Source organism: Lygodium microphyllum, chromosome 4 (assembly GCF_053477565.2).
Source record: "Lygodium microphyllum isolate KBCC chromosome 4, Lygodium_microphyllum_v1.1.10, whole genome shotgun sequence".
Taxonomy (NCBI): domain Eukaryota; kingdom Viridiplantae; phylum Streptophyta; class Polypodiopsida; order Schizaeales; family Lygodiaceae; genus Lygodium; species Lygodium microphyllum.
In genome coordinates this window covers 127,767,786-127,911,964 of record NC_141138.1, presented here as the reverse complement: position 1 = coordinate 127,911,964, position 144,179 = coordinate 127,767,786, and the positions used below count along the sequence as shown (strand labels likewise).

Genomic DNA, 144,179 nt, shown 5'->3' with positions numbered 1-144,179 from the left:
CAAAGTTAATAGCATGGTGGAAGATATCAATGGTGACTTGGAAGTCATCTAAGGCCCCTTTGGCATTTTCAATTTTTGCCATTATGCTAGGTACGATGCCTATGGTATCTAGTTCGACTAGTTTAATGACCTAGTTTATAATGTTACAAATAAGGGTGCTTTTGATATCAATTATCCTATTAGGACTAGGGTCTTTGCTTATTGTGGGATTCAGGAGCCTAAGACAGTTGATGTATCCAGTAAGCCACCTACTTCTATGGATAACCCTATGGCTCTACCTGCTATTGTTCCCTCTATTAGGGAAGATATCTTAGATGAATTGGTCAAAGGCATGTAGGATCTTCAATTGAAGGATGAAAAATTGGATGAAAAAGGACAAGAGGAATGGGGACGGGCAGTAGGTCCTAAGCCAGGAAAAAGATGTATGTGGTGTGATAGTTTGCAGCATGAGAGAAAGGATTGGTACTGCCTATCACGAGGCCTTGGCACGACATCTCATCTTTTGGAAAGATGGTAAGATTCATGCACAAGAAACAGGATTGCCTCTTGCTTTGAATTTCAGAAAGGGAGGTATGCAAAAGTTGTTGGAAGACTTGGTAGTTCGAAATGCTTATGCGGCGGTACATGCTTCTACTTTTGGTCCCCAGTTGGATAGAATGCATGACCAAGTGATGGTTGGTCCAAAGGCTGAAATATGGACACATGCTTTACATGCAGCTGAAAAGAGAAAGGTCACTGATAGTGAAATATTTCATGCACGGCAAGACATTCGTGGCATAATTGGTTGGGAATCATCGGTAGATGCATATTCAGTGTATGCATATTTAGCAAAGGTACAAAACACAGATGTACTTGTGGAAGAAAAATGAAAAAGAGATGAAGATAATGTAGGGACATCTAAAAGAATGACAAGAAGAAGTGTGGATCAGCCTAAAGCTGCAAATCAGCCACCTCTCGAGCATGTTATGGAAGAGGTCAGTCATGAGCAAAAACACGATAGCAAACAAGAGGGCAAAAAGAAGGGCAAGCAGCCAGGATATAAGTTGCAATCTAACATTAAGACATCCATAGATCTTAAGAAGGTTCTTGAAGAATGGATCTTAAACAGTCGAGTGGAATTCACCTTGGAAGAGGTGCTTGGCATCGCCAAGTGAGAATTTCATGATGAGATCATTGACATAATTAAGAGGAAGCATCAGTTTCTTGGTGATACCACTAGTGCATTGCTACAATTTGAAGAGGAAACTAGGTTATTGGGTATTCGGGCTGAATATGAGCATGAAGTAAGTACTGGATTATCTATGCAGGATGATACTAATCAATGTAGATTGATTGTTTGCCGGTATTGGGTATGATTACTAGTTGTGCTACCCTGGACATTGCTATGCTCTGGTGGATTGCATACATCAAATCTTTAAACCGTGAATTTCAGCATATTGCAGAAAGAGATAACCCAATGGTAGACATGTTATCTCGAGCACGCTATGGGAATAAGATTGGGTGATGGATGAGGAGGAAAAAGATGACTTTCTTGTGGCTGAAAATGATATTGTAAGAGTGAATTTAGCAATGCACAGTGTTGTTAGAGCATTAACAGAAGCTTGGACAACAAAGAGAAGGCACTTTAGATGTTTTGCATCTTGTGTAGAAGTGTTTCTAGAAGACAAATATGTAGGAGAGTGGCTGAGAATTGGTCAATATCCAAGTACATTAATAAAGAGAGATGAATGGTTAGATGAGGAGTTTAAAAAGATTAAGAGAAAAGCCTATAGTTTTTTCTTAAAAGATGGATACTTATGGAAACATGCTTTAAAAAAACAGGGTATGCCATTGCGAGTTTTGGGTGACAGAGCTTCACAAGTAAATGTTATGCAAGAATTTCATGTAAGCTTGTGGGTTGGTCATAGAGGTGTTTGGGGTTCTTTTGGAAAGATCAAAGAAAGATATTGGTGGCAAAGTATGTATAAGGATGTTGCTCACTTTGTGGAAACATGTACGACATGTCAAATTTATTCATTTGTGAGACATCAGGATGGATTGCAGCCCACATATCCATTGTCTCTTCATTTTAAGTGGGTGGTGGATTTGGTCACAATGCCTACAGGTCTTTGGCAAATTAGATATCTTGTACTTACTCGTAAAGACTTGACTAATCAAGTGGAAGGGAGAGCTCTACGTACTAAGACAACAAATGCTGTGTGTACTTTTCTCTTAGAAGAGATCTTTTGTAGGTATGGCTGTGTGGGAAAAATTACTGCAAATAGGGGTGAGCTGGATGCAGATAAAGCTCATGATTTCTTTGCACTGTTGGGGATAAAACTTGCTTTACTTCCACCTATAACCCTAAAGGAAATGGAAAAAGTGAAAGAGGTCATCCACCTATTGTGAAGGCATTGGCAAAAGCATGTGGAGAGAAGGTAAAAGAGTGGTCACGATTGCTCCCTTATACTTTGTGGGCTGACAGAACAACTCATAGTGTCGTTACAGGATATATGCCTAATGCAGAATTGATGTATAGTCAAAAACCTATCATACCGATAGAAGAGATGACAGTCACATGGAGTATGCTACCTTGGGAGGAGGAGTTGAATCGAGAGGAGTTCTTGGCCTTACGCATTAGAAAGTTGGAAAGAAAGTTAGAAGACATAGAGGCAGCAATTGCAAAGTTAAGGGCAGCAAGGATACAAAACAAACGGTTTCACAAAAGAACCATACAAGATGAGGATTGGGTATTGGTTTATGATAGTAGTTTAGACAACCAGCATAGTGCCATGCGTAAAGTTTCCAAAAGATAGTTTGGACCCTATGTGGTAAGACATGTGCTTGATAATGCTACTTATGCATTAAATGAATTGGATGGGATAGCCATAAAACTTCCAGTAGCAGGGAAAATAATCAAATTATTCAAGAGGCGGGAATCTACTGCCTATGAGTTTCCAGAATTGGAAGAAAATAGTGGCCATGATATAGAGGGTAGCTAGGAAGATATGGAAGATGAAGAAGAAAAGAATATGGTTGCAGAGGATAAGGACTCAGAATTTGGTGACAACTAGGATTTTGGCACATACCGGAGGATGTGCAAGTTCAAAGGGGGTGGATGTCGTGATGCTATGTGGACTCAGTGTGAAAAAGCTTGGAATGCATCATCATCCGGCTTCTTTATTGATCTAGAGAGTGAATGTGATCTGAATCATTAGTACTAGTGTAAGTTGCATGGATTATCCAAAAATACTAGATTTTTGGATAATTTTAGCATATTTTTAATATTATTTATTGTAAAAATTTGAAAAAGTTAGAAAATCTTCTAGATTAGGATGACATACAAAAAGTAAGTTGCTTTTTCAGTCAATTATGGGAATTTCATAAAAAATACAGATTGACAAAATTGCGCACGGTGCAATTGATGTAAACAGGCTAAAAATTACATTTTGAACTGGAAGAGGAAGAAGAAGTGATCTAGGAGATTCGTGAGTAGGTGTCTTGAGGTTTTGCCCCCCTTTCAGAGCCAACGGAGCCATTAGATTTGGGTTCTGAGCAGTGGAAAGGAGTTGTAATTTTGATGCACATTTTGTTCTACGAAGAAGCTCTAGGAGATCTAATGCCTGGAGATTGCTTTTGAGTAGTACAAGGATTCCAGGTTCTTTCAATACATATTGATTCAATTCATTATGCTTTGTCTTTGTCGTGTTTACCTCATGTCTATTCTCTTTTTACTCTTCCATCTCCTATCTCTACTTCCTTCTACCTCTGATCCCCCGTGGATTCAACGTTTCGACAAAAACCCCTCCAACAACAGTTTGTGTCACATTGCATGATCCAAACCATAGCTAGAACTATGATGGTGCACAACTCATCTCACATTATGGTATATGCATAGAGTTTGTTAGGGTAAAGAGTGAGCATCAATGCCTATTGCATAGTTTTTAAGGATTGGTCAACAAAGGGTTAAATGACAAAAACACAGGGCCTAATGTTGCAATCAACAAAGACCTAGAGATAGGAGACAACTATTATAGGACTTTGGGTAGGAGGCTTGAAGGTTCATTTGAAATCTTAACTCTCAATTAGATTTTGAGAAGTTGGAAGGTGCTAAAGTCTCGTGTTCTTCTGTTGTTGTGACTTTAGCAAGTTCCTAAGGAATGATTTAACGGCGAAGGCTTACAACATGGGTATTTTACATTCCAATAGTTTTCTTAATCATGCTGCTTGAAAAGCGCCACGCATGATTTGGACTCATGCACCCATCAAGCTCAACCTACACTAAAACCAATTGAGAATATAAATCCTATTGGCTACAATATAGACATTTCTACAACATCGAACCCCCCTGGTTTGTAATTGTAGGAAAAATAGGTGACACCAAACTGACCAAAACATTGTGCTAAAAGCTGCATAACAGCATAGAGACATCGATCGATACAAACACTATCTAGACAAATGCTTATAATGGTGGCAAGCGTGAGTACTAGTATTGCAGAATTGGTAGAGCTTGTCGGCGGGCTGAGAAGATGATGATTGCCACGTGTGCCTCGCAGACCATGGATAGCTCTTGTGCCTTGCTGAGGAGGCAATTCTGGCGCTTGTAGAAGGTGACCTGGCTGCTAGGATTCTGGATGCGTTCCGGATCTGGATCTTACCGCAAGGTTTGACGTGTCGGTCAGGGATAACATTTTTTATTAGTACTTGCTCATGGGATTTTACTATTTCTAGCTTAGTAGCTACCTCTGACATGTCCTTAATCACCTTGTTAAGGTCAATATTGAGCGCCTGAAGATTATCAATCTTGAGGTCCTTTGTGAGACCACGCTGGCTGTCATGTGCCAGCTTCACAGTACCAGGCGGTTTGATGCATGTTGCGGTATCATCATCTATTCTGATAATCCTATCGTGGTTGATACGGTCCATACCAGTATACCTCGTGGTGGAGAGAGGAAACCCTAGCTGCTGGTCTGACGTGCTTCTCACCTTGTGGTCGAGAGAGGAAACCCTAGGTGCTGGCCCACTGACGTGATTCTAGCCTACTTCTCATGCTGTCGATCAGACTGCTCAAGTGACGTGGAAGGCTGGAGTCAATCATAATCATAATCATAATCTAAATTAAGAGAGCTCATGATTCCTATTTCTAGCTGCATGTGTTGTTATAGTAATATTTGATTAGCTTGCTCAAATTGTTGAAATGTGATGTATGCCTAGGTGAGCTTTACCACTCTTGACCAATTTGAACTGGTGAATTTATATCAATTGAAATTCGAATCAACGAGACAAAACTTTTGTGAGAGAAAGAGGAGATGAAGAGAGTTGTTTAAGATTAAATAGGGATAGACATAGAGAGAGAGAGAGATAGAGAGAGAGGCGCAGTAGAGTTGCGGGTGGTGTACCCACGTACAACTTCTAAGGGGGTGCATTTTCAAAAACACTTTTTTTTAAGTAAGAGAAACCCACATAGAACCCCTCTTTAGCAAAACCATCAGATGTGGCTTGGTCACCTGCCTTCGGCGTGTATTACTTCTTGTTGTGAGCAATCTTAAGAAGAGGATTTGAGCATGGGCTATAACACACACCCACACACACACGTGTGTGCCCCCCCCCCCCCCCCCCCCCCCCCCCCCCCAACAAAACCCCCAAAAAGAAAATCCACATAGAACTCCTCTTAAGCAAAGCCGTTGGGTCAAAACAAGTGTTTCTTAGCTAGTTGGTTCGCACTTTCCCTCTCATATGGCTTAGAGAACTTCGAGTCACCTACAAATTGGTTTCTAATTCCTAATTCCTAGTTTGAGCCAAACTAGTTTCCTACATTCCTAGTTTATTTGGTGTAGAACTAAATTTGTTATTATCTTCAAACTCATTCAATTATGCCACCAATGCATTTTCTTGTTCTATTGACTCAATTTGCCTCTTTAAGTCTCATCGGTCAACTCATTTAATTCTATTCACTCATTTCCTTTTGTCTAGTTTGTTCTATTCCGGTGAGCCAATTCAAATCCCCTCTTCTCTTGAATTCATTCCATGACTCAAAATATTACATTCTACCACTTGTTATTTGATTCATGATTATTTAGATTGTTCTTTAACTTTGAAGTCTTGCTCATATTTTGTAATCACAATAGACATTAGTTGAATTGGTTTGATTTTTAAAGAAACAATAACTCTAATAATGTTTTTCCAAGAAAATATATTGCATAGTAGGCATGACTACCAAATAAGAAGTAATTGAGAGAGAAGATGCTTAATGGAGATGTTGTATACTTAAGTGTTTCTAGTTCTTTTAATAGTAGCCAAAGCCCATATCTTTTCCCTTACTTTCAAACTAAAAAATGTGTCCCTTAGGGTCTCTTGATCACTCTCTCTCCTCTAGAATGGCACCATATTGAAATTTTTGCAAAGAAACTCCAAATTTCTTAGCCATTCAATATTTAGAATGTACTCTTGGAGATTTTTCTATTAATCTATAGTTGGCCATGAGATTCTTCATATTTCAAAAGATTCCACATTGATGTGATCCCTTGATGTGACATCTAGCATCCAAAGATGTCACATCAAGATGTCAAGGATTGTAGCAAGATAAGGGTCTCCACTTTGAATGATTTTTTTCTTCAAATTGTGTTTTTAAATCAAGTTTTTAAACATAAAATAGCTAATCTCACCTAAATTCACAAAGAACTTAAGAGAGTGTATTTTCACTCACTATTCTTCTTATGTTTGATTTCAATTTTCTTTAGTTTATGAATTTGTGGATTAAGGTGGATTATCAATAGCATTAGTATTAGAGGTTGACACTAATTGGAGGACTTATCAACATCAAACATGGTTCTCACACTGTCATGAGGCTACTACATGGACATAGTATAAAAAACCCCAGAGTGCATTATCATCTGGCTTTCTTATTAATCTAGAGAGTCAATGTCATATGAGTCATTAGTGTTAGTGTCCATAGTATGGGTGGTTCAAAAATACGGGATTTTTGAACTATTTTATCCTTTTTTGATATTTTGGCCATTATTTCTTGTAAATATCCTCAAAAGGTGTAGTAAACTTTTAGAATAAGGTGACATGCAAAAAGCAAGTTGCTTTTCAACTAGTTTTGGAGTTTTGAAAAATCTCATAAAAAAGGAAGGGCTAGTTTTTCATGCTCAATAGCCTTAGGGCCACCATCACAACTTACAAGAATGGGTAGCTCACTTCTCCACCTTTGTCGAGATTTAAATTTTCTTCACTCACCCTGTGTGTGTGTGTGTGTGTATGTGTGTGTGTGTGTGTGTGTGTGTGTGTGTGTGTGTGTGTGTGTGTGTGTGTGTGTGTGTGTGTGTGTGTGTGTGTGTGTGTGTGTGTGTGTACATAGGAAAGTTCACAATATACACACTTTCTTAGATCTATCTTTCTCTTTGTCTATCTTCCCTTGCATTTTCCACACTACCTGGACATTAATTTAGACAACCTGTGTTTATATTTGTTGATTCATAGACTTATATCTCATATCTATCTATCTATTTATCTCTCTCTCTCCCCTTGCATTTCTCCCTTTTGAGTACTAATTTAGACAAAGTGTCTTTATGTTTGTTGACTCATAGACCTAGACACATGTAAGTGTGTAAACCTGCACAAGACCATTTAGAGAGAGACCTTCATCTTGGATGTGCCCAGAGCATTTCAAAGCTTTATCATGACGTCCATGTCTAGATATCAAGCAATTAGGACAATCCAAGAGACTACATGTGGTGCTATAATATTTTTTTGAACACTTCTTGCACTTTTACAAGTGTAGCACACTTAGCATGCATGCTCTCTAATGCAGTGCCTAACACAAAATCACCATTTTTCTATTAGCACTGACCTATGAACCTTAGCTTGTATCACACTTATATCATATCCACATCAAACCTTATCAACTCACACTTAGATAAAAGTATAGTGGCAACACGACATGGGAATATTCATTATCTTAAGAGAAATGCATGAAAAATTGTGCTAGCATAATCCAAAAATAGCAATCTAGCTCATAAAATGATTACTTTCTCTCTTGTGAAGCTTTTTGAACTCAGCCACATTCTCTTGCCTATCATCGTTTCCATTTTTATAGTCAAAATCTACATAAACATTCTCTTGCTTATCATCATTTCCATTTGTATAATCAAAATCTACATAAACATTACTCTTTGGAAAATAAGGTGCAATGTTGCTTTGGAGAAACTACACAGCATTTCAAATGCCATTTTTGCTATTGTTGTCATTCCTTATATCCAACAAGAGGCACTTGTGAGAGTACACCACTTTTCAAGATGATTAGAAAATGGCATCACCATGATCATTGCTTTTGCCATGTATAAGTATTACTCACTTGGAAATGAGCTCCTACACTCCAAGGCCCATAGGAAGCATATGTAGAAGATATTTCTACCTTTAATCACAAATAAGCCATGGAGTTACTATCATTAGGAGAACATTATGGGTGCACACACCTATTAATCAATAGTCATGCAAGGTTTTTTCACATAAAGATTAGACTTGTAAATGCTTTTACTCGGCTCTATGCACGCATGTCAGCACTTTGCATCTAAAGTACAACTTCTAGCCCTCGACCCGCATTGCTAGCTCTAAAAGGCTTCAATATCTCTTGCTAGACTTATCACCTACTACAAGCCTTTTTCTTTTGTGTCAAATTTCTCCTTCCCTCATCCACAAGTGACTTATAATTAAAAGAAATACCACCACATATACAAATGTCATTGAAAAAGGTAATACCAGAGTACCTCTATCTTGTTGAGTTGCTTGGAAAACTAGCTACATCTATTTTAGTCCCTAGACCATGTAGTAACTCATGAGTTTCACTTGCACCATGTACTACAAATGCTTGTGTTCACACAACTATCAACCTAGCATAGAGCATGAATCTCGATCCTACTAAGGTGTTACTCAACTTAGCTTGAAGTGTGTGCATAAGAAGGAAATTCCCTAGTACTCCACAAAATTTTGTCTCAATCCAAATGGCCAATGTGGAAAAAATGATGAGCATCCTTCCTAAAAATCAAGGCCTCATGCACTTGCTTGTGAACCACATGCCTATACATATTGAAGGATGCCCCATGCAACTACTAGTCATTATGAGTCGTACTAAAGATGTTGCCCAAGAAGAACACTAGAGCACTTAGGCTTATCCCTAGTTGTGCACTTGTCACATATTTTCAGGATCAATCCCAAGTCAATGAAATCAAATAAAAATGCAACTCTCAATGCACGTTTTAGAAGAAATCGTATATGCATGGAGTTGACAGTGCCTATAGGGATTGTCAAATAGGGAATTCCAATTCCAAGCTATGACAAAAGCATTCACAAGGAAAAAAGGAGGCTATTCGTGCTAATAATCTACATAAGAAAAGAAGTAGAGACAAGAAAGCCATAGATAATTGCCAGGATCCTCACAGCTAAGCTGAGGCAAGGTTGAGATGAATGACACACAAGACCTCATGGAAAATGTAAACAACCAGTAGCAAGAACTCTTGAAGATGGTTGAAACCTGGAATTTGTACCAATCTTATCACCATAACATGCAGTGCATACATTACATTGGAGACCATCTCCTTTTGAAGTGCTCATGGCTAATGCATACTTGCACTAACTATGGATGCTTTGGGAATGAAGCCACTTATTGTAGAGCTCCTCAAACACTCACATGCCCTAGCCCAAATTCTGGCTATCAACATTGTAATTGCAATCTCAATTTTTAGAGACAACCCCAACAAGTCTCACAACTAGCTTTAGTGGGCTCTAGCTCCATGCAATCAAGGACATAATACTCCTAGAGTTGTAATCAATCCATCAGGAATTCCTAAGCCCCCTAGCCCCATCATAACCTACCCCCCAATGGCCCTCTGCACATCTTATAGAACCATCAATTGAATGTGGCTTTACTCACATACATCGAGATTTCCCTAAACACCAACCATCCAATAGTGCACAAAATGGTTTGGTGGATGTAACATCTCAATTCATATGGCCAAGGTGATAACTATCAACCCCAAAGATAAAGATGTCATCTCACCTACCTATCTTAGGGTCAAACTAGCCACAAAATGAGAGCATGTGACCAAGGCTTTGATTGACAAAGGATCTTATTACATAATATCCTTACCCATGATGCATAGACCACAATCGATCAACCCAAACTTGTGCTTACCATCCCTATAAACAACCCATATGGGGGATCCCTATATTCACTATTAATGGGTGAGAGCTTGCCCATCATGTTTTACATGCTTTCGAATCAAAATAATATAGGGAACGAAGACTTTCTTAGGAGATCCTTCAAGCGCACAATGAAATGTGAAGTGGACCATGAAATATATCCAAATGTGAAGTGGAATATGAAGTACATCACATATACTTGATCCTACTATGAGTCAAGTTAATCACATCATTCAGCAAAGGCAATCATGTTGTCAATGCATGGGGAGAAACCAACATCACCCACTACATGGTACACCTTCAACTCTACTACTTGCATATTCTTTAATATTTGGATACATTGATGCTCCAAATCTAATATCAATACTCCATACCTTTGTAGCGCATATTATATGCTCATGGATCATATTTTTTGGAGAAATATGGGTCTTTGGAAATGTGGAGCACCCAAGGTATGAAAAAGTCTCATTATCGGGCTCGTGATGCATATTTCAAGAACACTTGTCATGGAGGTGGTTGCATCAAGAAAAGCTATCTTGTAGAAATGTTCGATTGGTTTTATAGATGCACCTTTGGTCACTCCATCACACTGGAGAACACTAAGGCTACCACATTAGCTAAATCTCTCAGGCAACAAATCCACGTGTGTAATAAGGAAAAGTGACGAAACACATCTGCAATGAATACACATGCAACATGGCGCATGACAAGGCAAAGGGGTCAAAATGGGCACGTATATAAAACCATGTGTGAACCTTCCTTAAATCCTAATACTAGGTTTCATATAAATAGAGCTCTTTTAGCTCATTTCCTATTTCATACTTTTATTGTTGTCTTCTCTTCTAATCCATCTCATGGCCTGCACCAAGCAAATTGCATAATGACATCCACTACCAAGCCAAGGCCAAGGACAAGTTTTCACTTTTCCGCCATGGCAAGGCAAGAGATCCCCAATTTCTGATGGGACAACTCTAATAGTAGCACAATGTCATCGTCTCCATGTCCTTCCCCCCATCCCCCCCCCCCCCCCCCCCCCCCCCCAAATCTATCCAAAGGCTTGAAGACCCTGCCTAAATCAAACTTGGAGTCTTTGAAAAGAGCTCACAAGCACAAAGATTCTTACAAAGAGGAAGAAGCAAGCAAGGATATGGAAGCTGACAGCAACAAGTTGGAGAACAAAGAGGGTGATGCCTCTACGGATGAGAAAGGTGGAAACAATGATGATGAGGGAAACATTGACGATGACATCAATAGACCCAGGGACAGGATAGAATGGCCAAAGGCTAGTGGAGATGCAATCAAGCAGCACTCAATAGGTGATAAGGGCCCCATGCCATGCCCAAAGCTAAAAACAAAGTGAGCCAAACAACTTCCACCTCCAGTACCCCTCCTCCCTGCTCCAGAACCATCCTATGCCAAAGTGACCCCCACCTGAGCCCCAACCCCAAGCCCAACAAGAACAAGGAAGGCAACCATGGCAAGGCCTAGCAAGAGTAGTCTTAGGGAAAAGGCTAAAGCAAAGGAAGAGCTATCACCTAGTGAGTCTTAGGGAGACCCGCAAGTACTAGAAGAGCACGGACGTACTGATCAGGAAAGTGACCTCCTTTGCATGCTTAGTGAAGGAAATCCTTCACTCTTATGAATATCCATTTCACATGCAAGGGATTGCAATGGAGGCTATCCATGAAACTGCAGAAGCATACCTTGTTGCCCTTTTTGAGGATGCATATCTCTGTGCAATCCATGCCAAGTGAGTGACCCTTATGTAGAGAGACATTAGTTGCTAGACGGATAAGAGAGGAGAGAGATTAGAACTACAAAGGGCCCACAGTTTTTGTAACACACTACAATGTAATGTACTTTGTGAACTTCGACATGTAATGAAAAACCTTTGCTTTTTATTGTGCCTTGAATGTCTCATATTATATTTGTGCATGACAATGTAATGATTAAATTTACAACGTCAATTGAGAACTCGACAGGTAAGTAGAACGAGAAATCGATTATCGAGCCAATAGTCTAGTTAACCTTTCTACTTTGTTGAATGATAAGTTAGCATATGTCATACAAGCGATGAAGTACGTGGAATTTTTTTAAAAAAAATCGGTCAAAAGCTTGTGGTTCAATAGACCAATTAGCTTTGTTTTGGCCCAAAATGATTAAAAATGCCATCAAAATTTTGATTTGAGCTCTCATCGTACCCATTCATGTGGCATAGCATCCAGGGCTTCCTAGACAACTCAAAACAAATTTTTGATGGCATTTTTTTATCATTTTGAGCCAAAACTAAGCCAATTGGCTTGTCGAATCAAAAAAAATTTATTGAAATTTTTTGCCTTGTATTTTTACACATCTATCGTACTCTTAAAATATACACAATTATATCACATAATGTCGGTTTGTAAAATCCTTTAATCTTATTACAATTGAACACTAAAAAATAGACAATATGCTTGAGAAACAAATTACAATAAAAATATATTTGTATTATAGTGCAAAGTACAAAGGGCTTTTCCTTTACATGACTATGCTTAGAATCCTAGAGCTCAGTAGGAGTTTTAGGCCATCTTCAGGTGCTTGATTTTCTCATGGGTCAACTTTCGTCTCTTCTTGGCCTCTAACAGCAACCCTACCTTGACGCTCTCTTGCATGATGGCTTGGTTGTCTCCTATGGCTTTGCTAATCCCCACAACTTGCAATCTCGTTCGGCACAAGCATGTACCAAATATGTGCTTCACCAACTCCTTCTTAACAAGAATGATATTGTGTGCATTCAAGGTGATGGTGGTTGCACATAGCACTTTTGATAGGGCCTTTATGATTGAGAGCTAAGCCCATTGGTTTGGGGTGAAGGTGGCATAGACAATGGCTACGTTAGCAATGAGGATCTTGCTAACATAGTGCCCTATGGAGGCATCCTTTCCAAATGCTCCCCGACCCTTTTGGCGACTTGCAAAATCATCGGTGTTGAGCATGGCCTACATTGACATGAAAGTAGCTCAAAATAATATGCGTAGTAAAAGAAATTTTTGAGACAAATTATTGATACACTTACTTCCTTCTAATGTAGTGCCCTATGGAGGCATCCTTTCGGGCGAACGCTCCTCGGCCCTTCTAGCGACTTGCAAAATCATCAATGTCGAGCATGGCCTACATTGACATGAAAGTAGCTCAAAACAATATACATAGTAAAAGAAAGTTTCTAGACAGATTATTGATACACTTACTTCCTACTTGGCATCGGTGGCAACCTTCGAGGGTTTGGTCAAGTCCACACTTAACTTCGACTCCTCGATGTTTTCCAAGGGCACCTATCCTACCACCAAGCTGGCATGCACTACCTCAAACTATTGGGTGCCAACTCTGGCGTGCTCTGCTAAGTCCATGGTATCTCCAAGAGTTATGAGTGCATTGTCTCTGTCTTTTAGCTTCGAGTTGCTATACTCCATAGGCAGATCATTAGACACGAGGGAAAAGTCATTGGCGATTGCCAGCATCGACAATGCATCATTCTCCCTCACTCTAAAAAATTTCTCCACATCATGGAGAAACATGAATTCTTCTGTATTCAATGAAGACTTCGCTCATGCTATCTATGCGATGGTCTGGATTGACAATAGAGGGGGCAACCTCCTAATCACCTGAGCTGCCTCCTAAGGTGTTCTCCACAGCAGTTATAGCTCTATCAACCATAAGGTCTAGAGTTTTTGCCTCTTCTACAGCCTCTACTTCCTCTCTAATGTTGTCTATTGGTGAAAGCTTTACATCACAGACATCCTTCACTAAGCTTTCCACATGCTCTTCAGCATCCACTATGACTGCAAGTGGATCCTCACCTTCATTGAGGAACAAAACGAAAGTGGTAGTTCATGTGAGGTAGTCAGTGTCATGTTGATCAAAGTCGTATTCCGTAACTTGCCGAGGAGTGAGATACTTGAAGCAAGCAAGGATGAGATTTGTACAAAAATGACCTAGTCATTTTTTAAATGCCTCCGTGCCATTGATGTACTTCAAGAGATTGCATGGCACCGATTCCTTGTCAGAATCTTGAAACTCAATAGGACATTCTCATAAGTATATGTGTTCATGTACTCAATAGGGTATTGCAGGCTTGGACCATGCCACAATATTGTATCGTAATACTTGATATTGGGATAAAAGATCTTGTAAAGATCTAATCTCTCAGCAAATTTCATCCTAAAGGAATTGCATAAAGTTGCTATTAAGAGTGCAATCCATCATGGAAGAAGGAATGAAAAAGGTAAGTGCAAAGGTGCTTGGGAGAGGAGAAGTGGTTGGGGAGTTGGAAAATGAAAATAAGACCAAGTTACTAGTTTTTATAGGCCATAGACCTAAAGTTTTAGTTTTTTTTAAATCTAGTAAATTCTATTAATATGATTTTTAAAAGGTAAAAAAATCACCAAACAATCTAAAATATAGAATATTAGAGAATCTAAAATATGTATAACGCATTCAAATAATAAAATCCTATGATGTATCCATCGCTAATTTTTGATACATCATTTTGTACATAGATTTTGACCTATTGCAAAGCACTCAATAATATATAATTATTCTCCATTCTTCTTCCCATCATAAAGAAAAAAAACCAAATAATATTTGAACTACTATGTTTCAACCAAAACAAAAAATAAATAAATATTAAACAAACTACTATGTTCCAACCAAAAAAATAAATAAATAAATATTAAACAAACTCACCTTTCTACCACCAATACATAAGTTGAAGCTCTCTATATGAACACTTCCTATTAAAACTAGATGCTCTCGCAAATTTAGGAGACTCCAACAATCACTCACTATGATTGACTCGATCATTGCACCTAGCATATGAATTTAAATATGAAATTCTTATCCCATGTCTTAGGTGGACTCCAAGGGAATCCATTGGCCTGCTATTTTCATCCAACATCGGTAATAGAAGTGCATGTACAATGACAAATGTATAATCAAGTAACAAAATGTAACACTAGAGACTACTACTTTACACGAAAAGATGTCACCTTTGTGCAGCCCATTCACCTCATTCCATCCTTCTTCAAAATTGGAATTAAAAAAGTCATATATTATGTTTTTACAGATGAATATGAAGGGACATTGATGCGCATTAGTACTTTTGAAGATATTTGTAAAAACATGAATTGGTACAAACCATGAAAGAGCCACTGATTGTAAAGATCTCTCGAATCTCAAAGAGCTATGATTGTCATGTACGATCTCCATTTTTAATGTCTAGAGCATCCATTCATTCAGAATGGTCCATTCCAAAGAATTGAGAGATGGACAATGAAGCAATTCAAGAGAACCATGAGAATCAAGTGATATAGCACTATATACATGAACTATAGAAAAAAAACTTGTGCTGTAAAAGATATTGTGATGACTTTCCAATCATCATTGTCTCACCCACATCCACATGTAGAGCTTTGTATGTTCCAAAGAAGCTTCCCAAAGGTTGGTCTTGAACAAGATTCAAAGGGAAAATATCTGACAAGAGAGAAGAAGTAAAAACCTCAAAAACACATGATAAGTTAAGAACATAAAAAGTAATGACTTACAATTTGAGGACAGAACTTATTGAGTAGTCCCATGAGGTAGCTTCACGTCCTTTACATCATATACATGTTGAACTGATGCAACAAGACCACCATCTCGAGCCTCCCAAAATCCAAGTATATTTCCATTCCAATGATTTTGTAGTATACCATGACGATGAACTCGATGAGGCCCTATTACTAAAGGTTGCATGTAGATCAATGAATCCTTCTTGAACAATGCTCCTTCCCATTTGTCATGTTTATCCTTTGTATTGTATACATAGACAACAGATATGGAATCACGAGGTCACCTTTGCTGACATATAGATACCATTGGAATGGTAATCAAAGTAAGGAGGGCTATGTGACTATGGCTGTGTAAGCACACAAAGATGAGAAATTTTGTGGAATGGAAGAAATAAAATTACCATGGAAGAAAGAGAAGAATTTGGATATTGGGTGGCTATGGCTGGGAGAATATGGGGGCTATGGCTATACTCAAAGAAGAAGGAGAGAGGCTAGGTGTTATGTGGCTATGGTTGTGGGAGAAGCTAGGGGCTATGTCGTTATGGCTGTGTGGATAGAAAGATGAGGAAATTTGTGGAATGGAGGTAATAGAATGACCATGGAAGAAGAAGAGAAGATGGGTGATGTGTAGCTATGGCTGAGAGAAGCTAGGGCTATGTGGCTATGGTTGAGAGAAGCTAGGAGTAGAGAAAGCTCAGAAGATTTATGAAGAGCACCCTGCCACGGCATAAAGAGAAGCTCAAACCGGCCAAGTAGAGGTTGCAAATACATTGCTGACCATGAAAACCTACAAGAAAACTCTCTGTCTCATCATGAAACCATGCTCTCAAAACACACGAGAGAGGCACACAAGAGATTGATAGATTCAAACCATCCTCACCCTCTTCCTCTTCCTCACTCTCCATTAGATTTTGCAATGAAACACAAGAGAAAGGAGCAAGAGCAAGAAAGATGAGAGTTGTGCCAAAATGGGAGAGAAGGAAATGAAGCATGAGAGGAGAAGATAAAGGAAGAGAGAGGGTGTAACCACCTCAACCTCTCACCTCCTCAAATCACCTGACAAGCCTCTTCCTTTTCCTTTTCTTGATATTATAAAAATTGGATTGCATACATTTATGCTAAGGTCTAAAGACCCTTTATTTTAGCATGAGACAAAAGGTGTTTGACCTTCTCTTTCCTTTCAACATTTTTTAATGTGAGCCTTTTAGACCACACATTTTACATTGCTTCATAAATGTTTTTTATTTTTACAAGAGAGTACAAAAGCAAAATATATTTTTGCAAAAGATGTTTCCATGTTGAGCACATTTTGGTGCCTTTATTTGCATTGATTTCATGGTCATCAATTTATGGAATTGAGGCAAGAGAATGACTAAACTGAAAGCATGTCTGGTGCACAGATCGGATGTTGTATGCGTGTGTAGTGAGCGCTGGAAGGTCCCCAAGAACAAAAGAACTCTACTTTTGCACAAAAAAACGAGAGAAGACTTACATGATATGAAGCAAAAGACCAATTGGGTACAATCTTTCCCCATGCCTTGTGTGAGCGCTCCACAAAGCATGTATTTGATATATTATTCATCTCCAAGCTAAAAAAATAGCCCAATTTACAATTAGCACGCTTTAGCTTTTGTGTTTGCTTTTGTCCCACTAAAGAATTAAAGCGATTGGGAACCCAAAGAGTCGGGCTGTACCCAAATACAATGTCCAATAACAAATATTTAAATCGTGCACCCATGCGTATACAAAATAATAAATAAATGTCAGGCGCTTCAATAAATAAGTCCGTCAAAATAAATATCGATGCCACGCCTAAGATGCGCGCCCATCAAAATGATAATTTCTTCTAAATAACTTGAATACACGCTATCGCCCAATGCTTCCCAACGCCACCGCTGCCTGCTCTACACATCAACTGGAGCATTCACAATTGTTAGAGAATAATAAAATTAAACTGACAAAAGTGAATACCTAGCAGTCTTCAACTACAAAATAAATAAATTGGTTAGAACTATCATAACCTTAATTTATTATGAGTGTGCACTCTAAAATCATAAACGTCCATTAATTTAAATATGTATTTTGTGAAATCACCTGCTATGGAATCACCCACTTGCACATTAAATTAACAAGATGCCCGAAAAGGACAAGCGTCCCCATCGACTTTTTGCACAAGGAATTCACCTTGTGTATGAGCCCCGGCAACAAATATAATTTTACCGAATCCACTGCAAAACCTCACGGAATCCACCATGGAATATGCCTCCTGGCATCATACCCACGGGGTAGGATAGTGATTGTCCTCAATCGCTATTAGCTCAATGTGGAGCCAGCAGTGAAGGGTAAGCACTTAGGTCTCGAGCATGCATCCATTGGGCCTCTTCAATAAGATGATTTGTAAACTTAACCAAATATCTAAAATATCTACGGCCAGTTCTAGTGGTCATAAAGTCAGTATCTAGAATAGTTTAAGGTTCAAGGATTTCAGTTTCTTCTTCTAGCAAAGGAGGATTTTCATAGACAGGATGTACAGGTAATTGGCCTCTAAAAGGTCATAACAAACTAATATGAAAAGTGTTGTGGATTTTCCAGTGTTGTGGTAATTCTAATTTAAATGCATTGTCATTGATTTTGTGAATGATCTTGAAAGGTCCATAAAATCTAGGGGCTAACTTTATAACAGGGTGTTTGTCAACACTTTGTAATCTTCGCTTTTCAATTCGTAACCAAACATAACCATCAATATTAAAATTCATAGCTTTTCTTTTCTTGTTAGCTTGTTTTGTGTATGATTGCTGGGCTTTCGCAATCATATCTTTAACTTCATAAAAAATAGTAGCATGCATGTTAGCAATATCATCGCAACTTGAACTTTGTTTGACAATGATGTAACAGGTGTAGGTAATCTATATCCATAAATAATTTCAAATGGTGCTTTCTATGTAGCTGTATGTGGTGTGTTATTGTATGTAAATTGAAGTAAATGTAAATGTGTATCCCATGTTTGTGATTTTGAAATTGTGTATGCACGCAAAAGATCTAAAATGGTACTGTTAGCAGCTTCTATTTGCCCATTTGTTTTAGGATGAAATGCATATGAAAAATCAATCTTTGTTCCTAAATTAGCAAACAAAGTAATCCAAAAATTATTGCAGAATCTGCAGTTAACGTTTTCTTGCATGGAATGAAATATGCTTGTTTGCTAAACCTATCAATAATAGTCCAAATCATGTCATGATTAGCTTTAGTGTTAGGCAAACCAGTGATAAAATCCATTGAGATTTGTTTCCATGGTTGTTTTGGAATTGGTAAAGGCATTAATAAACCATATTTTTTACCATGGTGTCGTTTAACTCTTTGGAAAATTACACATTCAAATACAAAGTTAGATACATTAGATTCCATGTGTGGCGAATAAAAATCTTCAATTCAGTGTACGCAAAGTAGAAATAATTCCTCTATGGCCTTGGTATGGGGGACAATGAATTTCATGCCAAACAAATGATCGAAATGGAACAGTTACACATAATCTTTTTTCATAGAATATAAATCCATCAGCGTAAGACAATGAATCAATTGAAATCCAGTTATTTGCAACTAATTTATTCCAATCAGTTTGAAAACTAGGGTCTTGGTCGTAGGTATCTTTCGTAAGGAGAAGAGAGTCAAAAGATATCACAGAATATTATGAATAGTCGGTCTTCTACTTAAAGCATCGGCAACAACATTCTCTTTTTCGGGTTGATATTGTATGAGTGGATGGAAACTTTGAATAAAAGCATCCAATTTAATGTGTCAGTTAGATATTTATGGTTGACTAAGGAGATGTTTAATGCTTTGTTGGTCAGTTTTGATCATGAATTCAGATCCCATTAAATAGTGTTTTCATTGACGTAAAGCTTATACTACAGCTAGCAATTCCTTATCATAAGTAGAATACTTAAGTTTAGAAGGTTTAAGTTTGCAGAGCTAGAGTAGGCTATGGGATGGGAATCTTGCATAAGGATTGCTCCTATTCCAGATCCACTAGCATCAGTGACTACTAAGAAAAATGGTCTATTGAAGTCAGGTAATTGCAATACAGGAGCATGAGTTAAAGCACGTTTCAGTAAATCAAAGGACTTTTGTTAATTGTCGGACCAATGATACACAATGCCTTTCTTTAATAATTTTGTCAAAGGTAATGTAAGCAATGAAAAATTTCTCACAAATTTTCTGTAAAAGCTAGCAGGACCTAAGAAAGAACGTAATTCGTGCACATTTTTAGATATGGACCAATTCAAAATTGCTTCTACATTTTTAGGGTCAACTTTAATACCTTTAGATGAAACAATATGTCCTAGGTATTCAATTTGTGTTTGAAAAAATTTACTCTTTTCAGGATTAGCATATAATTGATTCTCTTTCAATAATTTAAAAACCAAAGATAAATGTTCATAATGCTCATTTTCATTCTTATTGAAAACCAATATGTCATCAAAGAAAACAATGACACAATGCTAATGCTTCAAACATATGAGATTCATCATACGACTGAATGTGGCTGGTGCATTAGTTAAACCAAAATGCATAACAAGGAATTCATAGTGTCCAAATTGTGTTCTAAATGCAGTTTTGAAAATATCAAATGTGTCCACTCATACTTAATGGTATCCAGATTTAATATCTATCTTGCTAAATATTGCAGATCCTTGTAGTTTGTCCATAAGATCATCTACCCTAGGAATCGGATATCTATTCTTAACAGTGATCTTATTTAAGGCACGATAATCAATGCACATTCTATAGGTATTATTTTTCTTCTTCACTAATAGGACAGGTGCACCAAATGGAGAACTACTGGGTCTAATGAGTCCTCGGGTTAACAATTCTTCAACTTGGGCTTGAATTTCTTTATGTTCAATTTGGTTATATCTATATGGTGCTTTACATGGTGGTTGTGATCCAAGAATTAGGTCTATTTTGTGATCTTCAGGACGTATAGGTGGTAAGCCAGGTGGTAAATCAACAACAAAATAACCTTGAAATTGTGAAAGAAATTGTGCATGCCTAGGATGCATCTGATTTTCTTTAGCTTCAATTTCATTCACCCATATTAAGTAGGATTTGCTACCTTTTCGTAATGCATGTTTAGCCTGTGTATGACTAAGCAATGGAAAATTATCGAAAGTGTGCATACCATGCAATGTGATTTGTTTTCCATTAAAATGAATCTTCATTGAATGCGTGGAATAATCTATATCGGGATTGTACTGATGACGCCAAGGTATTCCTAAAATAATGTCACTAGATTGTAAAGGCACAACTAAGAAATTTCTACATTCAACATAATCACCAATTTTAATTTCTAAGTCATGCACTTCTTGTGTTCCATTGTATCTAGTGCCTAAGAATGCAGCCTTGATAAGATAATGAGTAGAAACATTATATAAATTCAATTCTTTGATCAATTTTGCAAAAATAAAGCCGTGTGTGCTCCCATCATCATGTAAAATAGTATTTTCTTTACCATGCACAAGACATTTCATTGTTAATAAAAAGAATGGGGATTTGGCATACCTAGTAAAGTATCTGAAGTAGGTACCGATATCATCATCGTTTTCCGTGAAATTTGGTATTTCTTCATGTTCTTCATCTTTTGTCGCTGATTGAAATTCACCGCTAGATGTCTAGGTTGATGACATTTGTAACAGACTATGGGTTTGGCTTTAGACACATTATTGGTAATAGCTAGAAGTTTAGAAATGTTGGAATTTGGCTGGAAAGATGGCTTAGGGTTCGGATTTGTGTTTGATGGTAAAGCAGGGGGTTATGTCCAAGATTTACGGAATGAAGATGGAAGAAAACAATTTTGATTGAATCTTCGAAAATTTGAATTGAATTGTTTTGAACCAAAGTTACCATTAGTTTGAAATTATTGTGGTCGCTTCTCTCGTCCTTGAATTTTGTCTTCAGTGTCATGGGCCAAGGAAATTGCATCTTCGAGAGTCGTTGGCTTGAACATTTTCATCTCCGCATAAAAATGTCCAAGTAAGCCAGGCATAAACTTACGTTTATGGGTTGCCTCAGGTACATCTTCGAGCATTCGAAGTTGCAACAAAGCATTCCAAAAACACTCGGTATATTGTGAAATAGGCTCACGATCCCTCTGTTGCAGAAGATCCCATTGTTTGATTGCTTTTTCATGGAATTGGGATAGAAGGAAATTCTACAAAATTTCTTTTGGAAAGTCTCCCAAGTAGTAGGACAATCAATACTTTTGCGGACAACAATCCACCATAGGGATGCTTTGTCCACTAGATGATTAGTGACACACTTAATTTTGTATCTCTCAGCATACTGTTCTTCATGGAAATAATCATCAAATTGACTGATAAAAGCAAGTACAGTCTTTCCATCGCGTGACCCATTGAAACTACGAAATTTGAAATTTCTTTTACTTATCTTTGTTTCTTTCCAAATAGATTGCGCTTCAAGTGTTGCGTCGATCGTACGTCGTATAAGATCTTCAGATTGCGGTCCATCTTGATTGGTGATAGATTGTTGCAGATTGGCCAATTAAGCTTGCAAAGTTTGACGTGCTCTTCGTTCCTCTTGAAGCTGCATCATAATCAAATCCAATTTTTGCTCCATTGTTGGTTCCGGTAAATCACCTTCGGTCATAAAATCTTCCATGGTTTGATCGGACATCCTGCAAAATTCCAAAAGACCTCACACACTTGAAATCTTGTTAGCGGGATGAGCGTAGCTCAAAGTCGGGTTTACAAGGCTTATTTCTTTTTTTTTAAATGGCTTGTTACAGTATTTCTTCTTTGCGGATGCTGAATTGGATATCATGGTCGTCTTTCAACAAGAAAATAATTCGTGCGTACAGACTGCATATAGCAATCTGTTTGCTGAAATTTAGCTCTGTCAAAATGCAAGCACGAACAGGGGCTTACAAAGAGGTGGAAAACGAGCTCATGATTGACCAGTGTGAACGCCGGCTATGGATAAGATTTAAGCTTGGTTTCTTGAAACTTTAGTAATAGCTTAAACCTTTAAGCTTTAGCTTTTTAAAAAGAAAGCTTAATCAACGATTTGAACTGCGTCGGGACAAGAGGATATTGACGTCGATGTCATCGCCAGGGAGTACATACTGCCGCCGTGGACGGAGAAATTATGGGCTTTAATCTTTTTATAAAGCTTAATAAGCTTTCTAATCTCAACTTAATAGAAGTTACTTATCTGCTTCTCTCTGAGAAAAAAAAGTTTTGCAAAGGAACTTCCTGAGTGGTCCTCTGCCTGTAGAGGCCATTTCTTCGCGATCCAACAGTGTAGCAGGGGATTTTTCATCACCAGGAACACGCTGGTATTGATGGATTGTTGCGAGACTGACTGTAGAGCTCAATCGTTCCAGGAGCTCCACCTTCGCACAGATGGTAAGCGATTGGAAGCTCTCGATCTCAGCTTCTCTTTGATACCACTGGGGCACAGATCGGATGTTGTACGCATGCGTAGCGAGCGTCGGAAGGTCCCCAAGAACGAAAGAACTCTACTTTTGCACAAAAAACAAGAGAGAAAACTTGCACGACATGAAGTAAAAGACCAACTGGGTACAATCTCTCTCCATGCCTTGTGTGAGCACTCCACAAAGCATGTATTTGATATATTATTCATCTCCAAGCTCAAAAAATAGCCCAATTTACAATTAGCACGCTTTAGCTTTTGTGCTTGCTTTTGTCCCACTAAAGAATTAAAGCGATTGGGTACCCAAAGAGTTGAGTTGTGCCTAAATACAATGTCCAATAACAAATATTTAAATCATGCGTCCATGCGCATATAAAATAATAAATAAATATCAGGTGCTTCAATAAATAAGCACATCAAAATAAATATCGATGCCACGCATAAGATGCGCGCCTATCAAAATGATAATTTCTTCTAAATAACTTGAATACACGCTATCGCCCAGTGCTTCCCAATGCCACCGCTGCCTGCTCTATGCATCAATTGAAGCATTCACAATTATTAGAAAATAATCAAATTAAACCAACAAAAGTGAATACCTAGCAGTCTTCAGCTACAAAATAAATAAATTGGTTAGAACTCAATCCTAACCTTAATTTATTACGAGTGCGCACTCTAAACTCATAAACGTCCATTAATTTAAATATGTATTTTGTGAAATCACCCGCTATGGAATCACCCACTTGCACATTAAATTAACAAGACGCCTGAAAAGGACAGGCATCCCCATCGACTTTTCGTACAAGGAATCCACCTTGTGTATGAGCCCTGGCAACAAATATAATTTTACAGAATCCACCGCAAAACCTCACAGAATCCACCGTGGAATATGCCTCCTGGCATCAATGTCTTGCAGAAAGATACCAAAAAATGCATTTTTTAACTATACATGTTATACAAAGACGTTTTTTTTTTTTGCAAGGGGGGATGGGGTGACAAAGCATTTTTGAAAGGGGGAGGGAGGGATTTTCAAATTTTGAGTCACCTTTTTGGATGCCCACCAATGGGACCCACCTAACATGGGGTGGTAAAAGTAGGGGGAGAGGGGACAAGCCTATGAGTGGTAGAGACAAGGGAAAAAAGAGAGTGGATAAAATGTGCACACCACCCCCTCTCCTATTAGTCCACCTCAAATCTCTTGTCATTAGGACAGACATTAACTCTTAAGCTAAATGGCCCTTTTTGAGTCCATATTTTCCCTAATGAGATACAATAATTATATCACCACCAGAGAGATCATGAAATATATATCTATCATCCATAAACTTCACAATTAAGTCCATCTTGGCAAGTGTGAAAAATGACATTAAATTCTTCTTTATCTCTAATACATATAAAGCACGTGAAAGTGTGAAATTATTGCCACCAATAGTACTCAATAGAACTTTGCCAACTCCTTTAATAAGATAAGAGGAGTTATCAAAATATACGATAATATTATCCTTAGGGACATAGTATGCTCAGTATTATATTATGTCCCTATTAGACATTATATGCTTAAGATAAGTGAGCAAACTATGTGGAGACATAATATGCTTAGTAGCATCACTATCAAAGTACCATATATCTAAAGCCATAATAGACATGCAAGAATCATGTAAAGAAGGGTCACAACTACATTCCGCACTAAATTCCCACTATGTGTTTGCATTAAATATGTAGATTCTAACTTGAAGAAGAGAGATCTAACATAGTCGTACTAGTCTCTTTCACAATCAATTTAGGATAGTCCTAAAAATGCTTTTGTCTTACAATATCTGTAATAGATCTTACTCTCATTTTCTATCGTATCCTTATCAACCTTCTTTGTTTAAACAACAATTGCAAACTCTCCTTACTAATAAAAAGGAAAAGTTCTCATTTACTTTTTTGACTAGTCACAAAAGTTTGATCTATAATACACATAATGGATCTATTTTGCAAAGATTACGACACTGAATAAGGTAGTTTTTCAACCTATGCATGTTTTGTCTAGAAATACAAATCAACCTATCTTTGATGGAAATGTGAATGGTGCACTCATTGATGAGAGAGTAAAAATTAAATAATCCAACACTATGACAAAATGGCTTATGCAAGCATCGTGTGATTGTATATTGGATGCATCTTTGTGTAATCACACTCAGTCTAGCTCTTGAAGTACCGATTATGCATAAGATTATTATGCATTGGTTGTTTCTCATCTATGTAATGACAATGAGTCTATTTCTTTCAAAGAGCCACAAATTTCAAAAAATTAAATTGCTATTATATGCAATTTGAATGTAATGTTATTATAAAAAATGATACTTTGTTTTTATGTGACTTGTCTCCTAACAAAAAGACGATTGATACTAAGTGATTTTACAACTTCAAGCATCAACCAAATGATAGTGTTGATCATTATATTGCTTGACTTGTGGAAAATAGCTTGGCAAAAATTAGAAGGGCATTGACTTTGATGAGGACTTTACTCTCCATTGACGTGTGACAACAATGCTGAGAATGTATTAGTAGCACATAATGCTTAGAATGTACAACAATTGACATTAAATATGCATTTCTAAATTGTGATTTGCATAAGCAAGTATATGCTTAGAATGTACAACAATTGGCATTAAATATGCATTTCTAAATTGTGATTTGCATGAGCAAGTATATGCTTTTCAACTTCGTAGTTTTGTTCGAAAGGGGTAAAATAACAATGTAATTTGAAAAGTACATTAAAGCCAGCAACTTGAGCTTAGTATAAGAAGATATATGCATACTTAACTATGTGTGATTTTCAAAATAGTCCAATTAAAGACTCTCATGTATCAAACATGAAGGTAATGCGCCTCGAATTATTATGGTTTATATCAATGGCATCCTACTCAATAGTCTTAATGAGACACATATTATTGATTTTAAGGCTAAATTGGATTCAAGTTTTTGATATATCAAACTTGAGCCTATTGCATCATTTTTTGGGTATTCAATTCAAGCAATCTGATGGAGAGATTATTTTATGCCTAAACAAAGTATGGTAAGACATGATTGCAAAGATTTGGTCTTGAGAATTATAAGCCCATTATTACTCCTATGGAGATAGGTTTAAAATTAAACCTTCATAATATCAAAGACTACTTTAATATCTTTCTCTATTAGCAAATTTTTGGATGCTTGATTTATATGTACATTACAAGGCCTAGTCAGTTTGACATCTCAAAAAGGAAGCATATCTTTTATGACCCGAGTGATGCTCCACACCTTAGGCTATTTTATCCCAAGGAGAAATCATAGTGCCATAAATTTTACATGCTTTTTCGATTTTCGACTAGGCTAATTGCTACGACACGTGTATCCACAAGTGGTTTTTGCTTCATGCTTCAAAGCTCATGTATATCGTGGTTGAGCAAAAAGCAATCCATTATAGCCACTTTTAGTTATGAAGTTGAGTATCATGCAACCTTTACCACCGCATTAGTGTTTGGTTGACTCAAAACATCTTTTGGCTAATTTGGATATTAGATAGTCATCTTCCAGCACACTCTTTATTGACAGCTAGAGTACATTAGCAATTACACAAAATCCAGTGTTCTATGCATGTACTAAACACATTCACATACATTTTCATTATATCAAGGAAATACTACATGAGAGATTAAATATATCTCTATACCAACATAGGATAACCTAGTAAACCTTTTACAAAGGCTTTGCCTCTTGAGAAGTTCAAAGCTTTCCACAAAGCTTTAAGCTTACTCCTTTTTAGGGATTAATCATAGTCCACAAGGCTCAACACTTCCCTCTACATGAATGTCAACTCATATTCACATCATTCTCAAGAAAATTTGCTACCATACTCCTCCAATAGGGATATATGTGAACACACTTGGAATTGCCAGGATACTTTTTTTCCCCTCATTAAGAGATTTCTTCCTTGGCCTTGTATATATGCCTATTCACTTTAGGGCATATTTAGTCTTGCAAATATTCTTTATTGATCTCTCTCATTACTTTTTGTGATGTGCTCTCTCAAGCTTCTTCTCAAAGTTGTCTACACACATCCCTACAACCCCAAGTCCAACAACGATAATCTTTGAGAATATAAACAAGTAAAACATTCCTTTATGAATCATGGAGTAATTTGACTTTGAGGACCCACAATTGACACTTTTATCTCGACTTACATAAGGTTGCTATAGCATACTGTTTAGTAACCTCTTTACAAGCTCTTTGGAAAACAAAAGACTTAGAGAGTATGATCTATAGCAAAATAAGTTGTTTCTACATATTGAAAATTCAATTTTTTACTCATGTAGGCCGCCCCTACAACCTAAGCATGCCTACGTTCTTCATGCTTACTAAAGTAGGGTAAATGTATGGCTGGAAGATAATCTTCTTTTTTAGTAAAAATGTGTGTTTAGTGCCTTTCGGCAAAACTTATTGGTGGGTCACCACCAACCTTGCACTCAACTGTGCACTATCATGGAACTGCCCAATTGAAGGTCCTGAACGTTTACCCTTGCATAAATCTCACACACTTTCTACCAAGTGGGCTACCACTCCTTGGTAGAAGGTAATCATAAGCTACCATCCATGTCCATGCATAAACTTATGTGCTTAGGATTATTTCCACACCTTAATAACATGCAAAATTGTATTAACGACTATGGTTGTGCCATGTTGATTCATATTGTATGCAATCAAGTGATCATCCTACTTGAAAAATCAGGCACTCTATCCTGCAAGTACATGGCTACATTAGATTGTCTCAAATTAGGCAGGCCTTGGTCACTTTGTAGAGGGTGTTGTGACTTTAAGCAGCCAAGTCTGCACCCAAAGACAAACAAAAACAGAACAAAAGATGCTGACACAGAAATACTGGGGGATCAACATAAGAAGAGAGCCAAAATCCAACAAGCTGGGGGCAGCTGTTACATAATGTACACTGCATCCTCCTCACATCCACATTCTGTGGTAGTAGGAAGCAAGTCAAATGCTCAATCGAATGGATCAATCCGAGGATCATGCTCACTTGCCATGGCCATCCCTGTGCAGAGGCATGTAGGGCACATGACCTGCAAATTGATTTACTTTAGTGAGTGCCATCCCAATTCTTATGGATTGTGAGTTTGCATTTGCATCTTTCTCTGGACAATTTTATATAGACAGTTTGCTACCACACAGACTTGCAATATACAGAGAAGTTGATTTAATCCTGCTATTTTCATATAGTTCTGCTCGTTAGACATGCTTACTCTAGCAGAACCAGAACAATTGGGGCATCTCTGTGTAGTTGGAGGCATCAATGGATCATCTGAACTGCCGAATGTGGACACAGGTTCAACTGCAACCAATGCTCCAGTGCCTGAACATCGCGCACATGCCAAATACCCTATGGCACAGTGGAGAAATTATAATTAGTTGATCTTGTTTCTTCATCCCTCGCAAAGAGTCCATCGTCACTCTTTTCATCTGTAACACCTGGAGACTAAACAAGTGCACACTTGTGTACACTGGAACATTGCCCTTTTGTTTCCAAAAAGAGCTCCTAGAACTACTTTAATTCCAAAAAGCAAGGTCTCTCTCAAGATTTTGCTTCTCAAAAGGATAAAATGTCAGTAAAATAGTGAACTTCAGCTGAAGTAAATGCTCTCTTAACTCAAAGTCTAAAAGTGGGCACCTTAGCTAGGGGTAATTTTCAAAGAAGAATCACCTTAGCACTGTACCATTATAATAGCTTATGCCCTAACAAGCAATGCTCACACATTGAGAGCTACTGTCATGACACTGAAACAGAGCTTGAAATCAGCATGCCTTGCAACAAAATTTCTTTGAATGACTGTGTCAAAGCCTTACTGTATGACTTCACCTTAAGCATCAATCACTGAGATAAAATCTTCTTGATTATGACAGATTCAAATCACTTTACATTAACCGTTGAGGATTGTGGCTGGTCCGGATGTAAGGTCAGAATTTATTTATAGGCCAAACCCAGAAACTTTCCAGGAGAGTCCCAAACCACTAGGCCACTTTCATATCTCTTTCAAGATTTCTTTGGCACACCTAGATGGATTAGAAATAACGTGAGATTTGGACTAGTCCTAGACTAAAGATTAATTTTTTTAATTCAAGCTCAAAAACTCTTCAGGACTGTGCTATGAAACAGAAATTCTAAGTAACCATCACATAGAAGCTGTGAAAAAAGTGTTTTTTAAGGGCCCAGCTGTTATTTCAGAATGTTCTCTGCCTTCCATGTCATTCTCTCAAAGGAACAGCTTTGGTAAGTACTCTTTACTGTGACTGCAAACTTCAGTAGCATTCTCCTCTTCTGCACTCAGCTTCAAGAATGGCTGCAGTCCACTCTCCTTGTCAGCTCTTCATGCATTGCCGAGGCTACAATTTTAGGGAGAAAGATCTTCGATTGTTTGGCTGACCATGCCTAGGAACTGGTAAACAACTACAGGTGGCACTGGGCAAGGGAATAATGGCACCATTGCTTTAGCACAGTGGAGTTCAACTACCCCACAACGTAGTCACCCTCCCACATCTGGCAATGGAGTACTGTCAACTACTGGAGGACTTCAGGAATCTCTTTCACACATACTTCCTGCATCCTTTGCTGATGCTGTGACCAGGGAAGGTTCCTGACAGGTAGCTAAGAAATCTCTGGAGGATCCCAACTGCCATCAAGATTGTGGCAGTGGCACCATGGTCTTGTAGAAAGCAGAACCATTGTCTCAAAAAGCATGAGCTTGAACACTAGGCAGCCAACTATCCTAGGTTTGGGTGGAAGCTAAACTTCAAAGCCTACACTCCCAAGAAACCACTCCCAAGGCAAAGCCTACACTTGCTACTCATGATGAGAACTTCACACAATCCAATGTTGTCAATTTATGGAAAATGCAGCAGAGGAGACACCTTAGGTTCAACAAGATCCAATTTTTGGAAGTGCGCACCATTCTGGACATCCTTGCCTCACAGCAGCTAGACCCCTCACACAGTGCTTGGCTCACCTCCCTCCCCTGTTTATCTGTGTCATGAACCCTCACCTTCTAAACTGACCCCACCCCTTCTGCCTGCCAACCTGGGTGGAAGACACAATTGCAAGAGACCGCCCCCAAGGCAAGGCCTACCCTTGCTATTCGATGATGAGGGCTTCACCATGTCCAACATCACTTCAGGGGAGAGGCAGCAGAGCAGACACCTCAGGTTCAAGTTTCAATGACAGCCAAGCCTATGGGAAGTATGCACCCTTCTGCACATCCCTTGCCCAACAATAGCTAGGCTCCTCGTATTGCACATAGCTCACCCCCCTCCCCTCCACAAGCTACATCTGATCCCCCCGCCCCCCCCCAACGATAGCTAGGCTCCTCCTGTCACACATAGCTCATCCCCCTCCCCTCCACAAGCCACACCCAACCCCCAAATATAAACCCCCCCAAAAAAACACCCCAGGAAAATAAAACAGAAAAAATGCCCAAAAAGTAACACATGACCGAAATAAACTACACCTAAGCCCTCCCACTCAATCTCTTCCTCCTCCATCAAGGGGCACACCCTGCCGACTACATCGCCCCCTTTCCCATGATAGCAGCAATACCCTAGCAAAGAAGGGAGGCAGTTATGCAGTTTTTCCTCTTTGAGATCGAGCAAACAAGAACTTCACCTCCACACATCTCAAACTCTTGCATTGTATGTAAGGATTTCTTTCTTTTACCTCTTCGAAGAGTGGTGGACTTCAATCCACATGCACAGCAGTTACTATTTGCAGCATTGCCAACATTACCTCAACCATACCTCTTCACATCCTCATCACCCAAGTAGTACATAGAGTTTCCTCGAATAGGCGTTCACACAGGGAAAAAACCCTTCTCTAACTAGAAGGTAAAAAGTGCCCATGGATATGAGAGTCTTCACACTAGAACAACAAAGGAACAAGGTTAGGTGATGCTCAATTGCATCTACACACACACATTCATAGTCAATAGTGAACAGCAAGAGAAAAGCGAAGAATGTAAGGTCACATCCAAAAATGTGAGAATGATCAAAATGGAAGTACAATCCCTAAGGTAGTATAGTACCACACCCAAAGTAGGTGTTGACACAGAGAAAAAAACCCTTCCCTACTTGGAAGGTAAAAAGTGACTATGGATAAGGGAGTGTTCACACCAAAGTAACGGAGGAACATGATAAGTATAACAAACCCCCTTGGAGTGAATGATGTGAATGTATATAGGGAATGTCAAATCAATATCCCCAAATTGAAGTAAGCCTGAAGCCTTGCAAAAGACTTCAAACTTCTCTCTTGAAAGGGCCTTAGTCAAATTATCTTGTGAAGGGATATAAACCAAGTCAATCTTCTCTACATGGAGCCTCTCTCTGACATAATGATAACGCACTTCAATATGCTCTGTGCAAGCATGAAACATTGAGTTTCTCGCAATTGCCATGGCATGCTAACAATCAATATAGATACAGGTCACATCCAACTCATGCACATGCCAATCAAAGTGAGCAGCCAATGCAATGGCACTACAAATGGTCATCATATGTATGTGGGGGAAAAGGTCTCATCATGGTCTATAACCAACGAAAGTGTATTTGACAGCTTTATCTTGCAACTTGTGTCTCCATGGTTGTTGCACCAAAGCATATGCCAAATAGCCAAAGACATGCATGTGTGATACCACTAGCTTCTGGCCATTCCAAGCCTCAGAATGCATTTATTCAGCCAATGCTTTTGTGGGGCTGTGATTAACTACATAAGTTGAACACATCATAGCATCTAAAACCAGCCTTCCTCCTCAAATAGGGTGATAATAACCTGGTATAACAATAATTACAGCAAGTAATTAATTCACATAAATTAAAATGCATATTTTACCTATTAAATCTCGGACAATGGATAGCTTGTTGGCTCAAAAACTAACGCCCCTTTCCGTACTTCTTTATCTTTTATTGCAAATGGATGGAGTACAACTAAGACTCACCAATCTGCTCCACTAATCCAAGTGCTACTTCTTGTTGCCGTCAAACAAATTTGCCCCTTGGCTTGCTTGGAAATTGGCCATTACCATACTCCTTGAAAGACAAATTCAGCCCTAAATTTGATATTGGCTTACTAGCCTCTTGAATCTCCCTGAAATTCCTCAATTTCAACTGCTGGAATCCAAGTCCTATGCCCTCAATTTTGAGCACACATCTTGAAGTGGCTATCAAACCCTAATTTTTGCTATAAAATAGGATTTACAGCAAAGATTTTCCAATATCTCCACTTTTGATGAGTCAAATGGTTGGATTTTGCTGAAATAACTTGAGAGATGGCTGTTGGATGAGAGAGAATGATCTAGAGAGAGAAATTTCAGAGTATCACGAGAAAGGCTAAAAAAACTACTGCTGCCCTGCTCAAAGAGGCATGGAAGCTATCGCTTACAGCTTAGGACCACCAAAAAGACTACTACTCATGTATGTTATCATCTATACCAAAAGGATCTTGGACTACTGTCACCTAGACTAGTCCCTATGACTACAAATCATATCAGCAACATCTCCTTGCTCTTTTACAGTCTCCTCCTCTCTCATAATGGCTGGAGTAGGCCTCCATAGACTCCCAAAAACGATTTTTTCACTTGCATGGGCAAGTTTTGCCAAGTGATAGCCTTCTAATCCCATTTTCTAGCATTATCCAGCTTTTTAAATTAATTTTTAGAATATTAATTTTAAAATTTAATTTAATAATTATTCTAGTGTCCAAAAAAATAATTTCACCAGCAAATAATTAAATTGGCTGGGCCGATTTGTCTCCCAAGTATCCCTGAGTAGTTATTAGCCCTTAGACCGGCATTAATTAATTAAGTAATGCAGAGTTTCTAATGTCACCATTGACATTAGTGGCCAATAAATTGGTCTAGACCGAAATCTGACACTGAGTACTACCTAGTACCAGTCAAGAGACATAACTTATCACAACTTTTACCTTTGACATCAACTGATATTTTGGGATCTTGGGTCTCATACTGTAAAATAATTAACTTGCACCTCACATTTGCAAGTCACATTAGCACATTTGATTAACTTTTGATCAAATGCTAAGCAAAGCAATAAAATTTTACGTCCTCGTAACACACGCCTTTAAACTCCTTGCAATCGTCCTCAATTGCAGTGCAATGTGCCATAGCAAAAACATACTGAATTGGAATTTCCAAAAGTTATCATAGTGTAAACAACATTGGTCATTACTGCTTAACCATGCTAATGCTAAATACTTGCTGAAAATATCCAGTCACTTAAACCAGTTACAATCCATACACATGAATCATAACCACTATCAAAACCATAAGAGATGCATTCACATATCAAAACCCAACACTATTCTAACTACCAAGGCATTGTAATGCATAAGTAGAGTATAAACAACTCCTTGTAGCAGTGATGTACGACATGATAGTCATGTAAAGCATGCATGAATTGCAAACCACATGTAACTTATGCAATTGTACTTCTTTTGGATCACCTGCAAATGTACATTACATACCATCCATGTATTCCATACATATCTTGCAAATGTACATTACATCAAAATGTACATTCCATGTATTCCATCAATGACCTTGCAAATGTACAGTTTCATAGCCTAGGTACAAACCATGCATATCTACATATCAAGTCATAATGACTAGTACACTAAATAGTGATCCCAATGGCAGAAATATTATCAGTATACAGTATCCCAAATACAAATCAAGTACATCCAAGATTCACTACATAAGTGAGATGGCCATCACTAGGGGGGTGGAGGTCCAACCTTTCCCTTGAGCATCAGGCAATACTCTGGACCTTCTATACTCTTTTGAACCTGAATGAGCCCAATCTAAAGTCGGCTCTAACTATAACATAGTAAATTGCAACATTGAGAATGATCTACCATGTCACCCTCCTCCAACCATCTGCATCCATCGTAGATGTAACAATACTGAAACTTCACCAATAAAACTTTATCTCTACCTCCTCATGTCCCAAAATATGCACTAGATTTTAGTCATTTTCTCTCCAAAGCATGAAGAATCTTTAAACTTTCACATTGCTGCAATTTCAACTTAGCTAATATGCAACATTGCAGTGAGTTGACGAGTCCCTCATGTATACCTAACATGCTAGGAGCACCAAATGCACTCGAAAACATTCTTATTTGCATACTTTGGACCATTGCAATGTGATTATGCATGGGAATTTGCAAGACACATTTTCCCATACATTGTGGGACTAGCCTTCCTTCCATGGATAGGTGGTATATTACTAAAAATTAATCTAATAATTATTTCGATGCCCAAAAACATAATCTGACTGGCCAATAATTAAATTGGCTAGGCATCTTCCACTCCCGAGTCTCTCTGTGTCATCTTTGATCATTAGATCGGTGTTAGGTATCATTAAACGCCACATCTCTAGTGTCACCAACCGACACTTATGACCAAATGAATGACCTAGGCAAACAATTAACACCAGATACCTCCAAGTACCTGTGCAACATAACTTATAGCAACTTTTGCCTTTGATATCTTGTGATTTTCTCGGGTCCCAGACACGTAAATTTACTCTAACCCCAGTTACACCTCACATGTGCAACATTTACTTAATCATGTGATTAAAAATTAATCCACATGTTAAGTGAGGTTTCAAAAATACATGTCCTCATGATAGCCCTTCCCCTTGAAATCCTTGCAATCGTCCTCGATTGCACTGCCAAATGCATCAAAAGCAAAGTACTATATTGGAATTTCCATAAAGCATCATAGTTAACACAACATTGCGCACTGCTGTTCAACCATTCCATATGCCCAACATATGCTAAAAATTACTAGTCAACATAACATAACATAAGACTCACAAAGAATCTCAAAAACATTGCCAGATTATCATATGACATGTCCATTTCTCATGAGCTCAACTCATCTAGCAAAACCAAACCATAATATAGTGAAAACCAAGTATAAACCATGGCTGAAACATTAATGGCATCATAAGACATGTTGTTGTCCACAAAACCAGTTGAATACCACTGAATATTAACGATCATACACTGAAAACTAACATTCGATAATCAGCCCCTGATGATCATTAACTGATGCTACACCAAGCATAACCAATGCTATACCAAGCATAACCGATTACACACCGAGCATAACGAATGCAAATCTACAGTTTCAAAGCTGCAGTGAAAACCATATCGATCTGCATACCAAACATAGTGACTAGTACACTAAATAGTGATCTCCTCGCAAACATACTGTTCAGCTACAGTACCCTAAATGTATGCTGAATACATTCGAGATCCACTACTTCTAGAGCTGTCCATTACTGAGGAGCAGAGGTGCTAGCTCCCTCACAAGCATCAGGTAATACTCTGAACCTCTGCTCTGCTGAACCTAATTGAGCCTGTGAACTAAAGTCGGCTCTAACTGGAAAGCATCAAGGTAAAGCTACAACAATGGAGGATGACCTGCCAAGTCATCCTCCTCCATCCATTTGGCATCTATTGGTGAATAATTCTAAAACTTCACCAAGTACCTTCTGGAACCCTTACCCTTGATCTTCCTCTCTTTGTGTACCATATGCCCTTCCTGTTCACAAATATAGCATTTATTTGCAGCAATCAGCTCCTTACATTGTGTATCACTTTTCCCACTCTTTCTTTGCAATTTGTTCCTCTTTCCAGCCCTATTTTCAGATCTGCCCTGATTTTCAGCTTTATTTTCAGATTTACCATTTTTCTCAGCCTTTGCCTCTTTGACATGTGCCTTGGCATCATCATCGTGGAATCTTGCATCCTTTCTACGCTGCAATGTGTCGGCTGTAGTAGCAATTTCTATAAGCTGAGACCATGTTGAAAACAATGGACTCGATGCAAAAATCTCGAATACCCTTTGGCAAACCACAAATATACTTCTCCACTTGCCCATGGAGGGGTATTGTGCGATAAGAAGTAACTAGCAACAATGCATCCCAAAACTTCTTCTTATATTGATCCAAGTTCTTACAGTCTTTGCAATTCAACTAATTCCAAGTTGTCATAATGTCTACTTCAAAGGTACTTGTCAACCAATTTGAGGCAAACATTTGCTTGAATTGGACCCAAGTGGTAGGTGACTTCCCTTGAATGAGAAGTGTATGTTGTGCTAAGAATTGCTCTTAGCCACTTAAACAGCCCCAAAACATGCTTATTTTAGGCTTATTTTAGCCAAAACCCTAAAACGGGGAGTGGATCGAGAGCGTTAAGTGGGAGAGGATCTAGAACCCTAATTTTCTATAAATTGGCAGCCAGCCCTCCACTCTTCTCTGAATCTCGTTATTGCAGGTTTCAGGTGTTACCAACTTGCTACCCACACCCCGTTCGTAGAGGATATCTCAGCCCTTGCTGTCCATCACTGTTCCCTACGGTCTGGCGCCTGTTTCCAGCCCTCCACACACTGATTGCTGTTGTTTTTGCCTGGCGACTGACTACTAATCATCTGCACTACTGTCGTACAGCCTACCACGTCAGCAAACTGCTGCGTTTGCAAGCTCCAATTGCCGCCCAAACAGTTTTCTCTCTCCTGCTGCAGTCGTTGCAGTCTTTCTCTCACCTGTCAACTGTCGTCTGCAGTTTTCTCTCTCCTTACAGCTACGTTTTTAGTCTTTCTCTCTCTTGCAGGCTGTTCTGCTTGCGTTTTTAGTCTTTCTCTCTCTTGCAGTCTGTCCTATCTGCGTTTTTAATCTTTCTCTTACTTGTTGCCTGCGTTTTTAGTCTTTCACTCTCCTCATTGCTGTCCGCATTAGATCCAGCTTCTCAGTGCTGCGTTTGCTGGTGTTCGATATCTGGAGGCTGCCTTGTTGCGATTTGGAATCCGTTTGGAGTACGACACACTCTCCAGCTCATTATCCCTGCCCTAATCCTTGAGATACAGGAATTCGAGGTTCAGTATTCATTCACTACATAGTGTGTTTGCTGCATGAGCATCATATTATTAGTAGTCATATCATTTCATTTATTAACTTTGTTCATTGTCTCTGAGTTACCCTAACCCTAACCCTAACTGTGTTCTTTTATCAGTCTGTGCTTTGTCATACGGTTTCTGTTTATGCTTTTGTGTTAGGGTATTTTCTTTACATGGTATCAGAGCCTGGTACTCTCTGAGAAACCTAGGCCTTTGATCTGAGAGCTCTTCGCAAGAAGCAAGAACAACATTAGGTTCAAATGACTTCGAACACATCAACACCGATTCTGTCTCCAGAACAGCCTATGCCAAGAACCGAGTAAGAGTGGGCCGATCAGCTTGCTCCACAAAGTTCCGACATGGTGGAAGACACATCTGAGTACATGGAAGAAAAGATAGGCAAGCTGACCTCTGAAGCATATAAATTGATCATAGCCTATCGACGAAAGAAGATTAAGGAGCTCAACCGAAGGATTGTCCTTCAAGAAAAGCTTCTGAATGAAGGTATGCATGATTTTCACTCTTCAAATGTTGCACATAAGTCTGATGATGTTGTAGGGCCGTCGAGACCTCCATCAGAGATGGGCCCCCCTTTTGGTGAGTAAGATCCGGAGTATTTTTCATTTTTTCAAACTCTTCCGTCCTCTCCGGTGCAAGGTACTTTTGATTCGTCTTTTGTGCCGCCTTCTTTTACCTCTTTTGTTTTGCAATATACTGGTAGAGATCATGTGGAAGAAAGAGTCCAATCTGTTGACTACGAAAAAGGTCCTCTTGAGGACCAATTCTTGTATGTTAACACAAGTCGCGGGGATTATAAGAAAAAATCAGGTACCTCTTCTTCTGCCCTTCCTTCTTAAATGATAAAAATGAACAAAAAGAATTTGCACCTCATACACCTCTCTTTCAAAACCCACCCATCCCACCACATTTTTCCGCTGCTTCACCACTTCCATTTACACCATTTACATTTCCATTTAAGACACCTCATGTTGCACCGCATATCACATCGGGGGGTTATGGAAACATAGGCACATCCTTTAGGAGCTCATCCTTCCCTCAGCCAGGTGGTGTTCCATCTACCTCATACACACTTTTGAGATCATTGTAGCCTGGGTATCCCACTCAGTCTTTCCCAAGTGTGGATCAGTTGCCTCCCTAGTTTGCCTCCATGGCATTGCCTAGTGGACCTTCTGGTCATACTGCTGTGTTCCAACCTCACTTTAGACAAGGCTACCATGTCCCAGTGCCTCCACCTACACCAGCACCTTATGGAGACATTCATGTTCCAGTACCTCCGCATCAATCGGCATTCATTGGACACTCACAACCTACTTTTGCCTACCCACCTCTTCCCCCTCCCTCTTACTCTTATCATACACACCCACCTCCACCATCTTTCCCACCATCATCTTACACCACCTATTCGACACCTCATGGTTCTAGCTCATCTTTTGCCAAGAATGCATTTAATGTCAAAACTTGTTTTAACATATCTAACTTTACTACTTGGTCGAATTTGATGAGACATATCCTTGACTCACAGAACCTATGGGATCTTGTGCAGGGGTTGGACCCCCAACCTGATCCCGCATTTGTTCCATATGAGGTCGTCCACTCATGGAAGGCTAGGAATACCTCCGCTATTGTCGAGCTGATGCAGAGCTTATTGCCTGAGTTTCATTCTCAACTTCAACATTTTGACTTAGTGTCAGAGCGATGGCACACTTGACTAACCGCTATGTAGCTCGGGATAGGACGGGATAGGACCCGTCGTATTAATCTTGACCATGAGCTTCAGCTTTTCAAAATCACTGACCGGGATGACTTGAAAGTCAAGTTGGCTGAGTATCAGCATCTCCTCGTTGAATTCTCCACTACGGAGACTCCCAAGTCCTCTGACAATCAAGTCACATTGTTCCTAAATAAACTCCCTAAAAAATACTTCAATTTTGTGGAAGGAATAGTTTCAAACCCTACCATGCCTACATTTTATAAATTTGAGTGTCAATTATTGCGTTATGCACGGTTGTTCGATCAATTTCATATGAATTCCTCTTTAGAGGGGGCTCTTCTTGCTCATTCTCAGAAAGGGCAACAAGGGAAGGGCAAACCAAACCAAACCTCCACTCAAAATCAAAATCAAACTCAAAAGCTAAATCAATCTGGGGATTCTCAAGAAAACTCCCAGTCACAACTTAAACTAGGGTGGCAGAATGTACCTGAAAAGAATAGGTATTATCAACATTATTAAAAGGCTGGCCATTTTGACGACGAGTGTCGATCAAAGGCACAAGGCACAGCACCAAAACCTATGTCTCAAACCCCCGCTCCTCAGTTGGGCAATCCCCAATAGGGGAGGCAAGGTGATGGCAAGGGGCAATTTAAAGGTTAGACTCACACTGCCACCGCACAGCCATCTCAGTCGACAACGTTCTCAACTCCAAAGGGCTTGTCTGACAAGTCTACAGAGGCCCACATCGTCTCCGTAGAGACATCCGATGCAAGTCTCGTTCACATCTGTGAGTTGCCTCCTGACAAGGTTACTACAGAGGCCCACTCGTCACAGTCGAGCACTTCAGCTCCAGTTTGGATTGTGAACAATGGAGCTACACATCACATGACTCCTATAGAGGACATTTTCCGTACCCGAGCCCCTCCAATCGGGCGGGTCCGTGTAGAAAACAACTCCTCAGTCAAGATTCAGGCTCAAGGTTGCGTCAGTTTTGCCACTGATAAGGGTCCGGATCTGGCTTCGCTGGACAATGTATATCATGTCCCTCAGCTTGGGGTGAACTTGTTATCTGTTCAGCAACTTTGTAGGTTGAGGCGAGCAGTTTTCTTTATAACGACCACAGTCGAGGTCCTTGACTCTGAGATTGGTTTAGTGATTGCTCACGGTGAGGCACAGCCTAATGGCCTATACCACATGACTCATTTTCCCACCGAACCGACTGCCGAGGGCTCCATGTTCCATAGCTTCTAGGCCTTAGCCACATCTCGGGAGCCTACGCACAATCAGACTATGCGGGATTCGGAGATCCTACCACTGGATTCCTCTGCGGAGGGACCTAGAAGATCTACCTGGCTTGCTCCTCAGGCATCATTTGCAACGTTGTTTACAGCTGATTACATAGCGCATTCTGAGCCGGATACATGGCAGGAGCCTCTTCAACATCCTCAATGGCTAGAGGCCATGGAAAAGGAGCTAGAGAGTATTGACCGAAATGAGACTTGGACATTGGTGGATATTCTGAGCCACAAGAAAGTCATCGGGACAAAGTGGATTTTTAGGACAAAGCTAAAAGCTGATGGGACTTTAGACAAGTACAAGGCTCACCTTGTAGTGCAAGGGTTTCGACATAAGCACGGCATTGATTATGAAGAGACCTTTGCCCCTACTGCACGGTTGACTTCCTTTCGGTTGCTACTCGCACTCGCCACTCACCACGGCTCGCCGATACATCAAATGGATGTCAAGAGTACCTCCCTGAAAGGATACTTGGAGGAGAAAGTCTATATGGAGCAGCCATCGGGCTTTCTTGGTTCCATCGAATGGATGAGTTCTTACAAACTCATGGATTCCATTCTACTCCTTATGACCCAAACTTATATGTTCGATCCACACCAGAGGGGGTTAGCTATATCCTGCTATACGTTGATGACTTACTCATCACAGGTTCAGATTCTGCTGCCATAGCGGAAATTAAGGCTAAGCTTAAAGCTACATTTGAAATGACAAACCTTGGTTTGTTGTTCTATTTTTTGGGGATGGAGGTAGTTCGTTCTTGTAAGAGGTATAGGAATTTCTACATTATATTAAAGGAAAAATTTAAAAAAAATCTTTCAACTCAAATTTTTTTGTTATTTCTCCTCTCCCCCCACCGACAGCAGTCGGGGAAGGAGAGAGGGAGTGGGAGTGGTGGGAAGCATGCACCCTCCAGGTGGAGGGTGGCCATGCCAGCTCTTCCCTCCCCTCCCATATAGGGCAGGGCTTCTCCCCTCCCGAGGAGAGAAGACTACGCTATCTTGCTGCAAAACCCCCTCCCTGGCCGTCTGCGACATCCCTCGACTCCTGGACCACGGCGCTCACGTCTCACCCAGGCCATCGTGCTGCCATTGCTCTCCACCACCTTCCTGATTGCCACGTCCAGCAAAGAGGAGGAAGGGAGAAGGAGAGTCGGCCTCTCCCAAAAACGCCGCCTCCCTCCCTCATTGATACCTCCGGGCCCCATGCACGTCGCCTCCCCCCCCCCCCCCCCCCCTGGAGTCTGTCCTGACCAGCCGTGAGTCCCTGGAGTCCGTCCTGACCAGCCGTGAGCCCTTGGAGTCCGTCCTAACCAGCCGGAGCCTTGGATTCCGTCCTGACCTAGCCGTGAGGGAGAAGAGAAAGAAGTAGAGGAAGGAGTGGAAGAAGAGAAAGAAGGTGAGAGAGAGAGAGAAGAGGAGAATTGGGAGAGAGAAGGAAAGGGAGGAGGAGAGAGAGAGAAGGAGAAGGAGAGGATAAGAAGGAGGGAGAGGAAGAAGAGAAAGAAGGTGAGAGAGAGAGAAGAGAAGAGAAGAGAGAGAGAAGGAGAAGGAGAGGATAAGGAGAGAGAGGAAGAAGAGAAAGAAGGTAAGAGAGAGAGAAGAGGAGAGAGAGAGAAGGAGGAGGGGATAAGAAGAAGGAGAGGATAAGAAGAGGGTGGGAGAAGAAAAACAAGGTGAGAGACTGAGAGAGAACAGGAGGAAGAGGATAAAGAGAAGAAGGTGAGAGGAAGGAGTGGAAGAAAGAGCAAGTAGGAGAAAGTGGAAGAGCAAGAAGGAGGGAGAGGAAGAAGAGAAGGAGAAGGAGTGAAGGAGTAGGAGTGAAGGGGAAGAAGTAAAGAGAGAGAAGAGGGAGGAGAGGGTAAGAAGTAGAGGAAGGAAAGGATAAGAGGTAGAAGAAGGAGAGAGGTAGGAGGGAAAAAAAAGAAGAGGAAAGAAGAAGTGGGTAGAGAAGGAGAAGGAGGTAGAAGAGCAAGAAGACGGAGAGGAGAAGAAGAAGGGAAAGGAGAGAGGAAGAGGAACAAGAAGAAGAGGTAGAGGAACAAGAAGAAGAGGTAGAGGAAGAGAGGTGAGAAGTGGTAGAGGAAGGAAAAGAGGAAGGAGCAGAATGATCCACCCGAACCACTCTCTCGACAACGAACCCCATTCAGTGGGATTTCCCCCCCAATCAAACATATCTAACCGAAACCTGTCAAGGACCAGACTGCCAAATCTCAACGAGGCGAATGGCTCCCAAGAAAACAGCCGCGGGAAGCCTAGGCGCTCAAGCCATCGATAATGCTGGAGGAACGAGCGGAACAACCAACGCAACACACACGAATCAAGCCCAGGTTTCAAGCATTAAAAAAAGTTAGTTTAGGGCTTAGTTCTCATGGAAGGATAATGTCGTGCATAAGGTTTTGTTTATATTAAGTTGCATGCAACGGTAGGGTTTAACTCCCATAAGTTTTACTCGTCTAAAATGATAAGATTATCATCCTACCTCACATGAAATGATAACTTCTACACATATAAAATGATAGGGCTATCGCCTTATTTCACATAAAATGATAGCCTTTTAACCAGTTCAGTGCATGAATAGTTATTTAGAATTCACGTTCCACAATTATGGTTAAAAGAAACACATGAAATGTTAACTTCTATTCTTAAGTTACACTCGCATCATTGGAAAATAAAACCCTAGACTTCCATAGACGCAAGTCACATGCATAGGAGACATAGAATTTGGGTCCTTGTCCTCATGTTCATAATTTCCAAGACATACATGCCGTGAAACTTGACAATGGTTGTCCTATAAAGGCATTGAGAAGTATGATCAACTATATATTTGTCCCCACATCTGAAACATAAACCCTTACCTTTTCTTTCCTTAACCACTTCCGGTGGGATAAATAAGAAACTGAGGAAGAAGAGGAAAAATCACTGTGGGAAAAGTAGTCACAGTTAAGCCATCCTCCAACTCTTGAGGGTCCTCCTTGGGTAAAACACCTCTAAAATTGAGTTGTAGAGTAAAAATGAGCTACCATGTTTGTCCGATTGCCTCCAAATTCGGTCAAAGCTCCAGCTAAAACTCCCCATGTTTGTTTGATTGCCTCCAAATTCGGTCAAAGCTCCAACTATCCGGTGCATTAGAAATAATTACTCATTGCCAGGAATAAAGGGTGATAAAAGCTGTTTAGGGGACAACTATACTAAAACGCACAACGTGCATGATAGTTGGGAACTCATGCATAGAACCGCACTAGGGGAATTGGAAGGATCGCATGCATCTAAACCGCATCTTGAAAGTTTAAATGAGGATTCATGTGTTGCCATGTGTGTTAACTGAGCTTGGCTGGAGTTAGAAATTATAAGACCCAGAAAAGTGGTTGCGAATAAGGCATATCTATTGCCTTGATTGTCCAGCTAGTGCTTGAGTTAGGAACTAGGATACCCTAAGAAAGTATAAGTCAACTTACCAAGACCATTTGCTCTTGTTGAAATTATTGGAATTTCGCCAAGTCGCGGAAAGACCCAAGATCAGGTGCTGGGCATCCGGGAAAAATGAGTCACACCTTAGCAGTGGGTCGCACAAACGACATCCGAAATGTTCGTGCTTGTACTTAGATACAGTATTTGATTTCTTTGCTCAAGGAACTAATTCAAGGAAAACACTTTAATGCTTCAGGTTGAAAGCCTGGAGGGAGAGGCAAGAACAGTTACCTCAGACTGTCTGCCTGGCCCTATCCAAGGGGGTTGTTAGCCGCGCCAGGTATATGGACCGAACCTGTCGCGAGAGGTCTCTCCGTGGGTACTGCTTGGAGCGGGAGGACGCTTGGGTGCCAGGGGAGGCTGTGGCTGTAAATCCCTTGCCTCCGGATCCCATACAAGAGACCAACGTGACTTGAGATGGGATCTCGAGGCCCGTGTACTAGTCTACGTGCAGAACTTGGAACAGCGATCTTATAGATTGCTGGAATGGCCTTTGGGCATGAGGTTGGATGTAATCCAAAATTATAATAAATAAAGAATATATGCTTGAAAAAACAAAAAGAACTTGCTTGACATTGTTTTTGTGTTAGTGCCTAAGTTACGTGAAGGAACCCGTGATTAATTGGTTTTAATTAAGGGAGCTGATTTTGCATGTCAAAACGTAATGTGTTAGGTAATTAGATAACTAAAGCAAACTGAGGAAAGTGCGGTGGACGTGACTCAGGTCCGCCCTACGGAAGGGTGGTCCCGGTTAGCTGGGAGTTAACTAACTGAGTAGAATCTTCGGTGTATTCTGTTTTAGGACAAAGGAATGGGTCTATGTTGTTCAGCAGAAAGGTTGAGACTTTGCCAATAGGAAAGGAACCCTGACCTCAGGTCGATCCCAAGTGGGAACGGCTGGACTCTTCCGCTCAGGGCAAACTCGAGAAAACCTAGACCGCAAACCCTGTGTCATTCCCTGCGAGTGCCAGGCAGAGCCTTCTAGACCCTCCTCTCGATGGGCTGCTAAGACGTGTCTCGCACTCAGACAAATGGGCACGTTACAGTTCTGGAGGATATATTTTTGTGTCACAGCAAAAGTACGCACTTCAGCTTGTGGAACAATACACTTCGGATTAGACACGGCTAGTGGCCATGTCTCTTGATCCTACTGTCCACTTGTCGAAGGATGCCCTAGGACAGCCCTTCGATGCACATATCTATCGTTCTGTTGTAGGAAAACTTCTTTGGTTAATTCACACTAGGCCAGATTTAGCTTACTTAGTTAGCATACTCAGTTAGTTTTTCACAGCACCTAGGATGTCATATTGGATTGCATGTCTTCGTGTGTTACGTTATTTGCACTGTACTTTTTCTTATGGCTTGATATATGGTTCTAGTTTATGTTTGCAGAGGTACACTGATTCTGACTGGGCAGGAGATCCTAACATCCAGCGTTCCCATGGCAGCTACCTTTTTACCTTGGGCACGGCTCCCATTTCTTGGTCCAGCCGTAAGCAAGAGACGGTGGCGGCTTCCACGGCCAAGGTTAAGTACCGGGCTCTCTTCGACAGCACCATCGAGGCCATCTATCTGAGGAGTTTATTGGCGGCGCTTCATTTTCCATGTGACTCTCCCACAATTGTCTACTGCGACAACCAGAGTGCCATTGCCCTTGCGGGCAATCCGATCATCACACCACAGACACGGCATGTGGGAGTCCACTTCCACTATTTTAGAGAGCAGGTTGAGCTAGGCACTATTCGCCTAGAGTTTGTGCCTTCATCAGATAATTTTGCAGATATCTTGACCAAAGCGGTCAACCGGCCGGTTCTTCAATACCTGCTACCAGGATTGGCTTGGGTACACCCTCCCTTACTTCTTCAGCTTGACGGAGAGAGAGTGCTTCTCTCTTTCTTTCCCTTCCAGTTTGAGAGGGGGCGCCCCACTACTCTTGATTGTGACAGTGATAATGCTTACAGTTTTTAGACATTACATTCACTTATTCTTTTATATTGTATTATGGGCATTTGTAACTTCATCCGCACCGTCAGGATGACCTGATTGTAAAAGAACACTTGGACAAGTGAACAATTCCCCTGTGAGGGCACTGTCCCAGTAGCACCGTTGCATAGCATATTGCATAAGCATGATATCTTGCATCTCCCTTTGCATTACCCCATGCATTGGCATTCTATTCATGTAAACATGCATCTGTGCGCATTTATCCTTTTTCGGTCTTTTGGAGTGGTCGACTCTAGGATCCACCATATTCGTAGCATAACACATGGCAGTTCTCCTAATAGCAGTTCCCCTACCCTTGCTTGCTTGCTTGTTTTGCTTGTCTTGCTAAGCCCACCATCCTTTTTTTTGCCTTTCCACATATTCACCACATGATTGGCACATACACACACTTGTTCTCATCCTTAGGCACTTATCCTAGTCAATGCGAGGGATAGGTCTGCTAGTTTTGTGCTTGACTTGGGTTTAAAACTCTCTTTATCTTTTCCTATCTGTCACTTAATCGCCCGCTACCCCTATATTACTTATATATTTTCAAAACATTTCAAATTTTTTTTTAAAAATCCATTGATTCCATCCGCCTTTGTAGGACTTGGTAGGCCCTTCGGCAACCACTGAGCACCCTTGGTCCGATGCCCTGGCCTCTCTGGGGTGATCACTTGGGCTCCCTTGATAAAATAACCATCGTCTCTGTAGTCTTGGTAGGCCACTAGGCAGCCGACGTGCACCCTTTGTCCGATGCCCTGGCTGCTTTGGAGTGGGACGCCTTGGGGTAAATAAAAAATTAGACTGACCTTTTTTTCTTGTCCTATTTTGGGCCTGAGAGGGGATGTTGTGCTAAGAATTGCTCTTAGCCACTTAAATAGCCCCAAAACATGCTTATTTTAGTCAAAACCCTAAAACGGGAAGCGGATCGAGAGAGTTAAGTGGGAGAGAATCTAGAACCCTAATTTTCTATAAATTGGCAACCAACCCTCCACTCTTCCTCTGAATCTCGTTTTTGCAGGTTACAGGTGTTATCAGCTTGCTGCCCACACCCCTTTGTGGAGGACATCTCAACCCTTGCTATCCATCACTATTTCCTATAGTCTGGCACCTGTTTCCAGCCCTCCACACGCTGATTGCTGTTATTTCTAGCTGGTGACTGACTGCTAATCATCTGCACTGCTATCGTACAGCCTACCACGTCAGCAAACTGTTGCGTTTGCAAGCTCCAATTGCTGCCCTGACAGTTTTCTCTCTCCTGCTGCAATCGTTGCAGTCTTTCTCTCACCTGTCAGCTGCAGTTTTCTCTCTCCTCACAGCTACGTTTTTAGTCTTTCTCTCACTTGCAGGCTGTCCTACCTGCGTTTTTAGTCTTTCTCTCTCCAAAACCACCCCAAAAACTGGCGCCCAAAACCACCCCAAAACCGGCACCCCTTTTGGTATTTTTTTATCTTTTATTGCAAATGGATGGTGTAAAACTAAGCTTTACCGATCTCCTCTACTTCCAAATGCTACTTACTATCATTAATAACCAGCAAGCCTGCAAACCAATTTGCCCCCTGTCTTGCTTGAAAATTGGCCTTCACCTCGTTGCTTGAAAGACAAATTCAACCCCAAATCCGATATTGGTTAGCTAGCCTCTACTGGAATTCAAGTCCTAGACCCTCAATTTTGAGCAAATATCCTGAGGTGGTAGTTGAACCCTAATTTCTATAGTAAATTAGCGTTTACAATGTATATTTTTCAATATCGCCACCTTTGATAACTCAAAGCAGCTAAATTTTGCTAAGATAACTTGAGAGATGGTTGTATGATGAGAGAGAATGTTGTAAAGAGAAATTTCAGAGTCATCATGAGAAAGGCTGAAAAACTATTTATTATTGCCCTACTCAAACAGCCACAGAAGTTACCATCTATAACTTAAGACCACCATAAAGGCTATTGTCCCCTCCGGTATGCTATCACCTGCGCCAGAAGGACCTTGGGCTATTGTCACCTACACTTAGAGGGCTCCAAACTGTTGTCGCCTTTTATAGAACTCATCCCTATTGGCTGCAAATCACATTAGCAGTATCTCCTTGCTCTTTAATAACCTCCTTCTCTCTCACAATGGCTGAAATAGACTTCCACTAGCTCCCAAAAACGTTTTTCTCACTTGCATTGGCAAGTTTTGCCACGTGGCAGCCTTTTCAAGCATTATCCAGCTTATTAAATTACTTTTCAAAATACTAATTTTGAAAATTAATTTAATAATTATTCTAGTACCAAAAAAATACTTTCACCAAGCCAATAATTAAAGTGGCTAGGTCACTTTGTCTTCCAAGTATCCTTAAGGAGTTATTAACCCTTAGACTGACATTAATTAATTAATTAATGCCTAGTCTCTAATATCACCACTGATATTAGTGGCCAACAAATTGGTTTAGGCCCAAATTTGACACCAAGTACCACCTAGTAATTGTCAAACATAACTTATTACAAACTTTGTATTTGGCACAACTGATATTTCAGAGTCTTGGATCCTATGAAATAATTAACTTGCACCTCACATCTCCAAGTCAAATTAGCACATTTGATTCACTTTTAATCAAATGTTAAGCAAAGCAATAAAATTTCACATCCTCATGACAGCATCTAACCAAAATTTTGGGGGCATCTTGTTACAAATTAGCATACCCCATGCCATCTCCATGAAATATCAATTTTTTCTTTCAACCACAATGTTTTGTTGAAGTGTGTAATGTGTGGTGTATTGATAAGTAATACTTCATTCAGCCATAAAAGTAATTAATTCTTTGGACATATATTCCCACCCTCCTGAATCAATACAGGGAGTGAAGGTTTTGAAGCATGCAACAATCTCTCACTCGTACTTCAATTTATATAATTAACAATAATGAGTCATATCATCCATAAAGGTCACAAAGTACAAGTATTCCTTCAACGGATGGCAGGCACATGGAACCACACACATCACTATAAGGCACCTTAAATATGTAGTGAAATGTTAAAATATCTCACTATCAAGGGAATTGAGATCCTTTGTTCCCAGCTCCCTTGCTTTGTTTGATGTGGTATTCGATCCTCCCTTTGAAGTATTATTGGTGTAACAAGTTTTTGTTTTTATCGTATATCCAATCTTTGGACCAAGCTGAGATCAACAATTACTATGTTGGCATTACAAGCAATGCATGATTTGTTGTATCATTGGCATCAACTACGCAAGGTAATTGTGCATTTTATGCACAAGCTGCAATTTTTTCCAGCTCATATAGATCCGTTTATAGGAAAAGAGGTGTCATGCATTTTTCCCCATATGCAACTCTCACATACGTCTTATATAGGTTCTTCCAACAAAGGCAAATCTAGCATCATTTCTTTCTAAGATGAAAGCAAGCCGTTATAATTAAGGTGATGAAATCGAGCATGCCATAACTCAGTGTCATCCATGACTTTTCTATCCACAACTAAAGTGTCCTTTGATGCTTTCTCATACATGTCAAGGTGATGCATAATGTGCCCGTGACCACAAGGGCTTCCCTATCACTACAATCATGCATACTACTTTTGTCCACGTGGAATTTGACCATGAAACCAACATATGCAATGGCTGAAAGTAAAAGCAACTTTTTAATACCATGCGCATACAATACATCTCTAAGCCTAATAATAGCCCCATTCACTACAATGATAAGAATCGGCCTAATACCTCTTATGGTGTAGGAAGCATTATTTACCCAAATCACTCACCCCCGTTTTGGTGCATCCTAAAGAGAGACCAAAAACTCACAGAAGTGATGTGGTTAGAAGCACCACTATCAAAGTATCATGTATCCTTGGCTTCGCCATATAAACACTATGCATATGAGGAAGGACCATAGGAGGATCCCACCACAAACGCATATGATGTGCATATATTTAAGCAGGCCATGTGTATTGGTGTATCCTCCTTATTGGCTGAATTATCAGCCACAATCATGCCTGATTGCTCTCTCTTTTCACTTGCGATGCACTTTCTATATTCCTCAATAACATGCCCCTTCTATTTGCAATAATTACATTGCTTCTTTTATTCTCATCTTTCTTGTTATGAGAACCAAAAGAAGGGTTTGCTTTGCAAAAAAATTATCATCTTGAACTTCCATGGAAGATAATCATTCTTATCAAGCTTCTCAATGGCAATCTAGTTGAAATGGTCAAATATTTTGGCAAGACAAGCAACTTGGCAAAACCTGCAATCTCTTGAGAGTTGAAATGTTAGAGAGTGTTGTAATAGCAATATTTTGTCTACTTTTCTTTTTGGGTCAAGCAGGGGAGTAGCTTGAAGGACCTAGCTAAGCGGTGCGCTTGGAGGTCTAAAACTGAGACACTTAGAAAAGCATTAAAGAGAAAGATTCATGTTATCTTTTAATTAAGTTGATACCCCCCTTACTACCAAAGCTTATACGTGGACTACAAAGCTCGTGTCTAGCTCTTCCATATACTCAACTATGTCAAAAGATAGTTGTCTTACAGACAAGCATGGTGCCACGTGCCTTCAAGCATATGATGGGACCTACCAAATAGCTATATAATAACATGCTCCTTCTATTTGCAATAATTACATTGCTTTTTTTATTCTCATCTTTGTTGTTATGAGAATTAGAAGGGGTTTCTTTGCAACAAAATTGTCATCTTGAACTTCCATGGAGGATAATTATTATTATCAAGCTTCTCAATGGCAATCTAGTTGAAATTGTCAAATATTTTGGCAAGACAAGCAACCTAGCAAAACTTGCAATCTATTGAGAGTTGAAATATTAGTCACTACTATAATAGCAGTATACTATTTACTTTTCTTTTTGGTCAATAGCTTGAGAGACCTGGTTAAGTGGTGCACTTGAAGAGCTAAAGTTGAGACATTTTTAAAAACATTAAAAAGAAAGATTAACATTATCTTTTAATTGAGTTGACACCCCCCTCACTATCAAAGCTTACACGTGGACTACAAAGCTCGTGTCTGGCTCTTCCACCTACTCAGCTATATCAAAAGGCAATTGACTTACAATCCTGCCGCCTAGTGCCATGTGCCTTATGGCACCTACCAAATAGCTATAAAATAACATACATCTTCTATTTGCAATAATTACATAACTTATTTTATTCTCATCTTTGTTGTTATGAGAATTAGAAGAAAGGATTGCTTTGCAAAAAAATTGTCATCTTGAACTTCCATGGAGGATAATTACTCTTATCAAGCTTTTCAATGGCAATCTGGTTGAAATTGCCAAATAATTTGGCAAGCCAAGCAACCTGGAAAAACCTACAATCTATTTAGAGTTGAAATATTAGAGACTACTATAATAGCAGTATACTATCTACTTTTCTTTTTGGATCAAGCAAGGAGGTAGCTTGAGAGACATGGTTATGTGGTGCGCTTGGAGGATTGAAGTAGTGACATTTTTAAAAATATTAAAAAGAAAGATTGATGTCATCTTTTAATTGAGTTGACAACCCCTCACTACCAAAGCTTACACATCGACTCCAATGGTGTTTGGCTCTTCCACGTACTCAGCTATATCAAATGACAGTTGTCTCACAAGCCAGCCTAGTGCCACATGCCTTTAGAGACACGATGGCACCTACCAAATAGTTGTATAATAACATGCCCCTTCTATTTGCAATAATTATATCGCTTCTTTTATTCTTGTCTTTGTTGCTATGGGAATCAACAGAAGGGGTTGCTTTGCAAAAAAATTGTCATCTTGAATTTCCATGGAGGATAATTATTCCTATCAAGCTTCTCAACTGCAATCTAGTTAAATTTGTCAAATACTTTGACAAGACAAGCAACCTAGCAAAACTTGCAATCTTTTGAGAGTTGAAATATTAGAGACTACTATAATAGTAGTATACTGTCTACTTTTCTTTTGGGGTTAAACAAGGGGATAGCTTGAGAAACCTGCCTAAGTGGTGCACTTGGAGGGCTGAAGTTGAGACATTTTAAAAAACATTAAAAGAAAAGATTGATGTTAATTGAGTTGACACCCCCCTCACTACCAAAGCTCACACGTAGACTACAAAGCTCATGTCTGGCTCTTCCACATACTCAACTATGTCAAATGACAGCTATCTTACAAGCCAGCTTGGTGCCACTGCCTTCAGGCACACGATAGCACCTATCAAATAGTTGTATACCCCTCTTGCTAGCAATCTCCCATAAAAGAGATAAAAGTGTACTTGTCAAGCATGAACCATCAAGGTTCCATGAACGAAGGTGTTTTTGTGCACATCATTGTATCTCGCACCAGATAGAAAATTGATGCTTTGATAACAATGAAATGTCCACCTAGGATCCAACCTACACACACAACACGACACAAGCTATATCCATAAACATGAAGAGATTGGACATCAAACTCACCTCCCAACCATAGAGCCAAAAGGGCTCACCCCTAAGCCTGGAAGCTAGTAGCACTTTTAAGTCACGACCATGTCTAAAGGATAGTCATCCCATACTACTAGCCCACACCATCTTGAACAGACATGTTGGCCAACAGGCCAAGAGTCCAAGAATGGTGATTACACAATGATATGCACAATAGGGCCTTGACTCGAGTCCTATAACTAGGACTCTGCCGATCTAAACCCTAAAGTGTCCTTAGAAGGACACGCAATTATACAATTATCATGTCAAGAAGGCAAATGAAAAGAATGGTACCTTGAAAGTTTAAAAAAGGAGGCAATCATTATGGTTGAAGCCAAGTTGGAGTTATTCATGGAAACTATTGAGGCAGTTATGGAGATGTGTTAGGGTTTGCAAAAGAAAACATTGAGTATATGACCATAACTAAAACACAAAGAACTCAAACACAAACACAAAAATGTGAAACGCAAGACGCAAATCACAAAAATACAAACTGAGAAGAAAGAGAACTCTGAAGTGAATGAATGAATGTCATAAATGAAAGAAAGGGTGCAAAAGATGCTCAAAGGAAGAGTAGTCCAACAACCGGTGGCTCTCATGGGAGTGGGCTGAGGGAGGGGTCAATGTGTGTCATTCACTGGAGATGGATCCGGAGTGTTGTAACCACCACTCAAGAACTGAGATGAAGCTGAAAGTGAAAGGGCTGCAAGCTGAAAACCAAAATGCAATCGTCTCTAGGGCTAGAACTAGTAAACACAGCAACATACCACTTGAAGGAGTGCACAACTTGTCACAAGCAGCAAGAGGCTGCACAACAGCTGAAGAAGGTGAATCTAATGCAAACTGGTCCTGAATTGCAGAAAACACAAGTTGTATGGTTGCCAACAGCAGCTTGGGGCTCGACAGCCAGTGAAAGAGGGCTGATGTGACGAAAAACAAGGGAAGAACTAGTGGCCAGGCAGCCTCTATTTATAAACGGGGATCCTCCCAGAGTTTGGGTGTTTACTTATGGGACACAAAAACTTTGGCAATCTTGAGTTTTGAGGCCAATATAATGAGCTAATGAAGATTCAACGTGTAATGCATCTTTTCTAGCTTAACACCCCCTCTTAGGCCCAAAACTTGAATTAGAAAGAAACTACAAGCACAACTCAACCCATAATACCAAGTGTTCCACCCCAAAGCATCCTGGGCATCGGATCAAGGGTGCGTGCTGGCTGCTCAAGGACCTACCAAGACTATCAAGTGGTTATCTTACCTCAGAAGCCCAAAGCGCAACCCCAAAGAAGGCAAGGCATCAAATAATGGTGTTCATCAATTGCCCAGTGGCCTACCATGACCTACAAAGACAATGGAACCACTTTGAACCTTTTTTTTTTAATGATTGTGGTCACATCCAACGTCACAAAACATAAGATTATCCCAACCACCCATATAAGATATCGGTGATGAAGTAAAGAGGTGAAGAAGTATAAAAGTGTGATGGTAACAAAACCACCAGTGGAGACAACTAAAGATCCACATAGGGATACTTTGCACAATGAGATGCATATAGATGAATGCTACATGATGAGAATACGCATGCAACAAGGTGCCACTTGGACAATGACCTTCTTGGGGAAATTGCTCACTTGCCTTAGCGCTCTTTTACAAAGATAATCATGATCGTGCAATGCAAAGGGTGGGTATACAAGAAAGTAAGGTCGATGTTGAAGATAAATTCCCAAATCTGTAAATACCAATGAAAGGGTAGAAACCCTCTCTCAACCATGAATATCAATACTGAAGGAGGAGGATCCAATGTCTGCCTTTGTGTGGTGCCAAGAACCAAGATTAAATGATACAATCTAACAATGAAGGTAGACCTCACACCCCTTAGTTGGAAGAGCCAAAGGAGAATCATCATTTGGGTATGCAAAACCTGCCAGTACTCAATCACAGGAGAGAGCTCCTACAATAACCAAGTGGCGTAGGCAAGCCTGAATCTCAACCTCAGGAGAGGGCTCCAATGCTAATCAAGAAAAGCTACGATAGCAGTCCACTATGCAAATGGATGAAGAAGAAAGACATGACACTTCCCAACTACAAAAGCAAGGGAAGAGTCAACCACTAAGACAGTTGGAATATGCCCATACTCGATCTTGAGAAAAGGCTCCCACAACAATCCAGCTGACATGAAAAATAAATAAACTAGTAGTGTAGGAAATTATGTTAAATGATAAAAGCACCTCAACTGAAAGGAAAGAAAGACGAATGCCAAGATAAGAGAAAAATGATGTCTGATCTTGAGAGAGAAGATATTGTCCCCATCTCCATGCTAATGGAGGCAATACTCACCAAGACAAGAACTGAAAAATTGAGCCTTCAATCCAATTAGGACCAATAAAATACTTGCAACGTTAGTCCTAAACTAAAATACAAAACCTAGCATGAAAGGATCAAGAAAGAAACTTGCATACCAAATGTTTCATATTAGGATGCTTCAATGTTGTGCTAAATGAAAAATAAAAGTGAGTGAGTATTTGATACAATGGAAGTGAATGAGAGGTAGGTAACTAGGTCTGTGGTTGAAGACTTGAAAAGTCAAAGTATGACTAAACCTACAGAAAATGGATTCTAACTAGCCTAAGGTTCCTAAAGATGATAGGATCCATTGTACCAATGGCCAACCATTGATGAATACAGATACCAAGAGAGAAATTGCACTCTCTCCCTAGGGAAGAACCCCTCTCAACCTCCTTGGAGTGACACTACCACTCCTAGAAGGGGCTAAGGTTGGCAAATGGGTATTGGATTCAGCTTTGGTGTGGATAGAATACACTTAGTTGTGGATGGTGTGATTTTGGTTGCAGATCTAATACCGCATCAACATCAGGACATGGTATGTGTTTAGGATCAATTGGGGAGGGTGGGATAGGTTCTAAGTGGCTAGGTGATTGATTCATGTCCACTCCTGGAGTCCTTTAAAGAACAAGGTGACTCATTAGCACAAGAAGAGGGTTCATATATTTGAGCAACCAAAAAGGGCGATACAATGTGCAAGAGGCATACCAAAGGGCAGGGAGTGATGCAGTTGCGGATATGGAGGAGGTGCATAGTGTGCAAGTGGCATTCCTAACAACATAGCATTAGGGTGTAAGATGGTACGCCTCTAAGTATCTAGCAATGGTCTAAAACCAAAATATACACCAAAGACCATGTGAGCTAAGATAGGATAACCCTATCATAGAGGATTTTAAATGTAAAGTGAAAGTGAGACGGAAAGCCATGAGTTAAGATAAATGTGAAGCACCAATCTCAAACTCAAATGAATTAGAAGATAAAGGATTACCTTATAATTCATGAAGTTTTCTTCTAATCCGTACTTATATCAATTTGGGTCTCCATGGTGACTTACAATCGGTCCATGAATAATTGAACAAGTAAAAAAAACATAATCTAGATCACACAAAAATGTATTGTACGAGCCTGATGCCACTCATCTTAATTGCGAAGAATTTGAACTTTCAGATGTTTCCCGAGTGGATAGTCTTTCCTCAATTGAGAGGTGATCAGTCTTGTCAACGGAGTGCTCCAACTAAGACATGCCTCATGAAGGAATATGAAATGCGAAGAAGAGTTGAATCTCCATGAATAATCCCTATGTGAAAGGTTAGTAGATTGAGTATTATCCTCCAAATCAATAACATAATGCCTCAACAAAGCCTCCATTGCCAAAGTAGTCTAAGAAAACCTCAAAGGATCCGAAAATGGAGTGGTCTCAGCCATCGTGAATCAACATGTGATGTTTAATATAATCAAGAACACACCAAGCAATCCATAATAGCCTCAGGTAAACTCTTAGAAGAACGATGACTTTGATATTATCCAAAGATATGCTAGGGTTTACAAAAGAAACATTGAGTGTACAACCACAACTGAAACACAGAGAACTCCAAATCTTAAGTGAATGAATGGATGTTGTAAATGAAGGAAAGAGTGAACAAAATGCTAAAAGAAAGAGTTGTCCAATAGATGGTGGCTCTCGAGGGAGCAAGCTGGTGGAGGTGTCGATGTGTGTTGTCCATTTGAGATGGATCCAGAGTGCTATAACACCAGTCATAGCTAAGATGAGATTGAAAGTGAAAGAATAGCAGGGAAACCAAAACACAGCAATCTTTGGGGCTACATCTGATAAATACAAAAATGTACCGCCTAAAGGAGTGTGCAACCAATCAAGCACAATAATAGGAGGCTAGGCGATAGCTAAAGAAGGTGGATCTTATTAAAATTGGGTCTACATAGCACTAAACACAAGCTGTATGATGCTCTAAAGGAGGCTAAACAGCAAGGTGGCCTGTGTAAACTTTAAATGCTAAAGAAGCATCTACCACTCACTCATGGGTCTTTGAGTTTTGGAACAATTTTAATGAGCTAATGAAGATCTAGTGTATAATGCATCTTTTTTAGCTTAAGAAAAGTGTATTCCTCGGTGCAATAAGCATCTACTACTCACTCATAGGCCTTGGATAGTGGTGCCTCCTATCACATGATAAACAATAAAGGTTTATAAAGTTCCATGCAACCTTTACAAGAACCCATCATTGTGAAGATTGGCAACAATGCAAAATGCCCTACTGAGGACACTTGTACTATTTCCTTTGTTGATACTACAAATGGTGAAGTCAAAAAGCTTTCAAATGCATTATATGTTTCAAAAATTTAAGAGAATTTTTTAGACAGTTTCCTCCATAACTAATCTTGGCTATGAAGTGAGATTCACAAAGTCAATGCAAGAATTCTCAACAATGCTGGCAAAGTTATTGGCAAAGAAGAAAGAAAGAACAACCTCTATTAGCTAAGTGCTCTTACAACCAAACTGCTGAAGTGGGCACCAGTAAACATTGGCATGAAAGATTTGGTCACATCAGATTTGCAATGTTGAAGAAGATGCATAAGCAAGATATGGTTGCTCACCTACCTTCAGTGGCTGAAATGAGTATGATGGGCAAGCAAGAAAAAGAGGCCTTTAAAATGCCTACACAAACCTTGGGGGGTCTTCTTATTTCACGTTGATCATCAATAACTACAGCAAGGGAGGTCAGAATGTCAGCATGTAAAGAGATGCATGCAACGCGTGCCACCTCTTTCAGCTGATTTCTTTGAATGACATGGCATGAATTTCCCAAATCAAATGCTTCCAGGAATAGTAATACTTGGAAAAATTCATATCCTTACCTGTCCCATGACAATATCTACATCGTTTGTCCTCCTGCTGCTTCACATTGTTGATTTCAACTACCATCAGGGAGGATATAACTCCAACTGCCCCTCCAGAAAAGGATGCCACAATGGGATCCACTTCACTGTAATACATCAGATAGCTTCAATATAAGATACTAAAAAGCAAGGAGGAATTGTTAAGTTCAGTGTTTCTAGTTTGTGGCCTAGAGTGAAGCTTAGACATGGAAGTAACGTGTGCATAATGCAGCTTCTTAAATCATTCCATACCTGAGTTGAGGCGGTAAATGTGCACTTCTTATAAAATCTTTGTAGGATGTACCACCCAATCCCAACTTCAGCTCCAGCTGTAAGTCAGAGATGCACTACTTTAATCTCCAACTGGAAAAAAAAGCTTTAAAAACCTGAGTTTATTTTAGTTGAACCTTGTGAGTCCTTATTACACATCTGCAATGTGTTAGCAACAACGAACCTCAGCCACCTAAGGGCAATGTTACAGACCTAAGTCAAAAACATATACTATTATTTTATTCAAGTGCAGGAATTCAAGTGTTTTGTGCACTTGATCTAGTCCCCTTTCAAGCAAGAACAGGTGAGCAAGTTGAGCTTTTAAGCAAAAGCTGACCTTTTTGGCAAAACTCGGCAATCACAAATCGTATCCATCACATTAATCAACATCACTGAAGGGACATACATGTGCTCAATAATAGCATATACACATAATCAAGAGGCAAAATATATGTCAACACCTCATTTGCACGACTTATACTGAATACAAACTAGCTAAAATGGGCATGTCAAGTGTCAATATTTTGTGTGCTCTAAACTACCATTTGGCATATGGGTATGAAAAAATGATCAGGAGACATGCACCATGTGTATCAATTTTAAAAGTTTGGGCACCCTGATGTAGTGGACCAACTGAGTTCAACAGTGTAAGGCCGCAACAAGACATTGCCTTGCAAATTATTTTAGCATGATAAAGCAAATACTAATTTTTCAAACAAAAAACGTCTGATCTGAGAATTAGCAATACACTGAAAGATACAGAAGACGAGAGAAAAAGACATACCATTAGTGAAAAAAACACCCAACAAGATGTTAGTGTAAATAGTTGAATAATACTTGGTAAACAAAAGGCTGATGATCTCAGAGTCATAAAAGTATACAGGGACTAGGCGAAAGGATAGAAGACATACCATTGGTGCAAAAAACCCACCAAAAAGGATTATTCCTGCAACAAGCCCAAAGCAAAAGATGTAGTATTGTCTCAGTGTTGCAGTAGTCTGTGTAAAAAGATAAAAAGCATATGTCAAACAATCTCCTGGTCTCCCTGTCTCTCCCTCACTCCCTCCATGTTTTTGTTCATGTATGTATGTGTTTGCATGTGTGCGACTTAGCAAACACAGCAAAAAAGTATGTTTGTGTGTTTTGAGAGAGGATGAAAAAAAGAGAAAGGAAGGCAGATGCTTGCACATGAAGTAAGTTCTACTCATGACTATGTGGTGATGGAGGATGCATGCATGGCACACGTGGAATTATGGTGTTCAGCTGGAAACATGTAACTGCAGATATTTCCTGCAGGATAATGAAAGCAATTTGAGCCGAAAACATTGTATTTCTCAGGTAGAACAAGCATATAGCAACTAAAGCAACTAAACTTGTAGCATTTGCGATAGAAAAATGAATGTATCAGCAAATTCAGCATGCATTTTGCAGCATCCTTAGGCTTTAGATCCATATGCAGATAATAGATTAGAGACAGGACAGCTTGTAAGGCTCTAAATCTGCCACAGAATCGAGCAAGCCATATAGGCCATAGAAGAATGGAAATCTCCTGAATGGGATAAGGCTGATGACAGAAAATGTTCTTTGTTAAGTTTTGGAACTTGCTTAAAGACCTTTGGATACCAAGTAAATTGGTGACGCAAGGATGTAAAGAAGATACTTTTGTTTTATGCCATTGCCACTCACCCTCTTGTATTATTTATGAAAGACCTCATGATTTGGTGGCACAAACCCTATACTGATGATTCCATTTTCTTTCCAAATAATTTCAAGGTAATCTGCAAGTGTTTATGCAAGGTTTAATTTCTCAAGAAGTTGCAGATCTCTTAAGTAAATAAAGCTGCAAACTTAATTGTTCTCCTAACAAAATACAATTGTTGTGCTAGCCCAAACAATAGTTCCACCATCACTTGGGATATAATTTGGACTAAAATGTTTCATGTCAAGATGCCATGCAACAGGTCCTTCAAAAATATGGTGTACAATTGGATTATCAGCATTTTTGACATTTATGTGCGAAGTCAAGAATATGACAATCCATTTTAATAATGTAAAAGGTCAATTTTTGGCCTATGTTGCTTTACACTAAGAAACAACATTCATTTCATACACCTTGGAGGTCATGTGAGAAACTCCAAATTAGAAAAAGACCAGATCTATTTCAACTTGCTAGATAAGCTGAAGAAGTCCATCCAGAATTTGATTGCTGATTGGGAAAAAATACCTTAAGTGATTGTGAGAAAATGCAGCAACTATGGAGGAGAGAGAAACGAGAGAGAATGATCATGAGTGAGCTGAAGCAAAAGAGTAGAATGTACTTGCTGAACTGAAAGATAAGAGCGAAAGTACAACACTAAGTTATAGGTCATGGGTTGACCTGACCAACCTTTGACCAACTAACTTGAGTTAGGCTAACTTGCTTTAGTCCTTAGTGTCACTATTTTAATGTCAAAGGACTATAGGTACACACACACTACATTAACACCTATTAAAGTCTCCACACCACACAAATTACATAAGCACTGCTCAAAATTGGTAAATTCAAATACCCCCCGTAGTGCCAATGTGATGGAGTACAAGGATGATCAATCACCAAAGGATAATAAGTTCAAGGACTTTCGAAAAGCCTCAAACTTCTCGCATAGTAATGCTTTGGTGAAAATGTCTGCAACATTTTCCTATGTGGGTACCTACATCAAGCTGATTCCTCCTGCATAGCATCTCTCTAACATAATGATAATGCACCTCAATGTCTTTCGTCCAAGCATGAAACACAAGATTTTGTGCTACTGCAATAGTATTCTAACTGTCAAAAAGAATGGGCATAGGACCCTCCAATGGTAAATGTAGATCAGCCAACAATCTGTGCAGCCTTACACATTCCATTATTGTTGTGAAGGCCGCCCTATACTATAGATCAGAGAGGGCATGTGGCTTTTGCTTCTCCCACTTGTTGGAGGAGAGAGTCAGTCACTTGTGAAGCCTTTATTTTGGTGGCAAAACTTCGGATATGTATTGGAGACCCTTTAGCCCTTAGCCATGAGGGTCCTTGCCCAAGATTGCTCTTCGGGTGCATGTGAGAGAAACTGGAGTGCCTATTCTCTCATTCACACAAAGATTCGCAATTGACTTAGTAAACAAAAAAGTTAGAGTGGCTAGTCTATTACCACACTAACTTGCACATGATGAGGGTTATGATGAGCATGGGTAGTCCGAAGCAGGTAAAGTTTAAACCCTTGACCATGAAACTTAAAATTTGTTGTTTTAAACTTTGAACTTTGAAGTTTATACTTTACAATTTAGACTTTAGCATTTACAATCTTACGTGCATTATGTAGATGAATGTTGGCACATTCAAGTTGATGGGCGACACTCTTCTGAGTGTACATCAAGAGGTGGACAAGGAGGAGGAGATGATTTTTGCAGAGCTCTATAGAGAGCTTATAGCAACAGATACTCGTGGCACTCGCAGTCAACATGCTCGTGGGCGAGGAGTTCGAGTAGGTGGTAGCAAGGGCATGGTCATATGACGCCCTAAAACATCAAGGAGGGGTGGTTCGAGTGGCTTGTTGGGTATCTCACACGCCTTACTTACGCCTACGCTCATATGGGAGTGTGCGGGTGATCACTAGGACACTGGGGCACTTTTTACTCTCGGTAGGAGAGGTTTTTTCCCCCAGATTATGTGTACTATTTTGTATGTGCTTGTGGTGCACACTTACGGGCACTTACTGTGTTCGGGTGTGAACAGCCCCTTATAACCCTAAGGTATAAGGGTTATCATTTGTACTTTCAGCTAACACTCTATTCAGTACTATTGCATTGGGTATCGTGCTCAACTCTGTCTCTCACTCTCACACTGTCTACTGCACTTCAGCTGCACCTCGATCCTCTCCCATCTGACATTTGGTATCAGAGCTCAGCTCAGAGCAGTCTTCAGTCTGCAGTCTGCAGCCCCCGCAAGTTCTGCCCCAGCCGCCTGTTCCTGCCCAGTCCTGCCTGCGCCTGTCAGTCCGTCAGCGCGCAGCACCAGACGACTCCTCTGCCCAGCGTGCAGCTCCAACAATCAGCGCGCAACACCGCCCTGCCCAGCGCGCCACCTGTACCTGCGTGCTGCCACCTCTGCCCAGCGTGTCCTCTGCCCTGTGTCTGCCCAGCGTGCCCCTTCGCCTGTCAGTCTGCCTGCGCAGCCTCCCTGCGCTGAGCTAGCCTGTGCCGTCAGCTGCAGCTGCCAGCGCGCCACCTGTCTCCACCAGCCAGTCCTGGGTGCCGCCTCCTCTGCCCAGCGCGCGCCCAGTCCTGCCTGCGCGTGTCACTGGACCTGCACGCCTGTACCTGTGCGTCAGTCCGACTGTACCCAGCAGTCATTACCTCGGGAATCGTGCCCGTCGTCAACACGCAGAGGTAACATTCTGCACTTTTCTTTTACACAGGAGTTCCTGCAACAGGTTCAGGTTCAGCATTGGGAAACGTGCTGAACAGCAGGTTCAGTTTTCAGCATTGGGAAACGTGCTGTGTCTGTCTGTGACACATTGAATGCACATTTTGGGGCTTTTGTAACAGACATTTGTGACAGAAATTTTGGGCAGAAAATTTTGGGGCTTTTGATGTTTTAGTGCTGCTGAGCACTAATTGCACCTTGGGAAGCGTGCATCAGTGACAGTTTTTTGACAGAGTACCCTTTGCACATTAATTGCAGACTTGTGTTTGCTGCAATTTCTGGAAATTTGCAGATTTCCAGCCCGTACTGCATTGACATTGCTCTATTGCCTTTTGGGAAATAATGGCAAATCAGGGAGGAGATGTATTCACCTATGTGTCCAAGGAAGACCGATTGGATGGGAACAATTATTCCCTTTGGTCTTTCATGATGAAGAATGTATTAGTGGCCAAAAATTTGTGGGATTATGTCAGTGGAGAGGAAGCACGACCGGGAGTTGTGGCTCCCGCTACTCCTCCTCCAGGAGGACGTGCAAGAGGGCAACCTCAGCCCCCTCCACCTCAGCCCGCTCAGCCACTTCCCCCAAGAACTGCAGCTCAGAAAGCTTGGGATACACGGGATGCACAGGCTATGTCGCTGATTGCATTGGCAGTTCAGCGTTCTATCATTCCTCATATTCGTTCAGCAGCTTCTTCACAAGAAGCTTGGTTAACATTGGAGCAGATGTTTGCAGGAAAGAATGAGACTCGCATCTCTTTCTTGAAGAAAGAGCTAGAGACTCTAAAGATGAATGAGGGTGATTCTATGCAGGATCATCTCAACAAAATTCAGGACTTGCGGGAGCAACTCATGAATGTGGATGAGTACTACTCAGATGCGCAGCTGCTTTCTACGACATTGAATTCACTGCCTCCCTCTTACTTGGCTTTTCATACTGCCTTGAACCTCACTATGAGGATTTCGAAAGAGCCCATCACTTTCATTCAGCTTGTCAGTTTGCTTCTAGAGGAGGAGCAAACTAGACGGAACAGTGGTGTGGATGGTATAGCCTCTGAGCAGGCTTTTATGTCAAGGCAGAAGGGTAAAAACAGCCAAGGGAAAAATGCTTCGCAGAGTTCTGGTAGTAGTAGCACTTCACAGACAAGTCAGAAACAGGGGGGCACGCAAGCAAAAAAAGGAAAAAACACTACTGCATATACTCCACAGCAGAATGGGGTAGCAGAGAGGAAAAATCGGTCACTCATGGAGATGGCCAGATGTATGCTGAAGGCAAAGAGTTTGCCTCATAGTTTTTGGATGGAAGCCGTCATGTGCGCTTGCCACATTTTGAACAGATGCCCTACCAAGGCCTTGAAAACCGTCACACCTTTTGAGGCTTGGCACAGCCGCAAACCTTCTGTTGGCCACTTCCGTACTTTTGGGTGTCTTGCATATGCCCATATTCCACAGGTACTTCGAAAGAAGTTGGACAACAAGGCTGTAAAATGCATCTTTATGGGATATAGCAGCGAAAGCAAAGGCTACAGACTCTATGATCCCGTGACCAAGAAGGTTTTTGTCAGCAGGGATGTTGTATTTGATGAAAAATCAGAATTATCCTTGGCTGGTTTTGATACATATCAGGCTGCCCGTGATGTCTTTGAAGGGCTGCTGCCCATCACATTTGGTGATTCAGCTGGTACTTCACATTTGGTGATTCAGCTGGTACTTCAGCAAATGAACCTAATGTTCAGCCAGCTGCTCCTATGGAACATGCAGTAAATCAGCACATTGCTGAAACTGAAATTCAGCAGGAACTTGTACACAGTCAGGAAGCAAGACAGGTGCCTAGATGGTACACGCAGACTATGAGAGATAGTCATTTGGAAACACCCTTGGCTGGTCGTACTCGAAGGCAAACTCGACTGCATGATTCAGCACATTCCATGGAGTTTGTTATGGCAGCATGTACTCATGATAATGAGGAGCCTGAATGTTTTGAGGATGCACGACATAGTGTGCATTGGATGGCAGCCATGCAAGCTGAATTGGATTCTATTCATAAGAATCATACTTGGGATTTGGTGTCTTTGCCAGTTGGCAAGCGTGCCATTGGTACGAAATGGGTCTACAAATTGAAAAGGAATGCAGATGGATCCATAGATAAGTACAAGGCACGGCTGGTAGCTAAAGGCTACGCACAGAAAAAGGGCATTGACTATGAGGAGACCTTTGCTCCTACCTCCCGTATGACGACCATTCGGTCTATGATTGCCTTGGCTGCACATTTTGGTTGGAAAGTGCATCAGCTGGATATAAAGACTGCATTCTTACATGGGGAACTTCAGGAAGAAGTGTATGTACAGCAGCCCATTGGTTTTGCAGTTGAAGGCTCAGAAAATTTAGTATGCAAGCTGAAAAAAGCTCTATATGGTTTGAAACAAGCTCCACGAGCTTGGTACGCAAAGATAGATGCTTTCTTGCTTAGTCAGGGGTTTGTAAACAGCCCATCTGAGTCTACCCTTTATGTACATAAAGAAGGGGGATCCATGCTGATTTTGTGTCTATATGTAGATGACCTTTTGCTCACTGGAACACATGCTGATCAGATTTCAGCATTCAAAAATAATTTACAGCAAACTTTTGACATGTCTGACTTGGGTATTTTGCATTATTACTTGGGCATCCAGTTTGTACATGATGCTAGAGGCATTGAATTATGTCAATCAAGGTACATTGGGCAACTTCTTGAGAAGTTTGGCTTACAGGATTGCAAGCCAGTTTGTACACCCATGGAACCTGGGCTCAAACTGTCATTACATGATGACAGTGATTTGTTTGATATCCATACTTATGCTCCAGCAGTGGGATGTCTCATCTATCTATGCCACACTCGGCCAGACATACAGTTTGCCGTTTCAGTTTTGAGCAGGTACATGCATCAGCCTCGTATGTCGCTTTGGCAAGCTGTGAAGCGTGTGTTTCGTTACTTGCAGGGTACTAGAGCTCTTGGATTGCTTTATGCCAAGGGGGGACCACTGCAGTTACATGCTTACAGTGACTCTGATTGGGCTGGTGATTTTGATACTCGTCACTCCACTAGTGGCAATTGTTTCTTTCTTGGCTCGTCATGCATTTCTTGGCTTAGCAAGAAACAATCCACTGTTGCCACGTCGTCATGTGAAGCTGAGTACAAGGCAACCTTCACTACTGCAGTTGAGTGCGTATGGCTTAGACGCTTACTTGCTGATTTGGATGTATCTGTTACGGAGCCTACTCCTTTATATACTGACAGTCAGAGTGCCATTGCAGTGGCACGGAACCCTGTGTTTCATGCTCGCACGAAACACATAGAGATTCACTACCACTTTGTCAGAGAGAGGCTACATGCAGGTGATATCAGCCTTGTCTACTGTCCTACCACCAGCAATGTGGCAGACATCTTCACCAAAGCTCTTCCACGAGACAAATTTGAAGCATTTCGCGATGCTTTGAATTTGACGCCCTTTGGTGGCGGATGATCCTTGTACACTTGATCACTCTTCACTCCAGGGGGGTTTGTTGGGTATCTCACACGCCTTACTTACGCCTACGCTCATATGGGAGTGTGCGGGTGATCACTAGGACACTGGGGCACTTTTTACTCTCGGTAGGAGAGGTTTTTTCCCCCAGATTATGTGTACTATTTTGTATGTGCTTGTGGTGCACACTTACGGGCACTTACTGTGTTCGGGTGTGAACAGCCCCTTATAACCCTAAGGTATAAGGGTTATCATTTGTACTTTCAGCTAACACTCTATTCAGTACTATTGCATTGAGTATCGTGCTCAACTCTGTCTCTCACTCTCACACTGTCTACTGCACTTCAGCTGCACCTCGATCCTCTCCCATCTGACATGGCTTGTAGACATGTGTAAGGCAAGGCTCTAGTAACTCACATCCTGTGCCTCATGATGACATCTCCCCCTTGCCTACACAACTGCCACCTAGGAAGCCATCATTTGATGATAATGGTAACCTCATCAATGAGGATGAGTATGAGTATGTCTCATCGTCTAATGCCGAGGAGTCATCTTCAGACTCTCTTGATGAGCACTCTGATGATGATGATGATGATGATGATGATGATGCCTCATCATAGATTCATAGGTCTCTCTCTTTTTTGTATCTACTATCATTGTATCCACATGCATGATGCCATTATGATACACTAGACTCTAGTTGTAACTTGTATCGCATGTTTTGCGCAGCCCATGTGACTGCAATGGTTACCCTCATGTATTCATCTTATTTTATAATGAAATGGCTATTTCCACTTTAAACATGTATTCTATCATTTAATAATTTATGGTTTTTTTTAAATCATGTTTTAAAAAATTTCGTACTAATATCGTACTCTGCCTTATAAAATCATAAGGTACCATTTAGTGCTATATTCTTTCGTACCTAATAACTATGTAGAAGACCCTTTAGTCTAGCAATGTGCCCCTGAACAACCGTAGCGGAGTTGAAGACGAAAGCATTCCGAGTGAGCCAATTATGCTGACAACCCCAAAATCTGAAAAAAATGGAACAAGCATGTGGCTGCACTGGGCTGGGTATTTGGCCTAGCAAAAACCCAATCAAAGGGATGCAGCTGTAGACCAACAACTGCTCACCAAATATCTAACAAGAGAGCCCAAATTTTCCTAGCCAAGGGCAGGAAATAAATCTATGATGCGAAGATTGCAATTTCCAGTTGAGATTCGGTGCTTTGAGAAAGGGCCAAAGCAAAGGGAAGCCCACCAATGACCATTCTCCAAAGAAAGACCTTGCATTTGAACGGGATCTTGTTTAGCCATCCTTCCATCACTATCATTTTCCACCAAGCCTTAGATTTATGCATGCCCCAAATCACATTGGCTTTAGTAACCAGCCAATCATTGTCCTTAATCAAGAAATGATACATCTATTTAGTTTTTTCCACAACATAAAACGGATATGTTTGGTAAGAGCATTCGAGGAAGCAGTGTTCCAAGGCAGAAGTAGTAAAATGTAGGCAAGCATGGATAGCATGATGGCCTGGGCTACTTTGAGGTGCACATGAAAGGGCCATGCTTGTGTTTTCCAAAAAACAAACTTTGCATCCATCTTTCGGAAGATCCATAACAGCAAGTATTTTGACTGAACATCAACACCCAAAGGATATCCCCAATGTCTAACAACATTGCCACAAGGCACCACCAGCCCCTGCCATCCCAAGGATTGGAAGTCAGATTCAACACAGCTGATGAGGGATGATTTTGCAGCATTAACATGAAGACCAAAAGCATGCCCAAACATCCAACTTACGAAGATTGTCCTTTTCTGCATGCAAGATCATGAGCGTGTCATCTGCTAGTGACTTGAGTAGCAAAATGATGTCCAAAACAAGGAAATGGGTCAATAACACCACCATTTAACATGACCCCCTGCCATCCCAAGGATTGGAAGTCAGATTCAGTGCAGCTGATGAGGGATGATTTTGCAGCATTAACATGGAGACCAGAAGCATGCCCAAACATCCAACTTACGAAGATTGTCCTTTTCTGCATACAAGATCATAAGCGTGTCATCTGCTAGTAACTTGAGTAGCAAAATGATGTCCAAAACGAGGAAATGGGTCAATAACACCACCATTTAACATGACCCGAGAAGAAGCATCAGCACTGATAGTATATATCAATTGAGACATATGTTGCCCAAAACCCATGATATGCATAAGTTCTGCAAGAAAGGACCAATCCAAATTGTGAAAAAACTGCTAGGGTTTGCACCGAGGAAACATAGTGTATGACCACGATGCCTAGCTGAAGACAACAGCTGCTACAGCAAATATGACAGGACCTGATTTCAAGGTGATTCCAGGGTTGGAAAATAGATAGTTTGAATAGTTCAAAGTGATTGACAAAATAAATGAAGCTACTTCTCGTTTGATTATACATATGCCTTCTATCTAAGCTTACCCAAGCCTTCCATAGGAACAGAACCAAGAGTTTAAATAATGCCTTGCTGAAAAATCCACAAAAGAAGTGGAAGAACAGATGAACTCTTTGAGTCAAAACAATCCCTTATTGCACATAGAAAGACTTCTGGTAATTTAGTGATCCACATACAAGATGATTATGTTCATCTCTCTCCTAATTTTGATTAGACATTACCTGAGGCTTAAATGTGGCTGGTACTCAGTGATGCAGTAATGCAGTGCATGCATATTACTCTGAAAAAAACCTTATTTAGACTATGCCGAGTAAAACGCAGTTGAATACTGAAACTTTGATACCCAACACACCTATCTTCGCATTAATCAGATTTGACCTTTTGCCTCATACTCACTTGAAATCACGATACATAAGAGGAACACTTAACGTACCAATGGAGGAAGGAACGGTATAAAAGAAGGAAAATTAGGCATTTCATTCTCATCGTCATTTGTCATTTCATGTTCTGCTGACTTTATTCTTTGCTGGATTCGCAACCTTCTCACCTAGTCAAGATTTTTGAAAAACCCATTCAAAGGTAGGCCCTTGCTAAAGCTCAAGAACTGAAATCTGAATACAAGAATCTATTCTGATAAACCAGACTTCGCATACTCAAATAATGAGATTTGACATTTGTCTAACCTCTTCCATCAGGAGAAAAATTTTGTTCCGACGACTTCTGATGTTGTCACGGATCTCCTGCAATTGCATGTTTGCAAAGTCTTGAACTGTTTCTGGCCCTTCGATAATGCAGAACGAGTTCGCCTTTCCCGATCCATCATCTGTCCTGTACAATATTACAAATATGGGCACTATGCTGGCATTCAGATCAAATTTCTAGATAGACAACTTATCTTAATAGCAGTTCCAGTACATCATTGCTTAATCTTATCACAAAAGCATGCATGAACATTGTAGAATACACAAGCTTCTTAAGAAGAATCCATACAGGATCTGAGATCATAATAGCAGTTCCAGCACATAGTTATTTAATCTTATCAAAGGTTGAAGCATGCATAAACACTGTAGAATACACAAGCTTCTAAAGAAAGAAATCATGCAGGATATAAAATCATAATCAAACTTCTCAGTTAACCACTAAAGAACATAGAATTCATATAATACAAATTTGTAATAGCTAATGTTGAACTTGCCACTACACAAGTCTTGTGTTTTACTTTTCATGAATCCCAAAAAACAGCTACCTCATTTGTATTTAAAGATGCTAATATAGCTTTCTTTATTTCTTTCTCTTGACAGGACACTCTCTTACCTTGTGGCACTTTGAGCAACAAAGCATTCCAAACTAGGTGTTACAAGAATAGACTTGCCCATAAAAGATTGCTGGACATGATATAATTTCATAATACATATTGAATAATGACACCTAGCATTCAAGTCTTGGAGTAGTTGTGAACGTTCGATCTGAATTGATTTTCTCCATTCACATGTACTTCCCATTAACTCTACAGCAGGGCTTCATAAAAAAAGGGGTAACATATGAGATATGAAGAACTCCATCAAGGGAGAAGTCTTATGGTAGGCTTGCAAGACTACAACCTTATTGTCTCATGTTTTGCACACCCACTACTGCTCAATACAAATCAAAGAATCTTGACATTAGTATATCACCAAAATAGGTCAAGTCCGAAAAAGCTATGGCCACGCAATGTCAAAACCGTCCTGGAAAAGCTAATGGTAGTTGCCTCAAACTCATAGTATCCTAGATCCTCAAATAATCTTCTTGACCCAAAAAGCTCCTATCAAGGAATGTCAAAACCCTATTGGAAAAGCTAATGGCAGTTGCCTCAAACAGCATAGTACCCTAAATCCTCAAATAATCTTATGGATGTCATCTAGCATGGGTGTGTATACATTGAGGTAGGGAAAAGAGAGAATAAAAGAAAAAAGGGGGGGAAGAGGGGTTGGTTGGTTGGTTGGTTGGTTGGGGTGCTAGCTCTACATAGTCTTTTAGCTCCATCTGTGTCATACTAGATAGTCCCCTAAAGATTGGAGCCAATACTAGTGGTCAAGCAAATGCTAGTGGATCAGTGAATGTCCATTCTCTTACATCCCATTAATACTACTATATGGGGCCAAATCGATACGTAATGGGTGTAAGTTACCGTGAAGATCCAAACCATACCAATATATAAATGCAAGAAGAGATGATTATAGAAGCAAAATATCAAGTAATACCTCTATGTCACATGTTAATTCCAATGAATATACTTTTGATGCTTCATCTTCATAATCAAAATCAATCTCCACAACTTCAATTTTCAAATTCCATCTTCTTCCACTATATTCAACACACTCATCCTTAGCACACTTCACCACACGGAGCACCACATCATTGGGCATATATCCCATAGGTTGCATTCATATCTATCATGAGGGCATGTATTTTTGAAATCTCACTTAACATGTGAATTAATTTTTAATCACATGGTTAAGTAAATGTTGCACATGTGAGATGTAACTCGGGTTAGAGTAAATTTACAAGCCCGGGACTCGAGGCAATCATAGAATGTCAAAGGCAAAAGTTGCTATAAGATATGCTATGCAGGTACTTGGTGGTATCTCGTATCAATTGTTAGCCTAGGTCATTCATTTGGCCATAAGTGTCAATTGTTGGTGACACTAGAGAAGTGGCGTTTAATGGTACCTAACGTCAATCTAATGGTCAAAGATGGCACAGAGAAACTCAGGAATGAAAGTTGCCTAGCCAATTTAATTATTGGCCAATCGAATTATTTTTCTGGGCACCGAAATATTTATTAGATTAATTTTCAGTATTTAAAGACTGAAAATTAATATTTAATTATGGATAATGTTGGAAAAACCATTTGGAAAAGTTACCACTTGTCAAAAATGCCCATGCAAGACTGAAAAATATCTTTAGAGGCTAGAGAGAGGCATTTTAGAGCATTCAGCCCACAAGAGAGAGAGAGAGAGAGAGGGGATTGCTGGTCTGATCTACAGCCACTGGAGGACCTTCTGAGGCAACTCAGGGTAGGAGAAGATCAATCTGTAGCAAGCGACACCATCTACAGGCTGTTAAGACAAGGCAGCAGCAATAAATGACTGATTTTCTTCAATTCTTCGCAAAGAAAGTCTGAATTTCCTTTCTCCTTAGCATTCTCTCTCATTTTCTAGCCTTTCTACAACCTTGCTCCAAAGATTACAGCATTGAGATCACTAAAGACTGAGAAATTTTAGATTTCTCTCCTGTAAACCTTAATCTACACAACAGAAATTAGGGTTTAGCAATAGCCTCGAGAAGCGTGTCAAAAATTGAAAGCTCCAAGACTTGGATTCAACAAGACTGAAGCTGTTTTCAGTCAATAGGGTGTCCATTGTCCAAGATTGTGAGTGATTTGCATTTCTCAGTTTTGTAATACATGTTGCTATTGTAACTAAGTTGTAATCACAAAATTACCACTCATCCACGGAAGGAAGGCTGGTTTCAATATCCCTCGATTAGGTGGTGACTGTGTAATGGTAGTAAAGTTCCACTTCTAAACCAAGCACTAATGGGGACCTACACACAAGGGTATCATGCTTATGTGTATCAAGGTCCTCCCATTTCTCAAGTGGCCAAACACTTTTACCAAGATGTCAATGCCTCCTGGGCCATCCTACACCTTTGAGTACATGCAACACACACTAGTCAATCACCTCCTTTGAACCAAACACTTATCACCATGTTACACACTTTAATGTTGCATGTAGCACATAGTTATCCACCAATTTATACCATGCCACCCACTTATTAGACTCCTCAAACAACCTTCTATACATCAACATCGATTAAGAATGGTTTTAGTTATAAGATTTGTTTTAAAAGGTCGAGCTTTACTACGCCATTGTCAATCTCTTGGAGTTTGTGGTTAAGATTGATACATCGAGTACAATCACAAGCCACATAGTAGTCGACTAGATGTGCCCAACAATTGGATGGAAGATTGAAACGTTGACTCAAACCAGCCTCCCTTTTCGAGAAAGGGTGGTCAAACTAAAACCAGCCTTCCTTCTTGGCGATGGTAGTGACTGAACTGATTTACTACAAATTACAGCAAACAATAAATACACAAATCTGAAAATGCAAAGTTTACCACTCAATCTTGGACAGCCGACACCAAATTAGCCCCAACAACAAGCACCCCTTGCAGTATTTCTTTATATTGTATTGCTAGAAGGTTAAAATACATTGAGAACCGGCCGATCTCCTTCAATCTTCAATATAATTGCTGTCAAGAATCACCAGCACCTCATAAAATCTGTTTGTCCCTTGATTGCATTACAATCCAGGCACAATTGGGTCTTCAATTTCTCACATAGGGGCAGCCAAAATAAATTTAGAATCGGCTACCTCTCCAATCAGCTGCAAATTTATTGCCTTCAGTTCGAGGTCTTCAATAATTGGTTATAGATCTCGAGGTGGTTGTGCAAACCCTGATTTGCTACGGTAACAATTTCTTCAATGACTATTCTTCCAATGCTGGAAATGGCTGAGAACTGTTAAGGGATTATCAATAGATGAGAGAGGAGGCTAATGGGAGAGAAATTTATGATTTCCATTGGAAGAAGTGGGCTGAATCTACTGCCACCACACCTGAGACCAACCAAGATGTTGTCACCTGCTGCCAATCAGACTGGAAATGCAATTGTCAAGCCTTGAATGATGCTATCGCCAGCACCTATGCACCTCCTGGATGTTGTTGCCTGGCCTTGTCCTGGCTGGAAAAGGCCATCAATCACCTGGTCCTTGCAGTATACAGCCTCTCTCCTGCCTCTCCCAACCTCTGAATTGCTGGAATGACCCTTAGTCAGCCCCCAAATAGTCCTCATCCAGTTTGATGGTAATTTGACACAATGGCAGCCTGTTTTGCCACTCGGAAGCCTTCTAATTCAACTTTCAGCATTAGCTAGTTAATTTTTCATAATTTCATTATTCCTAAAAATTGGCTAGTCCCATTCCGAATTAATGTGCTAACCCCCATGGGATATTTAATTGTCCCAACATTAATTGGCCTTGGACTAGCATTGATTTTTTATTAATGCCTAGTCTCCCAATGTCACCACGGGACATTTTGATGGCCCAATTAATGGCCTAGACCCAAACTGACACCAAGCATTCACAAGTACCTATTTGGCATAACTTAAAGGCGCCACCGCCTAGCTGCCCGTGTATTACTACACTGACAGTACCCGCCACTGCACACTACAGGTGGCGGGCGCCCGTCACAGTCACTTATTCTTTATTCTTTTAGTGATAGTTTGAATAAAGGAAGGCCCGGCTACACATTGTGGTTGTTGGAGTTCCCACATAGTAAGCCTCTCTCTCTCTCACTCTTGCTCCATCCGCCATAGCTCCTCTCGATCGTGCTTCCATTCTTGGGCTCTTGTCTCTTCAACTGGTATCAGAGCCATTGCATCGGCATCGCAGAGCTCTTCCTGGTAGTGTCTCATCTCGCATTCGTTGACCTTCAGCTCGAGGTATTGGCAGCCATAGCCTTCAAGGTATCCTGCGAGCTTTCTCTCTGGTTTCTCTCCAACTTGGTTGAGGTCTTATCTAGGAGTTCTTGGACATCTCCTAGAGCTCTCTTTGCACTCTTTCAGTGCTCAGACATCGGTAGCAGAGACATAAAAGCAAAACAGGCCTGCATTCAGTCCTCTTCTTCACTTCGTTGGTTCTCCTCATTCAAGCATTCTTGATCAGAGATGAATGCTCATTCTTCATCACATTGAAGGGGGTAATATGTCCTATTGAGTGCTCAATACCTAGCAACAACCCCCGCCCCAACACGTCAACATCACGTCAGTTCCCAGCCCGTATTTTGTGCTATTGATAGCCATCAAATGCCCCAACACGTCACATGAAGAGTGACAGTATGTAATGTTCATGAAAACTACCTCTTAGGGAAAATGATATAACATTTTCTTTTAATGAATAAATGGAAAAAAAAAATTCCTTATCCCCCCTAGCCCCGACGGTCGTGCTGGAGGGGGGGGGGGGAGAAAGGGAAATAGAATGGCCAGCAAAGCTCCTTGCTGGAGCTTCCTCATCTCTGATCGCTATGGAGTCGACAGGTAGGGAGGGAGGATCCCCCTCCCCTCCCCTATTTAAATCGAGGGGGACGTCGTGAGGAGGGAGGGTCCACAAGCTGTGGAGGAGACGTTGCCATCGGGAGGAAGGGCATATGCGAGGAAGGAGCCCGGGGGAAGAGAAGGACGAAGGAGTTGAGACCTTGTGAGTGCTGTGAGGGAGAGAGAGGACATTGACGCGTTGCCGCCGCCCTGGGGAGCCGTAAGCTGCCGCGCCAGTTCAGTAGCCGCCGTCCTCCTGCCAGTCATCTCCGCGTCGCCGCCTGCAGCCACATGCCACGCTACTTGGCCGACGTGTCATTTGGGGACATAATTACCCCCTCCCTCCCCCCACATGTTGAAGCACTGAAGCTTCTAGAAGCTTCTAAGAGGCCTCTTAAGCCCCCTTTCCCCCTTAAGCCCTTCCTTGGCTTTGGGAGTGAAAAGAAGGAGTGAAGGAGGAAGAGTGGGAAAAGATAAAAGATAGGGAGGGAAAGTAGAGGGAGTGAAAAGAAGGAGTGAAGGAGGAAGAGTGGGAAAAAGATAAAAGATAGGGAAGGAAAGTAGAGGATAAGGAAGTGAAGTAAAATATAAGGAAGGGAAGTAGGGAGGAGTGAAGGAAAAAAAGGGAGTAGTGTGAAAGAAGTAGAGGGTGAGGAAAAGATAAAGAAGAAAAAAGGAGTAAAAGAGTTAGAAAAGAGAAGGAATAGAGGAAGGGCAAGGAAGGAGAATAAGTGCCTTCTATTCCTTTTACCCCACGTCTAAGTCCTCCAAGGGTTCTTGTGGTTGCAAAACCACACTCACCCATAAACTTTTTTTCCCAAAGAGACGGTGGAATTCCAGAAGAAAGAGGAAAAGGCTATCTCACATTCAAACTACGATGTCGCCTAAGAAAGTCCAAGGTGTAGCTGCGGGAGGGTCATCTCCCGGTATCCATGTGGATATCTCACCCCAAAACCAGGTTTTTCTTCTTGGCTTTAATTCGGTTTTAAGTCGATCATGCAAAGAGAAATTGTTAGGGATAGGATATATTTGTTCGAATTATTTGTAATGAAGGAGTTTAGCTTATGAATGATAATGTATAGAACTTAGTTCCTTCAAATTGCATCAAGCATTATAAATTACGAGCAAGATTATCCATTTACTATAGTAGTATATTTTAGTTAAATCCTAAAGGTATAGAAATTATATCTTGCACCATTAGTCTTATTCCTTTTCGCAACGAATCATTGTAAATGATTAAATTCATGATAGGGTTCTTTCGTTGCTCAAATTACTATGAAGTTATCATTGCTAGTTGTACATCTTAGCAAGGGAAATGTTTGTTATTTGGCATGAGTTCATCTGCAAGGAAAAATGAAGTTTAAATTGAATGGTATTGACTGAAAAGTAAATTGTCACAAGGATGGCAAAACTGTGACAAGACGATTAATATTACCTTCCAAAAGATATCCAAACCAATCTAAACATAGAAATATTCATACCCTATGGTTAAAAAAATTCGTAAAGATAAAGAACTAGGGCTGTCCCCGAGAGCCTTAAAAAGAAACCCTAGGCCCGACATACGTCAGCTTAAAAGCTCTAAAACGGATTATTCCATTGCAGGACTTGCGCAGCAAGTACGAAATCATTTAGTCTTGTGATTGATTCACAAGGAGAAAGGGTAAAAACCCTCAACAAGGATGGCAGATCTCTACGCAAGTTATCTTGCAAAAGGACGTAATTTTTGGATATCCTTCTAAATAAGGAAAGTTGTAAACCAGAAACTAGCATATCTAAGGAACGTTAGGGTTGACCAAGTTGGGTTAATAAGGTACGCCCTACACCGGAATGTAAATGATATTGCCAATTTACAAGACACCTTGGGAACGAGTGCTGATACACTCAAAAGGAAAGAACACTTCCTTAGCAGTTTGCCAAACAACACGATTGATTAATAGAAATGTTTTTGCTTGCTAAAGATTTTAGGTCTCTGTTTGAATTATGAATTACAAATTAAATGAGTATCTATACTTCAGGTTAAAGGCCTGAAGGAAGAGGCAGTTTCAGTTACCCCCGACTACCTGCCTAACCCTAACCAAGGGGGTTGTTCACCGCGCCGGGAACGTGGACCGAACCCGCCGCGAGAGGGGTCTCCGTTGAGCTCTACTTGGAGTAGGAGGACGCTTAGGTGCCAGGGGGGGCTCTGGCCGTAAATCCCTCGCCTTCCAGGTCCTGCACAAGAGGCTAACGTAACTCGGGATTGGATTTCGAGGCCCGCATACTAGTTTACGGGCGGAAGCTTGGAATAGTGATTCCTGAGGATCACTGGATAGCCTTCGGGCGGTTTATGGACAAGCCTACGGGCGGAACTCCTTGTATTTCTAAGATAAAATGATAAAATGTAAAAAAAGAACTTACTTGATATTGTTTTTCTATGTCACATGATAGGATTACGTGAAGGAACCAGTGCTTAACGGGATTAATTAAAGAAGCTGATTGTTATATGTCAAAATAATGTGTTAGATAATTATATAACTAAAACAAACCGAGGAAAGTGCGGAGGATGAGCCATGGGTCCGTCCTACGGTTGGGTGGTCCCGGTTAGCCGGAAACTTTTCTCAAAAATCTCGAGGAACAGCGGAATGATCATCATCATAAAAACGAATAACGAGAGCGATGACCTAGAGTTACGTCTTACCCGATTTACGCTGTTTTAGGGGAACGGAATGGAACTATGCCTTATGGCAGAGAGGTTGAGCCTTGCATCCCTCTCGTTTCCCATTCTCCTTGAACCAAGTGCAGCGTGAATCCGCTTTGGACCTGGCGTTTCTGCGTAAAGTAGTTCGCTCGGGTCTGACGCTAGTTGCTGTTAGCTAATGACCAATCAGGAAAACCCTAATTCCGGTCGATCCTAAGTGGGAACAGCCAGGATACTTCCGCTACGTGGCAGACGCGGGAAGACCTAGATCGCAAAACCCGTAACATTCCATGGGAGTGCCGGGCGGAGTTTTCTAGACATCCTTTCCGATGGACTGCTAAGACGTATCCGGGATGATACTAGTGGACACGTTACAGTTGGTATCAGAGCCGACCAACAACGGAATTATTTTTATGAGATCTCAATAAAATGAAGTAAAGAAATGGTTGATGTCCAAACATTTTCTCATCTTCAATGCTGTCTTGCAGAGTTATGAAGCGTGGAACAAATTTTTGGTATTTCAGGTCATGTTCATGACTGCAATGCATTCTCCCCTTTATAGACAAAGAGTTGGGATGATGAACATCCTGGAGCAGATTTATAATCCATCACCTTTATACATAGAACGAAGATGGACGGGGTCTTCAGGAATCTACTATATAGCCGCCCACCGGTTTGCTTATCTATAGACCAACCTAAAGAGGATCAAGTGGTTGGAAGACTTGAAAGTCGTGAAGCTGTTCATTTTTGTGGAAGCTCACGTAAATTCGACTTTACATATTCAAGGTCGGAGGGTTGAAATGAACTCATATGTATATGAGGAAGTAACCCGTGTAGTCCCAGCCGACAGGATTAAAGTGTTGGGCCGCCATGAGAAGTATGGATTCCAACGGAAAGGGTATCCTGAACTTCCAATGAATTATCGATTCCTAAAGATCCATGACCCAAAACCTTACTATTACACAGTTCCTGTAGACAAATGCAATACAACGTTGTTCTCCCCAAACTGAATGTAATGATTGGATTATCATCACACGAAACATTGTATAAGGCTATGCCCATGTAAATACAAATAAAGACTTCTTTTTATCAATATCTGACTGTGCATAAGAGTTGTTAAAAAGTTAAGTAGCTACATTGTTTACGAGATAGCTGAACTAAAAATGAAAGATAAGCTAACGTCGATTATCATATAATAACGTTAAGAAAACTTTTATCCAAGCACAACCCCAGGTACAGGTTCCAAATTCGCCTCCTACATCAAGTACTGCTGTGACCCAGGAGAAAAAGTTCCTCCTCAAGCAGATAAAGCCACCCGAGTTTGACGGGAGAGGCAGATTCGTCCAGGCCGATGCTGAAATTTAGATTGAATCCATGGAGGATTACTTTGAAGCAGCTGGTACTGCCCCTACCAATCAGGCCATGCTCGCCAAGTTAAAGCTCATCGGCGAAGCCAGACTTTGGTGGAAGCAATGGTACAGGGATCAAGGGATTTCAGAGGGGTCCATTACCTGGGAGAAGTTGAAGAAAGCCGTGCAGGGAAGATATTTACCACCTGCATATCGTACGCAGAAAATGAATGAGTTCTACGAGCTAAAACAACTAGGACTCACTCTTGACGCATACTACTCTAAATTCGTCTCACTTTTAAAGTATGCGCCACAGATGGACATGACGCAGCAGGTGTCCAAATTTTGTGCGGGCTTAAATCCACCCGTAAATACCCGTCTCGAATCTATGCGTCCATCAGATCTTCAGGATGCACTCATTCGAGCAGCACCTATAATTCAGGAGGTGCAAGTTAGACCAAGGGGTAACAAAACTTGGTCTTATAGTGACCCGAACAGAGAAGCATTCAGACCTCAAATGAAGAGAGTTCAAGGTCATAATCAGGGATAAAGGAACAAAGCAAGGACAAATAGCGTCAACAACTTTGTTCCTACTCAAAGTAATGGCCGAAACCTCCGATGTTTCCACTGCAACGAACCCGGTCACTTCAAGAGGCAATGTCCCAAGCTCAGCGGAGGACATCGTCAAACGCCTTTCCAAGGTGCAGGCCGCGGACAAGGAGCCGTTACCCGTGGAAGAGGAAGAACCGCTTGCATTGCCAATAGGCAAAGATGCAAAGAAGAAGAGGAGGAAGATCCGACTATGGAAGCTAAATTCGAAAAAGCGACAATCCATGCCGCTTTACACAAGAAAGGGCCGAATCGCCAGTTCTCGGTGATTCAGACACCATCGGACTATCAAGGTAAAGGTTTCAAAACCTTGATTGATTGTGGCAGTACACATTCCTTTATCTCACCAATAAGTGCAAAAAGTTTAGGAATAACCACAGTAGAAGCACCTACCCTGCTTGTGGAGTTGGCAAACGGTCGTGAGGTAACTTGTACTAGGCAAACTGCTAAGGTGGAATTCTTTCTGGGAGGAAAGAAGACTTCAGCCAAATTCAGAGTCATGAATTTAGGTATCCATGAGTGTCTACTCGGGATGGATTGGCTTAAGCCCAACGACGCCCACATCCACTGTGGAAAGGGTCAAGTTTCCTTTCAAAACTCTGAAAGGGAATTTGTCACAACTCAAGGTGAGGCAGGAGTGCCAAGAATCCAATTAGCCAAAGTATCTCGGATCATAAAAGGAGTCAGAAAAGGATTACCCGTTTACCTGATCAAACTCAACAAGTTAGATCAAAAGCAAGAATCTCATGAAGGACCTTCTTGGCTAAAGGAATACGCTGACGTATTCCCTGAGGAATTGATTGAACTTCCGCCTCAAAGAAAAGTAGATCATGAGATTAGGCTAGTGCCTGGAGCTGCACCAATTGCAAAGAGACCTTATAGAATGTCCATACCGGAAGCAATTGAGTTGAAGGAACAACTCAAGCAACTGTTAGAACAAGGTTACATCCAGCCTAGCAACTCACCGTGGGGAGCTCCAGTACTATTCCAGAAAAAGAAAGATGGGACACTTCGACTATGTATTGACTACCGAGGGTTGAATCAATCAACAGTCAAGAACAAGTATCCTATTCCTAGAATAGATGAGCTTCTTAATCGTCTTCAAGGTGCAAAGATATTCTCCAAGATTGATCTCAAGTCAGGTTACTATCAGTTAAGGATCAAGGAAGAAGATATTTCAAAGACGGCCTTCAATACAAGATATGGGCACTTTGAGTTCCTGGTTATGTCATTTGGGCTTACAAATGCACCTGCCTTTAATAGATTAATGCAAGATATCTTTAGACCATATCTTGATGATTTCGTGCTGTCTTCTTCAATGACACTTTAGTCTATTCTAAACAGGAAGAAGATCATGAACCTCAACTTCGGATTGTCCTTGAGACAATGAGGTCTCATAAGCTGTATGCAAAAATGAAGAAGTGTGCATTCTTCAAGCGTCAGATTGAATATCTGGGATTCATAGTATCATCAGAAGGAATATCAGTAGACCCAGCCAAGGTCAGAGATGTGCTTGAATGGCCAATACCAATATCCGTCAAAGAGATACGTAGCTTCCTTGGATTAACAAGATGGTATAGGATCTTCATCAAAAACTATGCTTTGATTGCAGCACCTCTTACAGACTTACTAAAGAAGCAGACTTCCATTACATGGTCAACTTCCGAACAAAATAGCTTCGACAAATTGAAGCAAAGTTTGATATCAGCACCTATTCTAAAACTTCCTGACCTCAATAAGGAGTTCGAGGTAGTAACTGATGCTAGCATTCTTGCCTTGGGGTGTGTACTTATGCAAGAAGGTCATCTAGTAGCATACTCTTCAAGGAAATTGAAGAGTCATGAAAAGAATTATGCCACGCATGATCTGGAATTACTAGCTGTCATCCATGCTCTAAAGCTTTGGAGACACTACCTGTTGGGTAACAAGTTTACTCTAGTAACCGATCATAAGAGTCTCAAATGGATTTTTACCCAGAACGAGCTCAACATGAGACAACGTCGATGGATTGAAGTATTGGAGGAATATGATTTTGAAATCAAGTACCGACTAGGGAAGGAGAATGTAGTTGCCGATGCACTCAGTTGCAAGGCATTCCTAAATTCCCTAATCTTACAGAATCCATCAACGGCCAGATCTCTGGCTACAAAAGTATCTCTGCCAAACAACCCTATACTTGAACTAGCTAGAGAGGAAGCATGCCATGATTTGGCCTACCAAACAATGATAAAGGAAATATCTACCAAGGAGCAGAATCAGAAGTTGCAAGCTAAGTATCAGGAATTTTCCATTGATAATGGACTTGTCTACTACAGAACAAGGTTGTGTATACCAGCAAGCCAGTCACTTAAGCAGAAGATATTATGGGAAGCTCATGATTCTCCTTTCGCAGGACATCCTGGCTATGCTAAGACTCTTAATGCAGTTAGGAAGAGCTACCATTGGGAGAGGCTTAAAGGTGGCGTTCTCAAGTATGTCACTGAGTGTTTGTCTTGCCAACGTATCAAAGCCGAACATGTCATGATGCCAGGGAAACTGCAACCGCTTGACATTCCCCAAATGAAATGGGAATTCATTAGTATGGATTTTGTTGTAGGCCTACCCCAAGTCCAAGGAGGATACAACTCCATCATGGTTGTGGTTGACATGCTTACTAAGGTTGCACACCTTATTCCAGTAAAGACAAGCTATAAAGCCTCAGACATTGCAAGATTGTTTATCAAGGAGATATTCAAGCTACATGGTTTACCCAGAAGAATCATTAGTGACCGAGATTCTCTCTTCACATCACACTTCTGGAGAGCTATCTTTGAAGCTATTGGGACTCAAATCTGTTTTAGCACCGCTTACCATCCCCAAACGGATGGCCAAACAGAGCGAGTAAATCAAATCATCGAAGATATGCTTAGGGCATACTGCTGTCGAGAGCCGAAGAGGTGGATTCAATACTTGCCATTAGTTGAATTTGTCTACAATGCTTCTTACCAGCAGAGCATTCTGATGACTCCTTTCCAGGTATTGTATGGTCATGATTGTCGAAGTCCCCTAAACTTTTCTGATCCAACCCTAAGAGTTGAAGCGTCAAGACAGATGTTGGAAGACATGGATGATCAAATAAAGTCAATAAGACAAGACATACAAGCGGCCAAGGATAGACAAAAGGCATACGCAGATTTGAAACGTCAAGAAAGAGTCTTCGAAGAAGGAGACATAGTCTTCATTCGTGTACGCCCTAAAAAAAGTTCTCTATCCCTAGGAGAATGCAAGAAGCTAAGTCCAAGGTATTGTGGGCCGTACAAAATCCTCAAATGCCTAGGACCCAATGCCTATAGATTGCAACTCCCTGAGAATCTAAAGGTTCACAATGTATTCCATATCAGCCTCTTGAAAAAATATGTACCCAACCCTAATCATGTACTTGATGACCAACAAATTGTAATGCCTAGTCAAGGAGTCCTTGAACTAAGGCCGGAAAGGATCTTAGATATTAGGGAGAGACAATTAAGATCTAGAACCTTAAGAGAATGCCTCGCCCAATGGAAAGATTATTCCGAAGAGGATGCCACTTGGGTAGATGAAGGCACTCTCAACAATCAGTATCCCCAATTTATCTCGAGATGAGGACATCTCGATTCCACTAAGGGGGAGAGAATGTAATGTTCATGAAAACTACCTCTCAGGGAAAATGATATAACATTTTCTTTTAATGAATAAATGGAAAAAAAAAATTTCCTTATCCCCCCTAGCCCCGACGGTCGTGCTGGAGGGGGGGGGGAGAGGGAAATAGAATGGCCAGCAAAGCTCCTTGCTGGAGCTTCCTCATCTCTGATCGCTATGGAGTCGACAGGTAGGGAGAGAGGATCCCCCTCCCCTCCCCTATTTAAATCGAGGGGGACGTCGTGAGGAGGAAGGGTCCACACGCTGTGGAGGAGACGTTGTCATCGGGAGGAAGGGCATATGCGAGGAAGGAGCCCGGGGGAAGAGAAGGACGAAGAAGTTGAGACCTTGTGAGTGCTGTGAGGGAGAGAGAGGACATTGACGCGCTGCCGCCGCCCTGGGGAGCCGTAAGCTGCCGCACCAGTTCAGTAGCCGCCGTTCAGGCCGCCGTCCTCCTGCCAGTCATCTCCGCGTCGCCGCCTGCAGCCACATGCCACGCTACCTGGCCAACGTGTCGTTTGGGGACATAATTACCCCCTTCCTCCCCCCACGTGTTGAAGCACTGAAGCTTCTAGAAGCTTCTAAGGGGCCTCTTAAGCCCCCTTTCCCCCTTAAGCCTTTCCTTGGCTTTGGGAACAAACCCCCCCCCCCCTCCCCCCCCCCGTGTTTTATTCCCCTAAGCCCCTTTTCACCCCCTTTTAACCCTTTTCATCCCCCTCATAACTCTTTTATTTCCACAACCCCTAAGCTTTTTCTTAATCCCCCGTATCCCCATTATTATTTTTTCCCCCCTAAACTTAAAAATCCAAATCATCATCATGGCCTCGGATGATGTCCCGTAAGGAAAAAGTAGCCCGTGAGATAAAAGATAGGGAGGGAAAGCCGAGGGAGTGAAAAGAAGGAGTGAAGGAGGAAGAGTGGGAAAAGATAAAAGATAGGGAGGGAAAGTAGAGGGAGTGAAAAGAAGGAGTGAAGGAGGAAGAGTGGGAAAAAGATAAAAGATAGGGAAGGAAAGTAGAGGATAAGGAAGTAAAGTAAAATATAAGGAAGGGAAGTAGGGAGGAGTGAAGGAAAAAAAGGGAGTAGTGTGAAAGAAGTAGAGGGTGAGGAAAAGATAAAGAAGAAAAAAGGAGTAAAAGAGTTAGAAAAGAGAAGGAATAGAGGAAGGGCAAGGAAGGAGAATAAGTGCCTTCTATTCCTTTTACCCCACGTCTAAGTCCTCCAAGGGTTCTTGTGGTTGCAAAACCACACTCACCCATAAACTTTTTTTTCCAAAGAGACGGTGGAATTCCAGAAGAAAGAGGAAAAGGCTATCTCACATTCAAACTACGATGCCGCCTAAGAAAGTCCAAGGTGTAGCTGCGGGAGGGTCATCTCCCGATATCCATGTGGATATCTCACCCCAAAACTAGGTTTTTCTTCTTGGCTTTAATTCGGTTTTAAGTCGATCATGCAAAGAGAAATTGTTAGGGATAGGATATATTTGTTCGAATTATTTGTAATGAAGGAGTTTAGCTTATGAATGATAATGTATAGAACTTAGTTCCTTCAAATTGCATCAAGCATTATAAATTACGAGCAAGATTATCCATTTACTATAGTAGTATATTTTAGTTAAATCCTAAAGGTATAGAAATTATATCTTGCACCATTAGTCTTATTCCTTTTCGCAACGAATCATTGTAAATGATTAAATTCATGATAGGGTTCTTTCGTTGCTCAAATTACTATGAAGTTATCATTGCTAGTTGTACATCTTAGCAAGGGAAATGTTTGTTATTTGGCATGAGTTCATCTGCAAGGAAAAAGGAAGTTTAAATTGAATGGTATTGACTGAAAAGTAAATTGTCACAAGGATGGCAAAACTGTGACAAGACGATTAATATTACCTTTCAAAAGATATCCAAACCAATCTAAACATAGAAATATTCATACCCTAAGGTTAAAATAAATCGTAAAGATAAGGAACTAGGGCTGTCCCCGAGAGCCTTAAAAAGAAACCCTAGGCCCGACATACGTCATCTTAAAGGCTCTAAAACGGATTATTCCATCGCAGGACTTGCGCAGCAAGTACGAAATCATTTAGTCTTGTGATTGATTCACAAGGAGAAAGGGTAAAAACCCTCAACAAGGATGGCAGATCTCTACGCAAGTTATCTTGCAAAAGGACGTAATTTTTGGATATCCTTCTAAATAAGGAAAGTTGTAAACCAGAAACTAGCATATCTAAGGAACGTTAGGGTTGACCAAGTTGGATTAATAAGGTACGCCCTACACCGGAATGTAAATGATCTTGCCAATTTACAAGACACCTTGGGAACGAGTGCTGATACACTCAAAAGGAAAGAACACTTCCTTAGCAGTTTGCCAAACAACACGATTGATTAATAGAAATGTTTTTGCTTGCTAGAGATTTTAGGTCTCTATTTGAATTATGAATTACAAATTAAATGAGTATCTATACTTCAGGTTAAAGGCCTGAAGGAAGAGGCAGTTTCAGTTACCCCCGACTACCTGCCTAACCCTAACCAAGGGGGTTGTTCACCGCGCCAGGAACGTGGACCGAACCCGCCGCGAGAGGTCTCTCCATTGAGCTCTACTTGGAGTAGGAGGACGCTTGGGTACCAGGGGGGGCTCTGGCCGTAAATCCCTCGCCTTCCGGGTCCTGCACAAGAGGCTAACGTGACTCCGGATTGGATCTCGAGGCCCGCATACTAGTTTACGGGCGAAAGCTTGGAATAGTGATCCCTGAGGATCACTGGATAGCCTTCGGGCGGTTTATGGACAAGCCTACGGGCGAAACTCCTTGTATTTCTAAGATAAAATGATAAAATGTAAAAAAAGAACTTGCTTAATATTGTTTTTCTATGTCACGTGATAGGATTACGTGAAGGAATCAGTGCTTAACGGGATTAATTAAAGAAGCTGATTGTTATATGTCAAAATAATGTGTTAGATAATTACATAACTAAAACAAACCGAGGAAAGTGCGGAGGATGGGCCATGGGTCCGTCCTACGGTTGGGTGGTCCCGGTTAGCCGGGAACTTTTCTCAAAAATCTCGAGGAACAGCGGGATGATCATCATCATAAAAACGAATAACGAGAGCGATGACCTAGAGTTACGTCTTACCCGATTTACGCTGTTTTTGGGGAACGGAATGGGACTATGCCTTATGGCAGAGAGGTTGAGCCTTGCATCCCTCTCGTTTCCCATTCTCCTTGAACCAAGTGCAGCGTGAATCCGCTTCGGACCTGGCGTTTCTGCATAAAGTAGTTCGCTCAGGTCTGACGCTAGTTGCTGTTAGCTAATGACCAATCAGGAAATCCCTAATTCCGGTCGATCCTAAGTGGGAACGGCCAGGATACTTCCGCTACGTGGCAGACGCAGGAAGACCTAGATCGCAAAACCCGTAACATTCCATGGGAGTGCCGGGCGGAGTTTTCTAGACATCCTTTCCGATGGACTGCTAAGACGTGTCCGGGATGATACTAGTGGACACGTTACACAGTAGCTAGCACTCATTTGGTGGACACTAAGTGCTTAATAAGCACTCCGTTGTGCTTACCATCATTACTCCTCCAGCACCCCAGGATTCGCAGCAGCAGTCCACGTCTGTTTTTTCAGCTTGCGCCATGCTTCCTCCATCACAGGTGATCACTGACAGCTACTGCCACTTACTGGCATGATTCATGGGCATCATTGCAGCCCATTAACAGCTTGACATTGCCCCTACATGCCTAGGATGCCTTTATGACATTGACATTCCACTGACAGCTTCATTTTTGAAGCACTATATTGTGGTTACAGCCTGTCAAAAACAGGCCTGCATGCTAAAATAATCCAGGACAACCATCATTTTATGCTATTGAGCTTTACTGACACTAAATCAATCATGTCATTGATGTTCATCACTTGGAAAATGCTTAGCATGCTTAACAAAGGAGGTATGGGCAGGCAAGCCCCCCTCTTATGATCATTTGCGTGTCTTTAGATGTGAGGCATTCTGCCATGTGCCCAAGGACAAATGCAATAAGCTGGATCCTAAAAGTATCAAATGCATTTTCACTGGCTATGGAGATGTAGGAGAGATGGGTTACCGTCTATGGGATTCGCAGGCGCGGAAAGTGATCCGCAACCATGATGTCATCTTTCATGAGGACAAAATCCATATGCAGTCTGAGAAAGTCGTTGAGGTACGTAGAGTTATCTTTCAGGAGGAGCCACCTTCTCCCGTTCAGCCCACTCCACGACCAGCTAGACAACGTGCAGCATCACCTGATGCTCATGGCCCAGATGTTAGACATATTGATGTTAGACAGGATATTGGTCAAGCAGTAGAGCCTGGATTGAGGCGTTCTACTCGAGATAGACGACCTCTTGACCGTTTTGTGCCCTCTATGGATTATGTATTGGTTACAGATGCAAGTGAGCCTCTCACTTATGATGAGGCTATGCGCAGGGGTAATTGTCACTCTTGGGAGAGGGCTATACAGTCTGAGCTTGACTCATTACATAAGAATCAAACTTGGGATTTGGTTTCCTTGCCTCAGGGTAAGAAGGCTTTGCCATGCAAGTGGGTGTACAAGCTGAAAAGTACCCCTGGACACCCCAAGCTAGCATACAAGGCTCGGTTGGTTGCTAACGGTTTTAAGCAGGAGTATGGTGTTGAGTTTGATAAGGTCTTTTCTCCTGTGGTCAAGATGACCACCCTACACTTAGTCTTGGCCTTGGTTGCATAGCTTGACCTGGATTTGTACCAGATGGATGTCAAGACCACATTTTTACATGGGGACTTGCATGATGAGATTTACATGGAGCAGCCTAAGGGCTTTGCATACCCTGGCAGGGAACACCTAGTGTGCAAACTAAAGAAGAGTCTATATGGCTTGAAGTAGGCACCTAGGGAATGGTACCATAAGTTTCGTGCATTCATACAGTCACAGGGCTACAGCCACAGTGCTATGGATCTGCGCTTGTACACGAAGAAAGCCCGTGACGGTTCTTTACTGATGTGCAGGATGTTAAGCCTATTGGCTGTCCATTACCTTCTCATGTGAAGGTTTCACAGGCCGATTATCCGTAGACAGATGAGCACAGGGCCAAGAAGGCCAAGATTCCCTACGCATCAGCTGTGGGCAGTCTTATGTATGCCATGATAGCCACTCATCCAGATATTGCTTTTGCAATTGGGATTGTGGCACGTTATATGGCTACACCTAGCAAGAAACATTGGGATGCTGTGAAGGGTATCATGAGGTACCTGAAGGACACAACAGATATGTGCCTTTGTTATGGCAGCCAGGATATAGAAGTCATGGGGTACACTGACTCTGATTATGCAAGACATGCAAATAGTAGGAAGTCCACTTCTGGCTATGTGTTCACTTATGCTGGAGGGGCTATCTCTTGGATGTCCAGAGCGCAGAAGTATACGGCTCTTTCTACTACAGAGGCCGAGTATATTGCAGCCACAGAGGCTTGCGAGGAGGCTATCTAGTTAGGCCATTTGATTGCAGACCTTGGTATGACAGATGCTATGCCTACACTGCATTTGGATTCTATGAGTGCCATTCACTTGACCAAAAATTCGGTCTTCCATGCGAAGGCGAAACATATTGAGGTGAGGTATCACTTCATTCGCAAGGTCGTCGAGGACAAGTCTGTTGACCTTGTCACGATTCCGACTAAGCAGAATCTTGCAGACTTGCTCACGAAAAACGTCACTACCAAGCGCTTTGCCTTCCTCAAGAGATTGATGAGCATTGAATGAGATGACGTCTTTTTCCTCATCCTGTTGTACATGTATAAATGTTGTATTGTCTTTTCTTTTTTCTCTCTCACTAAGGCAGATTCGTCTTTAAGTGGGAGATTGTTGGGGGTAAAGGCGTCTTCGCCTAGCCGCCCATGTATTACTACACTGACAGTACCCGTCACTGCACGTTGCAGGTGGCGGGCACCTGTCACAGTCACTTATTCTTTATTTTTTTAGTGACAGTTTGAATAAAGGAAGGCCCGGCTACACATTGTGGTTGTTGGAGTTCCCACATAGTGAGCCTTTCTCTCTCTCGCTCTTGCTCCATCCGCCATAGCTCCTGTCATTCGTGCTTCCGTTCTTGGGCTCGTCTCTTCAAATGTGACGCACTACTCACTTGAGATACTGATGCCATCAACGCGTCTAAACAACCATCACTGAAGGAGATGCAAAATAGATGGAGAATCAACATGAAAATCCTTAGGGAAGGAGAATCGATGCGTCTTACCAAGTAAACATCCTTCACAAATGTGATTCGATGGCAAGTGCATTTTTGGAAGATCTCTGACCATATCCTTTGACTAGAGGTTCATCAATGCTTAATAGTTAATGTGGCCAAGCCTCTAATGCCATAAATGTGTATCTTGGAAAGTTTCACTTGTTAATAAGGTACTATCAATAGGATTTTCAGCAAGCTAATGATCATATGTATCGAGACAATAGAGACCTTTAGTGATGGTGCCCGTCGAGCCAATGGAAGAAGAAACTTGATCATCATATACTACATATCGCGGAGCATCGAAAATAACTTGAAACTCTGAAGTTGCAATGGCCGAAATGGAAATAAGATTCTTCTTGATTCTAGTAACATAGAGAACATCGTGCAATGTCAAAGAAGTACCCAAAACAAAGACAACGTGCACATGATCAATGCCTTTCACTACATAGGAGGCATTGTTAGCACACATAACTATACCCCCTTATATATATGAGAGAGAAATAATGCTTGACAAGAGGTGATATGCTTAGATGCATTATTGTCAAAATACCAAGTAGAAGCCACATTAGTGTGATAGAAAAACAAGTATCATGAATAGAAGGATTACACTAACATTGAATTAAAAAATCCTTGAAGTGGGAATAAATTGCGGTCTCATGTGTGAGAGCAAGACCGGACTCCTTCTTTGATGCAATGCACTCATGACATTCAGTGATGTCGCGCCTCGTCTTTCAACAATAATTACACCTCTTGGATTTGTTGACTATACCCTTTAAGGATTGGTAGCGGATGGACCAACATGAAAGAAAGTCTTCAATGAAAAAGGAGTGGAGGTAAAAGGATAACTAGCAAGAATATTTGCTGATTTTTTACCAACGATCTTGTTTTTTACGTTTGGTTTTGTTTTTTCACAATGATGGGTAGAGAAGCCATGTTCGATCACCATGGTAGCATTGCAGTTGAGACAGCTTTATTCTTCCTGCAACAAAAGAGATAAGTTGGTTGAAACTATAGGTAACTTGGTTGTCCATAAGCAAAACCTTGATATAATTCCGTTAGACTATTAATAGTGATGGAAACAAGCTGATTATCTAGGACCTCTTCATCAATATTTAATAATTGTTCCGTAAGATCTTTGATGCCGATGAGATACGCATCCATGTTACCTCCTTCCATGTGAATGTCTTCCAATTGCTTACATAGGTAAGCCACACGCGCTTCATTGCGCGCTTGATAGAATGATGCAAGCATATCACATGCATCCTTGGTTGTCTTGCATGATCAAATGTGTGAAACCATGGCTCTCTTCAAAGATAAAGCAATTAGGGCATGTGCTTGGATGTAACAACCATCCCATCCAATCTACCCTTGAGTGGAAGGCAATATAGAAGAGGAAGAGGATTCGGCATCATGAGAGCTACCTCTCGATGTGGAGACAAGAGGTAGTGTCAGTGTTGGAGAGGCCAGCTTTTGCTCGGTGCCATTAAGAATATGCCATAAATTCTTCACAACAAGAATGTGCCGCATCATATAAGCCCACATTGGGCTACTAGGTCCCTCTTGAACAAGTTGCTAGACCTTACTAAAGTGAAGATTGTTTTGTCAACATGCTTTGATAGAAAAATAAAAATCAATCGAGATTTCGAAGAAGAACAAGGTATTAACTTTAGGAATTCGACTAAGAGTGTCAGCAACCATGTTAGATGTGCACTTCCTATAACAAATTTCATGTCAAACTCTTGCATAAGCTCTAACCATCTCGCCTTGCGGCCGCAGAGATCGGGCTAATCACAAAGGTATCTGAAACCAGCCTTCCTTCTCGGATACAGTGGTTTAACCTGATTAAGCACTTAATTACAGCAATTAGCAAATGAGCATAAACTGAAATGCTCACTTTACCTTCATAAACTTGGACAGTGGACACCATGTTGGCCCCAAAACTGACGCCCCTTTCAGTATTTCTTTAATTTCAATTGCTGATGGATAAATTACAAGCAGAGATTTCAAGATCTCCTTGGCTGATTCAAAAGCCCCTTGCTGTTCCAACTCAGCAAAGCATTCGGGCAAATTTCCCCTTGATTTTCACCCAAGACTTGCTCTAATGGAACCCCAACTGGTCAAATGCTGCCCCAAATTCACAATAGATGTGCTGGCATCTGAAATCCTCACAATTCCACGAATTTCCGGTGCTGATTTCAGTGTACAATGCCTTTGACTGATGGCACAGGTCCCAAGGTGGCTGCTAAACCCTAATTACTGCTGTAATTTAGGGTTTACAACAGTAAACTCTCTGCTGTCCACCAAATTTGACTGTACTCTGCTATCAATGGCTGAGAATTACTGAGAATGCTTGAGTATAGACTGGAGGAGATGAGAGAATGTTGTAGAGAGAGAGAAAATCAGCTGAAATGTATCTTTTGATTCGTAGCTTTGATGACAAATCTAATGGCACCAATAGCTTCAAAAGGGGGGTAAAACACCAGCTCAAGCTCAGCTGGCGAGCCCTCCTCTCCTACCGCCGCCTCTCTTGAGGCGGAAGAAAAAACCTGCTGCCCCCTGTCCTGTCGTGGCGCGCGATCAGTCGTCGTCGCCTCTCAGAGCCAAATCTGATCACCTCCTCTTCCTCCACCAAGCTCAAAATGGCTGCAAATCAGCTTCCACCACCCTCCAACAGCCTTCTCCCTAGTTGCATGGGAAAGTTTTGCCAAGTGGCAGCCTTCCTAATGCATTTTCAGCCATTAAATTAATTTTTCAGAATTAATTAATTCTAAAAATTAATTTCAGCCCTTTTGACCTTGCCCAAAATTAAACATGCCCATCTGTAATGAAATTGGCTAGGCCATTTGCAACTTGGAGTGGTTCCCAACCTCTATTGACCCTTAGACTAGCATATTTAATTAATTAATGCTAGTCCCTAGTGTCACCGCTGACACTTAATGGCCAAACAATTATCCTAGGGTCCAACCTGGCACCAACTAACCACCAAAACGCAGTTGGCATAACTTAACACAACTTTTGCCTTTAACATCCACTACATCCTCAGGGTCCTTGGCCCGTTCCCATGAAATAACTGCCATGTGCATCACATGCGCTAAACAACCTTGCACATTTGAGTAATCACTTAATCAAATGTTACTAGCAAGATTAAAGCATCTCAAAATTTCACGTCCCTGTGACAGACCTCCCCCTTGAAAACCTTGCAATCGTCCTCGATTGCACTGCATTGGGCCAAAGCAAAGTATATTGCACTAGAATTTCAAGTTGGCATGACAATCACCACAACATTGGCCACTGTTGTCGAACCGTTGCATATGCGCAAAACTTATTGAAAATTTCTAGCCAGCAAAACATAATAGAAAACTGAAAAACAGTCCAAAACTGTTGCTAGAAACCATTGGATGCATCCATAACTCATGTTTCTCAACCGTTCTGACTTCAAAACCACAGTAAAGCACATTCTCAGCATAAACCATGGCTAAAACTGTCAATGGCATTCGTTTACATGCGGCTGTCCATGGAATCAGCTGTAAACCATTAAAAACTGAGCATGACCTGATCATGGACTGATATGAGAACTAATCACAAATGGCTACAAATGTGACTCCAAACTGATCACAAGCTGATGGTAAAAATTTTGATCAGAAACTGATGCAAAAGCTGATGCAAAACTGATCCAAAGTGATCATAAACGGTTCTCAAACTGATCAAAACTGAGCTGAAACTAATCAGAAAATGATCTCAAAACTGAGGCAAAAACTCATGCCAAACTGGTCCAAAAACTCATGCATAAGTATAGTCTCAGAGCCGTGGTGACAACCATACTCGTATACATGTATCTCACAGTGACTAGTACACCGAGTAGTGACCTCATGGCAGACATACTGTCAGCATAGTACCTTGGATGCATGCTGAATACATCCGAGATCCACTACATACGAGAGCTGTCCAAAACCGGTGGAGTGGAAGTGCTACCTCCCCCTTGAGCATCAAGCAATGCTCCAGACCCCCGCTCTGCTGAACTTGAGTAAGCCCGATCCAAAGTCGGCTCTAACTAAAAGACATCGAGATAAAGTTGCAACAACTGAGGATAATCTGCCGAGTCATCCTCTTCCATCCATTTTGCATCCATTGGTGAATAGTTTTGAAACTTCACCAAATATCTTTTGGAAACTTTACCTCTGACCTTCCTTTCCTTATGTGCCAAAATCTGCTCGGGTACCAAGATCTCATCTAGCGCCTTTGGCTGAATTTCAGCAGATACATCTTCTGGCACATCACCACGAAAAGGTCTCAACAAACTGACATGAAAGGCATTGTGGCCGCCAATGTGGAGGTAATTTCGGCCGATATGCAACATCGCTAATCTTTTCCAACACTTGAAAGGGCCCATAGTATCTACTGCAAAGCACGTCTATGGCGATCAGTTGCCCGCTTTTGCTTGTCCTGTGATCTCTAAAGTGCATACTTTATCTTTGCATAGGTTGCATCCAAGCTTTCCACAAAGCGATCAGCCTCAAAGATCTTATCCTTAGAGTGCAAAATAGGTGGAACCTTCTTGCCACCTTTAACCACCTCAAATGGAGCCTTGCCAGTGGAACTATGCACTATATTATTGTATGCAAACTCAACCAATGGCAAATACTGCTCCCATTGTGTCTTGTGGTTTGAAACATAGCACCTCAAAAGATCCAACACTGTGGAATTTGCTTCCTTAAACTGACCATCTGTCTGCGGATGGAAGGATGATGAGAATTTCAGCATGGTACCCATATTTTCAAACAACCCCTTCCAGAATAGACTGGTCATCCGAGGGTCTCGATCACTGATGATTGACTCAGGCATGCCATGATACTTGAAAATGTGTTGCATAAATAATCGTACCATATGATCAGCCTTTATCTTCTTCCTCACCGGAATGAAATGGGCTTGTTTGCTAAACCTGCAAATAATAGTCCATATCCCATCATTCCTTGTAGGTGTCCTAGGAAGCTCAAAGATAAAGTCCATAGCAATGCTCTGTCAAGGCTTATCTGGAATAGGCAAGGGCTGCAACAAGCCTGGCATCTTTTGCTTATCATGCTTTACCTTCTGACATATGATGCATGCCCTAACATACTGCTCTACATCATGCCTCAAAGTTGGCCAATAAAAGAAATGCTCCACTGCCTTGACTGTGGTATCAATACCTCTATGTCCTGCATATGGAGGAGCATGACTTTCAATGATCACTCTAGGCCTCAACTGCTTTGTGACACACAATCGTCCATGCATCAACAGAAATCCATCTCTTAGCATAAAATGCTCATGCCTTTGGCCATCACAAAGCTGATCATAAACATTAGCAAAGTCTGAATCAGCAGCATATTGCTCTTTCATGGCATCCAACTCAATGTGATAAACCATAGTGACGGCTGAAATTTGTGGCTTACATGACACTGCATCAACCACAACATTCTTTTTACCATCAATGTGTACAATCTGAAAATGAAACATAGAGAGAAAATTTGCCCATCTCATATACTTCTCTGACAACTTTGTTTGCATCAGAAAGTACCTAAAAGCCTGATGGTCTGTCTGCACTGTAAAATCAGCCCCCAACAAATAATGTCTCCACGTAGACAATGCATGAATTACAGCCAAGAGCTCTTTCTCATAAACTTGTAAATTCCTCTCTGCACCGTGGAGAATTCGGATCTCATAAGCCACAGCTCGGCCATCTTGCATAAGGACAGTCCCAATGTTGTTACCACATGTATCACACTGAACCACAAATGACTTCCTTAGATCAGGCAACACAAGCATAGGATCTGAAGTCATCTTTTCCTTCAACTTTTCAAATGCTGAAATTTCCACTGTTGTCCATCTAAATGGCACATCTTTCTTTTGCAAAGCATGCAATGGAGATGCAATTTCAGCAAACCCGCGTACATACTTCCTATAGTAAGAACATAAACCCAAGAAGCTGTGGATCTCATGAGCATTCTTCAAAGCTGGCCATGAACGTATTGCTTCAACCTTAGCAGGGTCCATACGAATACCATCAGCCGATACAATATGTCCCAAGAAGTGGATTTCATGCAAAAAGAATTCACTCTTCTTGTCATTGATAACCAGCCTATGCTTACGTAGCTCATTGAAAACAATGTCTAAGTGTTTTTTATGCTCCGTCTCATTCTTTGAATAGACAATTATGTCATCAAAGAAAATACCCAAAAATGCTCTATGTGGCCGAAAGATGCGATCCATCATCCGATTAAAAGTGGCAGGAGCATTCATAAGTCCAAAAGGCATGACAAGAAATTCATATAACCCAAAAGATGTCCTGAAAGTTGTCTTAGGCACATCCTCCGATCTAATGCGTATCTGATGATACCCACTTTTCAAATCTATACGGCTGAATATTGCTGCCCCCTGCAATCTATCCATAACATCATCGATCCGAGAGATCGAAAAGCCGTTCTTTATCATGATCTTGTTCAGAGCACGATAGTCAATGCACATACACTATGAACCATCCTTTTTCTGCACCAAAAGCACTGGAGAACAGAAAGGAGATGAGCTGGGCTGAATCAGCCCTTTTTCTAACAGCTCATTTACCTGACTCATAATCTCCTCCTGTTGGGTTGCACTGACTCTATAGGGTGGTTTATTAGGAGGGCTACTTCCACGAATAAGGTCTATGCCATGATCTTCGGGTCTTTCAGGTGGTAGCTGCCCTGGAAGTGACTGAGAGAAGCAATCAGCATACATTTTCAGAAATGACATGCGATCCTTCTCTAATTTAGACATATTCCCAACATTCTCACTATCATCCTTATTCTTAGCAAAAACTAAATACGATGAAAGATGATTTTTCATTACTTTAGAAATAGCAGTTGCAGATACAACAGGGACAGATTCCCCTTTCAACTTTACATCAAGTGTGAGTGTCTTTCCCTTATGTTGAATAGTGATCTCTTTTGCATATGAATCAATCACTGCATGCATACGGTGGCACCATGGTATACCAAGCAACACATCACAACCCTCAAGTGGAGCAATGTAAAACTCTTTGTTGTCCACATATCCCTGGATGTGCAACCGAAGCTTTTCAATGAGTGGTGTGACAGGTTCTGCATGACCCTTACATGCCATTCCAACTTCCCCCATGGCTCCCATCTCATCCTCTTTGATACCTAGACGGGCTACCATGTCAGTAGAGATGAAGTTGGCTTGTGCACCATTATCAAAGAAGATCAATGCATGCTGATCCCTAATTTTACCCCATGCTCTGCACAACTCAGTAGCATCATCATTGGGCTTATCACTAACAACATCGGGCACCAATCTCATTGATGTTTTGGGCCTTTTACCCTTAGGATCTCCCTGATTTTCTGATTTTGCAGCTTGCTGCCTATTGATACAGTTCTTTGCAATATGACCCTCATGTTCACAAATAAAGCATTTATTTGTAGCCATCAATTCCCTACGTTGTGCCAATGTTTTCAAGCCCTTTCTTTGCTGTTTTGGCCTCTTTTCAGGCTGGTTTTCAGATATGCCCCTTTTCTCAGACTTAAACAACTTTTTATTCCCGCTCTCTTGGAAGCCCGAATCCTTTCCATGCAGCAAAGCATCGACTGTAGCAGCAGTCTCTATGAACTGAGACATGCTAGACACGGTGGATTTTATGCAAAAATCCATGATTCCTTTGGGCAGCCCACATACATATTTTTCCACTTGCTCATGAAGGGGTACGGCAAGATAAGAAGTGACGGGCAGCAATGCATCCCAAAACTTCTTATTGTATTGCTCTAAATTCTTGCATTCCTTTGCATCAAGCTTGTTCCAAGCTGTCATGATGTCCACCTCAAAGGTACTAGTCAACCAATTCGATGCAAACATTTGCTTGAATTGTACCCATCTTGACGGTGCTATACCTTGCATCAAGAGCGTGGACCGCCACTGCAATGCATTCCCCTTCAAGAAAGTGGCTGCCTTTCGAATCTTAGAGGATTCGGTGAAGTTTCCCCCTGAATAGACTGCATCAAACTGTTGAATAAAGGTCAAAGCTTTCAGCCTATCTTGTGCACCACTGAAGGACTCAAACTTCACTGCTTTTCCACCCTCATCATAGTCTTTTGTTTCCCCTTTGGGAGTCAAGTTGTCATACACTGGCTGCTGCAAAAAGGGTGCATTTGCTGTATTTACATCATGACTAAGCCCAAATGAAGCATTTGGATGACCAACAGTCATTCCTTGAGCCCGATAAGCATTCGGGGGTGCAGATGCATTGTCAAACATTCCACTTTGTGCCCCAGGCATCAAGCCAATGCTACGATACATAGGGTTTTACACATTTCCAGCCATACCCAAAAACAATGGGCCTTGCACACCATGCGTTGGCTGCTGCATACCATAGGGATTTGTGCCATGCATTCTCGTATGCGGCCCTTGGCCAACCATTGCATGAAAAATCGTGCTACCACCAAAGTATCCTGGCTGCCCCATCATAGTATGCATGCTCGGCTGTCCAAAATCCATTGGATTGGCACTTCCATAATGGCCTTGCATTTGCATTCCTTACCCCATAGGTACCAATTGTTTAGCTTCATTGGCCTCTTTAGGAGCTTCAAGTGAAGGATTTGGCACTACCTTCGGTGCATCTTGCTGTCTCGAAGGTGTAGAAGTTAGACTTCTTCTTCTTGCCCTTGCTGTCCTTCTTCGCAGCATTCAAAAATCGGGTGAACTGAGGATCCTTTGCCAATTCAGCAAAGAGATTTGCTGCTGTCCTCATCAGATTCTTGAACTGGTCATCAAATTTCTCTTCACTTTGCTGGTCATCTACCTCATGACGGCTCAAAGGCCCTGCATCTTGCCCAACAGCAACATTTTCAGCTTGTTGTCCATCATGAGAGCCTTGTCCAAGATTAGGCATTGCATTTCCTTCATTCCCATGAGAATATCCATACTGAGAGGCATCATCACTGCTTGATTCCATCTCACTATATGAGACATGTTGCTGTAATTTCTCAGCTGAGCACAAAAATCAGCACTAGCACAAAGCTTTGGCTTGCAATCAGGTGCCTCAGGCTCACCAAATCAAGAGATTGAGTGATTATCCTGACCATGGAACCATGAAACCAGCCTTCCTTCTCGGATAGGGTGGTTTAACCTCATTAAGCACTTAATTACAGCAATTAGTAAATGAACATAAACTGAAATGCTCACTTTACCTTCATAAACTTGGACAGTGGACACCCTGTTGGCCCCAAAATTGCCGCCCCTTTCGGTATTTCTTTAATTCCAATTGCTGATGGATAAATTACAAGTAGAGATTTCACAATCTCCTTGGCTGATTCAAAAGCCCCTTCAACAAAGCATTCGGGCAATTGCCCCTTGATTTTCACCCAAGACTTGCTCTAATGGAACCCTGACTGGTCAAATGCTGCCCCAAATTCACAACAGATGGGCTGGCATCTGAAATCCTCACAATTCCACGAATTTCCGGTGCTGATTTCAGTGTACAATGCTTTTGACTGATGGCACGGGTCCCAAGGTGGCTGCTAAACCCTAATTACTGCTGTAATTTAGGGTTTACAAACTCTCTGCTATCCACCAAATTTGGATGTACTCTGCTACCAATGGCTAAGAATTACTGAGAATGCTTGAGCATAGACTGAAATGTATCTTTTGATTCGTAGCTCTAATGACAAATCTGATGGCACCAACAGCTTCAAAAGGGGGGTAAAGCACCAACTCAAGCTCAGCTGGCGAGCCCTCCTCTCCTACCGCCGCCTCTCTTGAGGCAGAAGAGAAAACCTGCTACCCCCTATCCTATCACGGCGCACAATCAGTCGTCGTCGCCTCTTAGAGCCAAATTTGATCACCTCCTCTCCCTCCACCAAGCTCAAAATGGCTGCAAATCAGCTTCCACCACCCTCCAACAACCTTCTCCCTAGTTGCATGGGAAAGTTTTGCCAAGTGGCAGCCTTCCTAATGCATTTTCAGCCATTAAATTAATTTTTCAGAATTAATTAATTCTAAAAATTAATTTCAGCCCTTTTGACCCTACCCAAAATTAAACATGCCCATCTGTAATGAAATTGGCTAGGCCATTTGCAACTTGGAGTGGTTCCCAACCTCTGTTGACCCTTAGACTAGCATTAATTAATTAATTAATGCTAGTCCCTAGTGTCACCACTGACACTTAATGGCCAAACAATTGTCCTAGGGTCCAACCTAGCACCAACTAACCATCAAAACCCAGTTGGCATAACTTAACACAACTTTTACGTTTAACACCCAGTGCATCCTCAGGGTCCTTGGCCCGTTCCCATGAAATAACTACCATGTGCATCACATGTGCTAAACAACCTTGCACATTTGATTAATAACTTAATCAAATGTTACTAGCAAGATTAAAGCATCTCAAATCAAATGTTACTAGCAAGATTAAAGCACCTCAAAATTTCACATCCCCGTAACAATATCTCAATGAATGGTGTTCCCTTCAAATAATAAATCAGGTGTGCCATATAAATAATGGCACTATACTTTAAGGAATGATTGCCAATAGTTCCTTCTCTTAGGTGATATAACGTGTTTGGGAGTCAATGAGCTCACGGCTTTCAAATGCAATAATCAGTCATCTTGATGAAGGTCGCACCTTAAGCATAATCCCTTGCATCCATATAAATCTCAAAAGGTTTATTCAGATCAATAATCTCCAACATCAGTGCAATGCTAACGAGCAATATCCTCAAGGACGAAGTGTGGAAAACAACTCTTCAATGAACATATAGACTCCCAAGTAGCCTCCGCCTCTGAGCGGTATTATCACTATGGCCAATGCTACTAGCACACATCTAAATGTCCAGGGACATAGCATACCCATGATCAAAACTTGTTCTAGAATATTGAATTAGCCATTTATGTCGATAGTGACACTAGGAAATTGACATTAATTAATTAATTAATTAATGCTAGCTTCAAGGTAACAAGTGCTTATAATCACTTGGGTGATAAATTGGCCTAACAAATTTAATTATTGACGCACCAAATTATTTTTTGATTAAATTTTAAAATTAACATTTCAAAAATTATTTTAATAAAGCTGGATAATGTTGAAATTTGTTTTGGAAGGTTACCACTTGGCAAAACTTGCCTATGCAAGTGGAAAAACGTTTCTAAGGTTCGTAGAGGGAGAAGAGATTATTCCAACCTTATTCAAATTGAAAGAGAGGGAAAGCATGCCATTTTCAACCAGCCGGAGACCCTCCAAGAGCTTGTGACATGGCCAAAAAAGACTACAATAGTAGGTAACAACAATTTGAGGATTATTTCAACCAAGCAACATCATGTTTGGGGTGTTCCATCAGTGGAGACAACTTTCATGAATGTCGAGACAAGGCAACGGGGTTGATTTCTTGCAATTTCTCACAATGAAACTCTGAATTTTCTCTCTCTTCAGCATTCTCTCTCATCCTCTAGCCTATTCTCATCGTTTCTCAAAAATTTTCAGCAAAACCAACCATTGGAGGTGAAAATTTTGACTAATCTCTGCTATAAACCCTAATTTACAACAGAAATTAGGATTTGGCAACCACCTCTCAAAGCGCACTCAAAAATTTAAGGCCTAGGGACTTGAATTTCAGTCACATGGCCATTTGTCTAGCAAACGTTTAGGGCTGAATTTATCACCAAGGAGCACAATTGAAGGCCAACCCCCACACAAACCGAGGGGCAAATTGGTTTGAAGGCTTGTTGGTCATTTATGACAGCAAGAGTCAATCGGAGAGAGAAGAAGGTTCATGGAATCTCGTTGTATTCCATCTAAATTGCAATTCAAGATAAAGAAATGCTGCAAGGGGTGGTTATTTGGGAGCCAACAAGCTATCCATTGTCCAAGATCAAGTGGTAACATTTGCATATTCAATTTATGTGAATTTTATGCTTGCTATAATTGTTGATTAATCAGGTCATTACCACCCTCTTTGAGAAGGAAGGTTGGTTGCATGGTTCCATTACTGGAATACCATCAACTCCCTTGAGTAGGTGGATCCAAGGCACTTGTGTGCAAGTTAGTGGAGTTACATATTGCTGAAATTGTGATCAACTAAGTGCATTTACAGCAAGCATGTCATCATAAAGTGATTTGGATTCAAGTCATGACAATGCTTCACCATCAGAAGGTACACAAAGCAATAGAGGAAATGCAATGCCTAATCTTGGAATGGGCATGCAGCCTAGGCAGCAAGGAGAAAATATGGGTTTAGACCAAGAAGTGGGTCCCTCTAGGCCACTAAATGCTGATGAAGAATTTGATGACCAATTCAAAGATCGTTTGAGGAGAGCAGCTGATATGTTTGCACAATTGGCAAAGGATCCTCAATTTACTTGGGCTTAAACTCTTCCAAGAAGGACAACAAGGGCAAGAAAAGAAAGTCATCCTCTAGAGCTTCAGGCCAGTAGGATATGTGGAAGGAAATGCCAAAACCATCTCAAGATGCTCCCAAAATTCTACTTTTAATTTTCAATCTAGGAAGCCAACACAATGTTTGAACTTTACAACTGGTGTGGAAAGTTCAGTAAATCAATCCCACCTTGGATATGCATGCCTAAGTAGTCATTGGTAAAGCCTTTGTTATGGACCATAGAAAGTATGTGCATGCACGCCTCAACAATTATTGATAGCTTGGCTTGTAACCATGGGATCACAGATAGAATAGGAAAGCAATAGAAAGCAGTTATTCTCAAGTGAATTCTTTAAAGGAAATCCTCTAATGGTCTCTTTGCAGCATACAAGATTATGTGTTGCCACCTGTAATCTGATGATCTAGCCATGGACCAGCAACATTGCCTCTGAAAACCTACCCTAGGAAAAATCAATCTCTTGCCTTTAACATCCTTGATTACCTAACCATCAACTTGTGTCTCATGCCTCAACACATCCTGTTTTCTTCAAATTCAGGATTTACAACTCCTTTCAGGAGTAAATTCTATCCAAAAATGAGTCATTAATTCAGGATTTACAATTTATTTGAGGGTAAAATTCTATCCAATGATGACAAAGAGCCATGCAGGCCAGATTCCAGCCCACACACTAATCTGAAAATTTTGCAGCCTTTGTCTTGCATTTACAACTCCTTTGAGGAGAAAGTTCGATCCAAAAAAAAGAGTTCTACATTCAGAATTTACAGCTCATTTGAGGAAGGCCATCAATTGAAGGCTGCAAAGCGCAGAGGTTCAGAGTCTAGCACACAGCTTGAACGGTCACGACAAAATGCAGACTTAGGAATCAACCCTCCGACCAAAGGAGCACACAAATTATAAATGATAAAAGGGGGGAGGGGACGATGGTAAGAGCAAAAGGAAACCTGGGCCTCAGGGGCTGGTCCTCAGAGCCAGGCTCGATACCTCTGTCAAGGAATCCATCTTGAGAGGCAGCCTGGACCCGCGCAAGCTTCCATAAATCCTTACATTGGCATCCTTGCTGCAGTCTGCATGGCGTGGTGCGATGATGCAGGCCCCTGCCGCCAGCCAGGGAGCTCTTGTGTGCTTCAGAGAGTAAAGCGATCGGGCAGTGCGACGATCGGACGAGCACTTGCATGATAAACACCCCTGTTTTCCTTGCTACCGGAGGAAGATTTCAATCAGGGGAATTGAAATGTGAAACCAGGAACAGAGAAAGAACAACCATAGCAGCAAGGCCTACTATCTGAGGCTTGAGGGATCAACTGGATGCAGCCGAAATAAGCTGATTTGATGATGGGGCGCAGCGACAGAGGGGGGACGTGTGAACGTGAGAGAGAGAGAACCCTTTCATGTCATCATCATCATCATCATCATCATCATCATCCTACTTATCATACCACAAAGGAAAAGACCAACTGGAATTGACTCCATTCCTATCACTTATGGTATCGCTATTGCCATTATACCTGTAGTGTCGATCCGTCCCGGCACTGGCTCCCACACCTTACTAGAAGACAGCGATCAGCGATCCAATAATATGATAAAATCCTAATATTCTCTCTCTCTCTCTCTCTCTCTCTCTCTCTCGACCCAATCTCAATCCATTCGAAATGCTATTAACCCATTCATTGGATGCACGACACAGTTGGATAGGAATCTTCTCATATTGAAGAAATGGATGATCTCTTTAGATAACCTACTAGGGTTAGCGCCCCCTAAGAGAAACTTCACATGAGGTTTGCCATGTAGTGGCTACCGTCCTCTTCTGAGATCGATAGGTGCAACTTTTGGATTTTCGGCCTAAATCCACAATCATCTCACTCCCATGTGTTTGAGGGTAATAACTTGCACTACTTGCAATGGTAGCAAGGATTGGCTCAATGCCAATGGACATCCACCTTGGCAAACATTATGTATCAACAAGCACAATGCCGCTAGTAACAACCGGTCCACCTAGTCTTTAAGAATATTAGGTGAATAACTGATGACTCTGAGGGGCAAACTTTCAAGCCCTAAAATGGAAATTCATTGCATGTGTCACCATTTTAGCTGACACCAACCCAAAGTTTGAGTGTTACCTTCGACCAGTTACACATTGCCATGAGTACTCAAACAAGCATCCATTTTGTGGGCATGTGTATTCCAGTCACAAGCAACCATGTTGTTGCTACCCTACATACACAAGACAATGGACAAACTTTTAATATTACAATCACAAGCAAGCTTATATCCGTTGGTCTTTGCACACCACTCGCCAAAGCATAGCCCTTCTTCTTTATTGATTGGTGAAATTCATCTAGGGCCCTACCAAAAAGTGCACATATCTTATGGGCAAGGAAGCTCTTCTCTCCAAAAAAGAAGAGAAAATAGGTAGGGAATGTAGAAATGCAACCAAAGATGCCAATGTAGGATTAGCCCTGGGGGGGGGGGACCCTGCCACATAAAAAGAAATGTTTTCTTTGGTTCTTTAACATATAAGTCAATAGCCCCTAGCCCTATGTGTATCAACCCTTACTAGATACTCAACAATTTTTTTTTGCTTTTGTTCACACGTATCTTCTTGGGAGCTCTCAAAATATCATGTGACGACTATTAGAGTTTGCATTCATGATTCCAATATCAATCCCTCGCCCTATGTATCAACCCTTACTAGATACTCAACAAATTTTTTTTCCTTTTTGTTCACATGTGTCTTCTTGGGAGCTCTCAAAATATCATCATGTGACAACTATTAGAGTATACATTCTTGATTCTAGTATCAATAGACAAGTATTTTTCGTTTGCAAACTTTGCCTTAAAATGGGAATCATAGTAATGGTGCTAGTTTTAGAGCACCCGACTCTTTTGTAAATTTGGCCTTCATTAATTTTGGTAATATATATTTTTTATCCATGTGCTAGAGAAAGAGCACCCTATAGAGAAAAGAAGATCACCAATTCAACCAACCATAATGGTGCACTCACTATCTTGATTCATTGTCTCTTTCAATCCCTTTTTTGCTCTACTTTGTCCTAAATCTATGGACAATCGATTTCATCACTAGGGTTGCTAGTAGTAGCGCAACAATCCTAAATCTTGAGAATCAACACAACGCACAACTATCAAACTCTATTGATCCTATCCCTAGTTCTATAATGTAATTATTAAAGCTCATGTAAGCTATTTGCAATGCAACTCTTGTGGTCAAAATCATCAACATAGATTTATGCAAATCAAAATGTGAGGGGGGAAGGGAAGTTGCCACACAAAAACCTCGCTTCCCTCATACAAACTATGTTGTAATCATTTATCTCTCAAGTCACATTCAAAATATATCTCTCACATATACATACATATCACGTAACTTTGCATATATATCTCTATGTTATCAATCCATGGCTACATCCTATCATCAATTTGTTCAGCGTTGAAGCTTGTTCACTTTGCATGTGATTTTTTAAATGTTATGAATGCAAATGATGAGAGACACAAAGTGCCTTGATAATCAAGATACACTGATGCAATGAACACATTATTGCTTTATGGTAGCTTCATGTTGTGGGCTACATGGCTTATCCACTTTGTGAGCAATTTTTCTAGAACTATGTTCACACTACCAATGCAATTGATGAGAGAGACAATGAGCCATGATTCAATATTAAAAATACATAAAACATGTTACTCTTGATATTATAAACACATAAAAATGCAAAAGCATGTGCAAGTGATGCTAATATTAAAGTATGTAAAACTCGCTACAATACATTGCAAGGCATTTACAACAAAAAATTTGCGTGTGTGCATGCTTTTTTGTGTGTGTGTGTGTGTGTGTGTGTGTGTGTGTGTGTGTGTGTGTGTGTGTGTGTGTGTGTGTGTGTGTGTGTGTGTGTGTGTGTGTGTGTGTGTGTGTGTGTGTGTGTGTGTGTGTGTGTGTGTGTGTGTGTGTGTGTGTGTGTGTGTGCACTCATGCGTGTGTGCACACACAAGTGCTTGTGCATGCACATGTGCACAAGCCAACCATCTACTTTACATATATATCACAAGACATAGCAAAGAAACAATGATAAAGCATATAAGTATTTTTTTAATGTCATCAAAATGTCAAAAGCCTTAGCCTTTTCCTTATCTTGTTTGGTCACCTTGCTTAGTTACAATGCCCTTATCCATTCACAGTTGTCCATAATAGAATGATGCCTTGTACTAGATTTATGGAATTTATAAGACTTGGCTAGCTTTCAACATTTTTTGTGGGACTTTGTGTATACATGAATTGAATTTATCATCCTCAATTTATATAAATGTGCATGAGATTAAGCCCCTAGCTCAAGATTTTAAGACATGCCCCTAAAAGATACAAAGACTTGACTAAGATGTCTTGCTTAAAAGATCTAGTGCCTAACGTTATTTTCAAATTTTAATTTATCATTTTTTGGCCTATATCTGCCATTCATTTTATGATTGATGCTATTGTGACTTCCTTAGTTAATTTTTTCTACAACTACTTAACTTTCTAAGTCAACTTTTTCATTGTTGATGCTTGGCCTTGGATGTGTTCAAGAAGGTTGATTGGCAAACTTTAATCAAAAGATGGGGGTTTAGGTACCTTCTCTTTCCCTTTTTTTGAACTTTATGCTTTGTTGCTTATTGGCATGTTGTAATCTCTCCATGTACTCTTCCTACAAGGTTGCTCTTTCATTTGTCAAAGGTTGCATTCCTCCGATCTTAATTAACTAATCCTTTAGGAATCCAATTGGCTGTACCTTCCACCATTTTCCCCACTTAGATTAATGTGTATGTTTGTGATTCACAAGTTTCCCCATGCTTCAGGTACTGAAGAGTTGGCAATGCTTACGCCAACATATGTGTTTGTGATTCCTCTTTTAGCAACATCATCTAAGGCTAATATTGTTACCATAGTGTGCCTCTCAACCCCTTCCTACAAGTCATTCATTCCCAAGAGTCCTAAGGTCTTATTAGGTTCTAAGCAACGAATGTATATGTTTGAGCTTGGATCTTGGAAGGCTAGTTCACTTATCGTCACTCACAAAGCTCTTGGGATCCTTCTATCCATAGCCACACCAAAATCTGAGAGCTTTTTGGTAAGTCCATTGTCGAGCTTGAGAGCTTTGATATTTTGGTTTTGTTTTTAGGACAAACCGAATCGATCAATAAGGCATACACTCTCTATACCAAGTGGTAGAAGAGACACTCCAAAACATTGCACTGATTAGTTTTAGATGAGTAGATCAAGAGGAGATTGATTTATTATGGGTTTGGATTTTTTATTTCATATTTGTAGGTATTCTTAACTTTGTACAAATGACAAAAATGTGAGAAAACTAAAGTCTTAGCCGCATGGCTTTGTAGTCTTAGGGCATCTCACCTATTAGAACTACTCGCTTTAATGTCACATTGGCCAATGACACTAAAATAAGACTGTTTAGAGAGTTGAAAGAATTGCTAATCAGGATCACAAGGGTTTAATTCTCAATGAACTTCATTATCTCATGAAGGCAATGGACTAAGATGAAGCCTTTTGCAAGGCCTTCGGGTTACTACCATTTTGATCTACCAATTTCCTATCCGTAGTCTTGGTGTGAACGCTCCTTTATCCATGGGCACTTCTTAACTTCTAGCTACTACAAAAATGGTTTTTTCCCATGCGGACACCCATCAATGGGTGTGGTACTTTAGTACATTAAGGATTGTACTTTTATCATCATTCTCCCATAGTGGGTGTGACCTTCTAAAACTCTCCTCTCTTGTTGCTCACTTCTTTACTATGAGTTTGTGAGTGAGTGTGTGTGTGCTGCTGAATCCTAACCTAGGATAGCATTCATTATATCTCTGCTCTCATGTCCTATTTCTGAGCTCTATCAAAGCCTAACAAAGTTATTGGAGCTCTACCATTGTGTCATCATCATGCATTTTTGTATGCTATTATTACTGCAATTTCTAGTCAAGCTCCCTCAACATTTCCACTCAAGATGATAATGCGCCATCTAAACATAGATCTTTCAAAGAAGAGGCATAGAAAGTGAATATACCAACTATGAATCTGAGGGAGAGTATGATATTGATGGGCATATGCTAGAGTAGACCATTGTTGACCCAATACCTAAGGAAACAACTACATTACTTGTTGATAGAGTAGTCAAGATGGACTATAACTAAACTTGGCTTGAGTATCTCAAAGTGTTAGACTATGAGCGAGAAAATTTTAGATAAGTGGAACTAGTTACACTATATGAAGTTAGAATCAAATCTAAGATGTGATCATTGGGTAAAATACCCTCACATAGTGAAGGATGTGGCTTCAACACTGAGTTAGAAATTAGCTTTGATAGTGATCTAAAAATCCCATTGCACATAGGACTCAATGCACCAAAGGGGACCTTCCAAACCACCTATGGTGCAAATAGTTGGAGGAGGAAAGGAAAAGGATACCCAAGGATTGAAAAGTTGAGAGATAGAAAAAACCCTAAGGTCTCCCTAAGAATCTTACAAAATTCAAGAAAGGAGATCAAATCATAGTGTTTCTAGGAGTAAAGTGTCAAGAATACGCTAGTGAGCCAATAGAAGGACGTGCTAGGGTAAAGGAAGTCAATTTGGCTAGTGAGGGAGATAAGCCTCAAGTCGTGTGTATAGTTGACGCCCTAACCAAGGATGAACCACTTGAAAGAATTTAAGGATGTATTCACATGGTGCATGAAAGAACTTAAAGGGATTGACCCTAGCATTGTTACCTATAATATCCCCATGGTACCAAATGCACTACCAATGAGACAATGACCATATGCAATAAATCCAAAACATGCACATGTTGTCAAAGAAGAGATAGGTCAGATTCTAAATACCAAATTCATTTATGAGGTTGAGCATATTAATGATTGGGTCTCACCAATTATCAATGTATTGAAGAAAAATGGAAAGATTGGAGTGTGTATTAATCATAGAAAGGTTAATGTAGCAACAAAAAGGAATAACTATCCATTGCCATATACAAAGCATATGTTGGAAAGGATCACAAGACAAGAAGCTTACAACTTTCTTCATGGATTTCCGGGCTATAATTAGGTGCAAGTTCATCCAAATGACATGCATAAGATAGAATTTTCCACAGAGTGGGGAGTGTTTCTTGATGTGCACAATCTTCAAGGATATGCTTAAAAAATGGTTGGAAGTATTTGTAGACAATATTTGCATACATACTAACTAGGAAAAGTATCTAGAGGAACTTTGAGTAGTCTTTGAATGTTATTGATAATATGGTCTATCATTGAACCCCTTGAAGTTTTGGGTAAAGTATGAGAGGGAACAAATGGTGGGATGCTAGGTGGAAGCTATGGAGTGTAAAAGGGTTGAGAGAGAGAACAAGATAAGAGAGTTATGTGGATAAAAAATGAACGGTGCACTTATTTTTTGTTATCTTCACTTATATGTGATAGTACAACGTGTACTTCTACAAGGGGTGCCCTTATGCCAAGAACCTCCCACTTAAAGGTCGATGTGCCTCTATGGGTGAATAAGAAGAAAGTAAAGATACTATCCAATGCCCATCAGCACTATATAGTGTGCAAAGTGCTTAGAAGGTAAACTGTTTATGAGAAAATATGTAGGGTTATCATTTGTATGGATCTTGACAAGATTAGAGCACTTGGTCTTGAAGCACCTTGATGAAGTGATACTGTATCTCAATGAGCTTTGCCTTTCTATGAAAGATAGGGTTTCATGCAAGTTGAATAACACTGTAACTATCACAATGCAATGTAGGCACCTCTCTTGAAATACCCACATCTCCTAATAGATGAGTAAGCCATATAACTTCCTTGCAAGTCTTAGTAGCTGCAACATACTTTGCCCACGTGAGTGGTAGATAAAGCTATACATGGCTATGATCAAGAGACCCAAGCAATTGCACCACCTATGAGAAGATAAAACCTATAGTAGATCTTCTAGAGTCTACACTCCCTATAAAATCAGCATCTACATATCCAAGTATTAATGCATCTTTCCTTTCAAAGCATATGCACATAGACTTAGTGTCATTCAAGTATCTCATAATACTCTTTATTGCCTCCCAATGCTTCTTGCCAAAGTTTGCTATATATCTGCTAACCACTCCCATTAGATAGGAAATGTTTGTATTAAGCTATCATTATTGATGCATAAGAAACATTGGCCATTATAGCCTTCTACTCATTTGACTTGGGGCTATCCTCTTGGCTAAGTTTCAAATATGGAGGCAATGGAATATCAGTAGCCTTCCTTCTCTCCATATTAAAACACTCGAATATCTTCCTAATGGATTTCATGCGAGACAAATAGAGTATCTTTTTATCTCAATCTCGCATAATGCATATCCCAAGAATATGGCCATCATTTTTCAATTCCTTTATGTCAAAGATCTCATGCAACATTTTCTTTAAAGCATCCACATCCATAATTGACTTCCCAACAAAATCAACATGTCATCCACATAAAGAATCAAAATCATAAGGCTACCATCCCTAGCCTTTCTTGTATATATACAGTAATCAGTTTCACTCCTAGTGTATCCCTAAGATCGCACAAGACTACCATAGCCTTCCTTGTGTTAATGAGTCTTACTCCTAGTGTATACCTAAGATTGCATAAAGGCATCAAATTTTAGATACCATTCCCTAGAAACCTATTTCAAACCATATAAGCTCTTGTGCAACTTCCATACCACTTGCTCCTTGCCTTCCACAACAAATCCCTTAGGTTACTACGTGTAAATATCCTCATGCAAGAAAGTAGTCTTTACATCCATATGAACCAACTCCATATCCTCTCTAGTAACCAAAGTAAGAACCATATAAAGGGTGATTGTCTTGACTACTAGTGAGAATTTTCTTGCTTGAATCCTTTGGCCACCAATATTTCCTTGTACTTAGGCAATGCATCAAATGGAGATAACTTAAACTTATAGACCCACTTGCATAGCAATGCATTTTTTCGCTTAGGCAAATAAACCAACTTCCAACTATCATTCATTTCCAAAGAAACCATCTCAGACTACATAGCCTTCTTCCATTTATGATTGCCATCCCTAGTCACGGCGTGTACATAACAAGAAGGCTCACCACAATTTGTGACCATAACATAGTCTAGAGACGAAGTGTATTTATCTAGCAGTCTAGAACCCTTGTAGACATGTATAAAATTGGCTCCATATGAGCCTCTAGCTATCCCACCTAATCTATCCTGTAAGACATGAGGTTGTCCACCATGTTGTGGCACTCCCACCTCAACATTAGCAGGTTGTCCAAGCCTTGTATCAGTTGAAACATGTTGCACAATCTATTCATATGTTGATCATAAATAGGTCTCTTGACAAAACATAATTCAATTGGTATCTTACTATCCAATTACTTGCTAGGAGACTTGTTAATCAAATGCATTGCTATCTTTACAGCTTTAGCCTATAATTCATTACTAAGACTAACACTAGAGAGCATATTATGGACTCTTTCTTGAATGGTCATGTTCATCTTCTTTGCCATTTCATTGAGTAAGATTCTTAGGAGCTGTCAACTCTCTCTTGATACCACAGCTTGCACAAAAGTTTATAAAGGCATGTGAGGTATACTCTCCACCACTATTAATCCTCAAGTACTTAAAGCTTCTTGCTTGATTAATTCTTCACAAATGTGAGGTATACTCTCCACCACTATCAATCCTCAAGTACTTAAAGCTTCTTGCTTGACTGATTCTTTGCAAATACCAAGAACTTTTGAAATGCATCAAATACATCACTCTTCTTTCAAAGAGGATAATCTCAAACCTTCATTGTGGTATCATTTATAAAGGTGTACAATACTCTTCCCAATGAAATCATGGGCGTTAGCCCACATAAATCACTATGAACCAAATCGAGACATTATGATCTTCTACTCCCACTATCTCTTTTACGTGATATTTTTGTTTGCTTTCCAAAGAGACGATGCTTACAAAATCCAAGATCAGAAAAAATTAGATAAGGAAGATAATTCATATAGCACAAAGATTTCATTCTAGTGATTGACATATATGCCAAATGGTGATGCCATAAAGAGATAGATGGGTTATTCAGTGAGAGCTATACTATGGTCTTTAATATCATAAATATGCAAAGGATATAAAGCACTAGATTTTGCCCACAATAAGAGGTCCCTTGCAAATCTCCCACATATGATCACCAAAGATCACTCTATAATTGCAATCATCAAGTTGTCCTATATTGAGAAAACTCTTTGTCAAGTCTCAAACATGCCATACATTTCATAAAATGAAACAAGAACTATTTGGCAATGTCATATGTCTGCCTAACAATTCCCCCGCAGCACGTTTTAGTGGTCCATCTGGGAACTATCCTAGAGGGCTTTGCCCAACACTCATGAGAATGCACGAGGTCTATCGTCTAGGTTTCCCAGAGCCCACCATGTAATGGAAGGTACAGGCTATGATGAGGATCAACCTGCAAGCTCGGGGTCTTAATCTGACAATTAAAGTCTCGATACATTAGCTAGCTCCATTAGAGGTGTCCCACAAGGGCTTCTCGTTTAACTGGAGTGATCGTAGTTACCCTTGGTTCATGGAGTGCAACACTTTTTTCTAGTAACTGGTTAGGATTCATGGAACCTTAACAGAGTTCTAATACAGCCACCGCACCTTTCCCCTAAAATAATTTTTTATCAAGGTTTTAAGACATGACCCTAGGTAAGTCAATGCTCGGCTCTACCTAATTTTTCCTAATTAACATTTCGTTCAATCTCTTAAGAGAAGCTCCCAGCCTATCGAGACCACCTATCCATAGGATGGATCCGTTAGGGATCTCACCCACACGCTTCCCACAAATGGTTTTCTGTAGTTTTCTAATTACCTATCACATTAAGTTATGGCATATAAAAGAAACTTTGTTAATTAACCCGTTATCACACGTTCCTTCACGTAATTTTATGACACAACACAAAGATAGATAAAAATAGTCTTTTGGCAAAATATATTTATTTATTATTTTACAAAGTTTAATACAATGATTTTTCCCTTATGCCTACACAAAAGATAAACCTCCGTTCATCGAAAAATCCCTTCTACCTTTGCAGAAGAAAAGAAACCCTCCAAGATTTCCGTCACTTCACTAGTACTGGGGACTCTAGGATCCCATCTTGATTCGTATGGGGGTCAGGCAGTTCCTAGGAGCGATTGAGAGATTTACAGCCAATGCCCCCTTGGCACTCCCCACCTTCTCTTGCCTAACGGATTCCTCACCGAGCAACCTCTCGCCGTCGGGGCCTGGTCCAAAGCTTCTCGTGGTAGTACAAAACAATCTCCCTTGGAGGAGGGTTCCGCGTGCCGTGGGGGAGTCATAGTGCAATCTTTCCTCTTATTATCCTGATTATATATTTATAATGAGATCTAACTACTGCAAGCATAATCAATCTTTCTTGTGCAACCATCAATGCATGCACAAATAAAAAAGAAACAACATCAAGTGTTTTTAGCATAGGAAACAACCCCACCCAAATCTAGGGTTTCTCTTTTAAGGTCCCACCTTATTCTTAGGGTTTCCCTTCCTACTTGCAACTCTTTTTCAGGATCCACAGTTATTTCGCGAATTTGATTAATTATGAGAAGTCTATTTTATCCTTACAAAAAATTTGGTATTTTCACCCTAAAAGATAATATGGAATTTATACCTATCGCAGGCAATTCATGCGTTGTCATGCCCTATCCGTGCTTAGTAGGATTTCAAATGCTTTTCCAAGTCTGTTTAGACTTTAGAAATTTTATCAACAAATTCTTATCAATGTCAGACAAGTCCTATAGACTTCCTATATTTATTTAATTTCCTGATCGTGATAGTTTCATGGTTGTTGAGTATTTCATAGTTGTTTTCCCTTCAACACTCTCAATATTTTAGGTTAGGTTTTCTTGCTGACTCATACGTGGGTCGAATCATGATATTGATGCTCTCACTAATATAATCATTAATATTAATATTGTGTGTGTTTTCAGTAATAAAATAATTTTTATTTTATTCTACTCATATTCTATGGTTTAATCGACGATGTCCCGAACTTTCAACATTATCTAGAAAGATTAATTTTCATTTTGCTATGTCCTAAGTGCAATGCTAATTGTTTTTCTGTAAACTTTATTCTGGGCAATGCAAAAATCATAAGTGTAATTTTTCTTTCATCTTGAGACATCAAATTATATTACTGCACACCTAATTTATGCGCGTCTAGTATATATTTTCCTATATAAATTTTTGTTGATTTAATGCATTGATTATTTTATAATATTATCTAAATGATTTCCTATAAATTATTATAAAACTCATATGTATCTGTTTATCATTGGAAAAATGAAATAGAGATAATCATTTTCAGGGAAAATTTATAAAACATTCCCTTCCCTAACACCGTCTACTATTTTTTTGTTATTTTGATCACATGCGTCATTAATGAAGTAACAATAAATATCATGTAATAAATCATAATTAATATATTTTCTTAATGACAGGCATATAATCATTTTCCAAGTGAGATGTTACCTCTCTTAGGTTTGTTGTAACAAGGGTTTCGCCAATTCCTACCTCATCATTTTTTCCATTGGTCGTGTTCCTTGCTTTCCTTTTGCTACAAATGGGCTTTTTGAATTTCATTTTTGCGGCCTTGTGGAGCCATTAGATGTTAGGTGAAATTGACGTGGTAGTTCAGGGAAAGTTGGTGGTTGTCCATAAAAATTTTGCCATCGTTTCACTTAACGGTATGGTCGTATGGGGCGAAGGCGTAACAGGAGAGGTAGAGAAAATGAAAATGAGGTAAAATTTTGCCATCAACAACAAGAGGTCTTCATTCTTACCTTTTTTTGTGAAGGAGAGAGAGAGTATTTATAGGCATGAGGGGGAGCATGCAGTCGACTCATTCTTTTGGCTACTTGTCAAGAGCCAATTGAGATTTATTAAAAATGCATTTTGATTGCCTACTTGTTGGATGGTGGCATGGGGATGATTATGTTATGCTTTCTCTCCTACCAGGCATAAAAAAGGTCATAAATTTTGGCCCAGTTTTTCAAAAACGTCTTTTTTTCTTCAAAACGACTTCATCTGGTGGTTTTTGACTGAGTTACCTCACGACTTATCTAGTTTATAAAGTCATGTCATACTCTATGGTACTTAACTTACTCAATATCATCCTACTTCTTGCACGTTCTTTGTCTACCAATTAAGGCTTTTGCGATTTGCCTTACGATTACGAAATTAATGTGATCTTTGATACATTAAATGAAATTGGGAATGGTAAATTAAATATAATGCAATAAAATTTATGATCAAGCCGTCATAATATTATTTACGAGACATCTTTATTTTTTGTTGGGCGGGAACATTGAGGCGTCTTTTCGTGTCGGATTGCAGAATTGATTTAATGTAATACTCGATATTAAGAAAATTACGTGTGGTTACTTATATGATAGCTCGACGAGTAATTTCTATAACTCCTCAAGCCCAAATTCATTTCTTGATATGAAGTGCTGTGGCGTGAATATTACATCCTCTCCTCCTTAGAGGAATCGAGATGTCCTTATCTCGAAAAGAATTGGGGAAACTGTTCTATCCAGGTGGCATCCTCCTCAGACAGTCTTTCCACTGGATAAGATACTCTCTAGTGGTCCTGTTTCTCAGAGGTTTCTCTTTTACATCTAGAATCTTATCAGGCTGGAGTTCAAGGGCTCCTTGACTAGGCATTATAATTTATTGGTTATCAAGAATATGATCTTGATTTGCCACATAAGCTTTTAGAAGACTAACGTGAAATACATTGTGGACTTTCACATGATCAGGAAGATACAGTTTGTAGGCATTAGCTCCTAGGCATTTGAGAACCTTGTATAGTCCACAATACCTTGGACTCAACTTTTTGAACTTCCTAATGACAAAGAACTCTTCTTTGGGCGTACAAGGATGAAAACCATTTCTCCCTCTTGGAAATACGCTCTTGCTGTACTAGATCAGTATAAGTTTTCTAGCAGTCTTTGGTAGCTTGGATGTCTTGCTCGATAGTTTTGACGTGATCATCCATGTCTTCTAGCATTTTCTTAGAAGCATCAACCTTTAAGGTTAGATTAGAGAAATTTAGTGGCGTCAAACAATCTTGCCCATACAATGCTTGAAATGGAGTCATTTGAATACTCTGGTGATATGATACATTGTAGGAAAATTCTACTGAGGGGGGTAAATATTGTATCCACCTTGTCGGTTCTTTGAAACACTAAGCTCTCAGTATATCTTCAATGACCTAATTAACCCGCTCTTTTTGACCATTAGTTTGGGGATGGTAAGATATGCTAAAGCAAAGCTCGGTTCCAATTGCTTCAAATAGGCTTCTCCAGAAATATGACGTAAACAGAGAGTTGCGGTCACTAACGATCTGTTCAGGCAATCCATAAAGCCTAAAGATTTCTTTCACATACAGTCGTGCAATATCTGAAGCTTTGTAGTTGGTCTTGAGATTGGGATAAGATGAGTGACCTTTATAAGCATATCCACAATCATCATGATTGAATTATACCCTCCTTAAACAAAAGGTAAGCCAACTATGAAATCCATACTGATGAACTCCCATTTTATCTGTGGAATGTCAAGTGGTTGGAGCTTGCCTAGCATTTTGACACGCTTAGCTTTCACCTGCTAGCAACTTAGGCATTCAATAACATATTTGAGTACATCATGCTTCAATCTTTCTTAGTAATAACTTTTCTTGACTACATTAAGAGTTTTTGCATAGCTAGGGTATCTTGAGAACGAGGAGTCATGGGCTTCCCATAATATCTTCTTTTTCAACACTTGACTGAGGGGAATGCAGAGCCTTGTTTTGAAATAGACAAGTCCATCATCCATAGTGAAATTTTGGTATTTGACCTTAAGTTTAGAATCAGTGTCTTTAACTAGGATTTCTCTAAGCATTAGCTGATACTTTTTTCGAGGTCTGAACTTGATTTCAAAATCAAATTCTTGCAAGACTTCAATCCACCGACGATGCCTCATATTGAGATATGGTTTAGTAAAGATCCATTTGAGACTTTTGTGGTCAGTGACCAAAGCAAACTTTCTTCCAAGCAGATAGTCTCGCCACAATTTGAGAGCATGGATCACAGCTAATAGCTCAAGATCATGGGGGTGGCAACATAACAAAAGTTGTTGAGATGGCAAGCTCAACACGTGCGAACATTGATGATGGACCGCCTGGCTAGATGAGTTTGCACGTCTACACTTAGCACGTTGGTGGTCATTATGATACTCACATGGCCACTAACTTATCACTTATTATATTTAGTTTGTTAACCTACCTACAGTTGGCAAAGATATAGTGCTAGTTGATTAATGTAGTCGGTTATACACTGTTTGACTTAAAAGGCCACTTTCCTTATGTTGTATCTTATCTATACTTTGTGTACATTATATAGTGTGTGGAAGAAGAAGAAAAAATAAGCAAGAAAATGTTTTAGCCTCCATCTCTCTTCTTGTGTTCTTGAGTGAGCTTCCTCTTGTGTATAAAGTGTGTGTTTGGCGCAGCAGCTCAAGCAAGTCCCCCCACCACGCGATTCTTGACATGGCATCAGAGCTGCGCCACTAAGAGAGGCTAATTTTGAAGGCTGAAGTGAAGGAGAAGAAGAAAGGGTTGAGCAAGCAAACAACGGGTAAGAAGCTCTCCCACTCTTCCACTCTCTCTCTTAGATAGTGTATGTGGAGGCACCGGAAGCAGGGTAGAGCGAAAATCTCAGATTGCTATGAGATTTGGTGTGCGAGCAGAGTACTATATATTCTATAGTTCAACCCTTTAGGGCTATGCCGTAGTAAATTTGGGCGTCTGAGGTCGTTTCAGGCCCCGTTTTAGAGCCGCAAGGTTGTGGACAATAGTTTCAGGGTACACTCTAATTTCAGCTGTATTGACCAAAAGTGGGTGCACAGGTTACAGATTGTGAATCTGTAATTTTTGAGGTGTTTGCAGGAAGTAAACATAAGGTTTATCTGCAAACAGATTGCAGATTACATGTACTATTGAGCAATCAGTGAAAAAGGTTGCTTGGTGTAGTGCTATGCACGTGTTGTGAAAGATTGCAAAAGACTAGCTTGCTATGTTGTATCCTTGTTTGTGATAATGGCAGAGAACAGTGGAAATCCCATTATTAAGAAGCTCGACAAGAACAAGTACCCTTCATGGAAGTTCCATGTGACGAACTTCCTCATTGGAAAGGGCCTTTATGAGTTTGTTTCAGGTGAAGAAAAGGAGCCAGAGCTGGGTATCCCTCTGACTGCAGATGAATTAAAAGCATGGAAAGAATGGAATGCGAAAGACAAAAAGGTGATGTTTTGGTTATCTGCAGTCATTGATAATACGATGTTGGGACATATCAGGAATGCAGAAACTTCACATGTAGCTTGGACAATTTTTGAGAATATGTTTTCAGCAAATACAAAGGCACGAAAGATTCAACTCAAGCAAGAGTTGAATGCCTTGAAGAAAGGGAAAATGTTTGTCAATGAGTATGTGTTGAAGGTGAGGAGCATTGCAGATGCTTTAGCAGCGCTTGATGCAATGCCTGATGATGATGATTTGGTTTCATCCACTTTGAGTGGCCTTAACAATGAGAAGGCATGAAAATCATTTGTTACTTTAGTATATGTATGGAAGCCATTTCCAGATTTAATGAGCTGATCTCTCTCATGATTACCGAAAAGATCAATATGCAAGGTGATTTGTTTGAAAGAAATTGTAAACATGTCCAAGCATTTTACTCGAGTTCAAGAAGGGGACATGGTAGATCCTCTTCGAGAGGCCGTGGTATGGGATGTGCTAGCGATAACCAACAAAACATGTTAAATCAACAGTTAGGTGAAATGCAAGTTTCAGGAGGCCAAGGAAACTTTAGAGGCAGGGGGAGCTCTAGAGGAAGAGGTGGATGGCAGAATAGAGGTTCTTGAAATTATGTTATTGTTTGCCATTATTGTAGCAAAATAGGCCATATTGCAGCCCATTGCTATGCTAAGAAGGATGATATTTGCAGTGGTAAATTGCAGCAAGGAAACTATGTATCATCTTCACGACAGAATGAAGACAAAAATGAGCGTCTGTATATTATGCAACATATGATAAATGCAGTTATAGGAAAGGGGACACATGATGATGTATGGTATATCGATTCAGGTGCATCTAATCATATGACCAGTCATGTTGAATAGTTTGGAGAGATGTAAGACCTATAAAGTTATGTGCAGACGGGTGATGATTCATGCCACCCAATTTCACACATTAGAAAGGTTCCCTTGTCCTTGTATGATGGCCAGACAAAGAGTCTGATAGATGTATTACATATGCCATCAATCACAAAGAATCTAGTGTTTGTTGGCCAAATGGTAGAGCAGGGGTTGCAAGTCCGATTTAATGCAATAAGTTGTTTTGTAGAAGACTTTAATGATAAGTGCAGGTTGGTCGCAAAAGGAAGTAGAATTGGCCGAATGTTCACTTTAGATGTTGGAATTCTTGCAATGAATGCTGCTATGTATGCTAAAGGAAAAGGAATAGTTGCAGATATTGAAATATGGCATAAACATATTGGACATGCAAATGTGCAAAGGCTGAAATTAATGCAGTCTAGAGGATTGGTTATAGGATTGCCTTCATTTAGAGTTGTAGAATTGCATAAAGTCTATGAAGCATGTCAGTTTGATAAACAGGCAAGACAACTCTTCTTGCATGATAGAGAAGTGAGTAGAAAAATACTTGATGTAGTGCATACAGATGTTTGGGGGTCTACATAGAATGTATCTCTTGGTGGTAGCATATACTTTGTCACATTTATTGATGACTCTTCAAGGAAGTTATGGGTATACTTCATGAAGGAAAAGAGTGATGTGCTTGAGCACTTCAAATCTTTTAAGACAGCTGTTAAAACAAAAACATGCCTAAAAATGAAATCCTTGAGATCAGATGGAGAGGGAGAGTACCTCTCTGATGAGTTTAGTGGCTTCTTGAGGACTCATGGGATAAAGAGGCAATTTACTTGCAGGTATACCCCACAGCAAAATGGAGTTGCAAAAAGAAAAAATAGGCATATTGTAGAAGTCGCATGGGCATTAATGGCTGAAAAGAATATGCCCAAACATTTTTGGTCTGAGGTTGTTCATATTGTTGTCTATATTATGAACAGAACCCCCACAGCTACCCTACAGTTCATGGGATGACTTGTGAAGAATGCTTTACTGGCAAAAAGCTCGATATATCACACTTAAAGGTATTTGGATGTGTTGCATATATTCATGTGCCAGATGAGCTATGAAAGAAGCTTGATCCAAAGGTAGAAGAATGTATTTTTATTGGATACTCTTTGTAGCAGAAAGGGTATCGATGTTATAACCCTGTCACAGGTGAGTTTAGAGTGAGTAGGGATGTTATCTTTGATGAGATGGATAGCTAGTATGCACCTGATGGGTGATGTATTAGATGATGATAATGATCAAGACAGCTATGTGTAGAAAGATAAACAAGAATCATGGAGTCTTACTGGACCAGAAATATCATCTGGTACTATACCTATAGTGAGCCCTTGTTCTGCGAGACTAAGGAGTAGCCCCACATCTTCAGGTGGATCTATAAGTGTTGTAGGAAAAGACAAAGGAAAGAAGAAAGTGATGGATGGTAATGATGCATCTACCAGACATTTGGGTTTTGATGGAGATTCTAGTGGTTCGGAGAGTTTGGATTATGAGCTTGGTATTCCTTTAGTCAGGACACTAGGTTTACAGAGAGCTCATAGTAATGTAAAGGCTTCATTGAGTGATCCGATGGTACGTAGATCTAGCAGGGTCAGATATCCTATTAAAAGATTTGGTTTTGAAGGTTATGTAGCTCACCATTATGCTTATATGGTGAAACTAGTTGAGAATGTTGAGCCCACTTGTTTTGAGGATGTTGTTGGTCATGCTCATTGGGATGCAACAATGGATGAGGAGATGGCTATATTAGAAGCCAATAAGACTTGGAATTTGGTATTCTTACATAAGGGTAAAAAAGCTATTGGCTGTAAGTGGGTTTACAAAGTCAAGCATAATGCAGAGGGTTCAGGTAGCATATATAAGGCTAGGCTCATTGCAAAAGGCTATCCTCAAACTTATGGCATAGATTATGAAGAGACATTCAGTCCAGTCACTAGGATGGCAATTGTTAGGTGTGTGATTGCCTTGGCAGTAGCCAAAGGTTGGAGTTTGCAGCAAATGGATGTTAAGAATGCCTTCTTGCATGGTGAATTGCAAGAAGAAGTGTATATGGAGCAGTCAACAGGTTACGAGGATTTAGAGCATCCCACATATGTGTACATGTTAAAGAAGGCACTCTATGGGCTGAAGCAAGCACCTAGAGCATGGTCTGACAAGCTTGGAGAGTATCTTGTCAATATTGGATTTTGTATTTCTGATGTTGATCACTCACTTTATGTGAGAAAGGGAGATGCGGGTTTGGCCATTATAGTCATCTATGTGGATGACTTGATTATTACAGGTGACAGTGACAATGGGATTGCTGAAGACTTCTTGAAGAAGAAGTTTGAGATGAAAGATCTGGGTGAGATGAGATACTTTCTTGGTATTGAGGTGATCAGATGTGATGATGGTATATGGCTATCCCACAGGCAGTATGACTTGGATATGTTATCCAAGTATGGTATGACAACATGTAAGCCTCTTTCAGTACCATTGGAACAAAATGTGAAGTTGAGTGCCGACTTTGGGGATGAGATGGAAGACCCTAGTATGTTCAGGAGGATAGTAGGTAGTTTGATTTACATGACTATCACAAGGTCAAACTTGAGCTATGTTGTTGGTCTTGTCAGTCAGTTTATGCAGATGCCTAGAAAGGCTCATTTGGATGCAGTTAGACGTATATTGAGATATGTGAAGTCCACTTTATATTATGGACTTTTTTATGAGGCAAGTAAGGATGTACATGTCTTTGGATACATAGATGCAGATTGGGCTGGTAGTATGTCAGACAGAAGATCTACTAGTGGATTCATGTTTTCCCTTGGTAGTGTAGCAGTTACATGGAGCAGCAAAAAGCAACCTATGGTTGCTTTATCGAGTACAGAGGCTGAGTATAGAGGTTCTGGTATGGTAGCATATGAGATGGTATGGCTGCAAAAGTTATTAGGTGATTTGGATGTGCAGGGAGATGGTCCAATTGTCATTCATTGTGACAACATGAGTAGCATACAGTTAGCTAGGAATCTAGTGTTCCATGCTAGGACAAAACACATTGAGGTGCACTATCACTTTGTGAGAGACAAGGTACTTGCAGGAGAGATTGACTTGGTATATGTCAGCACACAGGATTAGATAGCTGACATCTTCACAAAGGCATTGGGGGCGCAGAGAAGCTTTGAAAGTTTCGAAGCTTACTTGGAGTTGTAGAGATAGAGTTGAGCTTGAGGGGGAGTGTTGAGATGGCAAGCTCAACACGTCCGGACATTGATGATGGACTGCCTGGCTAGATGAATCCGCACGTCTACACTTAGCACGTTGGTGGTCATTATGACACTCACATGGCCACTGACTTATCACTTATTATATTTAGTTTGTTATACCTAAATAAAGCTCGCAAAGATATAGTGCCAGTCGATTAGTGTAGTCGGTTATGCACTGTTTGACTTTGAAGGACACTTTCCTTTATGTTGTATCTTATCTATACTTTGTGTACATTGTATAGTGTGTGGAAGAAGAAGAAAAAAATCAGCAAGAAAATGTTTTGGCCTCCATCTCTCTTCTTGTGTTCTTGAGTGAGCTTCCTCTTGTTTATAAAGTGTGTGTTTGGCGCAGTAGCTCAAGCAAGTCCCCCCACCACGCGATTCTTGACAAAAGTGCTATCCAAAGGGAAACTAAAGAGTAACATCACCAATACCAACAATAGTAAGAGATGCCAATCATCACCAAAGCGCATAGAACTAGATACACTACGATAGACATGAAACCACTCACGGTAGGGGGTCACATGAAAAGACGCACCCAAATCTAAGAGCCAACACTATGCATGCATAGACTGAGCCTCAGTCAGCTGAGAGGAGGAATCACATGAAGAGGCTGCTAATATTATGCAGTCACCATCATACTCCTCAGGCTATATGACATTTATCTCCTCAATCTTTACGTTGGACTTTGCAGGTATAATACTGTGATCATTAGATTTCTCCTACACTTTCTCTTTCCCCTTTTCTTTGCACTTGTCATCGCACATCTTATGGCATTGCAGTTGTGTGTGTCTTGCTTTTCCACAAAAATGGCATGTAAGATCAGACTTACATCCACATGACTTAGACCATGAATTCTAAGAGTCATTCCCATGATGATCATTATCGTTCTTGACACTTTTTCCACCTCAAACAGATAAAGCATGTGAACTATGGAAGCATCATTGTTTTTCCTGTTAATTTTTTAGTCAATAGAGCACTCTCTGCATCTGTCAATTTCATCCCATCAAGTTTGTTGGTACAAATCATGGTGCAAAATACATCCCAAGACTCAAGTTAAGTGCCAAGTAGAAACAAAGGATGCAAATTATCTTGAAACTCAATACCCTGTTGAAGTAGACTTTTCAAGATAGAATGAAACTGGCTAAAGTGAGTAGACAATGGGGTCCCTCTGCTTTGCATAAAGTTCTTGAATCTTTTCCCATAGATTCCATGCACTCTGATCTTCATCTTCAACAACATTATTGTGGACCTCTTCAGAGAGTGATAAAATGATAGCGGACTTGCATAGTACATCCAAATCAACCCAGTCATCATCATCCATGTTCTCGGATTTAATAACCTTGTTTCTTACTGGCTTAATTTGTAATTTCTACACCAAAATCTGCTATATTTGAGACTTCCAGTAGCCATAATTGGTGCCATCCAACTTGGCAATGTTAAACAAAGCCGTATCTTTAAGATGACCAGCCACAATGAGTCAAATATAGGTGAATTATGCAAAAACTAGGGTATTGTAATGAGTAATAAACAAACCAAAACCACTACCAAAACAATCTGAAAATAAGAGAAACTACTAAGATGACTAGTTGTCCACCAAATATGACCAAAAGGCTATCAAACAATAATGATTACGTACAGTAAATGCTCATAGCCTATAATTTACAACTTTGTGTAATAAATCACAATAGTAGGTAAAAGAAGCCAAAAGTGAAGCTATCACTGATACATAACCAACTACAACTGCCATGAAGCAAATACATCTAACAATGACTAAAAAAGAGCAATGGGAACCAAGAATTGTGAAACGACCAGGAAGAAAATACATCTAACAGTGAGTAAAAAAGAGCAATGGGAACCAAGAATTGTCAAACGACCAAGGTGTTAGACAAGATACATCTTATAGACATAAAAGTTATGCATGTAACAAGTCTCGGGGTAACAAAAGAGAGCAAGCACAAGTACAACTAAGAGAGTAGTGTAAGTAAAGCTCAATACAAAGCCATTCAAGATGCATACCTAACTGACAACATTGTGACGGAGATAGGTGCCTACCCTAGAGTAGTGTCAGATCAGCCCACTAAGCATGAAGTGCATACGTGAGCATAGAGAGAGCAGGTACATATCAATGTCCCATGATCTCAAGCTCAACTACAAAGTCAAAGCTCTATGTACATCCAAATAGGCCAAGATCTCCCATTGGAAGGAAAGTCAGATGCAAATAGAGCAAGCACTACTTGAATATATCAAGTATACATATTATCAAACATCTAACATCCAAGTAGGATACATTCGGGTCATAAATCCCAAAGTAGCTCAAGCCCGTAAAGCATAAAGCACTGAAGCTTCCAAAGTCGAGTAGTTGGCAACCAAATAGAGTGTCCAATATCTCCAAAATAATCAAATGAAATCACAGATGAAGCCCCAAATGTCGGTGAGACATGGACATTCCAAGTAGCATCCATTTTTTACATAAGCATCAAAGCATGAAGCCTAGATGTCAAGCATAGACAATAGGCATAAACTGTCACAAAGAATGTCAACTGTAGTCCAACGCAAGTTAGTGTAGACTAAAACAGAGCTTAATCACTGCTCAAAAGCATTTCGGACCAAAACCAACATTTTTCAACCTCCATATATGGTCAAATGAATCACCCTAGAAGCACACATAAGCAATAGGTAGAGCATACATGGACCAAATAGGCTTTAGCCTTGGTTATTACAGTGGTAAATTCACTATCAAAACCGAGTAAATCAGTTCTCAAATCAAGCTCAAAACCACCTCAAATCATGAGCATATGATATACCAATGTACTAGCATCAATGGTACACATCAACAAGGCATATAGAACACTTGAATCATAGCCATGGGCAATAGGCATATAAAATCCTTGTTAAAAGAGGTTTAGTCCTACAGTATACAGCAGTGAATACATTGTCAAACCAAGCTATTTCAGTATCAAAATCAACTCCAAATCCAATCCATAACATGGACATAGCATCCCCGAATATATAAGCATCAACAGGGCATCATCCAAGCAATATCAATGAGTGTAGACATCAAAGATTAGTGCTGCCCTATTTTATGACAGTCTTGGACTATTATAATAGTACAAACTTGGAGCTTAGCACTCAAATTGAATGCCAAGAGTGGAAGGATCAATGTCAAGTATCAAAACCAAGTGTATAAGTGCTTGTATATCTACCCAATGAAGAAGATATGTTGTAGGAGATGAAAAACGTGAGTTGTTGCTAAAAAAGGGCATGTTCCATGCAACATGATGCTACACCACTAGGGTGAGGGCTATGGGGGACTGCTCCAAGACTTCCTTGAGAAGGCTCAAAGAGTGCCATAGAAGAATGCTATCGATAGTAAGCTCGAATGGAGTGGCTATAATTGCCAACAAAGAGATGACTGCTATATGTATTCGAATGGAAGTTGAGAGTGTGCCAGACCAAGCTCGAGCTCTCAAAGAAGAAGGTTCTAATACCATTTGAAGGGAAGTGAGCCCTAAAGTAAAAGCACGAGTGGGAGTAAGAGCTATGGTGGAAGGAGAGCATGAGCAAGAGAGAGAGAGACTCCAAACGTGGGAAATCCAATAGTCATAATGTGTGATTGGCCTTCCCTATATTCAAATGTCACTAAAAGAATAAAGAATGAAGTGATAGAGATGGGCGCTCACCACCTATAGTGTGTAGGTGCGGGTACTACAGTGTAGTAATACATGGGCGGCTAGGCATAGGCGCCTTTACCCCCAATTGGGGGCACATGCTGCATCAGGTGCAACAACGGCCCATTATTGAGTGGCTAGGTAGGAAGGAGAGACATAGAAGAAGGAAGGGTGGGGAGCCCATATAGCTAGGCGAGAGGCCAAGAGGCCTTGTGATGGTATAGAGGGGCAAAGGTGATGAGGAGAAGGGGGTTGGATGGAGGAGGAGGGAGGGTGGAGGGCAGTTAGGGGATGTAGAGCCTATGGAAGAACCAAGGAGATGGGGGAGAGGGAGGTGTAGGAGGCAATGGTGAAGATGGAATAGGAGGCCTAGGAGGAACCCAACAGGGCTAGGTTTTTCCCCTAAGGTAAGTTCTTTCTTCTTTATCTTCTTCTTCTTCTATTTCCTTCTTCTTTTTCCCTCTTTCTTCTTTTCTTCTTCTCCCTCTTTTTTCTTATTCTCCTTTACCTCCCTTTTTTTTCTTTCTTTCTTCTTGTCCTCTTCTTCTCTTTCTTCTCTTCTTCTGCTTCTTCTTGTCCTCTTCTTCTTTTCCTTCTTCTGCTTCTTTCTTTTTCTTTTTCTTTCTTTTTCTTTCTTTTTCTTTTTCTTCCTTCTTCTTCTCCTTCTTCTTTTTTTCTTCTCCTCACTTTCTTCTTCTTATTTTCTCTTCTTCATCTTCTTATCTTTTTCCTTTTCATCTTCTCTTTTTCTTCCTCAACCTAACAAAACCACACTACATAAGACCAACAACACAAGATGCAATTAAGATCTATGATTTTTTGTCTTTTTGAATAACTAAATGATTAAAAATTAAATACAATAACTAAGTCAACTATTAATCTTACCATTTTCTTCCTACCTAAATAAATCAAACATTGCAAAGCATACCTCCAACCATGAAGGTTGCACATACAAGCTCCACAACTCAAGCGAGTGCTCTTTTGCTTCTCAATCCTCCATGGCCTTCGTCACATGCAAGGAGAAAGCATGGGCAAGGCATGAGAGAGTACTTGAGAGGAGGCTTCACTCCCTTTGTGCCTCACCTCACACTCTCTCTCTTTCCCTCAATCTCACATTCTCTCTCACAAGGACAAAAACAAGAGAGAAAGTACTAGAAGTTTACACACATATGAATGCTTGTTTTATTCATTCTTATCCTTGTTATACACTTTTTTAGGGTTAGGGTTTCCTCGTCCCTCTTGGGCATCCAGCCCATCTTTTGGGCCACAAGACTAGTCATCTCTTATTACATGATTTTCCTATGATGAGAATAGAATAGAACCTTTGTGGTTTTACTATGGGAGCCTATTTCAACATCACAAATTGCAAGATCAAGCCCTCATCTACAAATTTGCACAGTAAAGTAATACAATTGACATGATCTCTTGGCAACTCAAATGTGCAACTGCTTCATGCACATTGTGTCATGGATAATAATCCAAGATTTAGACTCCTTCTTCATGCTTTGCTTGCATGTTGCTTATTGCAGTTAACATTTTCCTTGTCTAAGAATAATCATGTTGCTAAGGTTTTTACATACCTTGAAAGATCAAGGATTATTCATAATATTTGATCCTTTGCAAGGGAATCAAAATGACATTAAACACTATATATGTTTTACTTTTGTAAGTGAGTTGCTTATACACTTGATCAATAATAATAATAATTTTTTGGAATGACAAAAATAGTAAATGTGCTTTATTTCAAAGTAGATTTCAACATAATGTTTTAAATTTAACAAATAATATGCTAATTGAATCTAGGGTAATTCTTGATTTATTTTGATGATAATTTTTTTCATTGGCTCTTAAATCTATATGTGAAACTAGTTATTGTTTAAATCCTTTGGGTTTGGTGTTTTTGAGCATCTTATAGGTGTCATCGGAATAACAATCGAGTCCCATGATGACACCCACAATATGCATTAGATAGTAAGGTTCTTACCTTCATCTTTTGTATGGATGCAAGTAACAATTGGACCCTTCTCCTACTTAGACCTAAAAAGACTCCTCCTAGGGACTATGATCAATGGAACTCAGCAAATTTTGTATTTTCTAAGTTCAATGATATTTTATACAAATACTTTCTCAAAATATAGTGTATACTTTCTCTATGCCCAAAAGATCTTTAGTGGAATAAAATTTTCTTACTCATATTGAGAGAAAAGAGTCTAGTTTGATTGAAATTTCTAATTTTTAATTTTTAACTTTTATATCTCATTGATTATCTTTGAATTAGTTATTGTTTTTTAATAATTTATTAGTCCTATATGAATCGTTTTCTAAAGGGAATTTTATATAAAACACACACAAACACGTAGATACACAAACCAATAACTTCAACTTCTCCTCACACACACACACACACACACACACACACACACACACACACACACACACACACACACACACACACACACACACACACACACACACACACACACACACACACACACACACACACACACACACACACACACACACACACACACACACACACACACACACACACACACACACACACACACACACACACACACACACACACACTCACTCACTCACTCACTTTTGTTGTATGTAGTCGTGGAAATGGAGTGGAGCTTCCTTTGTGAGGGTAGAATCAAGTGACCCTAGGGTACAAAGGTTGGATATTTAGTGGGAGTTTTGGATGTACTTTCCTAGGCATATCTCTATTGTCGAGGATTCCTTAGATAGGCACATCATATTTACTCACTTACAGCTATAGTAAAATTTAAAAACTTGCAAGTGAAAGGTAAGCTAACACCTTTGGAGATTAGCCATAGTATCTGAAAGTGTTTTATGATCTATAAAACAAATCCTCCTAGCAACACCCACTATGGAAAAAATAAGAGACAAAGTGAAGTGGCTCTAGGGGCCATACAATGTAGTTGGGATAGATATTAGACTACATGTTTACATAGAGCATGCCGCATCCCAATCAACCTATACCTATAACCCATCATACCAAATTGATACGAAAACAATTTGCACTCAACATGACTTGAATGGATAGCTTTGTGATGAACTTTCATGCCTATTAAAGGGAGTATTCAATGCTAGGGAGTGAGGTTTTTGTCTTCATATGCATATGCTCAAGTTGTTTTTGCTCATGGAATCTAGTTAAGTGAAAGTAAATGTTACATTGCCATCATAACTATTTGGATGGCTTTCTCTTGTGAACTGCATTTCCAACTGATGCTATGAAGTGTTAATATATTTTAATTTAAAGATAGGACATGATTAAGATACTACAATGTGGTGATATACTATGTATGATTACAAAGTACTTTTAAGAGGTAAACCAAATGAAAGTTTTTCTAAGAGTGGACCAAATTCAAGACTCCATGATTTTCTAAAATCAATGCTTTATGCTATTATGATGGTTGGGATTTACTATCAAGAAGTAATGCGAGGGCTAGGGTTTTTTCTTGGCCCCCCCCTCTCTCTCTCCTAGTGTCTTCTCCCCCATTGTCATGTACAAACATATGCACGTAGTGCATGCACGCGCGGACACACACACACACACACACACACACTCTCTCTCTCTCTCTCTCTCTCTCTCTCTCTCTCTCTCTCTCTCTCTCTCTCTCTCTCTCTCTCTCTCTCTCTCTCTCTCTCTCTCTCTCTCTCTCTCTTTGAGTGGATTCATGGAATAGTGGTATGAAAGAGTTATGTTTAGGACATGGATAATGGTTGCCTTGCACTACTTGGGACAAATAACTTAAGTTTCATTCTTATAATGTTAGGGTGATTAAGTGAGCTCCATGTTCAATCTAGCTAGACATGGGTTAGTAGCTACTTAGAACTATCTTTGGTTTGTGCAATCTTGTTTGAGTTTGTAAAAGGCAATCATAGAGGTAAGAATAAAAAGTATCTTGGGTTTTTTAGTTTGAGCTAGCATGTAAAGTCTATACACCTAATTTGATTGGTGATTATGAATGAGGTTGTGTTATCATAGAGCCATTTGTAGATGAAACATGAGAATGCATGTAAATGTGCATTTTCGTTTGCTTAAAAATGTTTATGTTAATAAATGGTAGAACCAGAGACACCTTTGTTTAGTACTTGTAGAGCCTAAAAACTATTAAATATTAAATATTCAATGAGAAACTTATATACAACTCAAACCAAACTCCTTGGAAAGAAACATGAATGATTGCCTCTCTAACTTCTCCTATGAAACAAATGAAACACAATCAAGAAGTAAAAGAGCTTGTACTTCCATTTTGGCTCACCCACACTTATGTCTCACCAAACAAGAAGCATGCTTACAAAGAGAGAATAGGGAGGAAACCATCTATGCTACATCCAATTCATCACCTTGAAATGTCTCGAGCACATGTACAATATACTAGTTGAATAAACTAAATCCATCAATAAGCTAAATCCATTGCTTGTTAGACAAATTTATTGTTTTGCCTTTCCTTTCAAAACTTGGCTTACTCTTTCATGGACCCTGGTGGATAGTGAAAAAAAGTCAATCTTTTTTCCCCTTCTAATAAGAAATGAGTTTAGCTTTACATTATTACTATTAAGCCTTGATTTGATATTTATCGTGGGTATCTAAGCAAGAAAAAGCACTCAAAAATTTGTTACTAAGCTCAATTAGAGCTCAAAGATTTGTATCACTATGCATTTTGAACAAAAATTTCATTAACATGCAAATTGAACAAAAAAAAGAGAGATTTTACATAGGAACTCAACTAATAAATAGAGTGATTCTCATATCATAGAGAAATTACAAGTCTTTTCTAGCCAACCATATCATATACTAGCATAATAGTGCATTGTTCTATTTGCTTCTCAGGTGCTTCATTTTCTCATTAGCTTGCTAATGATGCTTCTTTGCCTTAAGCAATTGTTGAGGGTTGAGATAACTTGATTTTTTGGTTGATTTTTGTTGTTTTTGTGGACTAAATGGTTGATTTTTTGTGCAATTTTAATTTATGTTTAGTTGTTTTGGAAGTGTTTGGGAGTGTTTTGGATGAGGTTGATTAGGTTTTGGAAGCTCATGATGGTTTATAATGGATATATGATGTTCTAACATGTTTTATCAATGTCCTGCTAGTGTTTGATTGGTTCTGTTGCATTGACCTTCTATTTTGCTATGTTTTCCTTCTATATGAGGGGATAGAATGATGATTGATGAAGTTTGAGGGTGTTTGGAATCTTGTTGATTGATTATTGATGGCTTTGAATGATTTAAGTGAGCTAAAGGCTTTTAGATGGCCTTCTGTATGGTACCGTAAACCCTCTATTGACTGTCTATAGAGCCTCTGTATATGTTCTATTATGTTCAGCATGCCTCTATAAGTGTGATGATGGATGAATGTGTAGCTTGGGGAAGCTTTCCAATCTTGGGAAGGGATGAATATAAGTTCAAAATAGCTCAAAGAAGTGGAAGAAGTAGTTGCTGAAGACTTGAAGTGACAATGGCACTGATGAGCTACAAAGAGACATAGTAGTGGTCATGGGGTGACCTTTCATATCAGACATACCTCTTGGGAGGGATATCCACGAACAAAGAGGGGTTATGAAGGATTATTTTTTATTATCTCATTGTACTACGAGAGAGAGCATGTATGTGAGAGAGAGAGAGAGAGAGAGAGAGAGAGAGAGAGAGAGAGAGAGAGAGAGAGTGTGTGTGTGTGTGTATGTGTGAGCGAGAGATAGCCAAATTTATGCAAAACAATGTATGTGTGTGTGTGTGTGTGTGTGTGTGTGTGTGTATGTGCGAGTGAGGGATAGCCAAATTTATGCAAAACAATGTATCTATGAGTGAGAGATTGTGAGAGGAAGCTATGGAATCTTTGAAAAAGAATACTATGTGATGATTTCCATTCAAAATGGTGTATTCTCTTGTGTCTTTGTGGTTTCTTAATGAATTCTATGAGAATATGAAGAGCATAATCAATTTTGTTCAAGTTAAAGCCGTGGGAGAATTGTTTCTATGAAGCTGCGTTAAGATTTCTTATTCTTGGTGTTCTTTTTCCTGTTGTGGTCATATCAAATATAAAAAAGATGTTTGTTGATGATACAAGATAGATTTTCTTGCAATAGACTTCTAGTTTTCTTGGTGTTCCTCTTGGGGCTCCATGTTTTTGGTGCACAGCCGGGGAAATTGCCATCAACAAGCATCAAAAGAGGCTGAAAATAAAGAAAATGGCATTGTTGAGAGAAGACGAATTCAATGGATGCTTACAAAGTTCCTTCAACCACTGAAGAATTGGAAATTCTCATTGCCAAAGCCACTTTCTACAAGAATTTCATCCCACAATGGCAGAAACATATAATCATCATGATGTAGGATCTATATGGTGGACTATTTCCTCTTCCTATTGAACTTACAGAGACGTTCATCTTGATGGAAAATTGTTTAGGAGCAAACTGAAGTGTAGAAATAGAGATAATGATCATCCATTGAAGATTTAGAATTCATTGAGAAGTTTCCAAACATCATCAAGTGGGAGATCGTGAAGAAGCTTCAAAGTCATGGTTAGTGGGAGATTCATCAGAATAAGAAGAAAAGAGTTGGAATTTGTTCGTGGTTGCTCAACAGTAGGATGTGTGGGATGCATGGTGCACTGACAATCTCATGTTTGTCTAATTAGCAACCCACTAGAAGCTAGTGGATAGAGTGTTCTTCACAAACCATCAGAAGCTAACATTACTATGATGGCACTACAACAATACTCAAAAGAATGAGTTTTGACACCGTTAGAACCAAATATCTTCCCCTCTGTAGTAGCAGACTAAAAGCTGAATTCATAGACATTGAAAAGAAGGAAGTAGAAGAAGCCAGAGAGTCCTCCAGAGATTGAATCCCCCTCTAATTCTGTTCTATGGAGTACATACCAACTGGGTGGAGCTAACTCCCTAGATGAATGACACAATCAAGAGGCAAGTACTAGAATGAGTCCAAAGATACATGAGAAGAGCAAAGGTAAAAATCAAAGTTGAGAACGAGCTAGCACCAAAAGCCTCCTTTGATGCCCTAGCAACACTCTTTACAGAAGTCCCCATGGCAACTCAAGGTCCCCTTTCTAGTCAGATTTGTCCTGGAAATATTGATGACAGTCTAGTGAATGTAGTCATGTTGCCCATCTTTAAGGGAGAGTACAATGAAGAACTTGATGTTCATATAGCAGAGTTTATGGTAGAGTGTGTAGCTAACAATGCCATAACCCTGAGGATATTCTCCACCATCTTCAAAGGCACGGCATTTCAGTGGTATGAGAGATAAGCAGCAATAACTTTTGATACATGAGATGAGATCTAAAGTTGGTCTTCCTCACTAAGTTCAAGCGGCATGAAGGTTTTGAAGAATGGATGCAAGAAGAGTTCATGAGCTTAAGTCTCTAGTGAATGAGTGGAAGCTCGTGTCTCTAGAATGGAATCCATATTGAAGAGATGGACCAACCATCACTTAGATGAAGGCATCCAGGAGGGAGTTTTCCTTAAGGGCTTACAACCAAAAGTTTGTAAGTTTGTGGAATTGAGAAGACCAATCAACTTGCAAGTGTAAAATATTACACAGCGCAGCGAACAGAATTTGAGAAAGAGATAGAGAGTACACAACATATAAGAGGAGAATCAGTAAATTCTTTAGCTCCAAACAACTGATACAAAGATGGCTCTGTCCACCCGTGCGCTTCCACTGTGTGAAGCTTAGATGGCGATCTAGACAGAAGATAGGTGAAAAGCTTAAGGATAGCTGGAACAATAACTCTGACTGGGTGAAAGATGAATGATCGATGGCTGTGAAGGGGTTTAGCTTTTATAGCCCGCGAAGGCTGTTAGGTCGGCCTGACCGCCGACCTACCATATGAGCCTCCACTAGTTGGCCAAGGAATATTTCAAGGAATATTTCCTTTACCATCGGGCCGGACCCCACAATAGGGGCCCCTTTTAACTCCCTTACCCCGCAACTCGATGTAATGCACCTCGAGTTACTACCAGCTTAACCACTCCATCTAACCCAAAGATTAGACCCACAACGGTCACCTTTTGCCATCCGATCACATAGACCTCATCTGATATACAAGTCAGGACTAAACCAATGTCCGGGCTCACATTTGGCTTCTCCTCATAATGGGGGCCTTACAACTTTGAGCACCATGGATCATTGGTGGCACCTAATGAGGGTGGGGCATTGATCATATCTAACACCCTCTCTCAATGTCCACCCATATGTGAACTATCTCCTCGGCCCAATACCGAGTCTCTAAAGATGAACTTGAAGTAGATCCTTCGTAAGTGCTTTGGTGAAGATATTTGCTCCATTCTCCTCTGTTGGACAGTAGACTAGTTCCACTATCCCATCCTCTATCAAATCATGCACATAGTGATATTGGATCTCTATATGCTTGTTGCGTGCATGAAATACTGGATTTTTGGCAATGGCGATGCAACTCTGATTGTCACATCTTAGCACAATTGGTTCTTCATCCTGCACTCCCATATGCCATAGAATCCTTCTCAACCATACGGCTTCACATGCAGCAAAACAAGCTGCCTTGTACTCTACTTCGATAGAAGACAATGCCACTGTTGGCTGCTTCTTACTAATCCAAGAGAAATTTCCCGAACCCAAAGACAAAACAATAACCAGAAACTGACTTCCTGGAATCAATGTCTCCTGCCCAATCTGATTCACAGTTCGCCACAAGAGAAGTTCCGAAACTGTATGTGACACCATAGTCAAGAGTTTCTTTCAAGTATCTGAGCACCCACATCCAGGCCTTCCAATGACTCTCATGAGGTTTGTTTGAGAACCTGCTCAAAACACCAACAACAAAACTGATATCTGGTTTGGTGTTACACAAGTAGATCAAGACTGCAGACCAACCTCCTATACCTCCCAATGTCTGCTAGTGTTGATGTATCCTCGACGGATAACTTTGCATTCACCTCCATAGGTGTAGCTATCTCCTTGCACTCGGTCATGCCAAATGCCTTCAAGATCTCCCATGCATACTTCTTCTGAGAGATGAAGATCTTTCCTGGCTCTTACCAGACTTCAATCCCCAAACAATAGTGCAGCAAGCCCAAGTCCGTCATTTCAAACTCAGAACTCAAAGCCTTTTGAGTTTGGTTGATCATATCTTCATAGTCACCTGTAATAAGAAGGTCGTCCACATATAGGACAATCACCACAGACTTTTTATCATCCCTGTAAACATACAAGTTAGCATCTGAGGCACATCTTTTGAAGTTTAGGTTTAAAAAGAACTTATCTATCCACTGGTACCATGCTCTGGGGGCTTGTTTCAGCCCATACAATGCCTTCTTTAGCTTACAAACTTTTTTCTCAGAATGAGGGGCCTCAAACCCTGATGTCTGAGCCACGTACACCTCCTCCTTGAGGTCACCATTTAAGAATGCTGACTTAATATCCATTTGGTACACTGGCCACTTCTTGTGGGCAGCCATTGCAAGTACTGTGTGAATAGTGGTCATTCTGGCAGTTGGGGCAAATGACTCTTGAAAATCAAGCCCTTCAACTTGTGAAAATCCTTGGGCAACTAATCTAGCTTTGTACTTTTCTAAGGTACCATCAGCCTTGTACTTTACCTTCTAGATCCACTTGGTGCCAATAAACTTCCGCTTTGCTGGTCGATCCACTAGCTCCCAAGTGTCATTCTTCATTATGCTGTTATACTCCGCTTGCATAGCAGCCTTCCATGATGGATCTGCAAGTGCTTCTTCTAAGTCAGTTGGCTCCTTTACTTCTCTCATAATCTCAACCATCAAGGCCATATTGACTATGTGAGCAGAAGCCCTCCTTTGCTCCTCTATTCTCTGAGACCTCCTTGGTCTGTTTGCCTTCTCCTCAACAGATGCAAGCATAGGATTATTGTGGTCATAGAGCTGCTTCACCCAGCGCGGCAATGGCTTTTCCGGTGGGGTGATGTCAGGTTGGTGAAGTTTTTCCTCATCATCTGAAGATTATGCTTCCTCCTCCTTAAGGATAGGGACAGCTCTCGGGACAGGTTCATAGTGGACTACTTCTTCGCTTGATGATAAAGTGGAAGAACTTGCCTTCTCCTCCTCCACTGTATGCGGCTCCTGCTTGAACACCACATCACGGCTCGCGATGATCTTCTTTGCCTCTTGGTCATATAATTTGTAAGCCTTTTGCTCATCACTATAACCCAAGAAGATACATTTTTTGCTTTTTGGTTTTAAGTTGTTTCTCTTCTCATCTGGAACATGTGCATAACATTCACATCTGAAAATTCTAAAATGTGAGACAAATGGTTTCTTACCAGTGTAAGCCTCATGAGGTGTTTTTCCCTTGAGAGCCTTTGTGTAGCTCCGATTTAGAATGTAGACTGCAATATTAACAGCTTCAGCTAAAAAATGGTTAGGCAATCCCTTGCCCTTTAGCATGCATCTTGCCATCTCCACAATGGTGTGATTCCTGCGTTCCACAACACCGTTCTGCTGAGGTGTGTGAGGCGTCGTCAGTTGACGCTTGATCCCTTTGCTCTTGCAAAAGCCTTCAAACTCCTTTGAGTTGAACTCACCACCACCATTTGTTCTAAATTTCTTCACACTTTTCCCTGTTTCATTCTCAACAAGTTTTAGCCATTCTTTAAACTTACCAAAAGCTTAAGCCTTATCACGAAGGAAGTACACCCACATCTTCCTACTGTAGTCGTCGACAATCAACATAAAATAAGAAGATCCCCCAAGGCCTGTGTAGGCATCTTACCACACAAGTCAACATGCACCAACTCTAGAGGAGCATGTGCTCTATTCTTGCTTTCTTGTGGAAATGCCTTTTTATGTTGCTTGCCCATCATACAAGCTTCACATGGTTCCTTCAATTCAATTATTGTAGGTAGGTGAGCAACCATACCTTGCTTTTGCATCTCCTTCAACACTGCAAATCCGATGTGTCCAAACCTTTCATGCCAAAGCTTACTTGTGCCCACTCCAGCGGGCTGTAAGAGCACTTAGCTCATACAAGTTGTTCCTTCTTTCTCCTTTGCCAACAATTGTGCTAGCACTATCAAGAATTTCTGCACCTGTCTTCTTGAACCTCACTTCATGACCAAGATCAGTTATGGCAGCTGATAACAAATTTCTCCCGATGTCAGGAACATACAACACATTTGAAAGCTTTTTGACTTCACCATTTGCAGCAACAAAAGAAATAGTACCTGTGCCCGCAGCAGGGCATTTAGCATCATTTCCAACCGTCACAATGATGGATTCTTGTAGAGGCTGCATAGAACTATATAGACCTTTCTTGTTGGTCATGTGACTGGAAGCCCCACTATCCAACACCCATGAGTCAGTGGTAGATTCTTCTTGCGCCGAGGAGCACACTTCCTCAATGGTCACCATGAATAATTCCAACTCTGCTTTAGCCGTATTGGTTGTCTCTTTCCCTTTACTTTTAAGGGTACCATTCTTTTCATCTGCCTTCTTGACATGACAATCTACAATTGCATGTCCTTTCTTCTTGCAGTAGAAGCACTCTCCTTGAAACTTCTTCTTGCCGCCCTTCTTCTTTTTGTCACCATCATTTTTGGTGGAGAAACCACCTTTGCCTTTTGCATTGGCAGAGAATGCAGCATCTCCATTGTTGCTTCCTTCTCAGGCTTTCAGCCTCAACTCCTCCTCCATCAATAATGCACAAAACTCCTCAAAAGTCAAAGCTTGAGGTCTCACCTGAGTATTAAGGGCAGTTACTAGTCCATCAAACTTTTGTGGACAAATCTGAAGACACCTCCGAGCTAGCTCTTCGCTAGTCTTTTATATCCCAACGCCAGCCATCTAGTCGTGCAGATTCTTAATTCGAGTGATGAATGCTTCAACCGTCTCTCCTTCAGCAAACTTCTCCGCTGCTAGTTGATTCTCCAAGTTTTGAATCCTTGTTTGGTTTCGTGTTTCATACGGACTCCTTAGTACATTCCAAGCCTCTGACGCTTTGGTTGTATGCTGAATCAAAGTCAAAACACTGTCAGAACAGCTTGTAACTAAGGCACACAATGCATCTGCATTCCTTCGTTTCCAAGCTCGTAGAAGATCTGCATTCGGAGGAATCATCACACTAGGATTTGATGGGTCGGGGGTAGGCAGTGGTTCTGCATCAGTCCCCAGCACAGTCTCCAGAAGCTCATAAGAATCAAGGATAGTTGTAATTTTGAACTTCGACAAGGTGTAGTTTGTACCATCTAACTTGCCTTCGCTGAAGGTTGGTGGACGAATCCTCAGTGTTTGAATAGCCGGTACAGCACCACCACCTCCTGCACCGCTTCCTGATGTGCCAGAACCACTTCCGAAAGTCGACATAGTTTCTCTTTGCTATTGAAGCCTTTGCCTCTTGCACACTCTCCGATCTCTAGAGCCCCTTGGGCTCTGATACCATGTAAAATATTACACGGCGCAGCGAACAGAATCTGAGAAAGAGATAGAGAGTACACAACAGATAAGAGGAGAATCAGTAAATTCTTTAGCTCCAAACAACTGATACAAAGATGGCTCTGTCCACCCGTGCCCTTCCACTGTGTGAAGCTTAGATGGCGATCTAGACAGAAGATAGGTGAAGAGCTTAAGGCTAGCTGGAACAACAACTCTGATTGGGTGAAAGATGAATGATCGATGGCTGTGAAGGGGTTTAGCTTTTATAGCCCGCGAAGGCTATTAGGTCGGCCTGACCGACCTATCATATGAGCCTCCACTAGTCGGCCAGGGAATATTCCCTTTACCATTGGACAGGGGGCGCTGCCCCCGAATCCCCGCCAAGGGGCCGCTGGCCCCCCTGGGACCCCCTAGCCATCTAACCCAAAGATTAGACCCACAACGGTCACCTTTTTGCCATCCGGTCACATAGACCTCATCTGATATACAAGTCAGGACTCAACCAATGTCCGGGCTCACATTTGGCTTCTCCTCATAATGGGGGCCTTACAACTTTGAGCACCATGGATCATTGGTGGCACCTAATGAGGGTGGGGCATTGATCATATCTAACAGCAAGCTGTAGTGGAAGGTGCAAGACTATATGATGAAGTCAAAGCAAGGCTATTGATGACCTCAAGAAGAGGAGTCCTACCTCCTCCCATGCCAGGAATGGCATACCCACCAAATGCAGTCCCAAGGATAGTTCCCTATCATTATCCTCAGATGCAAACAATGTTGCAGTATAGTGTACCAAATCCATAATGGCCACAGAAGGCAATACCTCAAATGATGGTTCAACCACAACAACAGTGGCCTCAAACAATTCCCCTAATGGCAACTCAATAACAATAGCAGTGGAACCTTATCAACTAGGACCAACAACCCCTAGTCTCATAATGAGCTCTAAATCAGAACGAGAACAGAGGACCCTTTGGATCAACCCAACCAGTCTATGCAGTGATATAGAGGCTTTCTTGGGGGTAAAGGCGTCTCTGCCTAGCCGCCCGTGTATTACTACACTGATCGTGTCCACCACTGTATACTACATGTGGTAGGCGTCCATCACCGTCACTTTATTATTTATTCTTTTAGTGACAGTTTGAATAAAGGAAGGCCCAATCACACATTGTGACTATTGGAGTTCCCATTTTGTGTCTCTCTCTTTCTTGCTCTTGCTCTCCCTCCATAGCTCTTCCAAGCAAGCTTCGATCTTGCTCACCTTTCAATTGGTATTAGAGCATGGATTTATGACTTCTCGAGCTTGGTTCCTGGCATTCTCAACTCTATTCAAATACCTACAGCAGTGGGTCTCCTTCCCGGCAGCCATAGCCAACCTTCCTGAGCTCCCGTCACTCCTCAGCTTCCCGAGCACCTTCTTGAAGCACCTTCCCGGCCTATTGAGGCACCGTCAGGGCATTGCTACAAAGGTATTGAAGTGTTATTTCAGTGCTTTTATTCAGTTCTCAGGTTGCATTCAATCAAGGCAAGCCATAGCTCAAACCCTTAGAGCTTCTATCTTGCTCCCCCTTGCATTTGGGCACTTGAGACTTGTTGTTGCCTCCTTGGCCACCCCTTGGAGCCTCTAATCATTGTCATTGAGGCCACGTGGATGTACATCAGCAGAAGAACACATAAGTAAATTTGCACCATTTTTTGGTTGATTCATAGACAACATAACACAATAGCACACCTACTCATTAGTGATGGCTATGTCATGCTTCTTTGGGCTTGACAAGCACTTGGCTATGGTCTCTAACATGTGTTGAAGCCTCCTTGATCATTGGCATAAGATTTGGGTTTGATCTCTACATTCCCAAGACTATTTATAGAAGTCCCATAGTCATGTTATGCAAAAGTAACATTGGCATCTAATGCTATGCTTGTTTGGGCACTTCTACTTAACCGGTTTGGTACCTATTGATGCCAGATTGTTTGGGGGGTGCAAAGCACATGTTATGCCATCATTTTAGACTGATTTTCATGCTGAAAATACTTAGTTTTTAACAGTAAATCTTTGATGTACTAGAGTGGGTTGAAGCTATCTCACATGCCTTTGGTTATGCCTATTGGTTTCGGGCTATGTCTTTGGGATATGCAATGAAGTATTGACCTTCGGAGTACGACATCGACCTTATCTTTGGTTTCAAATATTCATTTGAGCTTGAGCTCAAATTTGGAATTCATTTGATACACCAACTTGGATGTACATAATATGGCATGTATGTTACCTATGTTTGATGTCTTAACATGCTTGGCCTATGCCACTACTACATGTGATTACATTATTTGGAGCCAATTGCTACTAGAGCCTTGTCTTGGATTGCATTTGGATTCCCAAAACTTACTTGGGATATTTCTTGGCTTGCCAAAGTTGTATTTGGGATATAGTTGATGTCTATGGATACTATAATTGGAGGCTAGAGAGCCTATATGCTCATGATGTCTTATTGGTGCTTGGTCTTGGATCTTTCGTCACTGGTGCTATCATATGCCTTTCTTGAGCTTCTTGGCTTGATCCATATGGATTTTGTGCCAGTGGGAGCATCTTTGGATGCTTGACAAATATTGAGCAGGTGGTTCATGCTATTGAGCTTTGAGTCTTCTGAGACTGGGATCTTCTTCACTTGGATGTTGCATGGTTGATATGCCGTGGTCTGCATACATGTACTTGGTCTGATTTGGGCTTTGCACTCCCTCAGCATACACCTCCTTGTATCAGGTCTTGCCATTGTTGTGTACACTTTGCCCTATTACACAAGGGGTATGCTGGTTTACTGATGGATTCGTTTGACATGCTTGGGTGTTTGCTCAATGTCCGTATGACTGTCACATGCTGATTTATACCTGCTTGATGCTAGTTATGCTTTGATAGTTAGTGGTTGCCTTGGTGCATTTATTTTGCCTACAATTTGCTCTCATTGTACCTGGCTGTAATTTATTACAGCAAGTAGTTATGCATGGACTGATGTGGAATTTTCATGTTGAATCATCCTGATTTTATGTACTTTTGATGGTACTTGGTGGGTAGCATCATTAGCTATCAATTTATGGTCAATTTGCCTTGGTTTTTGTGGTATTTTGGCTGTTTACAGCAGAACATGCCAACCAGTTTTGATCTGTCTACACCATTTTGGACTGTAGTATGGCATCTTCTTCCATTGACAGTGCTATCTTCAACATCACTAAGCTTGATGGTACAAATTATGCCTATTGGAAGAGCCAAGTTTGGCAGGTATTGGTGCAGCAATCGCATAAAAAGCCACTAAGGATGCATGACGAGCAGCCTAAAACTATGGCTGATGACGAATGGGATGAGCTTGATGAGTTATGCAAGTTCACCCTCATCTTGTCTCTCATTGAACAGGTGCATTACAATGTGGTTAAGGAAGCACAGAGTGCTTGGCAGCTTTGGAATAAAATCAAGAATCTCTATGACAAGAAAAGTCCAGTAAGTCAAATGTATTGGCTAAAGCAACTTATGGACCTACGCATGAAGGAGAATATGATGATGTTTGCTCATTTGAGCCAGTTCCATGCTATTCTCAAGAACTTGACTTTGCAAGGCAATACCTTCAATGATGAGGTTACTTCATTGTTTTTGCTTGGGACTCTGAGTGAGTCATGGGATGTATTTTACATTGCCTTATGTGCTCATACTACTATTTTGAACTTGCTTGATGTAGAGATTGCTCTTCTGTAAGAAGAGATCAATCATAAGAACTTGGATGCCTCTCGTGTGTCACATGCTTTGACTATTAGAGGCAGAGATGGTAAGAATGATCATGGGTATGGATATGGCAGAGACTCGCACAAGTCTAGGTCTAAGTCACATTGCATGATGTGAAGAATCTCACCAAACTACAAGTCTCACCAAATCTTGCATGATGAGATTTATTGCATGGACATGGCAGAGACTCGTAGAAGTCTAGGTCTAAGTGGCAGAGACTTGTAAAAGTGTTACAGATGTGGAGAAAAGGGACATATCTCACCAAACTGCCCAAACCCTAGAAGGTCTATGGACTACAACACCTCATGCAATCGATGCAAAGGAGAAGGCCACACTACAAAAGACTGTCCAAGTCTAGGTCCTATAAAAGCTACCTCTGATACCCAACAAAAGACCCAAGAACCTGCTTCCAATTTGGTGGAATTGGAGGTTGCCACAATAACATGTGCAAAGAAAGGAAAACCTGTAGTTCCAAAGGAGAACATTCCCTCTTCTAAGTCAATGAGAGAAACAAAGAGAGGGGCAACAAAGAAAGAGAAAGAGAGAAAGAAAGAGAGGGGGGAGAGAACACAAAATGAAGAGTGAAGGGAGAGGTGGATAAAAGGGTGAAGTAAAGAGAAGAAGGATAGTGGGAAAAAAAAGCGAGAGAGAAAGCAAGGAAGAGAGGAGAACGAGTGAGAAAAAAACAAGGGGCCAGAGAGAAACAAAGAGAGGGGCAACAAAGAAAGATAACAACGAGAGGCCCGAGAGAAACAAAGAGAGGGGCAACAAAGAAAGAGAAAGAGAGAAAGAAAGAGAGGGGGGAGAGAACACGAAATGGAGAGTGAAGGGAGAGGTGGATAAAAGGGTGAAGTAAAGAGAAGAAGGATAGTGCAGAGAGAGAGAGAGAGAGAGAGAGAGAGAGAGAGAGAGAGAGAGAGAGAGAGAGAGAGGGGGGGGGATGGAGAGAGGAGAATGAGTGAGAAAACAATGAGAGGGCAGAAAGAAACAAAGAGAGGGGCAACAAAGAAAGAGAGGAACACAAAATGAGAGTAAAGGGAGAGGTGGATAAAAGGGTGAAGTAAAGAGAAGAAGGATACTGGGAAAACAAAAGAGCTAGAAAGAGAATTGGAGAAAAAGAGACAAAAAGAGGGAGAAAAAGAGAGATATAAGTAATAGATGGCACATCAAGAGATGAAGAAGCTGTCAAACAAATCTTTTCTAAGAGAACAGAGGCACAGTCCCTGACAGTGGGCACTATAATCCAACTCCTGAAAGAAGCCAAGTCTTTGTCAATGTCCTTTGATAGTGAGACAGAAGCATGGATGTGCTGTTCTCCTTGTTACATGGCCGTAGCAGAGACAGAGATAGAAGCAAGATCAGAACCAAAGATAGAGACAGAAGCAGAAGCAAAGGACATAATAGAGAGTCTATTCTTCTCTTACAGAACCCCCACAAAGGCAGAAACAAAGTCTGAAGAGGACCAAGATGAAGTGAAGAAGAAGGCTATAAAATCGAGCTAGAAGAATCTATCCTACTCGCAAAAGGCATTGATGAGGAAGAAGTTCCAGAAGTTTCACAAACCTCAAAAATAGAAAACCCCATGCTGCTAGACATAATAACTTTGGTACCTTTTGGACTGACTAATGAGTCACATCATATGCAACATATCCATAAGAAATGGATTAAGTAGAATAAGCCTTCCTTCAATAGTGGCTCTTATCGCTCGAGGTTATTCTTCTCAAGAGAAGATGATGACGATACACCTTGCCAAAAACCACTAGTCCGACTCAAAAAGAACTCAAAAGGTTCCTATTATGTGATGTTCTTGGATGCATTCTCGGAAGACGAGTCCTTGAGCCAAGAAGTAACTCATCCTCAAACCAAATCTGAAACCACTCTAATACCCTTTCAGCTTCCCAAGGAGCAAGCTAAGTCTCCACTAAAAGAGAAAGTTGGTTCCAGTGGATCATCAGAAGAGGAGACTACTCCCTTTAAGGAGTCAAATCTATACCTAAAAGCAGTCTCCATGGGATCTTCATCTGTGAAGTGGAAGGTGAAAAGCAATTAACATTCGTGGATGTAGATGGTACCGAGCATCACCTGAAGGTGGATATCAATCTTCCAAAAGAAGAACTATCAGTCTTGCATGACCTACGGAAGGAGAACTTGGACGTGTTTACATGGTGGTATAAAGATCTGAAGGGTATTGATCCTATAGTATGCCAATATCACATCAATCTAGAGCCTGATGCAAAGCCTGTGAGGCAAAGACAGAGGCGCATGAATCCAAATTATTGAAGCTCCTTGAAGCTAAGTTTTTCTATCAAGTGGCCAATAGTGAATGGGTTTCGCCCGTCGTGGTAGTACCCAAGAAGAATGGAAAGCTATGAATATGTGTGGACTTTTGGAAGTTGGCTCCAAGATGACTAAGAAGGATCATTTCCCTATTCCTTTGATAGACCAACTGTGGATATAATCAAGTCCAGATCGTAGAAGAAGATCAATCCAAAGCAACCTTCACAACAAAATGGGGAACCTATGCTTAGAGAGTGATGCCATTTGGGCTCTATAACACTCTTGCTACCTTCCAATGAGCAATGATGGCTATATTCTAGAACTATCTGCATGACTTCATTGAGGTATACCTAGATGACTTCTATGTCTATAGCCTAATCTGTGAGCATTGGGGACACCTAGAG

The 144,179-nt window shown here is 40.6% G+C and overlaps 2 protein-coding genes across 5 annotated transcripts; both read right to left on the bottom strand.

Moving 5' to 3' along the window:
* Positions 1-27,565: 27,565 nt before the first annotated feature.
* LOC148037607 (protein ORANGE-GREEN, chloroplastic-like) lies at positions 27,566-102,591 on the bottom strand. 4 transcript variants are annotated; one of them, XM_087676556.1, is made up of 8 exons: positions 102,061-102,187; positions 68,670-68,814; positions 68,420-68,533; positions 58,520-58,606; positions 57,591-57,667; positions 57,318-57,445; positions 28,496-28,632; positions 27,709-28,315 (listed from the first exon to the last, which is right to left on the bottom strand). In XM_087676556.1, exons 2-8 carry the CDS (start codon positions 68,736-68,738, stop codon positions 28,238-28,240), a joined length of 690 nt encoding a protein of 229 aa, XP_087532682.1. In that variant the 5' UTR covers positions 68,739-68,814; positions 102,061-102,187; the 3' UTR covers positions 27,709-28,237. The 4 variants fall into 4 exon arrangements, with proteins under 4 accessions (XP_087532680.1, XP_087532682.1, XP_087532679.1 ...); XM_087676553.1 differs by having other exon boundaries at positions 27,717-28,315; positions 102,021-102,565; XM_087676554.1 differs by lacking the exon at positions 58,520-58,606 and having other exon boundaries at positions 27,566-28,315; positions 102,021-102,571.
* LOC148037608 (uncharacterized) lies at positions 94,209-96,966 on the bottom strand. The gene is made up of 3 exons (XM_087677023.1): positions 95,263-96,966; positions 94,300-94,425; positions 94,209-94,244 (listed from the first exon to the last, which is right to left on the bottom strand). The coding sequence occupies exons 1-3, from the start codon at positions 96,964-96,966 to the stop codon at positions 94,209-94,211; spliced, it is 1,866 nt and encodes a 621-aa protein (XP_087533149.1).
* Positions 102,592-144,179: the final 41,588 nt, after the last annotated feature.

Coding starts and splice junctions, on each gene's coding strand:
- LOC148037608 (XM_087677023.1), bottom strand. CDS start 96,966: ATGCCTGGGGCACAAAGTGGAATGTTTGACAATGCATCTGCACCCCCG. Junction 94,426..95,262: donor AGGAGGAGATTATGAGTCAG/GTAAATGAGCTG, acceptor TTTGTGGTTCAG/TGTGATACATGTGGTAACAA. Junction 94,245..94,299: donor ATGAGAAAGAGCTCTTGGCT/GTAATTCATGCA, acceptor CTGATTTTACAG/TGCAGACAGACCATCAGGCT.
- LOC148037607 (XM_087676553.1), bottom strand. CDS start 102,253: ATGCAAGTGCTCGTCCGATCGTCGCACTGCCCGATCGCTTTACTCTCT. Junction 68,815..102,020: donor GACCAGCCCCTGAGGCCCAG/GTTTCCTTTTGC, acceptor AATATTGTACAG/GACAGATGATGGATCGGGAA. Junction 28,633..57,317: donor TAGATATTGTCATGGGACAG/GTAAGGATATGA, acceptor ACTGTGCCATAG/GGTATTTGGCATGTGCGCGA.